This window comes from Lithobates pipiens, unplaced genomic scaffold (genome assembly GCF_037356315.1).
Source record: "Lithobates pipiens isolate NorthernLeopardFrog02 unplaced genomic scaffold, aLitPip1_a1.2 Scaffold_1, whole genome shotgun sequence".
Taxonomy (NCBI): Eukaryota; Metazoa; Chordata; class Amphibia; order Anura; family Ranidae; genus Lithobates; species Lithobates pipiens.
The window spans coordinates 212,108,306-212,222,759 of NW_027507685.1; the positions used below are offsets into that span (position 1 = coordinate 212,108,306).

At 44.6% G+C, this 114,454-nt stretch overlaps 1 protein-coding gene across 1 annotated transcript; it reads left to right on the forward strand.

Annotated features, from left to right (window-relative positions):
• Window positions 1-2,265: 2,265 nt before the first annotated feature.
• LOC143988854 (cytochrome P450 2B4-like) lies at window positions 2,266-70,954 on the forward strand. The gene is made up of 9 exons (XM_077488748.1): window positions 2,266-2,455; window positions 27,196-27,358; window positions 36,477-36,629; window positions 40,349-40,509; window positions 47,137-47,313; window positions 51,590-51,731; window positions 52,005-52,192; window positions 53,494-53,635; window positions 70,741-70,954. Exons 1-9 carry the CDS (start codon window positions 2,276-2,278, stop codon window positions 70,920-70,922), a joined length of 1,488 nt encoding a protein of 495 aa, XP_077344874.1. The 5' UTR covers window positions 2,266-2,275; the 3' UTR covers window positions 70,923-70,954.
• The last annotated feature ends 43,500 nt before the right edge of the window (window positions 70,955-114,454 follow it).

Consider the following 114,454-nt stretch of genomic DNA (forward strand, 5'->3'; position numbering starts at 1 on the left):
AATTGGTGGCTACATTTTTGCCCCACTGTTATATATATATATATATATATATATATATATATATATATATATATATATATATATATATATATATATATATATAGCTATAGATATATATATATATAAATAGATATATATATATAGGTTAGATGATAGATAGATCACGCACACAAACATATATATACACACATATATACACATACATACATGCACAGAAACAAATGATTACGTCTACAATTAGTATATTTTTAAAGCTATTACCTTTTGCAGCAGGTTTCTTTATTTCTTGAATAATATTGCTTGCTGTACATGCAGTATATTTCCTGCTCAATCTGCTATCCAATCCAAGTTGTCTCGTATTATGTAAACCGGAGCTCAATGTTTTAAACTTTTGTATTGTGTAACCCATGTCCAAAGTTTTTTGTCAATAAAATCTATTTTTATGAAAAATCTCTCTTTTTGACTTACTTTTGCTGCTGGGAAATGAATGGCTTCACAATATGTAACAAATGGTAATAGTAGTATCCTGTACCATCATCCATAATTATATAGAATAAAGACTTGGGGGTCTAGTCCCCAACCAAATTTATTACTTTTGTTGCTAAAAAAAACTCCATGGGGAAACCTCAATGTGTTTTTTGCTAAACTAACAAAACAGACCTTAGTTTACAGACTAACTTTACTAAAATACATCAAGCTTGTGTATTATAAGGGTATTTTTATTTAAAAAGTATAAATTCGCCCGGAACACCGCTTTAACCTTCCTGGCGGTATGATTAGTTCCGATTTTAGGTGCTGAAAGCGGTACAATTATTTTGCATGGAAATTTGGCGTTTTATATTGTAGTCCTGTAATTCTTAGGAATAACTCTCTTAAATCTGTTCAAACCAGAGTCTAGCAGACATCCCGGGTATGATAAAGTTTATAATATAATAAATAATAATAAAAATTATTCAATAATGTAATCAAATCCAAAAACACTGAAATTGCTCATTTGCAGAATTGTCGCTGTCATTAAATTTAGTGTTTGATGACGAATTTCCCCACAAATTGCTATCGCTCGATTCTGGAAGTGATTATAATTTAGTATCGCTGTTTTCTAGTTGGTCTAAAACTACTTTTGACATAAAGGGACACTTTTTGGTTGCTATGGACAATCTCCAAATTCCAGGCAGAAAAAACAGTATTTATAATATAAAAGTGCATGCAGGGCACTGGACAGACCACTAGGGACAAAGGGGGTGTGTAATTTTTTTATACAGTACTGTAATCTGTAAGATTACAGTACTGTGTGTGTATTGTGTGTTTTTACTTTTTTGAATTTGGCGCCGATCTCCGCTCCCGTGTGCCGTAACGTCGCAGGGAATGGAGCTCGGCGGCATTCGGGCACTGTGTGAATCGAGTGGAGGACGGCTCAATCACACAACGCGGAGGACATCGCTGGATCCAGGGGGCAAGGTAAGTAACTTCTCCCTGTTTCCTCCCTGTATCCAGCGATGCGATCCCGAGTCTGGCTCGGGGTTACCGCTCGTGGTACTGAAATCCCAGCCTCAGCTAGACTCAGGATCACCGCCAGGGAGGTTAAGCACTTTGGGGTTGATTTTCTAAAAATGGAGAGTGCGAAATTTGGAGCACCTGTGCATGGTAACAATCAGCTTCTAACTCCAGTTTGTTTAATTAAGTGGAAGCTGAATGGTTTCTATACAGAACTGCATCAGATTTTGCACTCAGTAAATCAGGCCCAAAGTCATTTTATGGCAAATTACTGAAGATAACCAGCTAATACTTTCTCTTGCCACTGTATGTGTTGAAACAAAAGTGTGACGGAGGAAAACCCTACTTTTCCATCCGTCTGCGGATTGGATCGGATGAAAAAAGACTCTACAGTCCATCTTCATCCGATCCCCCATAGAGGAGAGCGGTGCTCTGACAGGTGCGTCCCTGCACAGTGTGCAGAGACAGACCTGTCATCTGCCTGCTCAGTGAGGATCGATGGAGAGATCCCCCGCTGAGCAGAGCGGGCTCTCTACAAGGACACGTCCGTGTGAAGGAGCCCTTATAGTGCGTAATTACTTTTTATATACTAAGTTTCTCTTTCATATAGTATAAGAATTAGTTCAATAGAGTCTTTTGTCATCTTGCATTCCAGCACTGTGGGAAGATGTCCAAAATGTTTGCTCCACCTATATTATGAAACCTTCTGCATAAACAGACAAAGCTTACCAAACATTTACAGTTTTTTGCACATATAATCAGACACGGATTCACAGTCGACATGGATTTACCAGCTGATATAACTCTGCTTTTGGCTTTCCTGCTCTCCATTCTCATCTTGCATTTAGGTGTGAGGACATTTTGGAGAGGTGGGCACCTTCCACCTGGACCAACACCTCTTCCATTACTGGGGAGTGTTTTAGAGCTCAGAGGAAGTGATATTGTGAACTCTCTGCTGAAAGTAAGTTTCTTCTAAACTCCTTTAACAATGGATACAATTCACCTGTACTAAGTAATGTTATTAATGGTATAGGGCATGACTGGTCCACTGTTCACTTTTCTTTAAGATTAATCTAAAATAATCACACGGACATTCTTGATATTTTTATTACTTAGGTATCGGCCATAGCTTGCCAACTGTAAATTAACCATCAAACCAGTCAACATATATAGCCAACACCAGATCCCTTTTGCAGTGCTGAGTGGCGAATCTCAACTTTCCTTACTTATTAGGAGTCAATTCAGCCCCCAGCCATCTAGGTTAGGTTCAAGGGGCTTACTAAGGACATCCTGCTCCCCATTCAACCGACTCCATCAGCCACTTGCCACCTCAGCCCGCAAAAGGGATAACCGCCAGCTGTGACAATAAAATTGGTTCGCAGCAAACAGAAATTCCGTAAACCAATAGTAAACATTGCAACCAGAATTTAACTAAATCAGTATAGAACATTAACACAACAGACACAACACATAGCCCAAGTCGATTTATTTATTTTTTAATTATTGATTTCATTTAGTTCCATTTTCCCCCTTTTTTTTATAAATAACAACAAAGTACAGCAAAAAAATGTAGGGAGAGTGGGGACTTGTTCCCTCATGAGAATTGAGGGATCATTAATTCACGTGATGCAGAAGTCTCCTCCTTTTTACTTTTTCCCACCAATAACCTGCCACCAAATTGACACCACCTCACCAACCACCCCTTAGCCATTGCTTAACCCTTTTTACGCCAATGTGCTGCTCCAAAGGAACTGTCTCTAGTCATGATGCCTACTGTGTTTATAACACAGGGTATTGCTGGAGTTTCCAAACTTTCTAAACAAAGGGCCAGTTTACTTTTATTCAGAATTTTTTTTTGGGGTGGGGGGGAACTGTGGCCATCGGGAGAAGAAATTGCCCTGGCACCAGCAGGAGTAAGCAGTGCATTATGGAATTAGGGCAGGAATAGTCCCATCGTTGATGTTAGTAACAGGAATTATGCTCCATTGTTAGTGTCTTGAATCAGTGGGAGGAAAACTGCCCCAAGAGCCAGGTAAGGGCAAGCAATGGGTCGCAGTTTGGAGAATACAGATATAGGGCCTTAGTTATTACAGTGTCTGTAAGTGGATCTGTCTGTGTTGCCCCTCAGCAACCAGATTCAAGTAAGCAATTGTATAGTATGAAGTGTTGTTTGTACCTAAAGTCTCTAGAATCAATGCCAAGCAAGATAAGGAGGGAATGAGAATTCCACACCTACATTTTTGTTTTTAGATGCGGTTATCCTTTGAAAGGAAACATTTGCTTAAGACCCCATACACACTATACAACTTTTGTTGTCACATTACCTTCAGGTTTACCAAAACCATGTAGTACAAGGGCCTGCCTGATTGCATACACATTGAAACTCTTATGCCGCGTACACACGAGCGGACTTTTCAACATCCAAAGTCCGAAGGACCGAGTCCGTCAGACTATCCAATCGTGTGTGGGCTGCAACGGACTTTTGATTCACCAAAGTCTGACGGACTTTAGAATATGGAACATGCTTCAAATTTTCCCGAAGGAACTCCGCCGGACCCGGTCCCCTTCGAAAACTCCGCTCGTGTGTATGCTACTCCGACGGACTAAAACCGACGCTAGGGCAGCTATTGGCTACTGGCTATGAACTTCCTTATTCGAGTCGGGTCGTACGTCATCACGTTCGAATCCGTCGGAGTTTAGTGTGATTGTGTGTGGCCAAGTCCGTTCGGCCGAAAAGTCTGTCAGAACTCCGTCGGAATTCCAGCAGAACTCCGACGGAACTCCTTTGGAAGTCTGTCGGACTTAAGTCCGCTCGTGTGTACGGGGCATTAGGCTGCATTCACACCTGAAGGTAGCGTTTTCGGTCAGAAAATCTCGCCAATTTACAGCGATTTTGCTTAATTTTTTACCGTGATTTGTGGTATTTTTTACCGCACTTTGCTGCGATTTTGTGAAGGACAAAAGGTTAAAGCAATTGTAAGGGTAATTAAAAAAACTAAAATAACAAACATATCATACTTACCTCCGCTGTGCAGCTCGTTTTGCACAGACTGGGCCTGAGCCTCGTCTTCTGGGGTCCCCCGGTGGTTCTCGCGGCTCCTCCCCACATCAAATAACCCCCTAGGAGAAACGCTCTCCTGGGGGACTACCTTGCGGGCACACTCACAAGTCCATAGAGGCAGAATGCAGGACTCGGCCCCGCCCCCCAGCGCCCACGTCATTGGAATTGATTGACAGCAGCGGGAGCCAATGGCTGCGCTGCTATCAATCTAGCCAATCAAGAGCTGGGAGCCTGTGGAGAGAGGGACAGCACGCTGCGCCAACTGAATGAAGGGGTTCAGGTAAGTAAAATGGGGGGCTAGGGGGCTGGTGACTACCTGGTGTTTTTTCACCTTAATTCATCCTATGAACCTTTAAAAACCCTTTAAGTAACAGAAGACCCAAAGCCAGACACCAAAACACATTAAAGGGGTTGCAAACCTTTGTGTTGTTTCACCTGAAAGCGGAGTTCCACCCATATTTTAGTTTATTAAACGTCAGCAGCTACAAAAAGTTTAGCTACTGACTTTTAATAAACCGACACTTACCTATTCCACGGTCCAGCGAAGCGGCCTGCCCGGAGGCTTGCTACTCTCCCCCTCCTCTCCTCGGCACCTCCATTGATACTGTGGGCACCCGGCCATGACAACTTATGGCTTTGCGTCAGGCGCACGCACTGCCCATGCACGAGTCATGCTGCACTCTGCTATTGGTAAGCCGATCTTCTGGGACCCAAAAAATGACATGCCAAATGTGGCATGTCGGGGGGGGGGGGAGTGCTTAACGCGGAAGGTCCACTTTTGGGTGGAACTCTGCTTTAATTCATCATATGCATTATGGTGAAAAAACACAAAGTTTATGTAGCACTAACCCCCGAAGGAGCTGCTGGTTATTTTTGGGCTTACCATTACCTACTGTTCTCCTTGTGGCACATCTAGGGGATGTCCCGTGGTAAATAGCCCAGTAACTTGAGACTGACAATAGATCCACTTGAATGAATTTTATTTGAAAAACTCAGTCAGAGCTTTCACACTGGAGACACAGCAGCGGCTCTTTCAGGGTGCTTTGAAGGCGCTATTTTTAGCGCTGTAGCGCCTGCAAAGCACCCCACAGGGACGCACTGTCTCTCTGCCTGGGGTTCTTGGCTCTTGATTGGATAGATTGATAGCAGCGCAGCCATTGGCTCTCAAATCCAATGACGCGAGCACTGGGGCGGGGCCAAGTCATACATTCGGCGGCTATGGACGTCAAATGCTGGACTCGGGAGCGTGCCCACAAGATAACCCCCTCAGGAGAGCGCTTCTCCTAGGGGGTTATTTGATGTGGGGAGGAGCCACAAGAGCTGCCGGGGGACCCCAAAAGATGAGGAATGGGGCCACTCTGTGCAAAACGAGCTGCACAGTGGAGGTAAGTATGATATGTTTGTTATTTTTTAAAAAAATTAACCCTTACAATCACTTTAAATATACTATATCAGTGGCAGCTGGTGCTCAATATTTTGGGGGGGAGTAAACAAACTCCCCCCCACTGGCACCGCCACTGCCAGCGACCCCCTCCTCACTCGCGCCGCTGCCACCACCCGCCGCCACCACCCCGGCAACCCCCCCCGCAGGTGACAGACGGGAAGGTGGCAGGCTTATCTTACGAGAGGACGAGGGGTAGGGCTGCTGCTTCTTGCTTCAGCCGAGGGAAGAGCCAAGGCTTCTCCTCCCAGCTGAACAGAAAGTGGGTCCTAAGACTCATGGAGCTCCTCAACAGGCACTTTCATTGGCTGGGTCGATATGATGTCACTTCCACACATGCGTGGAAGAGCTGTCAGATTTGGTATGTCTAATTTCTACAGTGGGCTGTTATCCTGCATATTAAAATAATTTGTTATTTAAAGCTTATCTAAACCTAAAAACAAATTATTAACATATTGCAGCTTACCATTTCTTAAAGTGTTAACCTCAGACGTGAAATATGAACAAAGCATATACATCTATAGTGTGTAATTGTCTCAATCCAGAGCACTAAGTGTCATTTCTGTCTGCTGCATTCTTCCTCTGCATGAGTCACTTTTGACAAGTTTTTCTGACACCAAGAGAAAAAAAAGGTGACAGAGGAGGGAGCTCCAGCACACAGGCTATGATTGACAGTCTCAGCTCTGTTCCGGGGTGTGTTGTGTGAAGGGGGGTGTATCCCTTCCCTCCAATCAGATCCCACTAAGCTCTGCACAGTGTAGCTTCAACTCTCTGCCCCCTGCCTCTCAGAGTTGAGAGATTCTGTGTAAATTCTGCACTTTGAACAAATGAAGAGGAGAGATGGGTGCAGATAACTAGGTATAATTTATGTAGGAGTATTTGTTTCATCTTTGTTTATCATCTAAGGATAGTCACTTCATTGGGTATATGTAAAGATTTACAACCACTTCAAACACTTACAGACGACACACCACGTATATACGTTGCTACTTTGACGTTAAATACTGTTGTTATGGCAACAGATAGTCCCATATTCTGTAGTTCCTAGCTTTCACTTATACGTCATAGTAAACCTCAGATTACATGTGTTAATGATCATAGCTTTAATGCATTGATTGAGTAGCGTGGTCGATTCATTCCAGACGATCAAAATGTCATCTATATAGTGATAACATGTAAAAGTTTTGTCTGTGAATTGTGTAAGACTATCATCCAACAAGAAAGACTGCACCCACTCCCCCAGATACAAGTTGGCATAAGATGGGGCGCAGCTTGTCCCCATTGCCACACCTTTTACCTGGAGGAAGTGAGAGCCATCAAATGAAAACACATTATGAGTAAGTATATATTCTGGGGAAAGGGGTACAAACTCATTGAAAGCCTGATTGTGATTGGGATATGGCATGTCCCATAGCCAAGATGCCCAACTGGTGGGGGATGAAGTTATAAAGAGCTTCAACATCTGCAGCCACCAGTAGGGCATCTGGCGGCACCACCAATTCCTCAAGGTTTTGAAGAAGGTGCATAGTGTCTCTAATATACAAAGGTAAATTAGTAACATATTATCTAATTTGTTCGTCAATGAATTTGCTTAGATTTTCTGTTATCCCACCTCGGTCTTCCTGGGGGATTTGTTTTCAATCCTATGAATTTTGGGTAAACTGTAAAAAGTGGGTATCTTGGGATGAGTGGTTCATATGAAATCTCAGATTTGTTTGTTGATTATATTGTTCAAATATGCATTATCAGCCAAGAGGTACAATTCTTTATTGTATCTCTCAATTGATGATATAGTGATAGGTCTGCACTACTCTTTATTGTTAAGGATTTTTAGACACATAGCTTTATATTGAAAGTTGGACAGTTTAACCCTATTCCCTGCCTTGCCTACTGACTTCATCATTAGCTGATGTTTATTGCTCAGAGTTTGTATAGCCAATCCGTATTGGGCAGACATATTGTCTACATCTGAGGTATTAGTATTAAGTTTCATAATTTATTTTGTTGTTGTTAAGTATCAGATAAGACCAGAACTGTGTGGACTGCAACAGAGGAAACCCAAACGTGTATAAGTGAAATATGATTTATTAAAGAAAGTGAATAATATAAATACAACCACACAGTGCAATAAACCAACCAACAAAGACCCCCAAACAACAACAGACAGATATGTACAATTAATGGGAAATGCAAGGACCATAAACGATAGGCAGGCCAGGGTCATACACAGGGAGATCAGCAGATAAACAAGGGCAGTCCAGAATCAGAGTCACAAGCCAGGCCAAGGTCATACACAGGGAGATCAGCAAATGGGGTAAGGAACACAGGACAGGGAGAGGATGGACGGATCAGACTGCAGGACAGGGATAATGGTAACAGGTGGGACAGGGTAGGGACCAGGACAGGGAAACAGGATAAGAACCACGGGTCACAGGTTCAGGGCAAAGGAATAGGTACAGAATCAGGATCGCAAGCAGCAGGTCAGGGCACAAGGAACAATACCAAGGCGAGGTGTGTGTGCCCCTGCCGGGTATTTATAATGGCTGCTGTCAGTCATGTGACGCCTGACTGCAGAAGGCAATACCTGCTCCATACTGCCAGGATCCCTCCGCTGGTGGACACCAGTACTGCGGACCAAAGCTGACATAATTCCAGCAGGAGACACCTGCTGGTGGATCGCAGTACTGCATGCCAAATGATTGATATTACCAGCGGAGGGAACCTTTCCTGACAGTACCCCCCCTCAAAGGAGCGACCTCCGGACGCTCCAACTAGCAGTTGCTGGGGAAAGTCCATTGCGTCAAGCTGGGCTATGAGCAAAGTCACATCAGGTTGGGTAACGGGCACTTCAAGCAGGGCAGCAGACAGAAGCACATCGGACCGGGAAGCTGGCACATCGGGCTGGAAGGCAGGCAACGACACGTCAGGCTGGAAGGCGGGCAGCGGCACGTCAGGCTGGAAGGCGGGCAGCGGCACGTCAGGCTGGAAGGCGGGCAGCGGCACGTCAGGCTGGAAGGCGGGCAGCGGCACGTCAGGCTGGAAGGCGGGCAGCGGCACGTCAGGCTGGAAGGCGGGCAGCGAGACGTCAGGCTGGAAGGCGGGCAGCGAGACGTCAGGCTGGAAGGCGGGCACTGGGACGTCAGGCTGGAAGGCGGGCACTGGGACGTCAGGCTGGAAGGCGGGCACTGGGACATCAGGCTGGAAGGCGGGCACTGGGACGTCAGGCTGGAAGGTGGGCACTGGGACGTCAGGCTGGAAGGCGGGCACTGGGACGTCAGGCTGGAAGGCAGGCACTGGGATGTCAGGCACATCAGACTGGAAGGCATCGGACTGCAAGGCCGGGACATCAGACTGGAAGGCGTCGGACTGCAAGGCCGGGACATCAGACTGGAAGGCTTCGGACTGCAAGGCCGGGACATCAGACTGGAAGGAATCGGACTGCAAGGCCGGGACATCAGACTGGAAGGAATCGGACTGCAAGGCCGGGACATCAGACTGGAAGGAATCGGACTGCAAGGCCGGGACATCAGACTGCGAGGCCGGGACATCAGACTGCGAGGCCGGGACATCAGACTGCGAGGCCGGGACATCAGACTGCGAGGCCGGGACATCAGACTGCAAGGCATCAGACTGCAAGGCCGGGACATCAGACTGGAAGGCCGGGACATCAGACTGGAAGGCATCAGACTGGAAGGCCGGGACATCAGACTGGAAGGCATCAGACTGGAAGGCCGGGACATCAGACTGGAAGGCATCAGACTGGAAGGCCGGGACATCAGACTGGAAGGCATCAGACTGGAAGGCCGGGACATCAGACTGGAAGGCATCAGACTGGAAGGCTGGGACATCAGACTGGAAGGCATCAGACTGGAAGGCCGGGGCATCAGACTGGAAGGCATCAGACTGGAAGGCCGGGGCATCAGACTGGAAGGCATCAGACTGGAAGGCCGGGGCATCAGACTGGAAGGCATCAGACTGGAAGGCCGGGGCATCAGACTGAAAGGCCGGGACATCAGACTGCAAGACATCAGACTGGAAGGCCGGGACATCAGACTGCAAGACATCAGACTGGAAGGCCGGGACATCAGACTGCAAGACATCAGACTGGAAGGCCAGGACATCAGACTGCAAGACATCAGACTGGAAGGCCGGGACATCAGACTGCAAGACATCAGACTGGAAGGCCGGGACATCAGACTGCAAGACATCAGACTGGAAGGCCGGGACATCAGACTGCAAGACATCAGACTGGAAGGCCGGGACATCAGACTGCAAGACATCAGACTGGAAGGCCGGGACATCAGACTGCAAGGCATCAGACTGGAAGGCCGGGACATCAGACTGCAAGGCATCAGACTGGAAGGCCGGGACATCAGACTGCAAGACATCAGACTGGAAGGCCGGGACATCAGACTGCAAGACATCAGACTGGAAGGCCGGGACATCAGACTGCAAGACATCAGACTGGAAGGCCGGGACATCAGACTGCAAGACATCAGACTGGAAGGCCGGGACATCAGACTGCAAGACATCAGACTGGAAGGCCGGGACATCAGACTGCAAGACATCAGACTGGAAGGCCGGGACATCAGACTGCAAGGCGTCTGGCTGGAAGGCCGGGACATCAGGCTGCAAGGCGTCTGGCTGGAAGGCCGGGACATCAGGCTGCAAGGCGTCTGGCTGGAAGGCCGGGACATCAGGCTGCAAGGCGTCTGGCTGGAAGGCCGGGACATCAGGCTGCAAGGCGTCTGGCTGGAAGGCCGGGACATCAGGCTGCAAGGCGTCTGGCTGGAAGGCCGGGACATCAGGCTGCAAGGCGTCTGGCTGGAAGGCCGGGGCATCAGGCTGCAAGGCGTCTGGCTGGAAGGCCGGGGCATCAGGCTGCAAGGCGTCTGGCTGGAAGGCCGGGGCATCAGGCTGCAAGGCGTCTGGCTGGAAGGCCGGGACATCAGGCTGCAAGGCGTCTGGCTGGAAGGCCGGGACATCAGGCTGCAAGGCGTCTGGCTGGAAGGCCGGGACATCAGGCTGCAAGGCGTCTGGCTGGAAGGCCGGGACATCAGGCTGCAAGGCGTCTGGCTGGAAGGCCGGGACATCAGGCTGCAAGGCGTCTGGCTGGAAGGCCGGGACATCAGGCTGCAAGGCGTCTGGCTGGAAGGCCGGGACATCAGGCTGCAAGGCGTCAGGCTGGAGCAGGTTGATTGATGTGGAGGCAGGTTGCGTTACTGGCAGGATCAAATGGGTAGGAAAGAACTTCCGTTTTTTTTTTAGATTTAACTACTGAAGGCCTGTAGGTAGCTGCAGATCTATAGGTAGGGGATGAAGCAAACTGGAGAGAAGGGTTGGAATATGGCAGGGAAGAGGTAACAGTGGCTGGGGGAAGTTCTTGAGGGATAGTGGGCCATGGGAAAGAGGCAGTTGGATTAAAGGCAGGATATGTGCAGCAGGAAGAAACAGGGTATTGATATTTGGTGGGGAGTAGAGTATATTGGGCTGAAACTGAGGTTGCCATAGGTGATGGAGGAAGAGACTCTTGGGCAGGCAGGTGTTTGGTAGCAGAGATGGTTTGTTGTGGGCTGGCTGTGGCTGATTGCAAAATACCAGACCATGCTAAAAGTAGTGGTTGCACAAACTGCGGGTTACATACTGCCTGTCTGACAAGGGATTGTACGGAATCAACACATTCTATTATCATCTGTTGGGAACAGGCTGTGTAATGCTCAAAAAAGTAAGGGGAATCATCTTCCAGAAGCCATACCAGTGATGTGACTTGATTAATACTGAAAGGGGGGAGAAAAATCATCCTGGCCCCCTGGGATGCAGGGCAGGGCCAGCTCTGTGCAGATTTGAATTAACGGCTGAACATCCCCAAACAACATACAGCCCTGATCAACCCAGGAGTGAGCTAAACGAATGGTTTCCATCAGCTGATCACTGGTCCACCCTTTCAGTGTCTGGCGGAGATAGTCACCACTCTCAGACGCCAACAAAGCATAATAACGAATCACTTCTAAATTCATTTCTGTAAGCAACCTGAACCAAGATGGTTCCTCAGTGTAGCCACTTCTGGTCAGGGATGGCCTTGGTATTCTGTTAAGTATCAGATAAGACCAGAACTGTGTGGACTGCAACAGAGGAAACCCAAACGTGTATAAGTGAAATATGATTTATTAAAGAAAGTGAATAATATAAATACAACCACACAGTGCAATAAACCAACCAACAAAGACCCCCAAACAACAACAGACAGATATGTACAATAAATGGGAAATGCAAGGACCGTAAACGATAGGCAGGCCAGGGTCATACACAGGGAGATCAGCAGATAAACAAGGGCAGTCCAGAATCAGAGTCACAAGCCAGGCCAAGGTCATACACAGGGAGATCACCAAATGGGTTAAGGAACACAGGACAGGGAGAGGATGGACGGATCAGACTGCAGGACAGGGATAATGGTAACAGGTGGGACAGGGTAGGGACCAGGACAGGGAAACAGGATAAGAACCACGGGTCACAGGTTCAGGGCAAAGGAATAGGTACAGAATCAGGATCGCAAGCAGCAGGTCAGGGCACAAGGAACAATACCAAGGCGAGGTGTGTGTGCACCTGCCGGGTATTTATAATGGCTGCTGTCAGTCATGTGATGCCTGACTGCAGAAGGCAATACCTGCTCCATACTGCCAGGATCCCTCCGCTGGTGGACACCAGTACTGCGGACCAAAGATGACATAATTCCAGCAGGAGACACCTGCTGGTGGATCGCAGTACTGCATGCCAAATGATTGATATTACCAGCGGAGGGAACCTTTCCTGACAGTTGTCATGACCAAAAATGCCCCTAGATTGATATTTGAATTTGAAGAGGTAAACTTGTCTGATTTCTTTTTCAATTTAGAATTGGTACCTTGACTTTCAGTGTGAGTGGTGATATGTGTATTGAGGAGCCAATCAATATCTACTCAATCAGTCAGGTCAGTGTCACCCTGTTTGTTGAGTAGAGTGATTAGATCGTCCAAGGCTTTATCGTTTTTAGAGTCTTTGTTTCTTTGGATGTCATATCTTTGCTATACATGCTTTTAAGCATGAGTTTTCTAGAAAATAGTTTTTGCGATGTTCAAGCGTTCTGGTGTGAACCCAACGGGGGTAATCCAGGCCAACTTTACCCAGAAGGAGGAAGTGGGATAATGGTTTAACCTCCTTGGCGGTATGATTATTTCAGATTTTTGGTGCTGAAAGCTTTACCATTATTTTTCATGGAAATTTGGCGTTTTATATTGTAGGCCTGTAATTCTTAGCCCTTGTACACACGGTCGGAGATTCCGAAAACCAAATCCGTCGGAGTAACTCCGACTGATTAATTCTGGAAGATGTCCGGCAGTGATGTTGCATAAACACGGTCAGACTAAGTTGTCGGAAAATCTGATTATACATAACGTGATGACGTTATTTCGTTACGACGGGACTACGTTCAGGCTAGTAGCCAATAGCTTTGGTCTAGGAATTTGATCTGAGCATGCGTGGCACTTTGTCCGTCAGAGTAGGCTACACATGATCGGAGTATGTTCCGATCGGAGCATTTGGTCGAAAAATTTTACCGGCAAGTTGGAAAAATTGGTCCGTCGGATATTGTGGCGGAAACAGTCCGATGCAGACCACACACAGTCGGAAATATCCGACAAAACGGTCCGATAGGAAACATTCCGAGGGAATCTCCGACCGTGTGTACAAGGGCTTAAGCCCCATACACACTATCAGTATTTCTGCTGAGTTTTTCCTTCAGATTTACCAAAACCATATAATATGAGGTCAAACTTTAGAAGTTTCAATGTGTATGCAATCAGGCAGGCCCTTCTACTACATGGTTTTGGTAAATCTGAAGGAAAAACTCAGCAGACAAACTAATAGTGTGTATGGGGCTTTAGGAATAACTCACTTAAATCTGTTCAAACCAGAGTCTAGTAGACATCCCAGGTATGATAAAGTTTGAAGAACAAAATTATAAATTATAATATAATAAGTAACTATAAATAATTATACCAAATAATAGTATAATAATAATAAAAAAAATGTAATAATGTAATCAAATCAAAAACACACAGATCTCCCCACAAATCACTATCGCTCAATTCTGTGAGTGATTCTAATTTATTAATCGCTGTTTTCTAGCTGGTCTAAAACCTCTTTTGATGTAAAGGGACGGTTTTGGTTGCTATGGACAATCTCCAGTTTCCAGGCAGAAAGAACAGTTTTTATAATATAAAACTGCATGGACACTGGACAGAACACTAGGGAAAAAAGGGATGTGAAATTATTTCATTACTGTATGTATAGTGTTGTGTAGGGATGAGCTTCGTGTTCGAGTCGAACGTACGTTCGACTCGAACATTGGCTGTTCGGCCGTTCGGCGAATTCCGAACGTTTGGGCCGTTCGCGTCAAAATTCGAGTGGCGCGCGCGGACCACAATGCACTGCGGTGGCGCAGTGCATTGCTGGCTCATGATTGGCCAAGCATGCACTGTGACCCCGGATGCTTGGCCAATCGCAGCGCCGGCAGCGAGGAGAGCCATGATTGGCCACAGGCATCCTGCCTGTGGCCAATCATAGCTCAGGCTGTGTAGTGCACGCCCCACACTATATAAGGCCGCCTTTGAGACGGCCTCGTGTAGTGTGTTAGCATCTGAAGCAGTGGGTGTTCTGTGTACCTTCAACACAGTACACACCGATCGTTTTTGGCTGATTTCCTATCTTGCTGCTGTGTAGTGGTTGTTGTCTGTGCCCTGACCGCAGTATACACCACTATATTCACCTCACCTATATAGCTAGTGATCTAGCTTTAACCACTTAACAACTGCCCATTGCCGATTAACGGCTTCAGGGCGGTTGTTTAACTCTGAGAGGCTGTTAATTAACGGCCTCCCAGAATTCTGCTCTCGCGCGCCCCCTGGGGCGCGCACTCGAGAGCATCCGTGACCGCCAGGTCCACAGGACCCGGCGCATCACGGATCACGGTAAACGGCCGCTCGTCGCGGCCGTTTACCACGTGATCGCTCCGTCAAATGACAGAGTGATCACTTGTAAACAAACCGGCGTCATGTTATGACGCCGATTCCTCCCTCCCCTCTCTGTACCGATCGGTACAGCGGAGGGGAAAGAGATCGGTGTCAGCAGCGATGTGGGCTGCATCTGCAGTGCCCACATCGCTGCTCACCGAATTTAACCCCTCAATTCCCTGCCAATACTCTGCAATACCAGTGCATACTCTGCAGTACCCTGCCATTACTCTGCAGTACCCCGCCATTACTCTGCAGTACCCCGCCATTACTCTGCAGTGCAGTACCCTGCCATTACTCTGCAGTACCCCCCATTACTCTGCAGTACCCCCCATTACTCTGCAGTACCCCCCAATACTCTGCAGTACCCCCCAATACTCTGCAGTACCCGCCATTACTCTGCAGTACCCCGCCATTACTCTGCAGTGCAGTACCCTGCCATTACTCTGCAGTACCCCCCATTACTCTGCAGTACCCCCCAATACTCTGCAGTACCCCCCAATACTCTGCAGTACCCGCAATTACTCTGCAGTGCAGTACCCTGCCATTACTCTGCAGTACCCTGCCATTACTCTGCAGTAACCCCCATTACTCTGCAGTAACCCCCATTACTCTGCAGTACCCTGCCATTACTCTGTAGTACCCCGCCATTACTCTGCAGTGCAGTACCCTGCCATTACTCTGCAGTACCCTGCCATTACTCTGCAGTACCCCCATTACTCTGCAGTACCCCCCATTACTCTGCAGTACCCTCCAATACTCTGCAGTACCCCCCAATACTCTGCAGTACCCGCCATTACTCTGCAGTACCCCGCCATTACTCTGCAGTGCAGTACCCTGCCATTACTCTGCAGTACCCCCCATTACTCTGCAGTACCCCCCAATACTCTGCAGTACCCCCCAATACTCTGCAGTACCCGCCATTACTCTGCAGTACCCCGCCATTACTCTGCAGTGCAGTACCCTGCCATTACTCTGCAGTACCCCCCATTACTCTGCAGTACCCCCCATTACTCTGAAGTACCCCCCAATACTCTGCAGTACCCCCCAATACTCTGCAGTACCCGCCATTACTCTGCAGTACCCCGCTATTACTCTGCAGTGCAGTACCCTGCCATTACTCTGCAGTACCCTGCCATTACTCTGCAGTACCCCCCATTACTCTGCAGTACCCCCCAATACTCTGCAGTACCCGCAATTACTCTGCAGTGCAGTACCCTGCCATTTCTCTGCAGTACCCTGCCATTACTCTACAGTACTCCCCATTACTCTGCAGTAACCCCCATTACTCTGCAGTACCCTGCCATTACTCTGCAGTACCCCGCCATTACTCTGCAGTGCAGTACCCTGCCATTACTCTGCAGTACCCTGCCATTACTCTGCAGTACCCCCATTACTCTGCAGTACCCCCCATTACTCTGCAGTACCCTCCAATACTCTGCAGTACCCCCCAATACTCTGCAGTACCCTCCAATACTCTGCAGTACCCCCCAATACTCTGCAGTACCCGCCATTACTCTGCAGTACCCCGCCATTACTCTGCAGTGCAGTACCCCGCCATTACTCTGCAGTACCCCCCATTACTCTGCAGTACCCCCCAATACTCTGCAGTACCCCCCAATACTCTGCAGTACCCGCCATTACTCTGCAGTACCCCGCCATTACTCTGCAGTGCAGTACCCTGCCATTACTCTGCAGTACCCCCCATTACTCTGCAGTACCCCCCATTACTCTGAAGTACCCCCCAATACTCTGCAGTACCCCCCAATACTCTGCAGTACCCGCCATTACTCTGCAGTACCCCGCCATTACTCTGCAGTGCAGTACCCTGCCATTACTCTGCAGTACCCTGCCATTACTCTGCAGTACCCCCCATTACTCTGCAGTACCCCCCAATACTCTGCAGTACCCCCCAATACTCTGCAGTACCCGCAATTACTCTGCAGTGCAGTACCCTGCCATTACTCTGCAGTACCCTGCCATTACTCTGCAGTACCCCCCATTACTCTGCAGTAACCCCCATTACTCTGCAGTACCCTACCATTACTCTGCAGTACCCCGCCATTACTCTGCAGTGCAGTACCCTGCCATTACTCTGCAGTACCCTGCCATTACTCTGCAGTACCCCCCATTACTCTGCAGTACCCCCCATTACTCTGCAGTACCCTCCAATACTCTGCAGTAACCCCCAATACTCTGCAGTACCCGCCATTACTCTGCAGTACCCCCCATTACTCTGCAGTACCCCCCAATACTCTGCAGTACCCCCCAATACTCTGCAGTACCCCCCCAATACTCTGCAGTACCCGCCATTACTCTGCAGTGCAGTACCCTGCCATTACTCTGCAGTACCCTGCCATTACTCTGCAGTACCCCCCATTACTCTGCAGTAACCCCCATTACTCTGCAGTACCCTGCCATTACTCTGCAGTACCCCGCCATTACTCTGCAGTGCAGTACCCTGCCATTACTCTGCAGTACCCTGCCATTACTCTGCAGTACCCCCATTACTCTGCAGTACCCCCCATTACTCTGCAGTACCCTCCAATACTCTGCAGTACCCCCCAATACTCTGCAGTACCCGCCATTACTCTGCAGTACCCCGCCATTACTCTGCAGTGCAGTACCCTGCCATTACTCTGCAGTACCCCCCATTACTCTGCAGTACCCCCCATTACTCTGAAGTACCCCCCAATACTCTGCAGTACCCCCCAATACTCTGCAGTACCCGCCATTACTCTGCAGTACCCCGCCATTACTCTGCAGTGCAGTACCCTGCCATTACTCTGCAGTACCCTGCCATTACTCTGCAGTACCCCCCATTACTCTGCAGTACCCCCCAATACTCTGCAGTACCCCCCAATACTCTGCAGTACCCGCAATTACTCTGCAGTGCAGTACCCTGCCATTACTCTGCAGTACCCTGCCATTACTCTGCAGTACCCCCCATTACTCTGCAATAACCCCCATTACTCTGCAGTACCCTGCCATTACTCTGCAGTACCCCGCCATTACTCTGCAGTGCAGTACCCTGCCATTACTCTGCAGTACCCTGCCATTACTCTGCAGTACCCCCATTACTCTGCAGTACCCCCCATTACTCCGCAGTACCCTCCAATACTCTGCAGTACCCCCCAATACTCTGCAGTACCCTCCAATACTCTGCAGTACCCCCCAATACTCTGCAGTACCCGCCATTACTCTGCAGTACCCCGCCATTACTCTGCAGTGCAGTACCCTGCCATTACTCTGCAGTACCCCCCAATACTCTGCAGTACCCCCCAATACTCTGCAGTACCCGCCATTACTCTGCAGTACCCCGCCATTACTCTGCAGTGCAGTACCCTGCCATTACTCTGCAGTACCCCCCATTACTCTGCAGTACCCCCCATTACTCTGAAGTACCCCCCAATACTCTGCAGTACCCCCCAATACTCTGCAGTACCCGCCATTACTCTGCAGTACCCCGCCATTACTCTGCAGTGCAGTACCCTGCCATTACTCTGCAGTACCCTGCCATTACTCTGCAGTACCCCCCATTACTCTGCAGTACCCCCCAATACTCTGCAGTACCCCCCAATACTCTGCAGTACCCGCAATTACTCTGCAGTGCAGTACCCTGCCATTACTCTGCAGTACCCTGCCATTACTCTGCAGTAACCCCCATTACTCTGCAGTAACCCCCATTACTCTGCAGTACCCTGCCATTACTCTGTAGTACCCCGCCATTACTCTGCAGTGCAGTACCCTGCCATTACTCTGCAGTACCCTGCCATTACTCTGCAGTACCCCCATTACTCTGCAGTACCCCCCATTACTCTGCAGTACCCTCCAATACTCTGCAGTACCCCCCAATACTCTGCAGTACCCGCCATTACTCTGCAGTACCCCGCCATTACTCTGCAGTGCAGTACCCTGCCATTACTCTGCAGTACCCCCCATTACTCTGCAGTACCCCCCAATACTCTGCAGTACCCCCCAATACTCTGCAGTACCCGCCATTACTCTGCAGTACCCCGCCATTACTCTGCAGTGCAGTACCCTGCCATTACTCTGCAGTACCCCCCATTACTCTGCAGTACCCCCCATTACTCTGCAGTACCCCCCAATACTCTGCAGTACCCCCCAATACTCTGCAGTACCCGCCATTACTCTGCAGTACCCCGCCATTACTCTGCAGTGCAGTACCCTGCCATTACTCTGCAGTACCCTGCCATTACTCTGCAGTACCCCCAATACTCTGCAGTACCCCCCAATACTCTGCAGTACCCGCAATTACTCTGCAGTGCAGTACCCTGCCATTACTCTGCAGTACCCTGCCATTACTCTGCAGTACCCCCATTACTCTGCAGTAACCCCCATTACTCTGCAGTACCCTGCCATTACTCTGCAGTACCCCGCCATTACTCTGCAGTGCAGTACCCTGCCATTACTCTGCAGTACCCTGCCATTACTCTGCAGTACCCCCATTACTCTGCAGTACCCCCCATTACTCTGCAGTACCCTCCAATACTCTGCAGTACCCCCAATACTCTGCAGTACCCGCCATTACTCTGCAGTACCCCGCCATTACTCTGCAGTGCAGTACCCTGCCATTACTCTGCAGTACCCTGCCATTACTCTGCAGTACCCCCCATTACTCTGCAGTACCCCCAATACTCTGCAGTACCCGCCATTACTCTGCAGTACCCCGCCATTACTCTGCAGTGCAGTACCCTGCCATTACTCTGCAGTACCCCCCATTACTCTGCAGTAACCCCCATTACTCTGCAGTACCCTGCCATTACTCTGGAGTACCCCCCAATACTGTGCAGTACCCTGCTATTACTCTGTAGTACCCCCGCCAATACCCCGCCAATACTCTGCAATACCCTGCCATAAATTGCCATACCCAGCCATACTCGGAGATACCCAGCCATACTCGGTGATACCCTGAAATACCCAGCCATAGACGCCCCCCACCCCTCACCGCCCTCCGGTGCTTCTACCAACTCGCCAGTACGATCAAAGCCAGAATCTTTTTTTTATTTTTTATTTCAGGCTTCCCAGCCTAGAGGTGAGATGTGGGGTCATATTGACTTCCAGATTTCACTGTAAAGAGGACCTGTGACCCCATATTCCTATTACAAGGGATGTTTACATTCCTTGTAATAGGAATAAAAGTGATCAAAAATATATTTTTGGGGAAAAAAATGTCAAACTAAAATAAATAAAGTAAAATGAACAATAAAAAATAAAATAAAAAAATTAAAGCGCCCATGTCCCCATGTGCTCGCATGCAGAAGCAAACGCATGCGTAAGCCCCGCCCACATATGAAAACGGTGTTCAAACCACACATGTGAGGTATCGCCGAGAACGTTAGAGCGAGAGCAATAATTCTAGTCCTAGACCTCCTCTGCAACTCAAAACATGTAACCAGTAAAAAAAAATTTTAAGCGTCGCCTATGGGGATTTTTTAAGTAGCGACGTTTGGCGCCATTCCACGGGCATGTGCAATTTTGAAGAGTGACATGTTTGATATCTATTTACTCAGCCAGATATAACATTAAAACCGCAAGCAGTTTTAAATGGTGTTATTTCCGTTTAATGTCATTTTGTGCAGGGACTGTTCTAAACACGGGAAACATGTGGCACTTCACAGGCATACTACAGACACCCCCCAGGCACCATATTTAAAGGAATATTTCACCTTTTTTTTTTCACTTTAATCGTCATTAAAATCAGTGCTCCCGCCAAAACGGCAGTTTTTAAAACTTTTTTTTGCAGTGACCCATGTCCCTTGAGGCAGGAGGCAGGTCCCCAAACCCTTTTTAGGACACTATCTTGCATATTAGCCGTTAAAATTAGCACTTTCCATTTCGAACGTTCGAGTCCCATAGACTTCAATGGGGTTCTAACGTTCGTAACGAACGCGGGGGTCGTTCGCAAGTTCTGGTGCGAACCGAACCGGGGGGTGTTCGGCTCATCCCTAGTGTTGTGATATGGCTGAACCGGGGTGACTCCATCTTTATAAGTTCATATAACATTAACTTGGGTTAACCTGTTAGTTAGTTCAAACTCTGTATTTACAGACTGTAGCGGTTTTCCTGTAAAGCATACATATAATAAAATATAGCTTGCATAAGCAGTTTTATTCTGCACTGTCTAAATAAAGAAATTGTGTCTCAATATGTCTGGGCCACCCCAGACATGGCATGGGGAAGCAGGACTCATGACTGTGACTCATGAAAGCAGATGACATAATCAATGATATGTAATGATATATAATGTACATCTCTGTATTAACCACACCCATGTTCTATGCATTGATTGGCTAATAATAGCACATATAAATTGTAGGCCCGCCCAGAATTAAACCAGACAACCTCTGAACACCAACTTTGACTCATCTCTTCTTGTGTTCAGAAAAATGCTGTCTCCTTAGTACTGCAGTGCTAAGCAGGTTTCGTAAAGTGTGGTAATTGCCGTAATTACACCTAGCTGTGTGTTTCACTTTTTGAATTTGCTGCCGTTCTCCGTCCCCATGCGTCGCAGCGCTCACAGGGAACGGAGCCCGGCTCCATGATGAATTGAGTGGAGGACAAGCCGCTCACACAGGGGGGAGCCATCGCAGGATCCAGGTGACAAGGTAAGTAAGCTCTTCCTGGATCCTAGGATGCGATCCCGAGTCTGGCTTTGGGTTATCGCTTTTGGTTCCAAAATTCCACCCTGAGCCAGACTCGGGAATACAGCCAGGGGGGTTAATGGAAAGCGTACTCAAGATACAGGTTTTGATACTTTAATGTATTTGTTGTGGTACGTTTTAGTTAACACTATTTGTGTCACATTCTGTTCTTTTATTAACCACTTTAACCACTTTATTTACCTCCTTTATGACCAGGCCATTTTTTGCTATTCAGCACTGCACTACTTTAACTGGCAATTACTTTGTCATGCAGCACTACCCAAATAAAATTTATATAATTTTTTCACACAAATGGAGCTTTCTTTTGGTCATATTCGATCACCACTGGGTTTGCTATGACACTATACTGGTAATGGTGGGGGTCAGCGATGTATGGTGGAACTGTGATAGTGTAGCAGGCAATCTGGCACTAGCTGACGCTGGCTGGGAGGTACACTAACTGACACAGACATTAAAAGTGACACTAATAATGTGATCACTGATAATATTATACACTGTCACTGTACTAATGACACTGACTAAAAAGGGGTTAACATCTAGGGGCAATCAAAGGGTTAACTGTGTGCATAACAATGTGCAATGTGTTCTGCATTTATTTAAAGGGGTTGTAAACCTTGTGTTTTTTCACCTTAATGTATCCTATGCATTAAGGTGAAAAATACGTGGCAGTGACTGGCCCCCCAGCCCCCCCGTTTTACTTACCTGAGCCCTGGAACTTGACCCACGGGGGCGCCCTGTCACGCTGCCCGGGGTTCTTGGCTCTTGAGTGGATAGATTGATAGCAGTGCAGTCATTGGCTCCGCTGCTGTCATTCAAATCCAATGACGTGGGCACCGGGGGGCGGGGCCGAGTCATACATTCGGTGGCTATGGACGCCGTATGCTGGACTCGGGAGCACGTCTGTAAGGTAACGACCTCGGGAGAGCGCTTCTCCTAGGAGGTTATCTGATGTGGGGAGGAGCCGTGAGAGCCACCGGGGGACCCCAGAAGACGAGGTTCGGGGCCACTCTGTGAAAAACAAGCTCCACAGTGGAGGTAAGCACAGGCATACCGCACTTTTAAGTACACAATGGGGTTTATTTACTAAAGCTGAAAAGTGCAAAATCAGGCTCACTACTGCATAAAAACCAATGAGCTTCCAGGTTTTATTACAAACGCTTAATTGAACAAGCTGGGGTAAGAAGCTCATTGGAATCTATGCAGAAGTGAGCCTGAGTTTGCACTTTTCATCTTTAGTAAATAAACCTCATTGTGTACTTAAAAGTGGGGTATGCCTGTATGACATGTTTGTTATTTAAAAATTAAAAAATGAACCCTTACAATCACTTTAACTGTCTGTTTTTACTTCCTAGAACAGGGGTGCCCAACCAGTGGCCCGGGGGCCACATGTGGCCCACGGAGCCCTCTGATGTGGCCCGCGACCTCCTTTTGTGGAATTGGCAAGCCCAGATCATGGGTTGCCGACCCGCCATCCCAGAGCATCTGTGTTGTTAATGAAGCCGGCAAAGCAAACAGCTGTGGAGCAGAGCTGTATTAGCTGATGCTTCCTGTATAGCGCCGTCTCTTGGGCATATCTGTTCAGTGGTTACTGGGCTGCTTTCAAGGAACAGCATTTTATTTTGCAGGTACTATGAACAAACAAGAAAAAAAAAATCAATCCTGATTGTACACATATATGGGGTTAGGATTAAAAGCGTATACATAACATGTGCATACATACATGTAAACACACATGTATGCACACACACATACATACATACATATATATAAACACACACTTATACTGTATATATACACAAACATACACATATATAAATACACAAACACACACACACACACACACACACACACACACACACACACACACACACACACATATATATATATATATATATATATATATATATATGTGTAAAAATACACACACACACACACAAACACAGTCTCTTAGGGAACAGAGGGCACGGGTGAAGAACTCAGGCACCTTGAACTGCAGGTTTAACAAAGTCTCTATTTCCGCCCAGAGAGTAGCCACTCACAGCTGGGTACTTCAAGGTTGAACAGATCTCTAGTCAGAGATCATGACATTCAGCACGTTGACTCAAAACTTGAACAATTAACTAAGGGTGAACAGGAACCTTTTTTCCTCAGTACCTGGAACGTTTTTCGCTTCCTCAATGATACTGGAAAAGTGTGAATTTGTCAATGTCCTTCCCAACTCAGTAACCAGGCACTTCTCAGGATGCCACTGGCCGGCCCTCCTCCAAAGAGTCCTCCCCCGGTCACTTCCACGAGCTGTGGTGTCCCTCTAAGCCGAGAGCACACCCAGACACTTTGAATCCTCCCTCAGTTACTGTGCCTCGGACCAGCCGGTTCCGAGACTCGGGAACAGATGGATCCCTACCCCAGACCAGACAGGTCTACCAGGGGCCACTGACAGAAACATGTTGCGGGGTGTCGAACACCTCGAGACCGGGACCCCTCGCGGGGCTACCCCGGTCTTGAAACCAGAACAGACCACACGGGTCTCTTGAACAACTCCAGAACCCCGAAGACGTGACCCACACCTGCTTAAGTACCCCCTCTCAGAATCCTCAGCGAGCCCTGGCACTCCCGCTGATTGGCTCCAAGAGGGCCGATACCCAAACATCCAACTAGACTTGGTTCTGGCCTGTCATGTGCACCTCCCCGTTTACATGACCAGGTAGACCATTCAAACATAGCCTGGCCAGACTGGTGTTAAGGCCTACCTACAATAATTAACCCTCAGAACCTTTACTGTCCTGAGACCAAAAACTAAATTTACAATGCGTGTGACATTTGATCCCAAATGTCATCTGCTACACATCCCCCCCAGCCATTTAGACGATGTCCCCATCGTCTGGGTAATAACCGGGGTAAAAATCCTACACAATAACAAAAATAAAGAGCGCCTGAGTTCTTGTTTTTGGTGTTGGGGAAGGGAAAGAAACATTTAACACTTATCAGAATGTCACATCAATGCTGTATGCACACCACCCAACTAACTATCTAAGCCCATCCGGACTCCTCCGATGACCTTGATAGCTGATCTCGATGCATCCTGAAAAAATAAAAAAATAATGCAAAAAGGCAATACTGTACACTATACATCCTAGAGTTTTGAAGGGCAAAATTCCGACGTTTACACAATGGAATTTCCTCCTTCATTAGCAGATGAAATGTCTTCTCTAACACATTCTAGTCATTAGTGAAAAGAAAGAAGTCTCTACACACTATCACTATTTTCTTACCGACTCACGCCACCTAGTGGTCAGGGCCACTGTAACGCAAGTCCTTTAACAACTGAACATGTTGGGCCCAAAGCCTGAAGAACTTGACATGCATTCTGCTGTAGAACCACCTGTCTAACTACCTCAGAGTCTTTGTGAATTGCAGAAACACTGAAAAAATTTAAGATACAAGGAAACTCTTCTCCTTTTCTTTCTGCAAACTTCTAAAAACTTGACTCCAGAAACAGCTCACCAATAGAACCTTGGGTCAGGTAGAGTCAGATCTTTACCTTGAGCATCCACTGTAGTGATGAAGTAAATGGCGCTTTCTTTATCCGGTTGGCAAATTATAATTTTGTCACTGTAGATCTGCTGACCGTAGCTCCAGTGTAACAAACACCCTTGAAATCTGTCATAAAGCTCCACTGAAAAGGCCTTTTTCCAAAGCGGCTTTGGCACCTTGAGGTAGTTCCAGATATCATCTTCGTACCAAGCCTCATGATTTTCCTCAGTCACAGTCATAACATCCCTGGGGATATAGGGAAACTCCAACCCAAACTCAGCAGCCACTCTTTTGTGTAACAGTCTCTAAGACCTTGCAAGTTTTGGCAGCCCACAAGCATTTCCCTCTCCAGGCGGTATACAGGAGTTTGGGGACCGCTGCACCAGCACGGCAGAGCCCCTTTTCAGTGTGGACAGTTTCACAGGCTTTGGGAGAGTCACACTCACCATGACCGGACCCGCCACGTTCAACACTCCATTCCCGGAAGTCAACTCCAACCAGTCCGTAACATTTGCACAAGTGGCGGCCACATCATCTCCCCCTGCCCACAACAACTCCTTTAGACAGTACCCCAAGAATGTCCCCATCCTCTACATCCGACAGTGCCTCTAGCTCTGAATCTCTATTTTCCTCTGCCGGCAAATAATTAGACACAGATGTACTCACGGTCAGACTCTTATCTGCAACAATCTCCTTCCGCTGATCGGATCCAACTTTGCGCAGCTTCCTTGAAGACTTTGTGCGCTTCACTCTTTCCAGTGGAGGCATGGTGACTTCCGATAGAATAGTAGAAGTAGTGTCCATCTGTTCCAGAGTGGTCTCCTCCACAGTCCCACTGGCCGGCCCTCCTACGAAGAGTCTTCCCCCGGTCACTTCCACGAGCTGTGGTGTCCCTCCAAGCCGAGAGCACACCCAGACACTTTGAATCCTCCCTCAGTTATTGTTCCTTTGACCAGCCGGTTCTGAGATTCGGGTAAAGACGGATCCCTACCCCAGACCAGACAGGTCTACCAGGCGCCACTGACAGAAACATGTTGCGGGGCATCGAACACCCCGTGACTGGGACCCCCCGCGGGGCTACCCCGGTCTTCGAACCAGAACAGACCACACGGGTCTCTCGAACAACTCCGGAAACCCCGAACACGTGACCCACACCTGCTTAAGTATCCCCTCCCAGAATCCTCAGCGGGCCTCGGAACTCCAGCTGATTGGCTCAGAGAGAGCCCATACCCAAACATCCAACCAGACTTGGTTCTGGCCTGTCATGTGCACCTCACCGTTCACATGACCAGGCAGAACTTTCAAACATAGCCTGGCCAGACTGATGTTAAGGCCTACCTACAATAATTAACCCTCAGAACCTTTACTGTCCTTGATCCCAAATGTCATCGGCTACAGAAACAATGAAAGTACTAAAGGACCCAGATGATCGTGTCATATAGCAATACAATTGTGTTTTCTGTGATTGGTAATAGCAATCATATGGTACAGAGCCAATTAGGAGGAGAAAACAAGTGTCAGGAGCGGGAGGACGTAAGGGTATGTCCTTCTGAATCCAGGAAACCACCAACCAGGCCATTTATATACAGTGGTAGGACTAAATCCATTCATCTATAACAGGGATTTCCAAACTTTCTAAACAAAGGGCCAGTTTACTGTCCTTCAGAGTTTTGGGTGGTAGACTCTGGCCAGTGGGGGTAGAGATTGTCATGGTGCATGAGGGAGTAAATCGTGCCCCATCTTTGATACTAGGAGGAAGAATAATGCCCCATTTTTGGTGTCAGTGGGAGAAATTATGCCCCATTGTTGGTGTCAATGGGAGAAATAGTGCCCCAAGGGCCAGATAAAGGCAAGCAAAGGGTAGCAGTTTGAAGACCACTAATCTATAACATTATTATTATTGTATCTTTAATGTATTCTATTTCCACATAGATGAGGGAGAAATACGGGGACGTGTTTACCATCTATCTGGGGTCTCGTCCAGTCGTGGTGGTTAATGGATATGATGCGGTCAAAGAAGTCTATGTGGACAGAGCTGATGATTTCTTAGCCAGAGGAGATATAGCAGTATGTGACACTTCATACCATAACTATGGTAAGCAAACTGTATATAAAATAGCAAAAAAAGAATGCTCTGTTCTTGCTTTCTGTGTCCCAGCTGGGGAGATTCATCCTCATATTTGTCCCGGGGACCATGGTACAGGAGGAGAGGGGAAATTATCTTGCTGTTGGTCTATTTTTTAAGTGAGTAGCCTCTTTTTTTTAATTCTTGTATTAAAATCCCTACCTGTGCTTGTGTATGCTGTGGTCTCTTCATTTATTGCATTAAAGAGGAAGTAAACCCTGATGGGTTTTACTTCCTCTTTGTTTCCCTGAAAAGGTAAAGCATAATGGGCTACTATGCATCGCATAGTAGCCCATTATGTGTCACTTACCTGACACAGGATCCAGCGATGTCACCGCTGTCCCCTCTTCCACGGAGTGTCCATCTTCTTTCCAGGTATCATGGCTCTAGCGCTGTGATTGGCCGGAGCTGCGATGACGTCATGCGCACGGGAGCCACCACTAACAGCATATCGCCGTTAGCAGCGGCATGCTCAGTGCGCCTGCGTGCCCCTGTCTACGGCGCATGCGCCGTAGACAGCGGTGCCTGTCTTTTTGCAAATATCTCCTAAACCGTGTAGGTTTAGGAGATATTTCTTGGACCTACAGGTAAGCCTTAATATAGGCTTACCTGTAGTTCAAAGTGGTCTGTAAGGGTTTCACACCTTCCCATATGATCTAGAAGGAAGTTCCTATCCTTTTTCTGCTTTCTTCTCATCATAAAACATTACATTGCACAGAAGACCATCCCTGTCATTTACCAGCATGCGGAACGCTCTGGGGCAGAGGAGAAATGCAAGTGGGGAGAAGAATGGAGTTCTGGCTGTGAGAAGGGTTGGGGTGCAGGCATGGAGGAGGAGGGTTAAAGTGCTCTTGGTGAGGAAATGCAGGAGGCCTGGGTGCTGGCAGTGATGAGGAGTGTTGGGGAACTGGCCGTTAAGAGTATGGAATTTGTTGCAGCTTTAAAGGGTGCATCTCACCCTATCTGATACAGGCAAAAAAATCAGGGAATCTATTGCTAACTTTCCAGTGGAAACCCAAAATATGACACCTCTTTTCAGCATTTCCTGTTGGTAACAGGATGCCTCGCACTGAAAGCATTGCTGCAGGGGGAAAACCTACAGCTATAGGGTGCTTACACTTCCACAACACATGGGGAAAGGTGGGCAACATTCAGACACAGAGCCCGTTCTCTTCTCATTGGCTCATTGGCTGTGGTGACAGCAGAGGGAGCCAATGGCTCCCACTGCTGTCTCAGCCAATGGCTCCCACTGCTGTCTCAGCCAATGAGGAGGGAGAGTCCCCAGAGAGCTTGTGCTGCACACAGAAGTTTTTTTTTTACCTTCATCCATAGAATGCATGAAGGTAATGAACCTTGAGCCTTTAGAACCACTTTAAATTGCGGTTTTCCCAGAATTCTACCGCCCTATCTCATTACTTCAATTGGACATTAAAATTCTAGCCAAAATTCTTTTGATCTGCTTAAGCAAAGTTATCCTTACTTTAATTCACTCAGACCAAATAGGATTTATGCCCAACAAGAATACAGCCTTTAACCTAAGACACCTGTTTTTGAACATACGGGCAGCGCACGACTCGGTGGGATCTCGTGCAGTCATTAGCCTTGATGCCGCTAAGGCATTTGACTCCGTTGAGTGCGAGTATTTGTGGGAATGCCTGCGCGGATACGGTTTTGGGCCCAAATTCATAACGTGGTTTAAACTACTCTCAGTGCCCCGTAGCTAAAGTTTTGGTAAATGGCAGCACATCAGACACATTCCCACTGTCCAGGGGTACACGACAGAGATGCCTGCTCTCCCCACTACTGTATGCCCTGGCAGTGGAGCCCCTAGCAATATCGATTAGGCAATACCCAGACATAAGAGGTCTTAGTATAGGTCCCATAGTCGAAAAATTTGCCTTTACGCTGATGATATGTTACTATATCTGTAGGGCGCGGGCCACTCATTATCAGCAGTGTTGGGACTTATTGAATGCTTTGGCAGGTTTTCCGGTCTCTGGATAAACTGGGACAAATCACAGATCCTTCCCCTTGACATGGGGCCCACGGGTTTAGATCAAGCACACCTACCGCTATTGAGGATTAGCCAAATTAAATACCTGGGGATTCACTCGAACACCAGAAGAATATGCCAAATTAAATATAGAACCCTTACACGCATTAATAAAAAATAAAACACAAAATTGGGCTTGCCTCCCTCTTGGAGTGATGGGCCGCATACATTTACTGAAAATGATCTTGCTACCGAAACTTCTGTATGTTTTTTGGCATTCTCCAATCTACTTGCCCCTCTGAATATTTAAAACCATGGACTCCACCCTTAACTTGTTCGTTTGGGGATCATCCAGACATAAAGTATCCTGGAAAGTCCTAAAAAAAACTGTAGAGATGGGAGGCGCTGCGTTACCTGATTTGCACGTGTATTATCATGCATTGCAGCTTTCTCACTTATTCTACATAGACAAGAAGGAAAAAAATAGATACCTGGCTCTGGCATGCTCGAGGGTACCCACTCAGGTTGTGCACCCCTTCCAGCTCATTTTTGGGAATCCACGCAGTATGCACGGATTGGGGGGAAGACAGGGACAAGTATATCATCAGTGTAGGATATGGGCGATGGCGCTACGCAGATTGAGAAGCCCCTCCATACATACCCACATGCCACTATGGAACAACTACAATCTCCCCAAGCTACTTACTATCCCAGATGCAGACCCCTGGATTACGCAGGGGGTACTATATCTCCACCAGGTAATAGATGACCTGGGAGTCAAATCGTTTCAGGCCCTCAAACTGGCCTTTGATCTGCCCAATACGATGTTCTTTCGTTTCCTCCAGCTCCGCCATGCCCTGCAGACCCAATTTGGAAACACCATACCTGATATACCATCAGTGCACTTGGTAGACGTACTGACTGGGAAAGACCCCAAAAAACTTACATCAGCCTGCTATTGGTCCCTAACTCTGCCCGCGGCTGAGTTAGGGAAGGGCTGAGGGGGAAATGGGAGGCGGAGGTGGGCGGGATGGAGGAGGACGAATGGAGGGATGCTTTGGCTGCCGGTGGGCTCGTTTCTCCCAGGTTGTCCGATAGACTCACTATACTGTATATTCTCCATCGAGCATACTTGACCCCAGCCCAAATAGCAAAGTATTAACAGCAGGGGATACTCAGATGCCCCAGATGTGGAGACCGAAATAGCTCTTTCTTCCACTTGATCTGGACCTGCCCACCTGTCCGCTCATATTGGGAACAGCTGGTCAAGTTCTTACATGACAAGATGGGCTCTCCGTTAACCCTATGCCCAAAGCAGTGCTTGCTGGGGATCCTCCCAGACAGCAAGCAAAATAGACCTCTCCACATCTTTATGCAAGAGACACTGTTTGTGGCCAGACTACTAATAGCCAGAAAGTGGATGAGGGTTAACACACCGACATTCAGCGAGTGGGTGGCTGCAGTCATCCAGTCCCTACCCTACAAATAAAAACACAGGGGATACCCAATAAAGTACCATAACATATGGGACCGATGGCTGGAATCACCAGCAACAACGACAAACTCTTGTGATGACTAAAGGTGAACTTGAGCATTGAGGGAGGAACCCCCAAGATAACATATACCCCTATTATAGTAGCAATGGCTATACAGCCTAGTGGAGCGCGCCCGCTATAGCCAAAGTTAATAGCCCGAGTGGAATGTTAAAGACTCTATGAGCTGAATTGTGTTATGTATAATATGCACTTGCATGTTTCTTGATGTAACTGATGCAACCGCTGATTGTGCTTAGACATATACCACATTCCGGACTCTGTAAGATGTGTATATACATTGCTCTATTCTTTCTCTGTACAAATGTACCTTTAACCTGATGTACCAGAAATAAAAGTTTCTTTGTTTAAAAAAAAAAAAAAAGGTTGTGGTTTTAATACAGGCTTAACACCATTGGGCTGCTTCCTTCTCTTTATAAATTGCCATCCGGATGAGTATAAATACAGTGGTTTGATGGGATAATGAGCACCGTTTCACAGAAAGTATATAAGAGAAGGGCTACCAAACTGATAAGGAGGAGCTCAGCTAAGAGGAAAGATTAGCTGAGCTGAATATATTCTCTTCAGACAAGAGGGGATCAGTGTTGCCAACCTCCGGCAGCATTTTTTACTGACAAAACATGGAACATTTACTGACTGAGCAAATTTTTTACTGAAAAAATGACAGAACTCCTATTAAAAACGAAGACAACCGATATTCAAACAGTATAAGCAGAATATGGAAACACTGACTGTATCAACAAGTAATTTGCTTGGTTTACACTTAATAAGTTAGTCAACACAGAATGACAAATTGTTGGCCCCGATATTCACAGACAGTTGTAGAAATCTGATTTTTACAAACTGTCTTTAAATTTACTGACGGTTGGCAACCCTGGAGGGCATATGATCATCATATATGTAGCGGTACCCCAGTAGGAGCTGCTCGAATACTCTTTTTCTTGCTGTACTTTATCAGGCAGGCACGCAATATTTTCCACAGCCAGGCACAGACTTAGGCCCATTTCTTGAATAATCAGTCTAGGGGTTTTGGATGTTTTGATGTTTTATTTGAGAACTTGTATAGGGAAGGGTAGATAGTGGGATACTCCAGATTCAACTAATTACAAGGAGGACAACTGCTTCAACTTGACTGTGGAATTCCTATTTGCAGCAACATGCACTCTTGAACAATTCCTCTATGAAACAGGCAGACTATAGCTCTTCAGGGCACTAGCCAGTATCCCCTTTCCACTGTACCCAGTAGCTGACTTTTCTAGCACAGAGGGGTAGCCCACAAAAGAACAGGCCCCTAGATCTTTGCATTCGGTATTCACAAGGCCTCTGGACCGAATGGTAGCCTCCTTTCAGTCTTCCAGCAGCACCCTCCATTGATTCCAGACAGATCTTCACAGGGAGCTCTTCAGAACACATGGGTCAGCTCTCCAGCCTTCAACCTGAGGCTGCATGGCAGCAGGCACTGAGGAAGGCAAGACACCCCCTCCTCACTGGATTCTCCTCTCCAGACAAAGACCACATCCTGTGTCTCCTCACTGAATATAAATACCCCTTCCAATACCAAGCTGCCTGGATACAGATTCACTGCAAGATCCAATAACACTTGTCGAACACACTGGACTCCTTGGCTACACCAATTAAACTTCCCCGTTAAAGCAGAGTTCCACCCAAAATTTCAACTTTTGCTTCATGCACTCCTCGTCCCCTTACATGCCACATTTGCCATGTAATCTTTTTTTTTTTTTGGGGGGGGGGGGGGGGGGTGGGTGGGTATCTTCTTTTTAGTGGGACTTCCTGTTCCACTTCCTCCTTCTTCTTCTTGGCTGCCAAGGTGACTCGTCTTATCGTCCTAGGCAGCCCCTCCCTGCCAGCAATCTTCTGAAACACGTCACAGTGTGCAGTGCGCGCTGTGAAGCCATAAGCTGTCACGGCCGGGGCCCCCACATTTGCTATGACAGCTCCACGGAGAGAAGGGGGAGAGGAGTGAGGCTTCGAGCTGCCGCATTGCTGGACCCTGGTAAATGTCTGTTTATTAAAAGTCAGCAGCTACATTTTTTGTAGCTGCTGACTTTTAATAAACTAAAAAACGCGTACCTTATTTTCCTGTTAAGCAGGAGACTACAGTATGCTAACTATATACATTCTAGCAACCTACCTAGGAGTATGTTACACACATAATATATATATACAGTATATATATATATATATATATATATATATATATATATATATATATATATATATATACCGTATTTATTGGCGTATGACATGCACCGGCGTATAACCTGCACCCCAAGTTTAGGAGGGTAGTATAAGGAAAAAACTTACATTTAATTGCCCATCAATGCAGCCTTATCAGTGTCCATCTGCAGCCTTCTCCATCATTGCAGTCTTGCCCACTGTCCATCTGCAGCCTTGCCCAGTGCCTTTGCAACCTTGCCCAGTGCCTTTGCAGCATTGCTCAGTGCCTTTGCAGCCTTGCCAGTCTCTTTGCAGCCGCTGATTATTTAAAATTGGCGCTGATCTCCGCTGACTGTGAGCGAGCGCCGGCGACATACAGAAAGCCGAGTGTACTCGGCTAGACTGGCCTCTGCTCACAGTCAGGGGTGGGACTGCGAGAGAAGCCGAGTCTAGCCGAGTCTAGCCGAATACACTCGGCTTTCTGTATGCTGGTGGCACTCGCTCATCTCCGCTCACAGTCAGCGGAGATCGGCGGGGGTCGGCATATAACACGCACCCACGATTTCCCCCTGATTTTAAGTGGAAAAAAGTGTGTTATATGCCGATAAATACGAATATATATATATATATATATATATATATATATATATATATATATATATATACACATATAAGTGGTCCATATAATGAACTTGGTGTAGAGTTATCCACTTTCAGGTCATTACAGAAGACAAGGAGGCACTCTTTAAGTCTGGAGTAAAAGAGATTTAACCTTACAGCGGAGTTCCAAGTGTTTAAATTTTATTTATTTTTTTGCATAAATATCGTTTGTTTAATACTCCTATTTATAGCACTTCCTCACAGTAAGAGCTGTGAAAATGTGGAATGGACCCCCTTAAGAACTATTTCTCGCCAGCTCCGTATAGAAAACAGAGGGTCTCTTGTTTGGCACAAACCCATTTACAGAATGTCCCTCAATGGTGGTTTTCCTGTCCTTCACATACTGTCTCAGAGACACAACAGAAAGTGAAAGGGACATTTCCACAAAATTAGGTGATGCTGTTAGATCGGGTGTCCCTATTGCTCTAGCCTCCTCCTGTGACCATGACCACTAAAATTTTGAATATTCTATCTTTTCTGTTTCACTGGTAATGATGACTAATGGCGCTTACACACGATCAAACAATCGGGTGGAAAAGTCCAGCAAACTCAAGTCCGCCGGACAATCCCCCCGTGTGTAGCCTCCGGCATACTTTTTTTACCCGAAAGTACAGCGGACTTAGAAAGTAGTTTTGCACTCCAATCTTCCCGCCGGACTTGCATTTCGGCGGACAATCCAGCCGTGCGTATGCCAGTCCGCCGTACTTTTGAAATGAACGGACTTTTCCCGCCCGGAGAAAAGTCCGCTCATTTTGAGCATGTCTCCAGGTAGGCGGGGCCCGCGAAGCATGCGTCGCTGGCCCCGCCACCTGGTATGGACTTAAAGGGGAACCCCAACCCCCAGGTCCACGTCAGACCCTTGTCCGAGCACGCTACCCGGCCGGCCAGGAAAGGGGGGGACGAGCGAGCGCCCCCCTCCTGAGCCGTACCAGGCCGCGTGCCCTCAACATGGGGGGTGCCGCGCGGCCCCCCCCACCCCAAAGCACCTTGTCCCCATGTTGATGAGGACAAGTGCCTCTTCCCGACAACCCTGGCCGTTGGTTGTCGGGGTCTGCGGGCGGGGGGCTTATCAGAATCCGGTAGCCCCCTTTAATAAGGGGGCCCTCGGATACCGCCCCCCCACCCTATGTGAAAAAGTATGGGGTACAATGTACCCCTACCCATTCACCTGTAAAATAAAGTAAAAAAAAACACAACACACAAGATAAAATAGTTTATTGCACAGCTCCGGGGGTCTTCCGTCTTCGGGGGTCTTCTCACCGGACTCCTCCGCTATCTTCTGCTAGCTCTTTTACTAGCGGAGGAGCCCGGCTTTCTTCCTCGCCGCCGCCCTCTTCTTTCGACTTCGGGGGTCTTGTCCCCCTCTTCGGTTCTTCTGCCGGGCCACCGCGCCTTCTTCTAGCTCTTTTACAGGCGGTGGCCCGGTCTTCTGTCACCGCTGTCGTCGCCACCTTCTGTTCTTCTGTTCTTCAGGGATCTGCAATTAATGGACCTCCAGCTGTTGCAAAACTACAAGTACCATCATTCCTCTGCCTCTGGGTGTCATGCTTGTGGCTGTCACAGTCTTGCTATGCCTCATGGGATTTGTAGTTCTGCAACAGCTGGAGGTCTCCCAAAGGCTCCCTTCACCAAGGTGCAAATAGATGAGCATCTGTCTATTAGTGCAATTAATTTCTTTCTGAATTGTTTTTTAGACGAAATTCGACAAATTTGTTCAAAAACCCGTTTAACACATTTTTCTGAAAACTAAAATTCTAAAGAATAAAAATCCTAAAATTCGTAAATTTGAAAATTCAAAGATTCCGAATATGAGAGCGAAAATCCAAAAATTCAAAAGAACGAAAATCCGAAAATAAGAATGAAAAACCCAAAACCCGAAAATCTGACATAACTAAAAATAACTCTTAATAACTATTAAATTGTAGGAATTAGAATTTCCTTTTAAATGTGGCTGTTAGTGAACGTAACGAATACAAAGTTATCCGAAGTTACGAATTACCAGAAATAATGAATGCCACATCTCAAAAAAATGGAAAGTAACGCATTAATAATAATAAATAATAGTAATAATAAAACCTTTTAATTATTACTATTTATTATTATTAATTTGTTACATTCTATTCATTTAGATGCGGTATTCTTTATTTTGGTTAATTCCTAATTTTGGATAAAATTTGTATTTGTTATATTCACTTACAGCCAAATTTGAAAGGAAATTCGAATACCTATCATTTAATAGTTAGTTATTATTAGTTAGTTATTTTGGATTTTTGAATTTTCAAATTTTTGGATTTTCGTTCTTATTTCTGGATTCTCAGATTTTTGAATTTCCAAATTTCTGAATTTTTAGATTTGAAATTCAAATTTTCTGAAGTTACAAATTTATTCGAAATAGCGAATTTTGATCATAACGAGTGACCCGAAAAAAAAAAAAAAAACAGAAAACAAATTAAACTAAAACAAACACATTTTTCGCCAGTGCACATGTCTACCATCCATCATATTTGCAGGTTGATAAAGGGCACCTTTTTGTGTACTCAAAATGTTGGTTCTGCTTATTTTTGTCTTTCGCTTGCCAGGAAGCCCTGCATTAAATTCCTGTTGGAGAACTGGCTTTTAATTACAAGCTGATTTTATAGATCAGGGCAGCAGATTGCCTTACTTTGCTGTGTTGTAAATGTGTTGTGTTTATTTCCTGGATTAGGAGTTGCCTTTACTAGTGACTTGAACAGGTGGAAAGAGCTTCGTCGATTTTCTCTGTCAACAATGCGAACTTTTGGCATGGGAAAGAAGAACATAGAGGACTATATTGTTGAGGAAGCTCACTGCCTGGTGACTGAATTAAAAAAGACCAAAGGTAAGTGGGGAAAAAACTAAAGTATATTTTAAAAGTGGTAGTAAACTAATTTTTGTTATTTTTACCTACAGGTAAGCTTATAATAAAGCTTCCCTCTAAGTAAAATGAATATCTCTTAAATGTGAACCGTTTAGGAGATATTCTAGCGAGCAGCAGCTAGTGACGTCATCAGCGCATGTGCTTTGAAGGAACGGCATACATGTGCCCTTCATTAGAGCTCACGCACGCATGGGAGTGACGTCATCGCAGCACGGTCAATCAGACGGCTGGAGTCCCCGAACATGGAAGGAAGACCGGGTAAAGATGGAAGCCTCTACAGCAGTGACAGTGCATCTCTGAAGTGCTTCATTTTATGGTAAGGATTTCATAGTGCGTTAGTATGAGATGCATTCTAGCACATTATGATATTGCCTTGCAGGTGGAACATTTTTTTTTCTTACAGACATTACTACCACTTTTAGTCAAAGTTTTGAATAAAGTGGTGAGGGTTTGTAACCTCAGCCATAGATGCTTGTCATAGCTGTCCCCACTGGGGAAAGACTCCTTCTCCATTGCCATTGACAACCAATATTTTGTCACCAAAACAGGACAAGAAGGGAAATCCTTTAGTAGGGACACCTGTTCTAGTGACAGCATATATCCTTTAACCTTTTCTTTATTTCCTGTTGTATTCATGGGAGAGAAAGTGAAAAACGATCTTCCCTGTGGGAGACAGAAGGCACAAGAAATCCTGATAGGGTTTTAAACATTCCAAAACCTGTATAAAATGATATATATTTTGAAGATGTGCCAATTTTTAGGAAATGCTCCAAAAAGTTGTTGAATGTACTTCTTAGGGACCAGAAAAATCTTACTCCTGAAAGGACAAAAATTTAATTTTGGGAGAACCCGTTCCAATATGGTAGATCCCTGTTTTGTGATATTGATCCTCTTAATATTTCTGACCAACCATTAGGTGTTGGAGAGTGTGGGTCAGAACATCAGTAGTACAATTTGCATATCTATGCATCAGGGTTCTGAGGAAACAGGTTTTTAATTCACATATTTTTGTCTTCTTGGTTAAACTAATAGACCTATTGTATGGCACTATACGAAAAATCGTTCAAACCCATTTTTGAAAATCAAATGAGAGCAAAAGATTGTGCCATCATGTAATGACCGATAAATCGTTCAATGGACATAAAAAAAATCATTTTTTTGTTTGTTTTTTCACATTTTTCATATATTTAGTGCAAACAGTTTGGACGGGAAGCACAGTAACCTTTCAAATTATCATTCGTTGGGCAGAAAGTCCTTTGTTTTTTCGGCTCGTAAACGTCCCAAGCGGTTACTTATTATTTGTGCCCATTAACTGTCTGAAAAACAAACAAGCTGTCTAAATGGCAAAATTTTGGCTGATATTTCATATAGTGTATGGCCAACATAAGTGTGAGTAGACATTTGCACCTCCTGACATTAGTTTTAGCTTCTGAGATACTGTATTCACAATTAAATCACAGGTGCAGCCTCTTTTTGACCTGCATTTGACCTGTTTTCACTCAGGTTTTGCTGTTTAAGGCCAGGTTCACACTGGTACAACAAATGCTTCATCATGGGGTGCTAATGTCGAATGTTTCCCTATGAGAGCTGTTTTAACTGGTCCAACACAAGTCGGTCCAACTTTGAAAATGGTCCCTGTACTACTTTGGTTCGACTTTGATCCTACTTCTGCCCATTGAAGTAGGATCAAAGTCGTATTGCCGGCTTAACTGATCCTACTTCGACATTTGGCATGGAGTTCTTGAAGGGGGCATGATTCCAGCCCCCACCCTTATGTGAATGAGTATGGGGTACATTGTACCCCTACCCATTTACCTAAATAAAATGCAGTACACAGGCTTTTAAAGTAATTTATTAAGACAGCTCCAACGTCTCTTCTGATTTCTTCTCCCCTCTCTGGCTCTTCTCCCTCCTCCGCTGATGTCTTCTGCCTCTGCCGTTTCTTCTCTGCTCTCCGCTGATGTCTTCTAGCCCACTCCCATTCTTCTGCCTCTGCCCACTGTCTTTTCGCTCTTTATCTGGTTCTTGTCCGCTGTCTTCTCCCTCTGTTCTTTTTCTGATGTTGACTCAACGCTCTCCCCTGCTCTAATGCTGGGTGCGCAGTGTGCTACTACTTATATTGGCATGGGGCAGGGTCAGAGGGTTATATCACCCCGAGACCTCGCCCCTTATGATGTCACCGCCTGGGGCATGATGGGGCGGTGCCATCCTAAGGGGTGGGGCCATCAGATGACTTCACCCCGGTGACCCCACTCCATGCCAATATAAGTGGTAGCACACTGTGTACCCAGCATTAGAGCGGAAAAGAGCGTCACTTCAACATCGGAAGAAGAACAGAGAGAGAAGACAGTGGACAAGACCTGGCAAAAGAGCGAGAAGACAGCAGACAAAACAGAACAAAATATTACAGCGCACACATGCAAAAAAGACATTTACCTCCAGCAAGACTGGGAGATCCTGCTTCTCTGAACCATGGGAGCCATACACTCCTCTATATGGAGTTCTCCCATATAGATGAATGTATGGCTCCCATGGTTCAGAGAAGCAGCATCTCCCAGTCTATGGATAGTGTAGGACCCACTAATCATGGGGCACTTTGTCACAGTAAGTGGGCTTAAGCACCATATAGCAATCCCCATATTTTTTGATAATGTATTTTGAAAATGTCTAGGTGTTTTAAATAAGCCTTGCTGGAGATAAATGTCGTTTTTTTGCATGTGTGCACTGTAATATTTTATTCTGTTGTATGGTCTTATGGCTGCACCATCTTTAATGCATTTTTTAGGGTGTGCCCCCCAAATATTTAACTTTTTTAAGACAGTGGACAAGACGCGGCAGAGGCAGAAGAACCCGGAGAAGGCTAGAAGACATTAGCGTTGAGCGGAGAAGAACCGGAGAGGGGAGAAGAAATCAGAAGTGATGCCGAAGCTGCCTTAATAAATTATTTAAAGACTGTATTTTATTTTTGACACTCATTCACATAAGGTGGGGGGCCAGAATCTGGGAGCCCATTTGTTAAATGGGGTTTTCAGATTCTGATAAGCCCCTGCTCGCAGAGACCCCGACAACCAACAGCTAGAAGAGGCCCTTGTCCCACACTCCATGTTGAGGGAATGCGGTCTGGTACGGTTCAGGAGGGGAGGCATTTGCTCATCCCCACCCTCGTTTCCTGACCTGCCAGACTGCCTGCTCGGATAAGGGTTTGGTATGGATTTTGTGGGGGACTCTATGCCGTTTTTTCGACGTGGGGGTTCCCTTTAAAATCCATACCAGGCCGAAGAGCCTGCTATGCTCTTGGAGGGGGAACCCATGCCATTTTTAATTTGGCATGGAGTCCCCCCTAAAGATTCATACCAGACACAAAGTGCCTGCATTGTCAGGATAAAAGTCGGATCCCTGTTCATTGAAGTCGGACTTCAAGTCGCAAGGCAAAGTCGGATCCACAGTTGTACAACTGTCAGGTCATACCAGTGTGAACCTGGCCTAATAGACTTATATTGAAATGCAAAACCTGCTTAAAGCTAACAAAAGCCCATTGACACAGGCCCTTAAAGTGACAATGGGTTTACTTTAAGTTCTACATTTTTCCCTTTAAATCCTTTCCAACACAATATGATGTGTAAGGAGTTATGTTGTAGTTTGCTTACTTGAGTCATGTTTCTTTATCTCCCATATTCTAGAAACATTTATTGATCCAAAACTGTTCTTCTATAAAGTTTCTGGCAATATAATCTTTTCGATCATGTTTGGGCATCGCCATCATTATGAGGATACTGAGTTTCTTGATGTTATAAACACTATGGCTGAAACCTTCCATATCATAAGTTCACGCTGGGGGCAGGTAAGAGTCATGACAAGCATATTAGGATTCTGCTCATAAACCGTGATAACCTTTTTTTCACATGCAGTGTGTATAATTTGATTGAAATACCCCTCTGCAGACACCTAACTGGTACCAGGAAGTCATGCTTCCCCACAAACGCTCCTGGGCAAAGAACCAGAGGCTGTTTTTGTAGTAGGGAAGACTTACAACCTCTCCCTAATGCCCCGTACACACGACCAGACTTTTCAACATCAAAAGTCTGACGGAATGATTCCGGCAGACTATTCGAACGTGTGTGGGCTGCAGCGGACTTTTGATTTGCAAAAGTCTGACAGACTTTAGAAATGGAACATGTTTCAAATTTTTCCGACAGAACTCTGCCAGACCCAGTTCCTACTGAGAAATCCGCTCGTGTGTGTGCTAGTCTGACGGACTAAAACCGACGCAAGGGCAGCTATTGGCTACTGGCTATGAACTTCCTTATTCTAGTCCAGTCATACGTCATCACGTTCGAATCCGTCGGGCTTTGTTGTGATTGTGTGTGGCCAAGTCCGTTCATTCGGAAAGTCCATCAGAACTCTGTCAGAACTCCGTCAGAACTCCGTCGAAAGTCTGTCAGACTTAGTCCCTCAAAGTCTGGTCGTGTGTACGCGGCATTAGTCTCCCTCTCTCTCTTAATCTCTAAGCCCTTGTACACATGGTCGGACATTCCGACGGAAAATGTCCGATCAGACCATGTTGTCGGATAATATGACTGTGTGTGGGCTCCATTGGACTGTTTCCGTTGGAATATCCGACGGACAAAGTTTTAGAGCTGGGCTATAACACTTTCCGACAACATGATCCGATCGGACAAAGTGCCACGCATGCTCAGATCAAATTCCTAGACCAAAGCTATTGGCTACTAGCCTGAATGTAGTCCCGTCGTAACGAAATAACGTCATCATGTTACGTACGATCAGATTTTCCAACAACTTTGTCCGACCGTGTGTATGCAACACAAGTTTCGGACAAAATCCGCCAGACAAAATTCGACGGATTTTGTTGTCGGAATGTCCGACCGTATGTACAAGGGCTTAGAGATTATTATTATTACTGTCAGGGTCCTCTTTGGGAGGATTCCTCTTCTTTGCTTATCTTGCTGACCATTGTCAGAAAGCTATGGGTAAATCAAATAAAAGGTGAGGGGAAATCTGCTTTATGACAACTACATGGGGATTTACAGTAAATCAGTAAGTCACGTGACCAGTGACGCAACGCATTGAGTGGAGCCTGTCTACAGAGTATGGAAGAGCAATGAGAAGGCGATTGTTTTTTCTTCATATACTGTGTGTACAGTAGTTCTTACAGAATTTTAAATGTAAGCAGCTGCTTAAAGTGCTTGTTAACCCCCCCCCCCCCCCAAAAAAAATGCTGCTCCTTTCGCTTTAATGTGTAATTAGCAGCATGGTGCTTTTGCTTTTTAGATTATCCCTCTGTATCTCCTACAATAGCTGTTTGATAATGCCATGTTCTGACCTCCCCCCCCCTGAGTTATGACCACGATTAAAATGTCTGCTAAGCGATCGTAGTCTGTGCGAGTCTGAATCACATGCAGCTCTCCTATTCTCCTCTGTGCCTGTCTTCAACTTCTCCTTCCTCCCCCTCCCTCTTCCTGTCAACACGTAGCGTCTCTCCTCTCTGATTGACTGCCCGACTCTCATACTTAACCTAAAAAGCTCCTATCCCCTCTGTATTAGCACACAAAGTTCCCCTGTGTCTGTGTTTTACCATCAATATATGCTTATCTGTACAGATAATAACACATTGGCTCTCTGCGATCACATGACTCCTCGGCTCTGTCTCTCCTCTCTCCTCTCCTCCCCAGCTGACGTCAGTGGCAGTGCTCGCACCCCCACCCCCCTTGGAACTCTCAGCTGGCAGAGGAGAGGAGAGAAAAGGCAACTGATTGTAAGAAGAAAGTGTGTTATCAGTACAGATAAGCATATTTATGATACAACACAGGCACATCAGGGGAACTTATTGATCTAATACAAAGGGGATGGGAACATTTAATACAAGTGGCTTAACAACCACTTTAATAAATTTGCTGCATTTTACTGGCAATATTGCACTTTGGTATTTTTGCTCTCGCTGAGTGATTTTGGATCGAGAAACTAGGAACCAAAGTGTTAAAGCAGGCATTTAGAGTTATGCAGCGTGGATCCCAGCAGTTATTCCTCGAGATATAAAGCTTGGTTTGACCTCGTGGGCATTCTCTGAGGTGAGAGGCCATTTCATCTATAAGGGGCGGAGGTTGCTGTCTGTCACTCCTTTTTTTACTGAATGTGTTTTCAACTATAATCACGATATAGATTGAGCAATTTATTATAGATTATCTTTTACACTTGGACTATACAGTTTTTTCTCCTATTTGGATGTTTATGCTTTGCTATCAGCTCTTTACTACTGTCTGTTGCCTGGAGCTCGACGGGAGTGGACGCTGACTAACAGAGCATTGCATACCGGCTGAAAACAACCCCTTCCAGCCTCTCAGCATCGGTAATGGGCAAGCAGGAAAGGCACACACACGGCCGATCACTCTCCACTCCAGGCTCCCGCAGAATAACCAAGCTGGTGCTCCTGCAGCACGAGGCTGAACACAGTGAAGAGTCCCTATTGGCTTCTGAGGACATGGTAAGGGAGCCTGTATACACAGACCAGCCTCTCCAACTGTCAGAAATTACACAGATAGTGGCAGATATGAAAAATACCTTCTCCTCTGCTATCACTAACTTAAAAGCTGATCTTGTAGACCTGTCTGACCATATATGCCAAAGGGGATAGAGCAGTGGACCGTTTAGAGACGGCGGTCTCATCCCATGCCACTCATTCAATTCTCATTAACAGGCATTCGGAGGACCTTGATAACAGAAGAAGGAGACAGAACATCAGGGTTAGGGGGATCCCTGAAACAGTGGAGCCATCCCAGACTAAGCAAGCTCTCCAGGCTGTTTTTAAAGGAATGTCTTTAGAGCAGGGGTCTCAAACTGGTGGCCCTCCAGCTGTTGCAAAACTACAAATCCCATTATGTCCCTGCCTGAGGGAATTATGCTTGTAACTGTCAGCCTTGCAATAAATACCTCATGGAACTTGCAGTTTCGCAACAGCTGGAGGGCCATCAGTTTGAGACCCCTGCTCTAAAGACTTTGAGATAGAGTTTGTGCGGGCACATAGGGCCCTGAATACCTGTCCCTTTGATACAGCCCCTCCAAGAGACATTGTGTACTGTCTGCACAGCTTACCAATTAAGGAGAAAATACTTAACAAGGCCAGGCGGAATGACCAAATCCTCTTCAATGAACACAATATCTCCCTATTTCAAGATCTTTCACACATCACACTCCAGAACAGGCGAGCTTCGCCATTCAAAAAGAAAAAGAGATACCCTACTGCTGGCGCTTTCCATTTGCCCTCAATGCCACATATCAAGGAAAACAATACTATCTGCAGATGCCTGAGGACATCCCAGTCTTATGTGATCAGCTAAATCTGCCACTGATTGAATTACCAGAGTGGTACAAAGAATTCCACCTTCCAATTCAGTGAACCTATACCCCCCCCCCCCATACTCCACAGGCATCCCCCTCGAAACCGCCTTCCACTAAAAAAATAGAAGTTCAACAAATGTATGGGCCTCAACTATCCCCTTACTCAGCCAAGGGACCCAGATCTAAAGACAACACCTGAACTGTGGTACCCATCTAACTCTGTTCACATTCTACTTAAGAGCTGAAGATGCAAGTTACAAATGATGACACGTTTGACTGAATTTACTATTGTCTGTCAACCTCTTAGGGACCACAGTCATATAAAATTAAGAGTTGTCACCAAGAAAGGCATAAAGGGAAAATCTTCCAGTGAGGACTGGTGGCAACTGTGTTATACAGGGTGTTTTTTATTTATTTTTTAACTTCAGAGAGGTTTCTTCTCAACTACCACTTGTGGTATAAAGGAAGTGAAGGATAATGTCCCCAATGATAGCGAAAATAAACTTCAAGAGTTTTAATCATTCCTCTAACCAAAAGTAAAACTTTTGGATTCAACTATACTTTACCAGAAGATCAAATTAGACTTTTGTCACATACTGGCTGCAGGGACCTCTTCTGCCCACATTCACCCTGTTATTTGTTATTGCTATATTTTTCTATTGTTACATTTTTGAGGGACTATTTTCTTGTATTTACCCTGAAGACAATTCTTGGTTTGTTTGATTCAGAACTATACATGTTCATTGAAAGAGCTGGTCACATTAGCCTCTGTTCCATTTACTCCATAGGAGCTGGATGGTCTGGGATCCCTGATCCCTAGACAAAGCATTGTCTAGATGTGAATTCCCAATTTTAATTGAGTCACCTATTGTTTCTGTCTGTCGGGTTATCCTCCTGGAGGGTCCTACATAATGGGATTAGACTTTTGTTAACTTTACCTCATTACCTAATCAGTGTGGGTTGTTTATCCCAATGTGTAATATTTGATTTATAGTTCACGTGGGGACTGCCCCTATATCTGAAGTGTATAAAAATCTGTATTTCTGTTCAATAAAGAGTTCCAGCTCCAGAGCACCTAAGCTAGTGTTGGCTGGATTGTTGTGTGCTATGCAATATTCTGCTATATTACCTGGTTTCTGGGGCCCAGAATGGAGGAAGCTATATCTTAAAGGAAGCTGAACAGTTCTGTCACAACTTTATTTATAGAAAAAAGCGCCCTAGACAGTCAGTCAGAAGACTCTAGCTCTTTCCTGCTGGGAAAACACAGAAAAGCGAGATCGGCATATATAATATTTTATATTTACATGGTTAAAAAATAAATTAAAAATCTCCAGCTATGAATTTACTTAAAAAGGTATGTTCAAAAACACTGTATATGCCTTTTTTTAAAACGGTAGTAAACCGCTGCAAATAAAAATAAAAACCTTTTGCCTGCAAAATAATAGCATAATGTTCCACTGATGAAGTCCATGCCCAGGATGACACTTGTCTGGAATCAGGAGTCAGACCCTTGGTTATCATCCCCCATTCACCAGTGGTGAAACAGATTTGCAGGGGTGTCAGTGATCTAAGGTGTGAAGTTGCAGAAATTGGGGCTCTTCTGAGGAGTGAGAGTGCAGGATGTTAATTTCTCACTACAAGTAATTTACAGCATTTAGTTTATAAAAAATCCTTTTCGTGATTAAGAGTGTGAAGTTGACATTTTTTTGTTATAAAATCTGCACTCTCAATTTCTTTGAAAACATTTTTTGGCACGCTGTGCTCAAAAGGTTGCCTACTCCTGGTTTATAGTAATCATTGTTTTGGATGACTGTTATTTATACACATTCACTAAGAATGTTGCTAGTTGTGCTGCACTATACATATGATTTATAATAGCATTATGTGCTAGTATGCATCACCCCGGTATGCCAGACCTTCAGAGCGCATGCACTGGTGAAGTCATCGGCAGCATCCAAGGTGAATTTCTCTTAACCACTTACAGACCGGACCATTTTGCTGGTCAAAGACCAGACCACTTTTTGTGATTCGGCACTGCGTCGCTTTAACTGACAATTGCGCGGTCGTGCGACATGGCTCCCAAACAAAATTGACGTCCTTTTTTCCCACAAATAGAGCTTTCTTTTGGTGGTATTTGATCACCCCTGCGATTTTTATTTTTTGTGCTATAAACAAAAATAGAGCGACAATTTTGAAAAAAACGCATTATTTTTTACTTTTTGTTGTAATAAATATCCCCCAAAAATATATAAAAAAACATTTTTTTCTCTCAGTTTAGGCCGATACGTATTCTTCTACATATTTTTGGTAAAAAAATCACAATAAGCGATTATTGATTGGTTTGCGCAAAAGTTACGGCGTTTACAAAATAGGGATAGTTTTATGGCATTTTTATTAATAATTTTTTAATATTATTTTTTTTACTAGTAATGGTGGGGATCAGCGATTTTTATTGTGACTGCAACATTATGGCGGACACATCGGACATTTTTGACACATTTTTGGGACCATTGTCATTTATACAGCAATCACTGCTATATAAATGCAGTGATTCCTGTGTAAATGACACTGGCAGTGAAGGGGTTAACCAGTGGGTGGCAGTGTAGGGGTTAAGTGTTCCTGGGGGTGTGTTACTAACTGTTGGGGGGTTGGGCTTTCATTTAGTGAACACTGATCTCTGCTCCAATCACATGGAGCAGAGATCAGCATTACTAGTTGCTAGGCAGAATGGAGAAATGCTGTTTACAACGGCATTTCTCCATTCAGCCGTCCCGTGAGACAATTGCGGGTATTCCCACGGCGATCGAGTCCGCGGGACCCGTGACCGGACTCACGGGGGTCCCGACCGGCACTTGGCAGGGCGGCATTGAAGATTGGACATACCTGTACGCCAATATGCCTGCCCGTGCCATTCTGCCAACGTACATCGGCGTGCGCTGATCGGGAACTGGTTAAACGGTGCAGGTTTAGAAGATATTAATTTTACCTACAGGTAATCCTTATTATAGGCTTACCTGTAGGTAAAAATCACAAAGCGGGCTTTACTACCACTTTAAGCATGCATGTTACTCATTATTTGGGACTTACCATGGGATATCCAACGTACTTTCTTCAGGTGTTTGAAATGTTCCCCAGAATCATGACGTTCATCCCAGGGAAGCACCAAACTATTTTATCCAACATGCAGAAGCTCCTGCAGTATGTGAAGAAGAAAGTGGAGAAGAACAAGGAGACACTGGATCCATTGCACCCCAGAGATTATGTGGATGCTTTCCTCATTAAAATGGAGAAGGTGAATTAAGAATTCTAAAATCAGCGTAAAAATATCAATAAAATGATAGTCACACAAGTCTTGACATGTTTGGCATCTATTTACACCAGTGGTTCTCAACCCCGTCCTTAAGTACCCCCAACAGGTTTTGTGAATTTCTCTTAGATAAAACAGCTGTCCAAAATACCAAGCCATTGACTCTGATTTAAAATACCTGTGCGAGATAAAGAAAAGCTGCAAACATGGCCTTTTGCGGGTACTGGACAGGACAGGGTTGAGAACCACTGATTTATACAATGCAGTCTCATCTTTTTATGTTTCCAAAAAAATCTAGGCAACCTTGCCTTTGTGTGAACTAAAATGAAGATTTGTGTGTTAACTGAACATTTGTATTTGATAAATGTTTACCATTTTGTTTTCCAGGGTCCCTGTTTATAGAAAAGTATATAATGCTTAGGGGTTTAAACTAAACCTCAGGCCTAAATTGCGCATATTAATCCAAATACAGAAGGTAGCTCTGACAGTGAAAGGGCTAATGTGCACCTGTAGTCATTGTCTTTATGAGTGCCTCCACAACCACCGGCCACGGTTGTGGGGATGAGGCCCTTGTCCTCATCAACATGGGGACAAGGTGCTTTGAGGGGTCATAGACCCTCAAAGCATCCTCCCAATGTTGAGGGCATGTGGCCTGGTACGGTTCAGGAGGGAGGGGGGGCCGCTCTTTCGTCCCCCCCTCTTTTCCTGCGGCCTGCCAGGTTGTGTGCTCGGATAAAGGGTCTGGTATGGATTTTTAAGGGGACCCCCACGTCAATTTTTGAATCAGAAAGATTTCAGAATCTTTTCTCTCTGTCAAATCTTTTTTCTCTGTCGAATATTTTCTCTATATAATCTTGGACTAATAGAGGTAAGGTTAGGCACATTCGACCACAGGTTCTATAGACAGATTGTTATTGTCAGAGTCATGTCGAATCTCCTATTTTATATCGAACTGTTGTAACAATGAAAACGAAAATAAAGCATTTATTTATGTCGGATCTTTCGTTTTTCGGATTTTGTGCTTTCGTTATCGTTTGTCAAAATGAAAACGAAAATAGCTGAAATTCGGACGAAAATGCATTCGGACGAAAACGAATGCACATGTCTAGTAAAATCCTCTAAAAAGAAACAGCATGGGATCCCCCCCAAAATCCATATCATGGTATGGATTTTGTGGTTAAACCCCCCATGATGTGGGGTTCCCCCCAAAATATCAGACCCTTATCTGAGCCTTCAGGTCGAGAAAGGGGGCACACACTCTCAATATTAGGGGCTCTGCCCCACCACCCCAAAGCATCTTTTTTCCATATTGATGGGGACAAGGGACTCTTCCTGCCAACCCTGCCCAGTGGGTTTTTGGGGTCTGTGGGCAGGGGGCTTATCGGAATCTGGAAGCCACCTTTAAAAAAGGGGGCACCCGGATCCTGGCTTTCCACTATGTGAATGAGTATGGGGTACATTTTACCCTGACCCATGCCCCCCCCCCAAAAAAAGTGTAGTGTTACAAAAAACAAGAGATGGTTTTTGACAAGTCCTTTATTAAAAATGAAGAATGTCCCCCGTTGTAGCTTCAACATCAACTTCACTGCTTCCTCCACTGATGTTTTCTTCCGCCGCCGCCACCCTGCTGAAAATAAAATTTGATGTGCGGTTTCATCCATACCAGAGCCAAAGGTTTTGTTTTGATTGGTCAAATTACAAGTCACAATCATCTCAAAATCGGATCCCATTCTTTGAAGCCGCATGAAAGTCAGACCTGAAGTCGCAGGGTGAAGTCGGATCGGTAGTCGCGCGACTTTCATATCGGTTAATTGTGAATATTGCCTCTTTGCAGAGACACTCATCAAATTTCTCATTAGTTCATCCACACCTGATATTTTAGTTTCTAGTAGATGCTATTGAGCCTATTATATCTGATCAAACAGATCTCCAAAGCTGCTAAAGGGGTTTGTTTAGGACTTTGCCAATCGGCTCCTATACATATACATTGGTACTTTGAAAATGGATATCTCGGTAACGGCAGCAGCTGCTGCCACAACCGAGATATCCATCTTTTCAGGAGCTGGTTGTATTTACGATAATGATGGTCTCTGTGGTGGATTCGCCACGAGATCTCTGTTATTCGTGGCGGGAGAGGGCCCCCCCTCCCGCAACTCTCCTGCGCCCTCTGCCGCTTACCGGAGCTGTCGGCAGAGGCTGAGACGATCGGATCCTGTCTGTGCCTGGGTATGGAGACGAGTGATGCTAAGATTGCCCCCACCCATCTCCATACCATAGCAGGGAGGAAGCGACGTCAAAACGTCACTTCCGCCCATAGTAATTTTTTCAAATGTCAACTTTTTTTTTTTATTATTGCATTTTAGTCCAAATATGAGATCTGAGGACTTTTTGACCCCAGATCTCAAATTTAAGAGGACCTGCCATGCTTTTTTCTGTTTTAAAAAAAAAAATATATAGTGAAATAATTAATAAAATTGAGTAAAATAAATAAATAAAAATTTTTTTTTTAAAGCAATCCGCTCACGCACAGAAGCGAACACATACGTGAGTAGCGCCCGCATATGAAAACGGCGGTCGAACCACACTTGTGAGGTATCGTCGCGATCGTTAGAGCGAGAGCAATCATTTTAGCCCTAGACCTCCTCTGTAACTCAAAACATGCAACCTGTAGAATTTTTTAAACGTCGCCTATGGAGATTTTTAAGGGTAAAAGTTTGACGCCATTCCAAAAGCGGGCGCAATTTTTAAGCGTAACATGTTGGCTATCAATTTACTGGGCGTAACATTATCTTTCACAATATAAAAAAAATTGGGCTAACTTTACTGTTGTCTTATTTTTTTATTCAAAATTATTTTTTTTCCAAAAAAAGTGCGCTTGTAAGGCCACTGCGCAAATACGATGTGAAAAAAAAGTATCGCCATTTTATTCTCTAGGGTCTTAGAACCCCCAAACATTATATATTGTTTTTTTTTCTAAGTAATTTTATAGCAAAAAAAAAAAACTGTTTTAAACACATAAACACCAAAATCTCAAAACGAGGCTAGTCCTTAAGTGGTTAAATGAGGCACCTGGGAGCAGTTACCTCCATTCCTGATATCTATAAATACAAAGGAGAGTTTGGGACTTTAGATGAGGCACATGAAAGCGACTACAAAAATGGTAAACATCATGACGTATTTATTCAGCATGTACACGTCTCCTGGTATAACATATTGTACATACAAAACGTAAAAGACTATTTTGTTTCATACACATACCAATGATGCAATATAATTCATCTATATACAGGGATAATTTCTATATAAAATATTGAGAGCCAATACTGCTTCATACCATGAGATGATCACAAAGGATAAAGATTGCATGGTAAGATCTAGAGGAGAATATAAAAAAAATATATACACCGTGTTTTGAAAACAAGTATGCATCTAGAATTGCTCAACGTGTTTTGTGGATTTATTCCACTTCCACAGGAGCAAATACGTAAAATTTGTCTGCAAAAGATATATAGAGAGACCAGTATAGACCATTATTGGGTCCTATTAAAAAGGAACAACACAGGCAGATAAGATTGAGATAAGATTCCCATCCCTCTGGGACTACACTGTGTGTGCCCGGTTCTCCCATGGTTCCTCACCACCACAGCTCCTGGGACAGACACCCTTGATTGGCCCTCAGCCTCCAGTACCGTATGATTGGACCTTAGCCAATATATATGTCATTATCATAGGGATGGATTTTTTTCCATTCTTATTCACCTGTGCTGTTCCTTTTTTAATAGGACCCAATAATTGACTATACTGGTCTCTCTATATATCTTTTTCAGACACATTTTATGCATTTGCTCCTGAGGAAGGGAAATAAATCCACGAAACGCATCAAGCAATTCCATGCATACATGTTCACAGTGTATACATTTTTTTAACATTCTATTCTATATCTTACCATGCAATGTTTGTCCTTTATGGTCATCTCATAGTATGAAGCAATATGGGCACTCAATATATTATATTGCAAATATCCCTTTATATAGATGAATTATAATGCATCACTGATATGTATATTTATAACAGTTTTTTACGTTTGTATGTACAATGTGTTATACCGCAAGGAATGTGTACATACTGAATAAATATGTCATGATGTTTACCATTTTTGTAGTCGCTTTCATCTAAAGTCCCAAACCCTCCTCCGTATTTATGGATCTCCAAAGCTATAAATACAAACTATCAATTGATACTTTTTTTGGATTCTCTCTAGGAGAAGAATGACCCGAAAACGGAATATAACTTCAAAAACCTGGTGAACAGCACTCTGCAGATCTTCTTTGCTGGCGTGGAGACCACAGGTTTAACACTGACCTACACTCTCCTTATTTTTATGAAAAACCCAGATGTCCTCGGTGCGTATTGAAACCAATCTCCTCTTCACACTTTAGTAACCATATTAGGTCGATGTCAAACACCTGATCTGGCCATGTGGGCATATTAATCAAATTAATGATTTCACAAGCATCACTGCCACATCCTCTCTCACCTGATAATAGTATTTTTCGCAAATGATCAAGGATGGAGACACAAGTGCACACATTACACAAAAAAAAAATTATACTAGGGACAGTGTGTGCGTGTACTTCTGAAAATTAAGCATGTGCATTTTCAAATCTCCTCATTAGGCAAGGTCTGTGAGGAAATTGATTGCATCATTGGCCGAGACCGAAGCCCCAAAATGCAAGACAGGAATCAGATGCCATTCACAGATGCTGTGATCCACGAAATGCAGCGATTCATGGACATAGTTCCAATGGCTTTGCCTCGGAAAACTACAGGGGATATTGAGTTTAGGGGTTACTATATACCCAAGGTAAATGTGCTTTAATAAAATAGTAATTTCCTTATGTTCTTTTCAACAAGAAATTGTTCTCTATTGATGCTTGGTGCTCTAGATTCTCTAGATGTGGTATCTTGAATGTAACTTTTCTAGAAGCTAACTTTAAAGTTCTATCAAGATTTTATCTGTTGCCCGTTAGACCTGCTAAAATGTATCCAGGGTCCTCCCCACTGTGATTTAGGGGCTGTGAACTTCCGGGGTCTATGATCCACATCTGGTGGGAGTCTCCCGGAATTAGACATTTTTGGAATAAAGTTATCTTTAAAGTCACTGTTTTTTTTATTTTATAGTGCAGAAATTAAAAAAACGGAGAGATGATCAAATACCACCATACCACCAAAAGAAAGCTCTATTGCTGGGGGGAAAAATCATTTTATTTGGGTACAGTGTCACACATCCGCACAATTGTCGGTTAAAGGAACACAGTGCCGTATCGCAAAAAATGACCTGTTCATGAAGGGGGGTAAATCTTCTGGAGGTCAAGTGGTTAAAGGCATTATAACGATGCACAGTAAATGACCCACTAACTGGCACTCACTATAGCAAAGTTGAATTGAACTATGACAGGTGCGACTTGAGTCTCTGGAACAGCATCAGCTAATTTAGAAGAATAATCAGGTCCATATGGGCACCCTATGCATATAATCCCATCAGCGGGTGAGAGTATGCATTACTAATGTATGATCTACCCCTTTCGAGATGGCAGAAATTACTTAGCACCCAATGGTTAACTGTGGCTGGCCTCATGTTCCTCCAGCGTTGGGTTCTGGTGCAGCCAAATAACTCTCAGTGACTCGGTCTTATGGTCCTGGGTATGGCACAGACTCTTAGAATTGGGGCCACACTGCACCAGGTCTCCCTACACATAAAAAAGGTCCATAGCACTCCAGCCTCTCAATCTTCTGGCATGTATCGATGCAGAAAAATCGCCTGATAGCAGGTACTCACTCCCTGGCTCAAACCTTAGACTGCCCCCAGTATCTTGTGGAATGCCCGCAAAAAATTCTGTCTCCCCACCTGCGCCCGCTACATAGTTATACAGCTAATGGAAAATACAGTTACTCTTTAGACTGCTGTCATTATGGGAGCATGATCATCTCTAACTGTAATTTTTTGTAGCACTCAAAAATATTGAAAGAAAAGTGACAATGCGATCTGGGGTCAAAACAAAATGTTGTGGAATGATTGGGGCTCCCTCAGCTACATAAAATACAAAAACTTTAATATATATCTCTGTTATACAGTAGTTAAGTTATATTTCTTTACTTTTGTAGCACACAAACATTTTTCCGATGATTACCACTGTGTTAAAAGACCCCGCCTGTTTTCCGTACCCTAATGAATTCAACCCCAAGAATTTTCTTGATGACCATGGGAATTTCAAAAAGAATGATGGCTTTATGCCTCTTGCTGCAGGTAAGTAAATATGTATCACTGGCTTACATTTGAATATATTTTTTGCAAGTGTTATTCCCAATAGTCTATTCTCTTGGTTTCACTGCTTCCAGTAGTGTACTTTATGATGGAACTTTTATCCAATCATATTTCAGCCATGATAGCCATCATGTGTTGCCAGGGTCAAATAAATTTGCCTTGAGGCCTTCAGAATCAACAGTGCAGGAGCCTGTAGCCTATAGTATATGGCACTGAAACTGTAGCTTTAACTAATCTGATTTTAAGTTGGCAACTCTGTGGCCATCTAGCAGGTGTTTAATGTTGAATTTTTAAGGTTACAGACAAAAATTGCTGGATTAATTCAGGTAGGAGATCACTGAAGGCCTAGATGTGAAATGCATGACCCGTCACATACAGTATCTCGCAAAAGTGAGTACACCCCTCACATTTTTGTAAATATTTTATTATATCTTTTCATGTGACAACACTGAAGAAATTACACCCTGCTACAATGTAAAATAATGAGTGTACAGCTTATATAACAGTATACATTTTCTGTCCCCTCAAAATAACTCAACACACAGCCATTAATGTCTAAACCACTGGCAACAAAAGTGTGCACCCCTAAGTAAAAATGTCCAAATTGGGAACAGTTAGCCATTTTCCCTCCCCTGTGTCATGTGACTCGTTAGTGTTACAAGGTCTAAGGTGTGAATGGGGAGCAGGTGTGTTAAATTTGGTGTTATCACTCTCATACTGGTCACTGGAAGTTCAACATGGCACCTCATGGCAAAGAACTCTCTGAGGATCTGAAAAAAAGAATTGTTGCTCTACATAAAGATGTCCTAGGCTATAAGAAGATTGCCAAGACCCCGAAAATGAGCTGCAGCATGATGGCCAAGACCATACATTGGTTTAACAGGACAGGTTCCACTCAGAACAGGCCTTGCCATGGTCGACCAAAGAAAAATTGGCAAAAAATTTGGAAGAACACATGAACACCGCTAAAGTCTATGGGACACGAACATTAAAAATCAAAAGTGCTAATTTTAAAGGCTTATATGCAAGTTATTGTCATAAAAAGTGTTTGGGACCCATTTATCAATGCAAATTTTTTTTTTTAAATGCCATTTTTTCTGGAGGAGTGAATTTTTTAATGCTTAAAGTGAAACAATAAAAATGAAATATTCCTTTAAATATCATGCCTGGTGGGGGGGTGTCTGTAGTATGCCTGTAAAGTGGCACATTTTGCTGAGTCTCGGCAATATAGATAAAACTCATTGAAAAAAAGGGAATGCCCCCCCCCCCTCAGTCTATTACCAGGCCCTTTGGGTCTAGTATGAATATTAAGGGGAACCCCAAACCCAAAAAAATAGAGTGGGGATCCCCCTAAAATCCATACCTGGCCCTTCAGGTCTGATATGGAAATTAAGGGGAACCCTGCGCCAAATTTTTAAAAAAAGGTGTAGGGGTCTGGTATGGATTTTAGGGGGAATCCTGTGCCAAAATTTGAAAAAAAAAATGGCGTAGGGGTCCCCCTAAAATCCATACCAGACCCTTATCCGAGCATGCAACCTGGCAGGCTGAAGGAAAAGAGGGGAAGAAGAGAGAGTGCCCCCCCCAAACAGCACCAGACCACATGCCCTCAACTTGGGGAGGGTGCTTTGGGGTCTGACTCCAAAGCATCTTGTCCTCATGTTGATGGAGACAAGGGCCTCATCCCAACACAACCCTTGCCCAGTGGTTGTGAGGGTTGCGGAACCACAACCATCCCATAGGATGATGCTTCTTCTGGGTGACAGTTCTTATATACCCTGTTTCCCCTAAAATAAGACCTAGTGTGATTGTCGGTGATAGCTGCAATAAAAGCCCTACCCCCCAAAAAAGCCCTAGTTAAAGTCCTTGTAGGTCTTCATTTCAGGGTAGGGCTTATTTTTGAGGAAACAGAGTAGGGCTTATTTGGGTGGTAGGGCTTATATTGCAGCCAACACCGACAATCACGCTAGGTCTTATTTTAGGGAAAACAGGGTAGCTGAGGGTGTGGCCCCCCGGCATGTAAACAGGTCACTCCGCCCCCTCTGACACCACAAGGAAGCCACGGGGAAGCCCTGTGCCGTCAGATGGAGCGGGATCACCCATTTACGTCACGGGGTGAAGAAGCATCAGTCGGCGGGGGCCTCCCATGGAGGCGGAATGGTTGCGACTTTTTTTTTTGGTCCGTTGGCGGCGTGAATTTATTTTGCGGGACATTTTTATTTTTTATTTTTTAATAAAGGACTTGTCCCAAGGTGTCTCTTGTCTTTTTTTACAATTGTTGACACTATTTTTGTAAAATGGTAGAGGTACAGTGTGATAAGCCCCCTGCCAGCATACCCCCACAAACACCAGGCAAGGGTTGTGGGGATAGGGTCCTTGTCCCCATCAACATGTCCCCATCAACATGGGGACAAGGTGCTTTGGGGTCAGACTCCAAAGCACCCTCCCCATGCTGAGGGCATGTGGCTTGGTACGGTTCAGGAGGGGTGGCACGTGTTTTTTTATTTTTTTTATTTATTTTAGTTAAGGGTTCCCCTTGATATTCATACCATACCAAAGGGTCTGGTAATGGACTGGGGGTTGGGGGGGGGGAACCCATGCTCATTTTTTTAATGAGTTTTATCTATATTACCGAAACCCAATAATTCATTACAGCCATTATCAGTTTTAAATGACAATTTTTCCTTTAGAAATGACATTTTGCTGTGGTACTGTTCTAAACATGGGAAAAATGTGTCACTTTACAGGTGTACTATAGACACCCCCACAGGCACTATATTTAAAGGAATATTTCATTTTTATTGTTTCACTTTAAATATAAAAAAAAAAAAATCACTGCACCTGTAAAAACAGCAGTTTAAAAAAAAAAAATTTGCATTGATACATGTCCCCTGGGGCAGGACCTGGGTCCCCAAACACTTTTTATGACAATAACTTACATATAAGCCTTTAAAATTAGCACCTTTGATTTTTCATGTTAGTGTCCCATAAACTTTAACGGTGTTCCGATGGCTTTTCGAATTTGCCGCAAACACTGCATATTGTTCACTGTTCAGCAAACATCGGGCTCATCTCTATTTGGGAAAGAAACGTAATAGTGCTGGCAGCATTGCTACGGAGGTTGAAAGGGTGGGGGGTCAGCCTGTCAATCAAATTGGTCTGCATGGTTGTCATCCCAGAAGTAAGCCTCTTCTAAAGATGTTGCACAAGAAAGCCACAAACAGTTTGCTGAAGACAAGCAGACTAAGGACATGGATTACTGGAACCCTGTCCTGTGGTCTGATGAGACCAAGATAAACTTATTTGGTTCAGATGGTGACAAGCGTGTGTGGAGGCAACCAGGTGAGGAGTACAAAGACAAGTGTGTCTTGCCTACAGTTAAGCATGTTGGTGGGAGTTTCATGATCTGGGGCTGCATGAGTGCTACCAGCAGTGGGGAGCTACAGTTCAGGGAACCATGAATGCCAGCATGCAGGGCAGCCATCAGAAATCATGGGGCCCCTTAGACAGTTTGAGGCCTGGGCACCCCAGGCCTGACCACCAACATTTTCAGGACCCACCCACTGGCCATCCCACTGAATCCGCCCACTAGCTATCCCAACAAGTTATTCAGTGCACACACTTTTATTTTAACACTCATACAATGTCATATATGAAAATGCACAATGTATTATAAGTCTTTAGTCCTTTAAGGTTTAACAGTAGGAAATGATATCTGCCAAAAAGATACATCCAGATCCAGCAGCTAAATGCTCTCAGCCCCCCTCAAACTTGTACGCTCTCAGCACCCCTCACATGTGTATATATGAGACACAGACATGTACACACACACATACACATGTACACAGAGACATACACATGCATATACACAAACACATACAGAGACATGTACACACACATGTACACAGACACATACACACACATACACATGTACACAGACACATACACAGACACATAAACACATGCACACAGACACATACACACACACACATACACATGTACAGAGACACATACACAGACACATACACTCATGTACACAGACACATACACACACACACAGACACATACACACACATATGTACACAGACACATACACACACATGTACACAGAGACGTGTACACATACACATACACATACACACATGTGCACATACACATACACAGACACATATACAGAGACATGTACACATCCACACATATGTATACAGCGACATGTACACAGACACATACACGCACAGGTACACAGACACATGTACACAGAGACATACACACACATGTACACAGACACATACACAAACACACATGTACACAGACACACACACATATATATGTACACAGACACATACACACACATATGTACACAGACACATAAACACACATGTACACAGTGTAATGTTCGGGGGACCAGGTAGATCGCAGGACACAGGCTTTGCACACAACAAAGGGTTTATTAAACTTAAATCGCTTTACAGCAGCCAAAAACAAAAGGAAAAAGGTTTGCAGTCTCACCGACTTGCAAAGTCCAGAACAGCAGTCTTTATCAGAAACAGAGCTTGATCTTGATGGCAGGTAGCTTCCCCTGCCAGGAGCCTTCCAAACAGGACACTGCTGTCCACTTCAGCTGCTGCAACCCAAACAAACACCATCCACCATGTGTTCTCCACTCCTCCACACCCACCTACCACTTCCTGTCTTGTTTTTTTAAAGGCACTCCCTTAACAGGTGGGTTAATCAATTTTATTCATTTAAAAAGACCACAACCCAAACAGAGGGGAAATATAGCGTCCTTCCAGGACCCAGCCACGGCGTCCTGTACAACAGGCACATGCACACATGTACACAGGGACATGTACACAGAGACATACACACATGTACGCAGACACATACACACAAATGTACACATAGACATGTACACAGAGACATACACACAGACACATGTACACAGAGACATGTACCTATTGAACACAGACACACACACACATGTACCCATTGATCACACACACATATGTACACAGACACTTGTATCCATTGAACACACACATGTACACCCTCCCCCTTCACTTGTAGAAGAGCCCTTACTTGTAAGGTGGTGTTCCTGGTCCCATAAAGCATAAAGCATATCAGTGGCCACCAGTGCAGCCTCATTAGTGGCCATCAGTGCAGCCTCATCAATGGCCATCACTACAGCCTCATCAGTGGCCATTAATGCAGCCTATCGATGCTGCCTTATCAGTGTAACCCCATCAGTGCCGCCTCATCAGTTACCATCAATGCAGCAGGGATGATAGGGAGGAATCGGGAAGATTTCTGGCCAGATCACACAGAGAGGGGTTCTCCCGCTGTGACACAGCTTGTATATGAAACGCCGGCCGCTGTCAAAGTCCTGCCTCCTGGAAAGGCATTGGACCAGTGTGCTGTCTATCATAGAAGCTGGTTCAGGAGGTGGGACTTTGACAACGGCCGGCGTTTCATATACAAGCTGTGTCACAGCGTGAGATCCCATCTCTGTGTGACCCATCCGGCTCTCCTCCTGACAGTTTCCTGGCTGAACGCTTTTGGCAGAAGCAGTGAGGCCTCTCTAATACCCTGTAAAAAGCCACACCACTTCTGCCAGAAACGATCAGCCTAGTCCGCCCTTGTTCTACACTCGCCCTTAACTAATTTCCACTAGCCAAATGCGAGCAGGCGAGTGGAAATTTTGAGATTAGGTATGAAATATCAATCTAAACTTGCTCACCTGACAGGTAAACTCTTGCTTTGTGTCTAAGTATTGAGGTTTCTTGCTTCTCTGTACTGCAAGAACTGTTTATTGGGTGGCAGCTACAATGGATAAAACAACATTGGGGGGATTGCTAAAAAAGGTGTGTTTTTGTGTTGGGGGGGGGGGGGGGGGTGGGGTGACTACATTTGGACACCTTGGGGGAGATTTACTAAACCTGTATCTTTAAAGTGGAACTTAAGGCTGCATGCAACAAACTGCTGGCAAGTTTGCTTTTATGTCAGAGGAGAGTCTATATGCCGATTTTGCAATATTTTTGTTCTCTGAATGCTCCATTTACTAGATGTTTGCAAAACTCTTGAAGACATGGGAAAATCCCCCCCAAAAAACTGCCTGGATTTTTTATTTTTTCTGGCCCTTTCTGAGACCATTTGCAAACGTTTGGCAAAAGGCATGGATACCTGAGCACTGCCATAGGGGACATGTAGCAATGCAAAAAAAAAAAAATACTATTAAGTGGTGAGCACTTTTTTTTAAAATAAAGGCTTAAGGGGCAACATTAACCACTTCCGCCCCGAAAGGATTTGCCCCCTTCCTGACCAGGCCATTTTTACGATACTGCGTCTCTTTAACTAACAATTGTGCATTTAATCGCCTCTGCAGTTTTTATTTTTATGCGATACAAACAAAAAAAACGTCAATTTTGAAAAAAACACAATATTTTTTACTTTTTGCTATAATAAATATCCCAATTTAAAAAAAAAACGAATTTCTTCCTCAGTTTAGGCTGATATGTATCCTTCTTCTACATATTTTTGGTAAAAAAAACAAATCACAATAAGCGTATATTGATTGGTTTGCACAAAAGATATAGCGTCTAGAAAATAGGGGATAGATTTATGGCATTTTTACATATTATTATTTTTTTTAATAGTAATGACGGCAATCTGCGATTTTTATCAGGACTGCGTCATTGCGGCAGACAGATCGAACACTTTTGACACTATTTTGGGACCATTGACATTTATATAGCGATTAGTGCTTTAAATAGCCATTGATTACTGTATAAATGTCATTGGCAGGGAAGGAGTTAACACTAGGGGGCGATCAAGGGGTTAACCGTGTTCGCTGTGTGTGTTCTAACTGTAGGGGGTGGTACTAACTAGGGAAGGAGACTGATTGGTGTACCTTTATACTAAGAACACATGATCTCTCTCCCTCCCTGTCAGGAGTGATAGTGAGTGCACCAGGCTCCCCCTAATCCCCTTAAAGCGGCCGCCGTACAGCTTTCCGGCGATTCACACATGGGGAGCTATTCTGGCACCGTCAACCGTCGGCGGGTGGTCTGGAAGCGGTTAAACGTGCACAATTCATACCACTTCCTCAAGCTCAATCTCTATTAGCCCTTGTACACACGGTCGGACATTTCAACAACCAAATCCGTCGGATTTTGTCTGACGGATTGTGTCCGAAATTGTTGCATACACATGGTCGGACAAAGTTGTTGGAAAATCCGATCTTTCAGAACGTGATGACGTAATTTCGTTACGATGGGACTACGTTCAGGCTAGTAGCCAATAGCTTTGATGTAGGAATCTGATCTGAGCATGCGTGGCACTTTGTCCGATCGGAATTCTCTACACATGATCGGAGTATGTCCGATCGGACCAGTTTGTCGGAAAATATTTCCAGCAAGTTGGAAAATTTGGTCCAACGGATATTCCGACGGAAACAGTCCGATGCATACCACACACAGTCGGATTATCCGACAAAACGGTCCGATAGGACACATTCTGACAGGTTCTCCGACGGTGTGTACAAGGGCTAAAACTGAGCTCATAATATTCTCTCCTGCCCATTCACCCTCCTCTGACTTCTCCATCAAGAACATTAATACAACCATCAGTCCCTCCCCTCATGCCAGGGTTCTAGGTGTAATCCTGGACCTGACCTTTCAGCCCCTAATCCAATTACTACCAAAATCTTGTAGACTTCACCTCCATAACATTTCCAATGCATGCTCCTTTTTTACCATTGAAACATCTGAACCACTGAACCATTGAAACCACTCACTTGTTATCTCTCCCTTTGACTATTATAATTCCCTCTTCATTGACCTCTTCACAGGCTATCCCCTCTTCAGTCTATTATGAATTCTGTTCTATTGTTCTACACTGACATTTGCAGATCCTACTTGCCTGGGGGCTTCACACAGTCAATCTTAGTAGCGCTTAATAAATGGCTATTTTTTAATGGGCCAAGGTAATTTGCATAGCAAATTGTGCACTCTAAAGCCTAAGTTAAAGAGGGATTCCATCTACAAGAAAAAATATTAAAAGCCAGCAGCTATAAATACTACAACTGCTGACTTTTAATAAATGGACACTCACCTGTCCCAGGGTCCAGCGATGTCGGCAGCCGAGACCGATCGATCGCTCGGCTCTCGGCTGTTGCCGCCGCCATTGTCGGTGAGGGAATCAGGAAGTGAAGCATTACGTCTTCACTTTCTGGTTCCCTACTGCGCATACGTGATTCGCGCAGTGCAATGGGAATGGTCCGTGCTTTCTCTGGGACCCGTGTGTGTTCCAGCAGACAGCGTGCAGAGACAGGAAACAGCATAGACTCCCGTGAGAGTCTATGCCCGGAAGTGGGTGCAAATACCTGTCTTAGACAGGTATATGCACACCCCTCCCCCCTGAAAGGTGCCAACGGTGACACCGGAGGGGGGGGAGGGTTCTGATGAGTGGAAGTTCCACTTTAGGGTGGAACCCCGCTTTAAGCAAATATCATATGTAGGCAAACAAGAAAAAAAAAGATAGTGTGGTCCCAAATGCAGGTGGTGATCATCCAGATGGAGGTTGAAATCCAAGCTGTGGGGAAAGCAATATGCCATGCATCAGTCCACACCCGCAGGTTAATATATGCATGAAATGGGGTAAATTATCCACAGGCGGCACAGAGTAGCATGTAATGTGGAAAATAAGCAGTCTAACCTCACTGTGTGAGTCTGCCAATGCAACATAAAGCAGTCACTTTGCCATCACAATGTGAGGTAGATGAAGGAACGATCTGTAGCAGCTGCGGCTTCTGGTGTTTCCTCTTGGGTTGCCAGTAGGGTTCCGTATGGTAGCAGTTGTTGGCCAGCGTCAATGTATTGACTGGGGGGTCTCGGAGGCTACAGCCTTGTGTCAAACTAGGTAACACCATGCTGGATACAGCATATGTGGCTGCTGTGCCCTCTGGTGCCAATTGTATGGAATTTCAGATCCCTTGTGTAGATCGGCTTGGTGCATATCAAAGCGGGACATCTCATCCCACTGATCTGTGACATCAACACCTTTCATTACATCCACATGTAGCTTCATCAGGATAGCATGCCCTCCCTCCTCCTGTCCTTAAATAGGGAGCTGTCTCATAAAGGGGGTCACCTTCTTATTTTCATTAAAGTGATACTATATTAAAGCAACATAATAGCATACATCCCTTAAAAGTAAGTTAGCTATCAATTTCATAATACAACAATACAAGTCAACTAAAGCTAAAGGTACAGTCATGGGTGAAATTTTTCCAGAAAATCAAGTATTTCCCACAGAAAAGTATTGCAGTAACACATATTTTGCTATACACATGTTTATTCCCTTTGTGTGTATTGGAACAAAACAAAAAAAGGGAGGAAAAAAAGCAAATTGAACATAATGCCACACAAAATTACAAAAATGGAGTGGTCAAAATTCTTGGCACCCTTTCAAAATTGTGAATAAATAAGAGTGTTTCAAGCCTATGATGCTCCTTTAACTAGATGCTGACCGCCAGCCGTCAAATGACGGCCAGGCGGCGCACCTATTGTGGCGGGAGGCCGTCATATGACGGCCTCCCGTTTAACAGGGAATGCGCGGGATCGAGTGCGCGCATCCCTGTTTCTTCGGTGGCGGCGTGACACGGAGACACCGCTCGCCACCGAAGGGGGTGAACAGCCATTGGTTATGGCTGTTTACCACGTGATTGGCCGTGATGAAGTCACGGCCGATCACAGATGGTCACACCCCGACTGTGCACGGTGCATGCGCGCGATCGTGAGCGCGCTGCGCGTGCACGTCGGTGGCGGCGTGTTCCCCGGGAACACTGCTCATCACCGACGCTGGTAAACAGCCATTGGCCGGCTGTTTACCCACGTGATCGGCTGTGATCCTTTCACAGCCGATCACTAAAATGTAAACAAACCGCGGTAACGAGATGTTACCGGGTTGTTCTCCTCCTCACACACCGATCGTGTGTGAGGAGGAGATTGCGGTAACATCTCGTTACCGCCTAGTATACACCAATCACACTGATTGCCTGCCTGCCACCCCCCCCAATAAAGAGGACCTGTCACCACCCCTCATAGTATCTGTCAATCACAGTCCATCAGAGTACCTGTCACAGTCCATCAGAGTATTTGAGTACCTGTCACAGTCCATCAGAGTATTTGAGTACCTGTCACAGCCCATCAGAGTACCCGAGTACCTGTCCCAGCCCATCAGAGTACCCGAGTACCTGTCACAGCCCATCAGAGTACCCGAGTACCTGTCCCAGCCCATCAGAGTACCCGAGTACCTGTCACAGCCCATCAGAGTACCCGAGTACCTGTCACAGCCCATCAGAGTACCCGAGTACGTGTCCCAGCCCATCTGAGTACCCGAGTACCTGTCACAGCCCATCAGAGTACCCGAGAACCTGTCCCAGCCCATCAGAGTACCCGAGTACCTGTCACGGCACATCAGAGTACCCGAGTACCTGTCACGGGACATCAGAGTACCCGAGTACCTGTTACGGCACATCAGAGTACCCGAGTACCTGTCACGGCCCATCAGAGTACCCGAGTACCTGTCACGGCCCATCAGGGTACCCGAGTACCTGTCACGGCCCATCAGGGTACCCGAGTACCTGTCACGGCACATCAGAGTACCCGAGTACCTGTCACGGCACATCAGAGTACCCGAGTACCTGTCACGGCCCATCAGAGTACCCGAGTACCTGTCACAGTCCATCAGGGTACCCGAGTACCTGTCACAGCCCATCTGAGTACCAGAGTACCTGTCACAGTCCATCAGGGTACCCGAGTACCTGTCACAGTCCATTAGAGTACCGAGTACCTGTCACAGTCCATTATAGCACCGAGTACCTGTTACAGCCCATCTGGGTACCCGAGTACCTGTCATAGACCATCTGAGTACCCGAGTACCTGTTCCAGTCCATCTGAGTACCCGAGTACCTGTCACAGTCCATCTGTGTACCAGAGTACCTGTCACAGTCCATCTGAGTACCCGAGTACCTGTCACAGTTCATCTGAGTACCCGAGTACCTGTCACAGTTCATCTGAGTACCCGAGTACCTGTCACAGTCCATATGAGTACCTGTCACCGCCCTTCAGAGTACCCAAATACCAGTCACCAAACCATCAGAGTACCTGTCACCAGGCCATCAGAGTACTTGAGTACTTGTCACCAGGCCATCAGAGTACCCGAGTACCTGTCACCAGGCCATCAGAGTACCCAAGTACCTGTTACCAGGCCATCAGAGTACCCGAATACCTGTCACCAGGCCATCAGAGTACCCGAGTACCTGTCAACAGGCCATCAGAGTACCCGAGTACATGTCACCAGGCCATCAGAGTACCAGAGTACCTATCTCCAGCCCATCAGAGTACCCGAGTACCTATTTGCAGCCCATGTCTCATAGAATATACGTTGGGGTGTTTGCTTTCCAAAATGGGGTCATTTTGTGGGTAATTTCACTGTCCTGGTGGTCCAGGACCTTCAAAAGTGTGATGGGTAGGAATGAAATGAGATGTGTCATTTATGCTCTTAGAACGCCTGAACGTACTACTTCAATGTTCCGCCTCTCTATGTGGCCAGGCTGTGTAAAAGTCCTACACATGTAGTATCGCCATACTCGGGAGGAGTAGCAGAATGTATTTTGGGGTGTAATTTTTGCTATATACATGCTATGTGTTAGAAATATCTTATAAATTGACAATTTTGTGTAAAAAAAATGGGTTTTAATTTTTTTCCACATATTCCAAAAACTTCTGGAAAAAAATTACCATTCAAAAGACTCATTATGCCTCACAGATTATACATTGGGGTGTTTGCTTTCCAAAATGGGGTCATTTTATGGGAAATTCCATTGTCCTGGTACTCCAGGGCCTTCAAAAGTGTAATAGGTGGTTGAGAAATGAGATGCGTCATTTTTGCTCGTAGAACGTCTGAAGGTACTACATCAATGTTAGTGCTCTGTATGTGGCCAGGCTGTGTAAAAGTCTCACACATGTGGTATCGCCGTACTCGGAAAGAGTAGTAGAATGTATTTTGGGGTGTAATTTGTTGTATGCATATGCTGCGTGTGAGAAATAACCTGATAATATGACAATTTAGTAAAAAAAATCAAAAAAAAATCTTAATTTTGCAAAGAATTGTGGGAAAAAATTACAACTTAGAAAAACTCACCATGCTACTTACTTAATACCTTGGAATGTCTACTTTGTAAAAAGGGGTAATTTGGGGGGTATTTGTACTTTCCTGACTTGTTAGTGTCTCAAGAAATGAGGTACACCTGATGTACTGAAGGCCTGATCAGAAGTGATCAATTTTCAGTGATTGGCACCATAGTTTGTAGACTCTATAACTTTCACAAAGATCAAATAATATATACTAATGTGAGTTATTTTTACCAAAGATATGTAGCAGTATAAATTTTGGCCAAAATTTATGAAGAAAAATTACTAATTAGCAAAAATTTATGACAGAAACAAAGAAAAAGGCATTTTTTCACAAAATTTACGTTTTATTTTATTTATAGCACAAAAAATAAAAAACCCACTAGTGATTAAATACCACTAAAAGAAAGCTCTATTTGTGTGGAAAAAAGGACATAAATTTTGTTTCATATGGATACAGTGTTGGATGACTGAGTAATTGTCATTCAAACTGTGAGAGCGCTGAAAGCTGAAAATTGGTCTGGTCAGGAAGGGGGTGTAACTGCACTGTATTGAGGTGGTTAAACTCACTTGGGGCAAGTAACAGGTGTGGGCAATATAAAAATCACACCTGAAAGCAGATAAAAAGGAGAGAAGTTCACTTAGTCTTTGCATTGTGTGTCTGTGTGTGCCACACTAAGCATGGACAACAGAAAGAGAAGAGAACTGTCTGAGGACTTGAGAACCAAAATTTTGGAAAAATATCAACAATCTCAAGGTTACAATTCCATCTCCAGAGATCCAGATTTGCCTTTGTCCACAGTGTGCAACTTTATGAAGTTTGCAACCCATGGCACTGTAGCTAAACTCTCTGGGTGTGGACAGAAGAGAAAAGTTGATGAAAGGTTGCAATGCAGGATAGTCCAGATGGTGGATAAGCAGCCCCAAACAAGTTCCTAAGAAATTCAAGCTGTCCTCCAGGGAGCATCAGTGTCAGCGCAAACTATCCATCGACATTTAAATTAAATGAAAAGCTATGGCAGGAGACCCAGCAGGACCCCACTGTTGACACAGAGACATAAAAAAGCAAGACTACAGTTTGCCAAAATGTACTTGAGTAAGCCAAAATCCTTCTGGGAAAACATCTTGTGGACAGATGAGACCAAGATAGAGCTTTTTGGTAAAGCACATCATTCTACTGTTTACTGAAAATGGAATGAGCCCTACAAACAAAACACAGTACCTACAGTGAAATTTGGTGGAGGTTCAATGATGTTTTGGGGTTGTTTTGCTTTGGCACTGGGTGCCTTGAATGTGTACAAGACATCATGAAATCTGAGGATTACCAAAGGATTTTGGGTCGCACTGTAGAGCCCCGTGTCAGAAAGCTGGGTTTGTGTCTGAGATCTTGGGTCTTCCAGCAGGACAATGACCCCAAACATACATCAAAAAAGCATGCAGAAATGGATGACAACAAAGCGCTGGGGAGTTCTAAAGTGGCCACCAATGAGTCCAAATCTAAATCCCATTGAACACCTGTGAAGAGATCTTAAAATTGTTGTTGGGAGAAGGCACCCTTCCAATAAGAGAGACCTGGAGCAGTTTGCAAAGGAAGAGTGGTCCAAAATTCCGGGTGAGAGGTGTAAGAAGCTTATTGATGGTTATAGGAAGCGACTGATTTCAGTTATTTTTTCCAAAGGGTGCACAACCAAATATTAAGTTAAGGGTGCCAAGAATTTTGACCAGCCAATTTTTTGAGTTTTTTGTGACTTTATGTCCAATTTGCTTTTTTTCCTCCCTTTTGTTTCAATACACACAAAGGGAATATACATATGTATAGCAAAACATGTGTTACTACTATACTTTTCTGTGAGAAATATCAATATTTAGTTTCTTTTGATATGTAGAAACTGTCCTATTGGAATGCCATTTTTAGGTAGGGTGATGGCTATCTGCTTAGAGGAGAGTATTGGCTGCAGTCGCTTTACGGAAGGTGCAAATGGTAAGAATATGATTTTCTATAGAGAGTCCAAAAAAGGAATTTGCACTTGGTCAAACGTATAGGTCAGCCATATATTGCGACTGTTTTCATTCAGACCTTCGATGAACAAATGTAATGTGCCAGTATCCTCTCCGCAGAAGCAGGACATCATCAATATGACACTGTTTTTAACCGCTTGCCAACCAGCCGCCATCGTTATACAGCTGGCTCCCCTGCGCAAATCATTGTAGCTGTATGGCGGTCACTTTAACGTAGGAGCTGATAAGCGTGCCCAAGGACCATGCTGACAGAGCCAGAATGGGGATCTGCCAATGTAAACGGACAAATCTCTGTTCTGTCAGGGGAGGAGAGACAGATCTGCTTTTCCTAGTAATTAGAAACAGCAATCTGTCTCCTCCTCCAGTCAGTCCCACCCACCCATAGTTAGAAACACTCATGAGGGAACACATTTAAACCCTTGATCGCCCCCTAGTGTTAACCCCTTCCCTGCCAGTGACATTTATACAGTAATTAGTGCATTTTTATAGCACTGATCACTGTATAAATGTTAATGGTCCAAAAAAAGTGTCAAAAGTGTCCGATCTGTCTGCCACAATGTCGCAGTCCTGCTAAAAATCACAGATCGCTGCCATTACTAGTAAAAAAAATAATAATAAAAATGCCATCAATCTATCCTATATTTAGTAGATGCTATAACTTTTGCGCAAACCATTCAATATATGCTTATTGCATTTTTTTTTTACCAAAAGTATGTAGAAGAATACATATTGACCTAAGCTGATTAAGACATTTTTTTTAAATATTTATTATAGCAAAAAGTAAAAAAATATTGTGTTTTTTTTTTAAATAGTCCTGTTTTTTTGTTTATCAAATACCACCAAAAGAAAGCTCTATTTGTGGGAAAAAAAGGACATACATTTTATTTGGCTACAGCAAATTGTCAGTAAGGCTGGATTCACACCTATGCATTTTTACTGCTTTTTGCATTTTGCAGATTTGCACTACAGAACATATTCCATAGAAAACCATGGTAAATGGACTGTAGTACAAATCTGAAAAATGCAAAAAGCACTAAAAATGCATAGGTGTGAATCTAGCCTTAAAGAGACGCAGTGCCATTTTGGCCTGGTCAGGAAGGGGCCAAATCCTCTTGGGGGTGAAGTGGTTAATTCATGGTAAAGGGGATTTCTTTGTATTTCTTTGATACATTGTGCGCTACGAATAGTTCTTTCATCTCTTTTTGATTGTTATATTTAATTGTTATATTTTCCTAATAAACACAAGTTCATTACTATCCAACATGTCGGCCTAAATAACCGCTTGGCTTCCTATTTTGGGAGTTTCCCTCCTGGTGCAGCTCCTTTATTCTCTACAGTTTCTCATCCCCCTTACCAACTGTTCAGTGTCTACCACTTCTCTTTGCCAATCCCTCCACTGGCTTTCCATTGCCCAATTAATTTTAATTAAAAACATTCACAAGAAACAAAGCCATTTAAAATTCTGCTCTAAGCTACTTCACCAATTTTGTTTCTAAATATCACCCAAACCATCCTCTCTGCTCTTCCCAAGTTTTCCTGCACTTTGCTCCCTTGTTTCCGCCTCCCATGCTCATCTCCTGGACTTCTCTATCTCCAAAGCCTATCCAATACTCTGGGACTCCCTACCCCAATCTGTCTCCTACTCTACTTCAGCTAAAAACCAAATCTTCTATTTCTCCCATCAGTTTATCCCTCACAGTTATTACCTTTTTGTTCCACCAGCCCCTCCCTATTAGATTGTAAGCTCCCAAAAGGGGGGCTCCTCCTAACTCTCTTGTATTGAATTGTATTGTTGCTGTATTGTCTCCCTTGAAATGTTGTACCTGTAGACTGTACTTCAGCAAAAGTGATATTTAAAAGAAAAACTTTTGTCACTAATTGACAGTTTCAATCCCAGGCCTGTTTCAGTTAGTAAACAAAGTGGCCAGAGATCATGGGTGACATAACTGGCCAAATATGGTCAGGGCCATTTGTGGTCAATGACGTCCACCAGCATCGCTGGCCAGTTAGTTAGTTTTCTGCTGCTGGTCAGGGAGCTGTCATTTATGCCGTGAAACTCTATTATGCCTTTTTCCTTGGATGCATGGCTGACCTGCGCTGTGTGTGTGTTTTATGGACACACACAGCCTGGCACAAGACCGTGGCCACACAGGAGAAAGAAGGAGCAGATATTGCTGGGGGGGGGGGGGCTCCAGAACAGGAGGTAATGGGACTCTCAGTGTAATATTATTGCACAGAGCAGATAAGTATAACCTTTCCCCTTTTTTTTCAGCAAAAAAAAGCCTTTTAACTGCTTAACCACTTAAGGGCCGAGCCTCTTTTTGATATTTGTTGTTTACAAGTTAAAAACATTTTTTTTACTAAGAAATTACTTAGAACCCCAAACATTATACATTTTTTTCTAACACCCTAGAGAATAAAATGGCGGTTGTTGCAATACTTTCTGTCACACCTTATTTGTGCAGCGGTCAATACCTCATATGTGTGGTTTGAACACCATTTTCATATGCCGGCGCTACTCACGTATGTGTTCGCTTCTGCACGTGAGCTCAGCAGGACGGGGTGCGTTTACATTTTTTTTCTTATTTATTTTACCTTTTATTTTTTATTTTTACACTGTTTAAAAAAAAAAAAAAAAAATGTGTCACTTGTATTTCTATTACAAAGAATGTAAACACCCCTTGTGTAGTGCACTACCCCCTTGGGAGCTGCTGAATTGTTCATTTTCCCACTGGTTATCCCGGACATTCAGGGCTACCCTTCAAACAGAAGCACTGAGCAGACAGGCTGATATCATCATATGCATTGCCAGATTAAATTTTTACCTTTGACTGGGGTATCACTTAAATAACATCAATTGTCTTTACTCTGCCACAGGAAAGAGGAACTGTATGGGAGAAGCTCTGGCCCGAATGGAGATTTTCCTTCTAGTAGTTACAATCTTACAGAATTTCATATTGAAGCCTGAACTTCCCAGAGAGGATCTGGATCTCAGTCCTGATGTATCTGGACTTGGAAATCTACCAAAGCCATACAAGATGGCCTTCATTCCTCGCTAGTGATTATTACTTTTATATACCATGAACTGAACATGAAGTCCTGATGTAGCGCTGTGTATGTAGCGATGCTGCCAGACATCTCTACGTCACACTTGTAGACAATAAAAAGTATTTTGCTTTGTTTTGTTGTTTTATTTGGGGGATTGAACTTGCTTGGGGGAAGGGATATGGGATGCCCATAGAACAAATTGGTATTTGCAATGTTATAGCGGTTATGCTTTACATTTCCTTGAATAGAACAAAAAATGGTGGACTCTAATCTTGACAGCTCTCCCTGCACTCTCCCTGCAGACTTCTACCTCCAGGACACTTTTCCTCCTGCACAACACTTTCCTGTCACAGCATTGGGCATCCTGTCCAACCATCTTGAGCTGTCTAGGCCTCACTCTGAATAAGTCCTAGAAGCAGTTTCACTTAATGATTCTTAATGGACCAGGGGCCTGCAGTACCCCTTCTTGGCGACCCTGAACATTTAGTTGGAAAAGATATTTGAAGATAGATACTGATCTCAGTAAGCCTGACTTGCAAATCCTGTGCTCTTAGGCTGCAACGATTTATATAATTGGATAACACCTCACATTTATTGGGATATTTAAGGCAATATAGAAAAAAATACTAAAATATATATGAAAAAATATATAAATTTTTATTACAACTATCAAAAGATATTACAAAACCACAATGATCCGTAAAATAACAGTGTTGTGCTAACATATGTGTATGGCATAGAATGTTACTACATGCGTAGACTCTAAATCCCAATAAATTTGAGGTGTTATCCAATTATATGTATCATTTCCGGGATGATGGCAATAACATGCCATAGCTCATGAGTCAAATCATTTTTACTAGGCTGCAACGATTTGGCACAAAACCCCACAGTCTCTCCTCTGGCTCTGCACCCAGCTCCCCTGGCATGCCTCTTCCAGATCTCCACTGTGCTTCACTAACTAACTCCTCTCCTGAGTCCTACCTGAAGGATTTACCTGGACCGTGTGGACCAACTGCTTCTCCAGCTCTTGTTCCAAGACACCTCTCCATGACCATGTAGCAAGAGGCTTCCTCTCAGCCCCCGAGCTCCTCCGTCTGAGTCACCCCCCCCCCCTCAGATGGGGGTGTTCCTCCTGCACGCAGTCTAGCACTCCATCCTTCAGTTCACCCAGCCGACAACTCCCCCCCAGCAGGCTGACCGAGAGTATATGTAGGAGGCCTGCCCCCTGCCAATCCTAGTTGGGGATTGGTCAGGGCTTCCACATGTACTCCATTCCACTCCAACTCTCAGCCCTGCTCCTCTTCCAGAACATTCTCACTGAAAGCAGGGGAGGCGCCCAAAAGCTGAAGTACATGTCAGTCACACCCAGTGCTATACTAACCACTCCCTGCCCCCAGATCAAAAAAAAAACAGGCCTAGCTTGCAGCATAAGCCTGCTTAAATTTACCTGCACTGACAGAACCTACAACACTACACCTCTAGCACCTACCTATGGTAGAGGGTGCTAACTTACATCTGATGTGTAAATCTCTAAAGCAGATAAAATGACAGAATTTGACTTTACTGTGTCTGGACTGATCATAGGGGGATTCTGAAAATGAACATGTGTGGGTTGTATTTTGGTACACATAACAGTGGGGCTTAGGATAATAGTAAACGGTCTTCATCCTAGTAAGAGCCCATTCACACAGGGGCAACACGACTTGTAGGCGACTTGAGTCAGGCAACTTGGACACGACTTGAGTTAAGATCACAGCGCGACTTGGGACGACTTCAAAACGACTTGTGATGACTTCAAGCCCGACTTGGGACGACTTACAAGTCGCCCCAGGCCAGGCGACTTTTGCCGAGGCCAAGCAGAGAATGAGCTCATGGGGGAACTCCACGGCAAATTTCTGAAAAAAATTTGGCGTGGGTTCCCCCTCCGAGAGCATACCAGGCCCTTAGGTCTGGTATGGATTCCAAGGGGAACCCCCTACGCCGAAAAAACGGCGTGGGGGTCCCCCCCAGGATCCACACCAGACCCTTATCCGAGCACGCTACCCGGCCGGCCAGGAAAGGGGGTGGGGACGAGCGGGCGGCCCCCCCCCTCCTGAGCCGTACCAGGCCGCGTGCCCTCAACATGGGGGGGTGCCTTGGGGGAGGGGGGGGCGTGCGGCCCCCCCACCCCAAAGCACCTTGTCCCCATGTCGATGAGGACAAGGGCCTCTTCCCGACAACCCTGGCCGTTGGTTGTCGGGGTCTGCGGGCGGGGGGCTTATCGGAATCCGGGAGCCCCCTTTAATAAGGGGGCTCCTGGATACCGGCCCCCCACCCTATGTGAATGAGTATGGGGTACAATGTACCCCTACCCATTCACCTGTAAAAAAAAAGTAAAAAAAAACACATCACACAAGGGTTAAAATAGTTTATTGCACAGCTCCGGGGGTCTTCCGTCTTCGGGGTCTTCTCGCCGGACTCCTCCGCTATCTTCTGCTAGCTCTTTTACTAGCGGAGGAGTCCGGCTTTCTTCCTCCCCGCCGCCGGCCTCTTCTCCCGACTTCGGGGGTCTTGTCCCCCTCTTCGGTTCTTCTGCCGGGCCACCGCGCCTTCTTATAGCTCTTTTGCAGGCGGTGGCCCGGTCTTCTGTCGCCGCCGCCGCCGCCTTCCGTTCTTCTTCTTCTTCTTCTTCTTCTCCAGGAGATGTTGACACGACGCTCTCTCCGGCCACAATGCCAGGGACGCGCTCCGCTGCCACTTATATAGGGACAATGGGGCGGTGTCACATGGGTTGATGTCACATGGGTTGGTCACATGGGTTGATGTCACATGGTAAGGGGGCGGGGTCACCATGTGACATCAACCCATGTGACCAACCCATGTCACATCAACCCATGTGACACCGCCCCATTGTCCCTATATAAGTGGCAGCGGAGCGCGTCCCTGGCATTGTGGCCGGAGAGAGCGTCGTGTCAACATCTCCTGGAGGAGAAGAAGAAGAAGAAGAAGAAGAAGAAGAAGAAGAAGAAGAAGAAGAACGGAAGGCGGCGGCGGCGGCGGCGACAGAAGACCGGGCCACCGCCTGCAAAAGAGCTATAAGAAGGCGCGGTGGCCCGGCAGAAGAACCGAAGAGGGGGACAAGACCCCCGAAGTCGGGAGAAGAGGCCGGCGGCGGGGAGGAAGAAAGCCGGACTCCTCCGCTAGTAAAAGAGCTAGCAGAAGATAGCGGAGGAGTCCAGCGAGAAGACCCCGAAGACGGAAGACCCCCGGAGCTGTGCAATAAACTATTTTAACCCTTGTGTGTTGTGTTTTTTTTTACTTTTTTTTTTACAGGTGAATGGGTAGGGGTACATTGTACCCCATACTCATTCACATAGGGTGGGGGGCCGGTATCCAGGAGCCCCCTTATTAAAGGGGGCTCCCGGATTCCGATAAGCCCCCCGCCCGCAGACCCCGACAACCAACGGCCAGGGTTGTCGGGAAGAGGCCCTTGTCCTCATCGACATGGGGACAAGGTGCTTTGGGGTGGGGGGGCCGCACGCCCCCCTCCCCCAAGGCACCCCCCCCATGTTGAGGGCACGCGGCCTGGTACGGCTCAGGAGGGGGGGGCCGTCCGCTCGTCCCCACCCCCTTTCCTGGCCGGCCGGGTAGCGTGCTCGGATAAGGGTCTGGTGTGGCTCTGGGGGGGACCCCCACGCCGTTTTTTCGGCGTAGGGGGTTCCCCTTGGAATCCATACCAGACCTAAGGGCCTGGTATGCTCTCGGAGGGGGAACCCACGCCAAATTTTTTTCAGAAATTTGCCGTGGAGTTCCCCCTTCAGAGCTAATAATTCTGTCAAAGTCGCCTCCGTATAGACGGAGATCCGACTTGGAGGCGATCTCCATTGAAATCAATGGGTACCGGTCGCCTACAAGTCGGATAGAAGTAGTACAGGAACCTTTTCTGAAGTCGGAGCGACTTCAGTAGTGTGCATTAAGACGGCTCTCATTCACTTACATTGCTTTTTAAATGTTGTCCGACCTGAGGCGACCTGAGGCGACTAGGGGCGACCTGAAGTCGGATCAGGAGTTGCCCCTGTGTGAATGGGCTCTAAGTATCAAAAATAAAGTTATTATTATTATTTACAAATACAACATACATTTTTCCAGCTCACTCTAATGTTATCACTAGTGCAAAGTTTTTTGTAGCTACAAACAATTAAAAAAATATATATATATATATATATTACTCAACTCATATAAAAATCAAAATTTCTGTATTAAACCTTTCATATTATTATTTTTTTAATACATTTTCTGTATGGCCTATGCTGTGTTAGAAAGCATTGGCAGTCTTCCTGCAGAGAGCACTGGAGCATTCTTACCACTATTTTATTTATTTGCTTTTCCATACAGTGAAAAAAGCAAAAAAAAGGATGATAAAGAGCTTAAATTTGCCTTCTACATTGATTCTAATGAAATTAGCAAAAAATAAATAAAAAATATTGCACTCACAGCACTATTCAATTAACCACTTCAGCTCCAGAAGATTTAACCCCCCCCCCCCTTTCTGACAAGGCCATTTATTTATTTTTTGCAATATCACACTGCGTTACTTTAACTGACAATTGCGCGGTCTTGCGACACTGTACCCAAATAACATTATGTCCCTTTTCCCCACAAATAGTGCTTTATTTTGGTGGTATTTGATCACCTCTGCTTTTTTATTTTTGCCCTATAAACAAAAAAAAGGACTGACAATTTTGAATAATAAACAATATTTTTTACTTTCTTCTATAAAACATATGCAATAAAAAACATTAAAAAAGCGAATGTCTTCATCAGTTTAGGCCAATATGTATTCTGCTACATATTTTTGGTAGAAAATCCCAATAAGTGTGTATTAATGGGTTTGCACAAAAGTTACAGTGTCTACAAACTATGTGATATATTTATGGAATTTTTATTTATTTTTTACTAGTAATGGCGCGACCAGCGACTTATCGCAGGACTGCGATAAGGCGGTGGACCAATTGTACTAATGACACTGGCTGGAAAGGGGTTAACATCAGGGGCGATCAAAGGGTTAACTGTATGTCTAGTCTGTGTTTTAGTACAGTGTGGAAGGTACTTTCACTAGGGGAAGACATGGATCCTTGTCCCTGTTTTGCAGGAACACAGGATCCATGCCTTCCCTACTGACAGAACGGCAATCTGCCATGTTTACATATGCAGACTGCCATTCTGCCTCTGTACCAAATGATCGACGGGTGCCAGCAGACAGAGTGCCTACCCGCTGATAGTCTCCCTCTGTAAAAAATCACAGTGGAAGTGACCCACCAGTGGCGCACATCAATGCCCGCTACCCAGAAAAGTCGAATCACATGTATGTATACGTGATCCAGTGCACAAGTGCCACTCTGTAGCAGTAAAACTGCTATGAGGTGGACAGCAAGTGGGTAAATGTGTACCCCCTTACTACAGATACATAAAATACATTTTTAATCAATAAAAATACATACTGTATATCATAGTGATAAAACCCCAAACTAATATACAGTGGTGTGAAAAAGTGTTTCCTCATTTCCTGTTCCTTTGCATGTTTGTCACACTTAAGTGTTTCGGAACATCAAACCAATTTAAACAATAGTCAAGGACAACACAAGTAAACACAAAATGCAATTTGTAAATGAAGGTGTTTATTATTAAAGGTGAAAAAAAATCCAAACCATCATGGCCCTGTGTGAAAAAGTGATTGCCCCCTAAACCTAATAACTGGTTGGGCCACCCTTAGCAGCAACAACTGCAACCAAGCGTTTGCGATAACGTGCAATGAGGCTTTTACAGCGTCCTGGAGGAATTTTGGCCCACTCATCTTTGCAGAATTGTCCTAATTCAGTTACATTAGAGGGTTTTCGAGCATGAACGGCCTTTTTAAGGTCATACCACAACATCTCAATAGGATTCAGGTCAGGACTTTGGCTAGGCCACTCCAAAGTCTTCATTTTGTTTTTCTTCAGCCATTCGGTGGTGGACTTGCTGGTGTGTTTAGGATCATTGTCCTGCTGCAGAACCCAAGTTCGTTTCAGCTTGAGTACACGAACAGATGGTCGGACATTCTCCTTCAGGATCTCTTGGTAGACAGCAGAATTCATAGTTCCTTTTATCACGGCAAGTCTTCCAGGTCCTGAAGCAGCAAAACAGCCCCAGACCATCACACTACCACCACCATATTTTACTGTTGGCATAATGTTCTTTTTATGAAATGCAGTGTTCCTTCTACGCCAGATATACTTGGACACACACCTTCCAAAGAGTTCCACTTTTGTCTCATCGGTCCACAGAATGTTGTCCCAAAAGTCTTGGGGATCATCAAGATGTGTTGTGGAGAAATTGAGACGAGCTTTGATGTTCTTTTTGCTCAGCAGTGGTTTTCTCCTTGGAACTCTGCCATGCAGGCCATTTTTGCCCAGTCTTTTCCTGATGGTGGAGGCATGAACGCTGACCTTAACTGAGGCAAGTGAGGCCTGCAGTTCCTTGGACGTTGTTGTGGGGTCTTTTGTGACCTCTTGGATGAGTCGTCGCTGCGCTCTTGGGGTAATTTTGGGCGGCCGGCCACTCCTGGGAAGGTTCACCACTGTTCCATGTCTTCGCCATTTGTGGATAATGGCTCTCACTGTGGTTCGCTGGATTCCCAAAGCTTTGGAAATGGCTTTATAACCCTTTCCAGACTGATAGATCTCAATTACTTTCTTTCTCAATTGTTCCTGAATTTCTTTGGGTCTCGGCATGATGTGTAGCTTTTAAGGATCTTCTGGTGGACCTTACTGTGTCAAGCAGCTCCTATTTAAGTGATGCCTTGATTGTGAACAGGTGTGGCAATAATCAGGCCTGGGTGTGGCTAGAGAAATTGAACTCAGGTGTGGACAACCACAGTTATAGTATGTTTTAACAAGGGGGGCAATCACTTTTTCACACAGGGCCATGATGGTTTGAATTTTTTTTCACCTTTAATAATAAACACCTTCATTTACAAATTGCATTTTATGTTTACTTGTGTTGTCCTTGACTATTGTTTAAATTGGTTTGATGTTCCGAAACACTTAAGTGTGACAAACATGCAAAGGAACAGGAAATGAGGAAGGGGGCAAACACTTTTTCACACCACTGTAGTGGCCATTAAAACAAATAGTGAAAAATCATACACATGAATAACCTCTCTCAGTGGAAGCGGTTTAAAAATTGAGCTTATGTACAGAAAGGGTCGGGTTTATGTAATGTACTCCACGGCACTTCAAGTGATCAAAGTTTCTTTCAAGACATTATAATAGTTAGAGGTCATCTACACTAAACCCTTTTAGATTGTAAGCTCTAACGAGCAAGGCCCTCTGATTCCCCCTGTATTGAATTGTATTGTAACTTTACTGTTTGCCCTAACGTTGTAAAGGGCTGCACAAACTGTTGGCACTGTATAAATCCTGTATAATAATAATAAACAAGTCATATGATTGGAATAGAAGAGCTGCAAAATACCTCCAACATTTTAATAATGTTAACAGTAATACATTGTCACATAAATTGTAATTTCACTCACAGCAAAATGCTGTGTCCATCAATCTACATCCCTCACGTCACCAAGCTCTGCCCCTGCATGTTTTGTCTGAACTGAACTGTGCCAAGGGTGCAAGCAGGGAGGGTGCTGGGAGCTTGATGGTGTTAGTAATGTTGATTTATGGGTGAAGCTTCTGCTATCTCAAGCAGCATCAAAACTGCAATTGGCAGCTGGGATTTATGTCCAGACTATCCACGGAAAGCAAAAAGCAAGGATTGACCCACCGGCCCTGTGCCTACACAAACGGTGTATATAGTGGTGGCTGGCACTTGTGTTATGTGAATGCGAAAATTAGAAACCCAAAACTTTGGAATTTGGAAATTTGGAAATCTGAATAATCCTATTTTCAAATTTCTGAATTTTCGAATTTCCGAGTTTCAATTTTCCAAATTTTTGAATTTCCGAATTTCCACATTTCCGAATTTCCAAATTTTCACATTTCTTAATTTCAAATTTCCGAATTTCAGAAATTTCACATTTTCGAATTTCCAGATTTTGAATCTCCGAATTTTTTAATTTTGAATTTTCAGAATTAGAAAATTCGGAAATTAGAAAATTCAGAAATTTGGAATTTCGAAAATACGAAAATTCAGAGATCTGAAAAAAAGAAAGAAAATCAGTAAAGGTCGAAATAATAACTAACTAATAATAACTATTAAATTATAGGTATTGGAATTTCCTTTCAAATTTGGCTGTTTGTGAACGTAACAAATACAAATTTATCTGAAGTTACGAATTATCCAAAATAATGAATGCCACATCTAAACAAATGGAATGGAACAAATTAATAATAAATAATAATAATATAAATGTTTTATTATTATTAGATTGTTACGTTCCATTTGTTTAGACACGTTCCGTCTCTAAACGAATAACTTTGTAACTTCAGATAAATTCGTACTTGTTATGTTCATTAACAGCCAAATTTGAAAGGAAATTCCAATACCTATAATTTAATATTTATTATATATTTATTCTGAAATTTTGAATTTCCGAATTTCGAAAATTCAGAAATTTGAAAATTCGCAAATTCGAAATTTTGGAAATGGAAAAATTCAGAAATTTTTAAATATCGAAATGAATGTATTTGTCAAAAGTTGTTAAAAAATGAATTCGGAAATAAACAAATTGCAACATGTCTAGTGCTTTCATCATATTCCTCCAATCTGGACCTTCAGATATCAGATTTTACAGCCAAATATTGTTGCCAAGAACCAGACGAGACTAGCTCATTTAGGAAGCTTGAACATGAACTGTTTATTTGAACACAGGTACATAGAGATACACTCAGGGGTCAAGCCCCCCTCCTTTGCATAATGAACCACCCCCCCACAGCTATTCCACAGAGACAAATACATCCCATAATATGGTTCTCAATTATATATATGCATAAACACACACACACACACACACACTGTCACGATCTGGAGTCAGGCTCAGAGACCAATAGCTATAGCAGCAGAGCAGATATTCACACAGGTCACCCTGGCTGATGGCACGGGTTCACCTGAGGTGCGGGGTCTAAGCACTAACCGGTATTCACCAGAGCTCCCAAAGGTGGAGATGGGCTTGGCTGCGTGTTAGTGCCAGGTCGCGGTCCTCAGGATAGCCCCACCAGGAGGTGAGCAAGCCAGGGGTCTGGTAGCAGATATAGCAGGTAGAGATCAAGCAGAAGCGTAGTTGAGAAACAAGCCAAAAGTCGGTAACCAATAGTTGCAGGTTGGGATTCAGCAGAAGCGTAGTCCAGGAGCAAGCCAAATGTCGGTAACGAAAGGTAGCGAGGATACGGTCGGCAGCAGGAGAGATATAAGCAAGATATTGGCTGGTAAAGGCACAATATTCTGGCAAGGAGGAAGTGCAGAGACATGGCTTATATCAGGAAGTTCATGGGAGGAGCAAAGGGTTCAAGGTTCAAGGCAAACAAGATTCAAGACAAGATCACTAAAGGAATTGTCCAAGGAGCTGTCCAAGGAGCTGTCCAAGGAGCTGTCCAGCATTCCAGGTGGCTCAGCAAGCAGAGCCACTGCCAGACACACCAGAGGTCCCAGGTTCAAGCCCAGGTCCTAACACACACAACATACCAGTGTGGTTGTACAGTGAGTACAATTAGTACAGATCAGACTGGGGTTCTCGGTCACCCTCTGCCTCTAATAGACACAGGTAAATTTAGACATAGAATGTGCATGGGGAGCTGAAACAAGGGTTTCCCAAACTCCCCATGGGATTCTGTGTTTCAAGAGCCCCCCCACTCAAAGTGACTGCCGTCACATCCCTCCCCTTTCTGCAAAAGACTAACACAGGAGGGCAGACAGGTTGACTCCAAAGTTAGTCAGTAGTTCCAGTCCCCCAATGCCTGTATCCAAACAGTACCCCAAATAAATTGTCCCAAACAGAGCATTACTCACCCAGCCAACCTCTGCCTCTTCTCAGAGAACATACCTGCCACTGGGGAGAAGTGTGGACTGGCCCTTCTCCCTGGAGTCCTTTCAGCAGCTGGAAAGAAGACAGGGTGACTAGGCTCACTTCATCATGCTGTTGGGGATCTAGGCCAGTGATGGCGAACCTTGGCACTCCAGGTGTTTTGGAACTACATTTCCCATGATGCTCAACCACACTGAAGAGTGCAGGAGCATCATGGGAAATGTAGTTCCAAAACATCTGGGGTGCCAAGGTTCGCCACCACTGATCTAGGCCGACTGCCCAGCATCCCTGGAGTATACAGGTGGATACCACATCTTTTGTTAGTTGAGGACAGAGGCTAGTAGCATTCTGCTCTGTTGCCAGCTCTTTTGCTGGGTTGGTGGCATCATTCTAGGGTACCGTCTGCTGCTGGGAAGGGGAGCCAGCTGCTCCATCCCCCTTATCCTCATCTGGCTGCTGGGACGACTGTCTTCCAGGAGCACTGATCATTACGGGGGGGGGGGGGGGGGGCTGAAGGATTGCTTCCTCCACCCTGGCCATCTGTTAGGAAGGGAGGATGAACACCCCCTCTCCCTTCTCCCCCTGGATCTTAAATAGGGATGAGCCGAAACACCCCCTGGTTCGGTTCACACCAGACCATACCGAACAGGCAAAAAATTTGGAAGAAAACACAAACACCGCTAAAGTCTATGGGATACAAACATGAAAAATCAAAAGTGATAATTTTAAAGGCTTACATGCAAGTGTTTGGGGACTCAGGTCCTGCCACAGGGGACATGTATCAATGCAAAATGTTTTTTTAAAAACTGACGTTTTATTCCTTTATATATCGTGCCTGGGGGGTGTCTATAGTATGCCTGTAAAGTGGCACATTTTTCCCGTATTTAGAACAGTACCACAGCAAAATTACATTTCTAAAGGAAAAATTGTCATTTAAAACTTATAACGACTGTAATGCCTGTAATGAATTGTCAGGTCTCAGCAATATAGATAAAACTCATAAAAAAAAGGGCATGGCCCCCCCCCAAGTCCATTACGAGGCCCTTTGGGTCTGGTATGAATATTAAGGGAAACCCCAAAATAAAATAAAAAAAAATGGCATAAGGGCTCCCCTAAAATCCATACCAGACCCTTATCTGAGCACACAACCTGGCAGGCCACAGGAAAAGAGGGGGGTGAGAGAGTGCCCCTCCTGAACCGTACCAGGGCACATGCCCTCAACATGGGGAGGGTGCTTTGGAGTAGCCACACAAAGCACCTTGTCCCCATGTTGATGGAGACAAAGGCCTCATCCCCACAACCCTTGCTCAGTGGTTGTGTGGGTATGCAAGCAGGGGGGCATATCAGAATCTGGAAGCCCCCTTTAACAAGGGGACCCCCAGATCCCGGCCCCCATCTGAATTGGTAATGGGGTACATTGTACCCCTACCATTTCACAAAAAAGTGTCAAAAATTGTAAAAAAGACAAGAGAGAGCTTGGGACAAGTCCTTCATTAAAAAAATAAAAATATCATGTAATGTAAATCCACACTGCCCAACGGACCGAAAAAAAAAGCTGCGACCATTCTGCCTCGATGGGAGGCTCACGCCGACTGATGCTTCTTCTGGGTGACATTTCTTATATAGCTGAGGGCGGGGCCACCCGGTGACGCAAAAAGGTGACCCCCTCTGATGTCACAAGCCCCCTCTCTGTGGCATCAGAGGGGGGTGAGGTCACCTGTTTACGTCACTTTACAGGCATACTATAGACACCCCCCAGGCACGATATTTAAAGGAATATTTAATTTGTATTGATTCACTTTAAGCATTAAAAAAGTCACTGCTCCCAAAAAAAATTGTCCGCTTTAAAAAAAATGTTTTAACTGATATATGTCCCCTGGGGCACGACCCGGGTCCTCAAACACTTTTTATGACAATAACTTGCATATAAGCTTTCAAATGATTTGCCCCCCAAACACCGCATATTGCTCGGTTTTCGCAGAACATCCAAACAACCAAAGGTTGGCTCGAAGCCTCGAACTTATGCTCGGGCTGAACTGTTTGCCCATCCCTACTGACTGTACATAATGAGTTGCAGGAAAGAAAATCGGTCAGTGTTGATGGAGGGAACTCTCCCATGGAGCTATTGTGTTCTCCCAATTGGAGAACACACAGGGGTTGCTTTACTAAAACTGGAGAGTGCAAAATCTGGTGCAGCTCTGCATAGAAACCAATCAGCTTCCAAGATTTTTTTTGTCATGCGGCAGTAGCATAAACGGCCACATGCATAAACGTTGGTAGCATAAACGGCCACGCGCACGCCCCCCGCCCGCTCCCCCAGCCAATGCGAGTGCCCGCCGGTCTCGATTGCTGCCAGGCTCCCACGATCGCTCAGGGCACACGTAGAGAACCAGCAGCTGTGTGTGTAAACACACAGTTTCCGGTTCTCTGAGCAGGGAATTGACAGATCGTCTGTCCATACAGAGTATGGACCGCAATTTGTTAGTCTCCCTGCACAGTTCCATCCCCCCTTCAGTTAGAACACAAAATAGGATACATATTAACCCCTCCCCTGCCCCCTAGTGTTAACCCCTTCACTGCCAGTGACATTTTTACAGTAATGAATGTAATCGCACTGATTGCTGTATTAACCACTTTCAGACCGGACCAATTTGCTGGTCAAAGACCAGACCACTTTTTGCGATTCGGCACTGCGTCGCTTTAACTGACAATTGCGCGGTCGTGCGACGTGGCTCCCAAACAAAATTGACGTCCTTTTTTCCCACAAATAGAGCTTTCTTTTGGTGGTATTTGATCACCCCTGCGGTTTTTATTTTTTGCGCTATAAACAAAAAATAGAGCGACAATTTTGAAAAAAACGCATTATTTTTTACTTTTTGTTATAATAAATATCCCCCAAAAATATATAAAAAAACATTTTTTCCCTCAGTTTAGGCCGATACGTATTCTTCTACATATTTTTGGTAAAAAAAATCGCAATAAGTGATTATTGATTGGTTTGCGCAAAAGTTATAGCGTTTACAAAATAGGGATAGTTTTATAGCATTTTTATTAATAATTTTTTATTATTTTTTTTTTACTAGTAATGGCGGCGATCAGCGATTTTTATTGTGACTGCGACATTGTGGGGGACCCATCGGACATTTTTGACACATTTTTGGGACCATTGTCATTTATACAGTAATCACTGCTATACAAATGCAGTGATTCCTGTGTAAATGACACTGGCAGTGAAGGGGTTAACCAGTGGGTGGCAGTGTAGGGGTTAAGTGTTCCTAGGGGTGTGTTACTAACTGTGGGGGGGTTGGGCTTTCATTTAGTGAACACTGATCTCTGCTCCAATCACATGGCAGGCGGCGCGCTCCCGATGGCAGGGCGGCAAATTTAAAGGGACGTACATGTACGCCCATTTGCCTGCCCGTGCCATTCTGTCGACGTACATCGTCGTGCGCTGGTCGGCAAGTGGTTAAAGTGGTTGTAAACCCTTACAAGCCACTTTGACCTGCAGGTAAGCCTGTAGGTTAAAGTGGTTTGTAAGGGTTTACAACAACTTTAACCACTTGCCAACCAGTGCACGACGATGTACGTCGACAGAATGGCACGGGTCCAAGACCCTAAGTACCTGTAGGTCCAAGAAATATCTCCTAAACCTATATGGTTTAGGAAATATTTACCTGAAGACAGCCACCGCTGTCTATGGCGCATGCGCCATAGACAGCAGCGCGCAGGCGCACTGGGTAAGCCGCAGATCGTGGCGATATGCCGCGAGTGTCAGCTCCCATGCGCATGCACGGGAGTGACGTCATCGCTGCTCCGGCGAATCACAGCGCCGGAGCAGCGAGACCCACCAAGAAGATGGACGCTCGGAACTACAGGGGACAGCGGTGACTTCGCTGGCTCCTGTGTCAGGTAAGTGACACATAATGGACTACTATGTGATGCATAGTAGTCAATTATGCTTTACCTTTGCAGGGAATGAAAGAGGAAGTAAACTCATCAGGGTTTACTTCCTCTTTAATGCCAATGGTCCCAAAAATGTGTCAAAATTGGCTGACGTGTGTGCCATAATGTCACAGTCACGATAAAAATCGCTGATCGCCGCCATTACCAGTAAAAAGAAAATATTGATAAAAATGCCATAAATCTATCCCCTATTTTGTAGACGCTATAACTTTTGCGCAAACCAATCAATATACGCTTATTGCGTTTTTTATTTTACCAAACATATGTAGAAGAATAATAAATCTGACAGGCTGGTTGTACCCAAGTTGATCTGCCCATACATGGTTCCAATCTTGGCCGGCCCCATCTGAACCAGCTGAGATTCGAACTGTCTATGGCTGGTTTTAGAGTGCACTTGTCATGTGACAAAATATGACAATTACTTCATTAAAACAAACATGCAGCAAATAAAAGTTAGAGAAAATTCTGAATTTTGTATCTCAACACCTAAATCTGATCTGACCCAGTACTGAGGCCAAAAAGTCAGCATGGTAGCCAGGTAACACGCTTTCTCAGAAGAAGAGGTCAGCAATCACCTCTTTTTTCTTATAACAGGTTTCCTTAAAAGTGACTCTGGCTATATCATTGTTTGCTTCTCTGTTCACATTGACTGCCAATGACTGTGCAGTTTCATATCAGATTGTTCCTGTGAAGTAACTCAAAACTTGAAAACACTTGTTCAACCTTCTAAGGCTTTTTTTCTATTTTTATAAGCGCTGTGGAATTATATGCTCCAATAAATTCTGATAATACCCTATATCTAATAAATTGTCTGTCTGTCATCAGTTCTTTAGGCAAAGGATGATTTTTATATTACATACATGATTATCATAATGAGTTTGAAAGTGGATCTAAAAAAAATGACAGTATAAATTAAAGATGAGTCAAACCGTCTGGCCCATATTACAAGAAAATGGCTCCCAGCCACACACAGGATCAACAAATTATAATGCTAAAGTAGTGAAAAATTATGAGAATTGGCTTCAACACTGTTCCCCACCCATAGAGAACCCCCCAATGCCTTTCGAACATGTGATTCAGATCTGAAGATTTATACCAGCAGATGATTACATATATTTCATCCAACCTACTGGCCAAACTGTGCCACTTGCCTGAACTTTGATCTTAGATACTTCACCAGGCAGAAAGATTTGTATCTCCATGGTAGGGGAAATTGAGTGTGTAGAACATGTGACAGAGCTACTGTCAGTCATTGTAATGTAACTAATGTAGTATGTAACATGTAGAAAAGCGGTAGATTGAAAGAGTGCCTGAGCGTTTAGAACAAGTGGCTCAAGAGTGGATTCTAAATTTAACAGGTCGAATCGGTTTACAAAGGAGAGTAATCCACTCTTGGTCAGAGCTCCTCTGGAGAAAGTTGCTGCTGAGGCAGCATGTGCGATATTGGGAAAATTGGCTAAGCTTGTCTGACCCTACAGACAGGCACCCTAACCAGACCGAATTTTGAAGTAAACAATGGTGAAAGAGATGGTACATAAACAGGTGTAGAGTAGAGCCTGCATGGCCAAAACTGGGTCATCAAAAAGCCTGGAGACTGGATGTTATTTTGTGGCTGTAACAAGTTGGAAACAACCCCTGTGGGGTAAGCCTTTGTTATATGAGTATATGTCTTGTTATGTTAAGCCTTATGTCTTGTTATGTTATGTCTTGTTATGTTAAGCCTTTATTATACGAGCATATGTTCCTTATATTTATTGGATAATTAAAGGCCCTACATTTTACTCTGCGGAATGAACTGAGTCCTTGAAAAGCTCATGATGCAGCAAGCTTATGGGCCCCCAACCTTTAACATAGATGCTCTGCAGAAGAAGAAAAAAAAGAAAAAAAAATGCCATAAAGACCTACCCCAAATCCATACCATACGCCTGCACCCCCAACCCTCCACACACACACGCACTCTCCATTAGTGATGGACGAACTTCCGACGGGACGTTTCGCGAACGCGAAATGCGAACGGACCCAAACGTTCGCGAAACCGACCGTTCGCCGCGGGCCCCATTGACTTCAATGGGAGGCGAACTTTGCAAACCTTCATGTCGAATTTGCGGCCACGTGGTAATTATTAGGGGGTAAAACGTAGTCCCACCATCTGGACAATGACATAATACATGTATGAGGTGAATTTGGGATCGATAACTACAAGCATTTTTATTTTATTTGGGAAATTGTTCTAACAATTCAGGACTATGGAGCTAATGAAGGCAATGGAGGAGAGGGAAGGTCAGGGACCAGGGTAGGCAAAGAAGAGGGTGCAGGAGATGATCACCAGCAGCGTGACATACCGGAATGACACATGCACCGTGATAGAGGCATCTGACAGCAGCACCGTAATACAGAGCACTGACAGCAGCACCGTGACATACAGCGCTGACAGCAGCACCGTGACATACAGCGCTGACAGCAGCACCGTGACATACAGCGCTGACAGCAGCACCGTGACATACAGCGCTGACAGCAGCACCGTGACATACAGCGCTGACAGCAGCACCGTGACATACAGCGCTGACAGCAGCACCGTGACATACAGCGCTGACAGCAGCACCGTGACATACAGCGCTGACAGCAGCACCGTGACATACAGCGCTGACAGCAGCACCGTGACATACAGCGCTGACAGCAGCACCGTGACATACAGCGCTGACAGCAGCACCGTGACATACAGCACTGACAGCAGCACCGTAAGCAGCCCCAGGAGGAAGTCAGCACAGCACAGGGATGGTGTGATCCCCTCATAATAAGAACCCCCAGGAGGAAGTCAGCACAGCACAGGGATAGTGTGATCCCTTCATAATAAGAACCCCCAGGAGGAAGTCAGCACAGCACAGGGATATCATAAGCAGCCCCAGTAGAAATATGACACCGCTCAACCTCTTCAAAGAGGAGGGTAGGGGCATATAGTACGGTGTGCTTTTTTGGGTCAAGGAAGTGAGCCAAATGAATTAAGAAGGTCTGTGTGCTTGATTAAAAAAATAGTTTATAGACATATACATGGTCTACTGGTCACATGTGTTGAATTCCTCCGAGATCCATGCCTCATTCATTTTTAGAAATGTGAGGTAGTTAACACTGTGGTGAGCTAGGCGAGTACGCTTATCGGTCACAATCCCCCCTGCTGCGCTGAACGTCCTTTCGGACAGGACACTGGATGAGGGGCAAGCCAACAGTTCGATTGCAAATTGGGCAAGCTCTGGCCAGAGGTCAAGCCTGCCCACCCAGTAGTCTAGGGGTTCATCACTCCTCAGAGCGTCCACATCGGCCGTTAACCCAATGTAGTCGGACACCTGACGGTCTAGGCGTTCCCTGATGCTGGATCCGGATGACACCTGTCGATGGGTCGGCTGAAAGAATGACCTCATATCCGAAGTCACCAACACATCTTCAAACCGGCCTCTTCTTGCAGGCGCTGTTGGATTGGTACCCGCAAATCCTTCTCTGGGAGTGGGAATTGCTCCTCTGCCAGCGCACGCAAAAGCAGAATGCAGCATTTCTCGAAGCAAGGCCTGGAAGTGCTGCATTCTGACAGCCCTCTGCGACGGCGGTAACATTTCCGCCATTTTGTGTTTGTACCGGGGGTCTAAGTACGTTGCCACCCAGTACTGGTCCTTGACCCTCATGCTTTTTATACGGGGGTCCCTATTAAAACACTGGAGCATGAAGGCCCCCATTTGCACTAAAGTGGAAGCGGTGTGGTGGCCTGGCTCCTGCTCATCATCCAGGATAATGTCGTCCTCTTCATTCTCCTCTCCCCATCCTCGCACAACAGGGATCCCAGAAAGGTTTAAAGCATGCTCTTCTTGCTCCTGCTCATCCGCCCCGGCACCATCCTCCTCTGACTCCTCATCAGACTCCTGTTGTTGACTTGTCTCAGATAGAGTAGCCCCCCCTGGGAATTCATCCAGCATTGCGACTTCCTCATCTTCCCGCTCCTGCTCCTCCACAGCCTGATCAATGACACGACGCAATGCACGCTCCAGAAAGAAGGCATAAGGTACCATGTCACTGATGGCGCCATGGCTGCGACTGACCAGTTTGGTGATCTCCTCAAATGGCCGCAGAAGTCTGCATGTGTCGCGCATGAGCAGCCACTGGCGCGGTGAAAAAAAACCCAGCTCCCCAGAACCGTTTCTTTCGCAGAGTTCATACAGGTAGACGTTAACTGCACGTTTCTGCTGGAGCAGCCTATCAAGCATATAGAAGGTTGAGTTCCATCGCGTCGGGCAATCGCAAATAAGACGTCTGACCGGCAGATGGTGTCGCCGCTGAATGTCAGCAAGGCGAGCCATGGCCGTGTAAGATCTTCTGAAATGGGCCGAGATTTTCCTTGCCTGCCGCAAGATGTCCTGGACCCCAGGGTATTTGACAAGGAATCGCTGCACGACCAAGTTTAAGACGTGTGCCATGCACGGCACGTGCGTGATTTTGCCCTGTTTCAATGCGCTAAGCAGATTGGCACCGTTGTCACACACCACTTTACCAACTGTCAAATTGAGCGGTGTTAGCCACTCATCTGCCTGTGAACGCAAAGCTGAAAGGAGTGCCGGGCCAGTGTGGCTCTTTGCTTCCAGGCACAACAGACGCAGCACGGCATGGCAACGTCTCACCTGGCATGTGGAATAGGTTCTGGGGAGCTTGGGCGGTGCAGTGGAAGAGACGCTAGCAGCGGAAAAGGAGGAGGCAGCTGAGGAGGAGAGGGAGGAGGATGGAGTAGGAGGAGGAGAAGAAGAGTCAGGCCTGCATGCAATCCGTGGCGGTAAAACCAAATCTACACGGGTGCCACGGGTTACATGCTTGACGGCCGTCAGAAGGTTCACCCAGTGGGCAGTAAAACTGATATACCTTCCCTGCCCGTGTTTGCTAGACCACGTGTCTGTGGTCAGATGTATCTTGGCACCGACACTGTGTGCCAGAGATACATTCACTTGCCGCTGAACATGGCCATATAGCTCTGGGATGCCCTTCTCTGAGAAATACTTCCTTCCTGGGACCTTCCATTGTGGTGTTCCAATGGCCACAAATTTGCGAAAGGCCTCCGAGTCCACCAGTTTATATGGCAGTAGTTGGCGGGCTATGAGTTCTGACAAGCCAGCCGCCAACCGTTGGGCAAGAGGGTTATCCGGCATCATCATTTTTTTACGCTCAAACATTAGGCCCACGGAAGCCTGCCTTTTTGCAGAAAAATGTGAGCTTGGCGTGATGGAAGGTGGAGTGGAGGACAATTGTGAGGAGAGAGGAGAAGGAGAAGTAGAAGACGAGGCTGGACGGTGAGAGCCTGCAGTGTGGCTTTGTGTGTTCCGTTGCTCCCACTGGGCTCGGTGATGGCTGCTCATGTGCCTTCTTAAGGCGGTCGTCCCTAGGTGAGTATTGGGCTTACCGCGACTAACGCGTTGACTGCAAAGATTGCAGATGGCAACGCTATTGTCAGCAGCGGACACGTTAAAAAAAGCCCACACTGCGGAGCCATGTGCCGGTGTCCTGGGAGCGCCAGATGTGACCGTACATGGTCGATGACTCGCTCCTGATACATTTGCAGTCTGCTTTGTCCCTGCTGTGCAATGTAAGTCATTGCTGCTTCTCCTCCCTATCTGCTGGTCCATATCTCCCTCTGAACTCCCCTCCTCTTCCTCTCTTGTGGGCACCCACGTGACATCACTAGACACGTCATCATCAACGTCACCTTCCCCACCGCTATAAGTAGAGATCTCGGAGTAGGCAGCAACACCGGGGACCAACCTCCTCCTTGGGCTGATCTGGGTACTGGCGTCAGACTGCTGAGTAGCGCTTGTTGCTACCTCCTCTTCCTGATCCAATACCAAGAGTGGCTGCGCATCAGAAATGTCCTCTTGATATGGATCGGAAAATAATTCCAGTGACTCAAGCGGAAGGTATGTGGTGGTGGTGGTGGTGGTCGTGTTGTTGGTGGTAGTGTCTTTGGGGGTGCACATAGCAGAGAGTGAAGAAGAGGGTGCAGATCGAGAGGATGAGGAGGGTGCAGAAGAGTAAGGCTGAGCGAGCCACTCAACCAAGTCTGGTGCATCCTTTAAAGTAATTGAACGCACCTTCTGCAACTTCCCACTTTGGCTCAAGCCTGTTGCTCCTGCCCTACCCCTACCACCCCTGCGGAAGGGCCTGCCTCTTCCTCTGCATGTCATTTTTTAAATGACCCTGTGACAAAACTCTTAGTCCCTATACCGCTGAAGGACTGCTGCAGTATAGGTGAGCGGTCAGCAGTGGTGCACGTCAACCCTATCTATTGTGGACCTATAGCGGTCCTTACAGAACAGCAGACTGTACCGCACTCAAGCCTATGTACCGTAGCACCCTATACCAAGTTACCAGTCCTTATAAGAACTTTTGTGGACCAAGCAGGTTGTGTATTAGTGTTTAGCAGACTGTACGTCAGTCCCTATACCGCTGAAGGACTGCTGCAGTATAGGGCAGCGGTCAGCAGTGGTGCACGTCAACCCTATCTATTGTGGACCGATAGCGGTCCTTACAGAACAGCAGACTGTACCGCACTCAAGCCTATGTACCGTAGCACCCTATACCAAGTTACCAGTCCTTATAAGAACTTTTGTGGACCAAGCAGGTTGTGTATTAGTGTTTAGCAGACTGTACGTCAGTCCCTATACCGCTGAAGGACTGCTGCAGTATAGGGCAGCGGTCAGCAGTGGTGCACGTCAACCCTATCTATTGTGGACCGATAGCGGTCCTTACAGAACAGCAGACTGTACCGCACTCAAGCCTATGTACCGTAGCACCCTATACCAAGTTACCAGTCCTTATAAGAACTTTTGTGGACCAAGCAGGTTGTGTATTAGTGTTTAGCAGACTGTACGTCAGTCCCTATACCGCTGAAGGACTGCTGCAGTATAGGGCAGCGGTCAGCAGTGGTGCACGTCAACCCTATCTATTGTGGACCGATAGCGGTCCTTACAGAACAGCAGACTGTACCGCACTCAAGCCTATGTACCGTAGCACCCTATACCAAGTTACCAGTCCTTATAAGAACTTTTGTGGAACAAGCAGGTTGTGTGTTAGTGATTAGCAGACTGTACGTCAGTCCCTATACCGCTGAAGGACTGCTGCAGTATAGGTGAGCGGTCAGCAGTGGTGCACGTCAACCCTATCTATTGTGGACCGATAGCGGTCCTTACAGAACAGCAGACTGTACCGCACTCAAGCCTATGTACCGTAGCACCCTATACCAAGTTACCAGTCCTTATAAGAACTTTTGTGGACCAAGCAGGTTGTGTATTAGTGTTTAGCAGACTGTACGTCAGTCCCTATACCGCTGAAGGACTGCTGCAGTATAGGGCAGCGGTCAGCAGTGGTGCACGTCAACCCTATCTATTGTGGACCGATAGCGGTCCTTACAGAACAGCAGACTGTACCGCACTCAAGCCTATGTACCGTAGCACCCTATACCAAGTTACCAGTCCTTATAAGAACTTTTGTGGAACAAGCAGGTTGTGTATTAGTGTTTAGCAGACTGTACGTCAGTCCCTATACCGCTGAAGGACTGCTGCAGTATAGGTGAGCGGTCAGCAGTGGTGCACGTCAACCCTATCTATTGTGGACCGATAGCGGTCCTTACAGAACAGCAGACTGTACCGCACTCAAGCCTATGTACCGTAGCACCCTATACCAAGTTACCAGTCCTTATAAGAACTTTTGTGGAACAAGCAGGTTGTGTGTTAGTGATTAGCAGACTGTACGTCAGTCCCTATACCGCTGAAGGACTGCTGCAGTATAGGTGAGCGGTCAGCAGTGGTGCACGTCAACCCTATCTATTGTGGACCGATAGCGGTCCTTACAGAACAGCAGACTGTACCGCACTCAAGCCTATGTACCGTAGCACCCTATACCAAGTTACCAGTCCTTATAAGAACTTTTGTGGAACAAGCAGGTTGTGTATTAGTGTTTAGCAGACTGTACGTCAGTCCCTATACCGCTGAAGGACTGCTGCAGTATAGGTGAGCGGTCAGCAGTGGTGCACGTCAACCCTATCTATTGTGGACCGATAGCGGTCCTTACAGAACAGCAGACTGTACCGCACTCAAGCCTATGTACCGTAGCACCCTATACCAAGTTACCAGTCCTTATAAGAACTTTTGTGGACCAAGCAGGTTGTGTATTAGTTTTTAGCAGACTGTACGTCAGTCCCTATACCGCTGAAGGACTGCTGCAGTATAGGGCAGCGGTCAGCAGTGGTGCACGTCAACCCTATCTATTGTGGACCGATAGCGGTCCTTACAGAACAGCAGACTGTACCGCACTCAAGCCTATGTACCGTAGCACCCTATACCAAGTTACCAGTCCTTATAAGAACTTTTGTGGAACAAGCAGGTTGTGTGTTAGTGATTAGCAGACTGTACGTCAGTCCCTATACCGCTGAAGGACTGCTGCAGTATAGGGCAGCGGTCAGCAGTGGTGCACGTCAACCCTATCTATTGTGGACCGATAGCGGTCCTTACAGAACAGCAGACTGTACCGCACTCAAGCCTATGTACCGTAGCACCCTATACCAAGTTACCAGTCCTTATAAGAACTTTTGTGGAACAAGTGAGTTGTGAATGTTTAGCAGACTGCAGCAGAAGGGCAGCAGTCAAGTATAATATCCTTTCTATATTTGGAAGAAAGAATATTATACATGTACAAGCCTATTACTGTACCACTGATACCAGTCCTGAAAAGAACCTTTGTGGAACTAATAATAACAGCAAGTCTTTAAAATTACCCTCACTGCCTGACAACACTGCTTCCTTCCTGTCCCTATACAAATTGGCAAAAAAAGAGAACGATTAGTGGTTACTGGAACAGCTCTTTTGTGGACCTTGATAGTAACAGCTAATGATGATGATGATGATGATGATGATGAAAGACTAATCTGGCTGTCCCTGTAGCATACACCGTCCTTTCCCTTTCTCTAAACTAACAAAAGACACTCAGGCTGCTGCAAGAATCAGCAGCACAGCAAACCTATCAACACCTAACACCTATACCAGTCCTGAAAAGAACTTTTGTGTACCAAATAGCTAGTGGTTTATCTCTCCCTACTCCACACAGGAACCTGTCCCTATCTTAACAGAAGAAAGAATGTAAAATGGCCACCGGATCGGGTGTATTTATAGGTTAGGGGGAATGTACAAGTGTCCATGTGCTGTCATGTCTCAATTGGCTGTCCTGTATCACATGATAAACGTGTCACCAAAGGTTAAAGTTCTTGTATACATTAAACACGTAAGTCCGCCGCGGCGAACGACGGAAAAAGGCGTTCGAACGTGCGGACCGCGAATGTCGGAAATTCGCCGCGAAACGACCGCCGGGCGAACCGTTCGGCCATCACTACTCTCCATTCTCCAAGCCATACCATATACCCTTAACGTTGGAAGGGTACCTTTGAAAGGGCAGACACAATGAAAGGGACAAAGGCCTTATTTCAACACTCCTGGCCCAGTGAGTGTTGGGGATCTGCGGACAAGGAACTTTTTGAAATCTTGAAGCCCCCCTTAGAATAAAGGGCCCCCCAGATAACCACCCCCTTCCCATATGAATAAATATATAGGACAAAAAATACCTCTAACACTTACTCATTCACAAAAAAATGACACACACACACAGTGACAAAGTGATTTACTAAAAAATAATTACAGTAAATAAATATTGCTCCCCATTGAAAATCCAACATCAATCATGTTGTCCAGCCATGTAGTTCCATTGTCAATCACAATGAACGATGCCCCAAAGGGATGACAGCTCACACCATAAGGATCCTCTCCCAATGCACTCCCTTCACAGTTTGATACAAACCCGCAAACAGGTGGGTAGAAGCTTTAATTCACTATTACTACCGCCACTAAATGGATGACATCCTACTGCAGCAACCAGTAGTTCAGGCAGGAAGCTTAGTTTTGGGTTGAATACATGGCCGAATCAAAGTTAACCTTAAAGTCTAGACAAGCTGTAGTCCCAATCTACCATGGTTGGGAAGCATTAATATTTCTTATCATAAAAATGTATGACCTTTCAAGTTAACTATTATTATTTTGCTCCACCTTTCCCCATTTGGTACCATGATACATGGGAACCATACTAAAAAACATGGATATAATACATTTGGGGAATGACTATTAAACTACTGAAATAATCTCTAATTTCTATGTCATGGCTTATTTTTAGGACATGAGTTCATGTCACCAATGCTCCTTTTTTGAGGACAACTATAGAGATGATCACTTTAGTTATCCTCAAAGAAGGAGGCTCAATGGCCATTTTGTAGTAACCCATGTCCTTGAAAAAAAAGTTAGGAAGTAGGAATGCAAAATTTGGGAGTATTCCGGCCAGGCTTCATGGGTGACATGTAAATAGTTAGTTGAGCACCTTTTAGAGAGACCACTCCCCTGGTGATGTTAGTAGGAGGAGTAATGTGCCCTTTATATTTTGGTGTGTGTGGGACCATGTGCAGAAGGTTAAAGTGGTTGTAAACCCTTACAAACCACTTTGATCTACAGGTAAGCCTAGATTAAGGCTTACCTGTAGGTCCAAAAAATATCTCCTAAACCTATACGGTTTAGGAGATATTTGCCCGAAGACAGGCACCGCTGTCTACGGTGCATGCGCCGTAGACAGCGGTGCGCAGGCGCACTGAGCGCGGCATTTCCAATAATGGAGTTGCCGCGCGTGTCGGCTCCCGTGCGCATGCGCGGGAGTGACGTCATCGCGGCTCCGCCGAATGACAGCGGCGGAGCTGCGAGACCCCACCGAAAAGATGGATGCGCCGGACTACAGGGGACAGCGGTGACATCGCTGGCTCCTGTGTCAGGTAAGTGACACATAATGGGCTACTATGCGATGCATAGTAGTCCATTATGCTTTGCCTTTGCAGGGAATGAAAGAGGAAGTAAACCCATCAGGGTTTACTTCCTCTTTAATGGGACTTTGCTACCTCAGATTAATAGCATTTAGGTTTGTAGCCAGGAAGAGTGATACGCCTACTGGACCTAAGCCAGGGAAAAACTTAATGTGACAACCCACTGCTGGGGAACTCATGAAAGAGCATTTGGGAAGATGGTAGGACTTTAAGAGTTCAGCTTGGTGGCTCTTAAGTGTTCTACCCTGTAATTGTGAATATGTGAAGCTGAGAAGCTGTGTTCCAAGTTATTATCTTTGAAGTTCTTCAGTAAATCGTTTCTAACAGCATTCTGTGTGGGCATTCTTTATTCAAGAAGGTGGACCTTGTGCCAGGAACCTTGAGTACTGTGATGGTTTGTAGACCTGAAGTAAATGAGACACAAAACAGTGGAGCAACCTCTTAACCACTTCAATACTTCAGCACTTTCATTGCCTACCTGCCCAGGCCAATTTTCAGATTTTAGCACTGTCGCACTTTAAATGACAATTGAGCAGTCATGCAACACTCATATAAAATTGTTATAATTTTTTGAGACAGATAGAGCTTTCTATTGGTGGTATTTAATTGCCACTGGTTTTAATTTTTTGCGAAACAAACGAAAAAAGATAAAACATTTTGAAAGAAAAAAACAAAAACTTTTTTCTTTAATTTGGTTATACAATTTAGCAAATAAGTAATTTTTCTTTTTCACCAATGTGCACTGAGAAGGCTGCACTGATGGGCACTGATAGGCTGCACTTGTTGGCACTGATGAGGCTTCACTGATGTGGCTGCATTGATGCGCACTGGTGAGGCTGCATTGATGGGCACTGATGAAGCTGCACTGATGGACACAGATGAGGCTGCACTGATGGGCACTGATGAGGCTGCACTGATGGGCACTGATGAGGCTGACCTGATCGACACTGATGAGGCTGACCTGATGAGCACTGATGAGGTTTCACTGAGGGGCATTGGTGAGGCGGCACTGATAGGTGACACTGATATGCTGCACTAATGGACACTGATGTGCTGCACTGATTGGATTGCACTGATAATCAGGGCACTGATAATCAGTGTAAATGTCCCCTGTAACTGGAAAGCCTGTAATCGGCTTTCCTTTTCTCAGACACTGACACAGACACTGTGAATAGCTGTGATTTGACTCACATAGTAAAGAGCCTACATCATTGGCTCTTCACCCTGATCAGTGATGTTCTCTTTACCCTGATTGGTGATGCCTTGTTTACTCGCCACCTGTCGACTTGCTGTATGCCCCCGGGGGCGCGCACGAGTGGCGCACGTGAAGGACATCATTAAACGTCCTTTCAGGATCATAAAGTCACCTATTACAGCTACATACCTGTTCTTAACACCTTCCTGCCTGACCTATAGCAGAATTAAGGCCGGGTGGTATGGTGAGCAGATATGTAGAAGGCAGCGGCGGCCCATCTATAGGAACATCTCAAACCAATGCATCCGGCCCCCTGATCTACATGCAGGGCACCGGACGCATGTATTACAATAGGGCTTTATAAAAGGCTTCAAAAAATGGTGAGCTTGGGGCACAGATCACTGCACCCGAAGCCCACCCAGTTGTGTGAAAATAGCAAATTAATATTTACTATTATTACACTGATTCTGCCTCCCAGCCAATCGGGGAGCAGGTCCTGAGACTCGTTTCCTGATTGGCCAAAAGGAAAAGCTACCCTATTGGCTGAGGGAGAAGGAGGGAGGGGACGCATGGCAAGGACACCGGCGTGATGCCAAGGAGGAGACGCACGGCGGGGTGGGTGGCTGTGCACTGCTTACTGCCCCCCCCATGAAAATATACCATCGGCCGCCACTGGTAGAAGGCTAGAAGCTGCTGGGTGAAGCCCATGGCCTCTCGCTTAGAGGCGATTCAGTTCACATTGTGCGCTATACAAGTATTTCATTCATTCATTCATTCAGCTTGGCAGAAACCAGCAGCTAAGCACCCAACAAACAGGAAGGCCTGGCATTTGCCAAGTATGACATTGGCACTAAACAACATTTTGACAGACAGCACAGTGTATTTTAAATTACTGGGGCCTCTTGTCTGCATAAGTTCATGTAAACTTTCTGCTAATCCCACTACACTAATGCCACGTACACCCGATCTGAATTTTGGTCCGAAAAAGCTCTGATGGTTTTCCAGACAGAATTCCGACCGTCAAGAAAGCAGTGACGTACAAAACATACAACGGGACTAGAAAAAGGAAGTTCAATAGCCAGTAGCCAATAGCTTCCATCTCGTAGTTGAATCTGAGCATGCGTGAGTTTTTGTGTGTCAGAATTGCATACACACTATTGGAATTTCCGATAGAAACTTTTTTCCATCAAAAAAATTGAGAACCTGCTCTCAATCTTTTGCTGGCCGAAATTCGGCCAGCAAAATTCAGATTGAGCATACACACGATCGCATTTTCTGACTAAAAAGCTCTCATCGGTCTTTTGTTGGCCGAAATTCCGACCGTGTGTACGTGGCATAACAGGATAGCACAGTACACGGGTTTGTGCAACCCACTACAAATTCACCCCTCTCATGCCCTGTACACACGGTCGGACTTTCCGATGGAAAATGTGCGATCGGATATTGTTGTCAGAAAATCCGATCATGTGTGGGCTCCATCTGACTTTTTCTGTTGGAATTTCCGACACACAGTTCGAGAGCAGGATCTAAAATTTTCCCACAACAAAATCTGATCGTTTAAATTCCGATCGTGTGTGACAATTCCGACGGACAAAGTCCCACGCATGCTCAGAATAAATTAAGAGATGAAAGCTATTGGCTACTGCCCGCAAGGCTTCACTTCCTGATTTCCTTATTGAAGATGCCGATGCCGTCGCCTGCACCCGGGAGCCGCGGGACAGATCGGCTTTGGGTGAGGACATCGCGGGTGCCCTGGACAGGTAGGTAAGTGTCCTTATTTTAAATGTCAGCAGCTGCAGTATTTGTAGCTGCTGACTTTATTTTTATTTTTTATGTTTTGCCGGAACTCCACTTTAATAGGAATCATTTAAAAAATATAAACACATTTTTCAGAAAAATTTACCCACTTACCTTTTAATTAAGGCCTGAGGACAGAAACTATCTACTGCAGGACTCAAAATTTCAAGTCCCCTCGCTACTAGCCAGGCCTTAAGAACCACTTGCCACCAGTTGCCCCACCCAACCTCCCCCCTAGTTCCACCCTTAAACACGTCGTCCTTGTAAATGCTCTCAGGAATCAACACTGTTAAATGTTTTATGCAGTATTAAGTTGCAAAAATGAATACTAACATCAACAACTTTAACAAAATTAACATAAAACATACAGTATTTCATTGACCACTGACTGTGATTAATAAAATAAAGATGAAATATGATTGAATACTATAGGCACTGTACTAGAGCTGCACGATTCTGGCTAAAATAAGAATCACAATTTTTTTGCTTAGTATAAAGACCATAATTCTCTCACGATTCTCGTGGCGTAACATTATCTTTCACTTTATACAAAAAAAAAAACGCATTATTTTTTATCTTTTTGCTATAATAAATATCCCCAAAAGAATATATAAAAAAAAATTTTTTTTCCTCAGTTTAGTCCGATACGTATTCTTCAACATATTTTTGGTATAAAAAAAATCACAATAAGCGTTTATTGATTGGTTAGCGCAAAAGTTATAGCGTCCACAAAATAGGGGATAGATTTATGGCATTTTTATTAATATTTTTTTTTTACTAGTAATGGCGGCGATCAGTAATTTTTATCATGACTGTGACATTATGGCAGACACATCGGACAATTTTGACACATTTTTGGGACCATTGGCATTAATACAGCGATCATTGCTATACAATTGCATAGATTACTGTAAAAATGTCACTGGCAGTGAAGGGGTTAACCACTAGGGGGTGGGAAGGGAAAATACTGATTGTAATTTGTAAGCAACAAGTGTCAGAAAAAGGTTTAGTCTTTACGTGGTTAAACTGACCTCATTTACAAACAGAAGTTCATCCCTTTGATCTAAAACAGGGGTAGGCAACTCCCAGCATGGGTACCACAAGCGGCACGCTAAGTCTCTTTTGCCGGCACTCGACTCCCTCCCCATCAGCAGAGCAGTGTAAGGAAGTGTCAGTAAGACATTAAGGCATTCCTATTTCAGAATTCCGCACGCCGCACCTGCACTGAGGGGGAGGCACTGCACCCCCACACATTGTAAAAGATGTTAAACATTGTTTGGTTCTCTAACTTTGCTGTAGCTGCGACCGTCAGCTTTTGTGATAGGGAAGAGATTAGTTGCAGTTCTGGTAAGGGGGGCGGTCCTTGTTTCCAGTTGGAGGACTGTCTTTGCCACTGCTAAAGCCAAAGTCCTGCTGCCCTGCTGGCCCTGTCCACACTCTGGAGGAAGATGACTCGCTTGGTTGCCACTACCAATCTTAGAAAGAAGGGATTTCACTGTGATTGAGAAAACCAATCAGGTGACAGTTTGTGGATTTACTGTTGAGCTTCTGGGAACTTTGTTGAAACTATTCCTGAACCTTTGCGTCACTTACTACTGAACCCCGGCACTCTGTGTCCCTTTAAGCCACAGCCAGTATTCAATGCAATAAAAATCACACCCAACCACTTTTTCTGCGGGGGCCCAACTTATAATCCTGCACACAGTCCCACTGCTTTCAGAAAATGCCCCTGACCTGAGCTCATCATTGCGCATCCTTTCCATGTGCTTGTATGTGATATCACATACATCACACACATCATATACAAGCACATGGGCTGGATGAGTGTGCCAGGACAGGTAGAAGTGTCTCATCTCTGCTTCCTTTCACAAGTCTGCATATCACAGATGAGAAGAGGGTACATCAGTGGAGCAGATGAGTAGGAGGGTACAGCAGTGGGGAAAAATGAGCAGGAGGGGTTCAGAGGTGGTACAAAAGAGCAGAAGGGTACAGCGGTTGGCAGATGTGCAGGGAGGCACAGTTGTGGAAGAGATGAGAATGGGGTTCAGCAGTGGGACAGAAGAGCTGGGGGGGTACAGTGATGGGCCAGATGAGCGGGGGGTTCAGTGTTGGGCCAGATGATCAGGGAGATTCAGTGTTGGGGCAAAAAATCTGAGGGTAGAGCAGTGGGGCAGATGTAAAAGGAGGTGTATTGGTGGGACAAAAGAGCAGGGGGGTACAGTGATGCACCTGAAGAGCAGGGGGGTTAGGTGTTGGGCCAGATAAGTAGGGAGATTCAGTGTTGGGGCTGAAAAGCAGGGGGGTAGAGCAGTGGGGCAGATGTGAAAGGTGTATTGGTTGGGCAGTTGAGCAGGGGGTGACAGTGGTGGGGCAGGAGAGCAGGGTGAACAGAGGTGGGGCAGAAGAGCAGTATGGTACAGAGGTGAGAAAGATGTAAGGGAGTTACATTGGTGGGGCAGATGAGAAAACAGGTTACAGTGGTGCGTCAGATGAGCAGATGGGTTCAGTATTAGGACAGAGTGATTCAGTAGTAAAATAGAAGAGCATGGGAATACGGCAGTGGAACAGATGTGCAGGGAGGTAAAGTGGTGGGTCAGATGAGAAAAGGGGTACATTTATGGGGCAGATGAGCAGGGGGGTTACAGTGGTGGGACAGAAGAGCAAAGGTGTACAGTGGTGGGGCAGATGTGCAGGAGGTACAGTGGTGGGAGGGATGAGAAGGGGGTTCAGCAGTGGGACAGAAAAGCAGGGGGTAATAGTGATGGAGCAGATGAGCAGGGGGTTACAGTGGTGGGACAGATGAGCAGGGGGTTCAGTGTTGGGCCAGATGAGAAGGGGGTTACAGTGTTGGGAATGATGAGCAGGGTGGTTTCAGTGTTGTGGCAGAGGAGAAAGGAGGTACATTGGTGGGGCAGAGGAGCAGGGGGTACAGAGGTGTGGCAAATGTGCAGATGGGTGCAGAGGAGAAAGGAGGTACATCGGTGGAACCAGGGTCGTCTTTAATATTGATTGGACCCTTGGCAAAAAAATTATTGGCCCCCCCATGCAATTTCGCTCTCCATCTGCTCTGAGACATACAATTAATAGCAGCTAGACTCAAAATCAGCGTACTGTGTAAGATCAGGCAGCAATTGTGATTTGTGGTTGTCAGAGGTTACAGCATATCATTACCACTTACTGATTGGTTGCTATAGGCTACAGCACACATTATGGCTCACTGATTAGTTGCTAGAGGTTACAGCACATGATTTCTGCATTTTGGTTGATTGCTAGAGATTACTGTACAGTAGCTCACTTGTTGGTTGCTAGAGGTCACTACACATCATTAGTGCTCACTGATTGGTAGCTTGAGGTTATAGCACATCATCTCCTCACTGTCTGCACACCATGGACTGGGAAAGTGAGCGGACCCATCATTAGACCGAAACCTCCTAGGGATCCCAAAACTCCTGGGATCAGTGGCATTGCTGGGGGGAGGGAAGGGTGTGATCAATGGCATTCACAGTAACCACCAATGTAAGGAGGGATTTACACCGAGCACTAATGTAAGGGGCACATTCACACTGGCCACTAGTGTGAATGAAAGGATTCTACACCAAGAACAAATGTAATGAGAAAATTTACACAGACCAGCAATGTAACTGAGACATTTATCCTGCGTTAACATTTGTGTTTCGGGAACGCATGCAAAATTGCTTTCCTGACACCACAGAAACATGCTATTAATGACACCCTCACGCATCTGCTGACATGTGCTGTGGCACTGTGTGATTTTGAAAAAGGGTTTGGGACTTTCTTCCACATTTCTAGTGCATAGAGCAGCCCATGGAAATGAATGGGCTGCCCTACACACTACCTACATCTTCATCCACCCTGTTAGTATCCTAAATACCCTGCAAACCTCTGCACCTCAAACCTCCTCCATCCTCTCCACTCCAACCCTCCCCTCCTTAACTCTACCTGCCTCCTCTGTTCATCTTTGCACCCACTTTCCTTACCTCTATACATCCCCTCCTTGCTCACCTGTACACCCCAAACTGTAATTCATTCTCTGCCTACCTCTGCACACCCCACACTGCCCCCCTCCCACACCAATTTGCTTAACTTTGGGGAACAGGCGGATGTTAGGCTTATTGACATCAGTTGCAGACAGGACTTTCAAGCATGCCCCTTTACCTCCCCAATGGGCAGCATTCAGTATAGGTGATGGTGGATATGACCTCAGGGGGGCATGATATACATATGAATGCTGCCTATATTTACGTATTAATGCTGCCGGCCACCGCTATTTACATATGAATGCCGGTTATTTACATGCAAACTCAGGGTCTGCAAGTCAGTCATCCATACACAACAATAGAGCTGGGAAGAGCTGGGAAGCATTAGTTGCAGCATTTCACATTGAGATATTGAGACACAGCACAGGACTAAAACTTCAAGGGATAAGGGAATATAAACCAGGATAGTTAGCAAGTACAAAGCAACTGCTTTGGGCCTCACAACAATGACAGGGCCCAGGACAGTTGCCCCGTTTGCCCTGCCTTAAAGATTGCCCTGGGTGGAACACATGAGCAGGGGGTCACAATGGTGTGGCAGAAGAGCAGGGGGAACAGAGGTGGGACAGTTGTGCAGGTGGTACAGTCGTGGGGCAGATAAGAAAGGGGGAGTATAGTGGTGGGGCAGATGAGCTGATGGTTCAGGAGTGGAGCAGATGTGCATGGAGGTACAGTGATGGGGCAGATGAGAAAGGGGTGACATTGGTGGGGCAGATGAGCAGGGGGTTACAGTCATGGGACAGAACAGCAGGGTGGTACAGTGGTGGGGCAGATGAGCAGGAGGGTACAGAGGTGGGGCAGATGTGCAGGGTAGTACAGTGATGGGGCAGATGTGCAGGGGGTTACAGTGGTGGGGCAGATGAGAAAGGGGGTAAATTGGTGGGGCAGATGAGCAGCGTGGTACAGTGGTGGGGCAGATGTATAGGAGGTTACAGTGGTCCGGCTGATGGGTAGGGGGTTACAGTAGTGGAGCAGATGAGCAGGGGGTTCAGCGTTGGGACAGAAAAGCAGGGGGTAGAGCAGTGGGGCAGATGCGTATAGGTGGTGCAGATGAGCAGGGGGATACAGTGGTGGGGCAGATGTGCAGGGTAATACAGTGGTGGGGCAGATGTGCAGGGTAGTACAGTGGTGGGGCAGATGTTTTGTGGGTTACAGTGATGGGGCAGATGAGCGGGGGTACAGTGGTGAAACATATTTGCAAGGGCGGCAGTGATATGAGGCGTGAATGCATGAATTACAGCATCTCCTTTTCGTGATTGAGAGTGTGAAGTTGAATTTTTTTTGTTATAAAATCTGCACTCTTAATTTCATTGGAAATTTTTTTTGGCACACTGTGCTCAAATGGTTGCCTACCCCTAATCTAAAATAACTAAATGTTACAATGTTTTTCTACCTCTGCCTAAGCAATTTTGTGATAAACTTGGCCCGGCTACCTATTTTTTCTTTTTGTTTCTTTGCTGTGAGCATAGAACGGCTCTGCACTGAGTTGAGGAAATGCTGTTTTAAGATCGAGAGAGGGTCAAATTGCGATCTCGAATCTTTAATGATTAATCGTGCAGCTCTACACTGTACACATCATTACTGCCTTGTTAAGTAAATATGCGCTACATACAGAGTGAAGGGTGGAGAGGTGCGCTATGTACACAGGGCTGAGGGGTGTTCTACATACAGAGTGCAGGGGCTGAGGGGTGCGCTATGTACAGAGTGCATAGCTGAGGGGTGCGCTACGTACAGAGTGCAGGGCCGAGGGGTGCGCTACGTACAGAATGCATAGCCGAGGGGTGCGCTACGTACAGATTGAAGGGTGGAGAGGTGCACTACGTACAGAGTGCAGGGCTAAGGGGTGCACTACATTCAGAGTGCAAGGCTGAGAAGTGTGGTAAGTATAGAGTGCAGGGCTGATGGGTGCACTACGTATAGAGTGCATGTGCCTCCACTGTGGGGACACTTATAAGTTAGTGTTAGGTACCACAGATACTGGGGTGCCTTGACAAGGCTCTGTTGTTTACACATGCATTTGTAAATGTGTGCAGACTAAACCCCTGCTTTTAATGCATACTGTTAGACAGGTTATTTGGTTGTCTGCGGGCTGGTGGTAAGTTAAGCTTGCTTTTTTCCTCAGTTTATCCTTGGGTTTGTTTGTATACGTATAGAGTGCAGGACAGAGTGGTGCACTAGGTACAGATCGCTGTGCTGAGGGGTGCGCTATGTGCAGAGTGCAGTGCTGAGGCATGTGCAAAACTTCATCTTTCACATTATGCAAAAAATTCTTTTTAAGCACAAAACTGTTTTTTTTTTAAACGCGTTCGAAAAATTGCTGCGCAAATACCGTGCAAGATAAAAAGTTGCAACAACCACCATTGTATTCTCCAGGGTGTTTGCTAAAAAAACATATATAATGTTTTGGGGTTCTATGTAATTTTCTAGCAAATAAATTATGATTTTTACATGTAGGAGAGAAATGTCAGAATTGGCCTGGGTGCTCCAGAATGCCTGATGGTGCTCCCTGCATGTTGGGCCTCTGTATGTAGCCACGCTGTGTAAAAGTCTCACACATGTGGTATTGCCATACTCGGGAGTAATAGCAGAATGTGTTTTGGGGTGTAATTTGTGGTATGCATATGCTGTGTGTGAGAAATAAACTGATAATATGACAATTTTGTGGAAAAAAAAAAGTTAAAAAAATCTTGATTTTGCAAAGAATTGTGGGAAAAAATGACAACTTCAAAAAACTCAGCATGCCTCTTACTAAATACCTTGGAATGTCTTCTTTCCAAAAAGGGGCCATTTGGGGGCTATTTGTACTTTTATGGCATGTTAGGGTCTCAAGAAATGAGATAGGCCATCAGTCCTTCAGGTGTGATACATTTTCAGATATTGGCACCATAACTTTCACAAAGACCAAATAATATCCACCAATTTGTACTTATTTTTACCAAAGATATGTAGTGATATAAATTTTGGCCAAAATTTATGAAGAAAAATTACTAATCTGCTAAATTTTATAACAGAAACAAAGAAAAATTAAATACCACCAAAAGGAAGCTCTGTTTGTGAGAAAAAAAAGACAAAAAATTCATATGGGTACAGTGTTGCATGACTGAGTAATTGTCATTCAAAATGTGAGAGCACCGAAAGCTGAAAATTGGTCTGGTTATTAAGGGTGTTTAAGTGCCCAGTGGTCAAGTGGTTAATGTTGATAAATTTAAAGTTATACACTTGGGGGATAAGAATAGGCATGCATCATACATACTAGGGGGAGTACAACTGGAGGAATTAATGGTGGAGAAGGATCTGGGGGTTTTGCTAGATCGTAAGCTTAATAATAGCATGCAATGCCAAGCTGCGGTTTACAAAGGGAGTTCTTGTATTAAGAGAGGTATGGACTCCAGAGAGTGAGATATCATTTTGCCCCTGTACAAATCATTAGTAAGACCTCATCTGGAATATGCAGTTCAGTTTTGGGCACCAGTTCACAAAAAGATTATCGGGGAACTGGAGAAAGTGCAGAGAAGAGCAACCAAACTCATCAGAGGCATGGGGGAGCTCAGCTATGAGGAAAGATTAGAGGAACTGAATTTATTCTCTCTTGAGAAGAGGAGATTAAGAGGGATATGATCAATATGTAAAAAAAAGCATAAGTGGTCCATATAGTGAATTTGGTGTTGAGTTATTTACTGTAAGGTTATCACAGAAGACAAGGGGGCACTCTTTATGTCTGGAGGAAAATAGAATTAATCTCCAAATATGGAAAGGCTGCTTCTGGCCAGCTCAGTGGATTGCTTTAAAAAAGGCCTGGATTTTTTCCTGAATGTACATAATATAACTGGATACTAACATTTATAGGTAAAGTTGATCCAGGGAATATTCAACTGCCTCTCCAGGCATCAGGAAGGATTTTTTTACCCCAGCTGGAGCAAATTGATTTATGCTTTGCTGGGGTTTTTCACCTGACTAACGATGTAATTATATTCTCTAATGAGTAACGTGTCTAACTGCTCTGAAATCAATCCCCAAATTACATACTCCAATAAAAAATTTGTAGTACAGTTTGTGCGTGAATTAGAAGTTGGTGTGGTTACAGAATCATCTTATATTAGTTCAGACACATTCAACATTCACACACAATACATACTGTACATGCATTTGCCACTCTTCCATATAGGGCCAGATTTGTGGAGTCCATGACTAATAGTTGACCTGTGGACAGAATCTCCCACCTGAGCTGTGGATCTCTGCAGCTCCTCCAGAGTTACAATGGACCTCTTGGCTGCTTTTCTGATTAATACTCTCCTTGTCCAACCTGTCAGTTTAGGTGGACGGACATGTCTTGGTAGGTTTGCAGTTGTGCCATACTCTTTCCATTTTCGGATGATGGATTAGACAGTGCTCCGGGAGATGTTCAAAGCTTGGGATATATTTTTACAACCTAACCCTGCTTTAAACTTCTCCACAACTTTATCCCTGACGTGTCTGATGTGTTCCTTAGCTTGATGGCTTCATAATGATTGGCGTCCTGATGCTGTTTGTTCACTAAGGTTCTCTAACAAATCTGTGAGGGCTTTACAGAACAGCTGTATTTATACTGAGATTAAATTACACACAGATGGACCCTATTTACTAATTAGGTGACTTCTGCAGGCAATCGGTTTCATTCGATTTTAGTTAGGGGTATCAGAGTAAAGGAGGCTGAATACGAATGCACGCCACTCTTTTCAGATATTTATTTGAAAAACATTTACAATTTTCCTTCCACTTCACAATTATATGCTACTTTGTGTTGGTCCATCATATAAAATCCCAATAAAATATATTTACATTTTTGGTTGTAACATGACAACATTTGGAAAATTTCAAGAGGTATGAATACTTTTTCAAAGCACTATATATATATATATATATATATATATATATATATATATATATATATATTAGAATTGGATTCAGGAATGAAGAAAACAAGACTGAATCATGATGGAATCATTGATTCCAGTGGCTTCGGATGAAGTTGAGGAAACCCCCCCTGGATTTAAAGTGTAAGTAAACTCCCCTATTGTTTTCAGCCAAGGAAGCTGCCATCTTTGCCTCTGTTTAATCTTCAACTGCTATGGTGTTGCACATGTGATTCATTATGACACCAGCCATTGGATGGTTTGATAGTTTGGTTGAGAGCACAGCCAATGTGCAGTTAGCATTCCCGGCATGCCTTTTTTTTTAACTGTTTAAATCCATGGGTTTACTTCCACTTTAATATGTCGTATTTATAAATGTTTTTGTATACAAACTATTTTATTTGGTACAAAGGGTGGTACAAAAAAGCTTTGACATATGTAATAGAAAGGTATAATACAGTTATTTTAGACAAAAGATAAAACAAGAAAAACTTTTTGATATATGAGGAACATAGTTTGTTTTAGTATTTAGATTTTAGATTTTTGTATATTATGCATATTGTAAATATATAACTCCACTAATGCTTTTCTGGTGTATGTTCATAATATTGTTATTCAGCGTTGAAAAAGAGATTGTAAAAATTTAGCCATGGTTCCCATTTTTTGTTATAAAGATGATTAGTGTTCCGTAATGTGTAGAATATTTTTGTCCATAAGATTGATGTTATTAATTCTGTTTCTGCAGGTGTGTTAATGGAACTGATGGTGATTTCCAGTGATATGCTATTAACCAGTGTATTGCTACACATATTGTGTGGATTAATCTCATATTATGGGAAGTGAGTCCAGTGATTGGGGAAAATAATAAGCACTTGTGGAGCGTTAGGTTAATAGTATTATCTGAGATTTTGGAAGCAAATTTTTCTAATTGTTTCCATATATGTGTAGTTTTCTCACAATTCCAAAAAATATGTGAGAATGAACCCATAGAGTTGCAACCTCTGAAGCATGTCTGGGGAGTGGTGAATTTTAACTGGAGTATAATACCATCTTGTGAATAATTTGATTGCGGTCTCTTTTATTGTGATTGATCTGGTGACGTAGATTATTGATGCAACTGTCCCAGTTTTCCATTGTAAACGTGAATTTGCATTCTTGTTCCCATTTATGCATATATCCTTTCGAAGAATGATGGAGGTTGTGTGTTTGTTGTTTGAAAGTATGTGTTAAAGTGTCTAACTTGGAGAAATGTATTAAACGCAGCATTGGGCATCTGATGTTTAGATTTTAGTGAGAAGAATGAGGCAAAATAGTTGTTTCCTATGAAATTAGAGAGGGATGTTAGGTTACTTATCCACCATGAGAAGTCTCCAGTATTATGTGTATTAAGGGGGAATTTTGGATCTCCAACAAAAGATGCATGTGGAGGTGTGTTAGATATCAGTTTGTATTTTTTGATATGTAGATTCCATAATTGGTATGAATGTGCTACTAATTGGTTGAGAGTGTCCAAATTATAAATTGAAATCTTATTTCTCCATAATATACCTGAGATAGAGTATGGAAGGATTGCGTCTTTCTCAAATCTAACCCATGGCACCATGGGGTTAGGAATAAGCCATTGTGCTAATTGTGACCATCTGGCAGGTAAATAGTATGACCAGAAATATGGAAGGCCAAGTCCTCCATTCTTATGTGATTTATATAGGACTAACTTTTATAAGCGGGGAGGAGAATCTAACCATATAAACTTGTTAATCTCAGTTTGAAGTTTAGTGATGATTAACTTATTTAGTCTAATTGGGTGTGCCCTGAATAGATATAATAGCTTTGGTAGAATTGTCATTTTAATTGCTGTGATTCTGCCTAAAAATTATATTTTGAAAGATTTCCATGTTTTAAACATTGTTCTTAACTTTCGCATTATTGGTAAAATTAAATGAGGAATGTAAGGAGTCTAAATGAGATGGTAGGATGTTTATTGGCATACCAATTGATTTGGAGACATTCACTGTTAGGCCTGATAGTGATGCAAATGCTTTGAGAGTATGTAGTAGGTTTGGTAAGACTATATTAGGTTGTGTGAGGAACAAAATCATATTGTCTGCATATATGCTCAATTTACAGGTATTATTATTAGAATTATAACCTTTTATGTCTGGGTGTAATAATATTACCGTGGCTAAGGGTTCAATCACCAAAGCCAATAGTAAGGAAGATAGGAGACATCCCTGACGTGTATCCCTGGCCAATTTGAAAAAGTCTGAATTACAACCAGGTAGTCTTATCTTAGTAGATGGGTTATGATAAAGAGCTTTAAAGTCATGGAAAAATTTGCCTTTGAATCCATATCTTTTTAGTATTATATTGAGGAAATTCTAAGATACACTGTTGAGTGCCTTATTAATAGCGAGGCTAAGTAATAGGACTGATGTAGAGTTGGTATTTGCATCTTGAATTATGTTTGTTACTAGTCTAATATTATCTGTAATTTGTCTACCTGGTATGAAACCTGATTGATAAGGGGAAATCAGGGAGGGGATTATTGATGCTAATCTGTTGGCTAACAGTCTGCTAAATATTTTAAGGTCATTATTAATTACCGAGATTGGTCTGTAATTTTGGGGCAATATATGGTCTTTGTTAGGTTTTGGGATGAGTGACATATTTAACAAGTAACATTTCTTCTGGGAATTGATATCCTTTAAGAATATTATTGTATACGTTGGTTAAATTTGGTATTAGAAGATGGTGATATTGTTTATAGTAAAAAGAGGAAAACCCGTCTGGACCAGGAGATTCATTTTTGTTAAGGGATTAAACTATTAGGAGTAGTTTCTTCTGTGCATGGTGTATTTAATTTGTCTATTTGTGTTTGGGTTAGCTTCGGAATAGGAAGCTTATCCAACCAAGATAGTCCTGAAGAAGGAATGGATGAGGTAGATGCTGAGAGGAGATTTTAATCGTTTTTTTTGAATATAGACAGAATTTCTTGGGGATGAGTGATCAATTGATTCGTATTGTTTTGAGTTTATAAACATGGGTTTTATTGATTGATTTTGTTTGCCGGCAAACATTGTAGAATATGCATTGCTAGATAGGAAAAATTTTGCTTTTGACCAGCGGAGAGCCTTTTCTGCTTTAAATGTGAGTAATGAGTTTAATTAGATTCTTTTTTGAGAAATAATTTTGTAAGTGTTTGGGTCATGAATTTGTATGATCTTTATATAGGATATGTAGATATTTTGTGAGAGAGTAAATTTTTTCCCATTTTTTTTATTACATTGTGCTGCCCGTTTAATGAGGTGGCCTTTCATTACAGCTTTATGGGCATAGTGTAGTTTGGGAGATATCTGGAGTTGAATTTAGTGCAAAAAAGTATTTTATTTCTGATGCGATTTCATTTTGGTGTGTGGAGTTTGTTAATAATGATTAATTTAATCTCCATGAATATGGGGAGGGAGTGAGGCCTATAAACTGAGTGCTAAGAGTGATGATATGGTGGTGTTACCAGGAACACAGGTGTATTGTGGCATCGTAGGAGTTGGCTAGAATTATTGGATAGCAAAATATTTAATCTATACGTGAATATGAATCATGTGGGTGGGAATAAGGTATAATCTGGTGCACCTACATTTAATGCTCTCTAGGAGTCAATCAATTGTAGGTCATTCATGTGTGTAATAGTCGTTTTTAGAAAAGTATTTGAATTTTGGTTTTGTTTGCTACGATCAAGGTGAGTTTGATAAACCGAGTAAAAATCTCCACCCAAAATAATATGTGGTGAGTGGCATTGCTGGAGTGTATTAAAGAATTGCGTGAAGAAAGTGGTTTGTGCTTCATTTGGTGCAGACACATTTGCAATCGTTATTTCTCTACCTACTAGGGTACCTTTGATTATGATAAACCTACTATCTTCATCCTTGTAAACCTGTTGAACCTCTTGAAAGATTGCCACTCCTTTCGTTTTAGAGGAGGTTGAGGTATAAAATGACTGATTAAAAGCTTTGTGAAAAAATGTAGGGTGGCTTTATTTCATGAAGTGTGTTTTTTGTAGCATTAATATTTTGGGGTTTTAATTTTTTATATCGTAAAAAGGTTTCTTCCTTTTGTATGGGGAATTAAAACCTTGGACATTGTGTGACAATATAGTGATAGTCGTGGGGGTTTCTTTACGAAAGACAAATCTACTTTGCACTACAAGTGCAAACTACAAGTGCAAAGTGCACTTGAAATTGCACTGAAAGTGCACTTGGAAATGCAGTCACTGTAGATCTGAGGGGGACATGCAAGGAAAATAAAAAACAGCATTTTAGCTTGCACATGATTGGATGATAAAATCAGCAGCACTTCCCCTCATTTCAGATCTACCCCTCAGATTTACAGCGACTGCACTTTCAGTGCAATTTCAAGTGCACTTAGCACTTGTAGTTTGCACTTGTAGTGAAAAGTGTATTTGCCTTTCATAAATAACTCCCATAGTGTTAGTATAATTTTTTGGGATTCATCAGGAAGTGAAAATGAGTGATAAATTGTGTGGAGATAGGTGTGTAAATGTCGAATTATTCGAAGTATATAAGAGGTCAGTCAGGTGTACAAGGATATAATAAGACCAATATTCGTTAATATTCTGTACAACTTGTGACATAGCAAAAGGGTTGTATCAAAAAAAAAATTCTTATTTATAAAAACTGCAATTGGTTTAATTTTTAAGCATATCATATATCTGTGATAGAAAAACTGTATGGGGTTGGAAAAAATATTCCAACCAACAGTGAAAAAAAAATGAGACCTAATGGTCTGAAAATCAGTCTTAGAGAGCTAGGAACAGGGTTTATGAACAAAAAAAAGAACAAAAAAAGAATATGAACAGAATAAGTCTTTCTGGTGTGAGAGTATGTAACGACTGAGTGAGGGTAAATCATGTCAGCATAGGGCAGGTAGCCACAACTATTATCATTAGTATGAATATCTGTGCAACTTTTAAACAATACTTTAAAGAATCTGTAAATGATTCTGATCTTGTAACTTTTAAAAACTAGTAAAACCAGATGTGGGACCAGACATTTAGTGGTGCTAACGTCCTCTACCCATGCTGAAATCAGTTTTGATTGATTTAAGTATTTGCAATCTGACACAAATTGTATAACATATGTTGTTATCAAGAGCCAAGCAAATATAGAGAGTGAACGTGACAGGCCTCACCAAGGTCATATTCCTGTTAACATTCAGATTATATGAATGAAATAACCAAAAAACCCTGAATTTTTTTTTTTTTTTTTTTTAAACCCTGAATTTTTATATGCAATTGTCAAGTTTAGAGAATTAATAAAAAAAAAAGGGGGGGGGGGGGACAGGGATCATAAAGAAAAAAATGTAATATTTATAAATTTTTATCATCTGTAATACCTCTTTAAACCAAGCTAAGTAAATTTATTTTATTATTATACTCAAGCTGACTGAAATTATTGTACGGTATCCACATATCTGAGGTTATACATAGGAACTTTCAAGTATTAAAGTCTAACCCAGTGGTGGCCACTCCATTAGGGGAGCAGGGGCACATGATTAGAGCCTGAGGCTCTAATTGGCTTAAAAAAAAAAAGGGGGGGGGGCTTGGAATGCAGAGCACTACTCCATGAGCCCAACCAATTGTGTGACATTAGCGAATTAATATTAATGTCTTCCTGCTTCTCCTCCTGGGCCAATCAGGAAGCAGGTCCTGAGACCCGATTGGCCAGGGAGTCTTAGAACTCCCGGCCAGTCGGGTCTCAGGACCCACTTACTGTTCGGCCAGGAGGAGAAGCAACGCCTGTTCAGCTATGAGACTGGAGTGAGGAGCAGCCTCCTAAGGTAAGGCCAGACTGATTGCCACCTTCCTGTCCATCTCCCGTGGGGGAGGGGGGATTGCGGTTGTGTGAGTGAGGGGGGCAGGCTTGTTTGCTACCCCCCACCCCAAAATATTGAGCACCAGCCGCCACTGGTCTAACCCTGTTATTACAGTAGAATACAAATGTATTATTGCACAACACTATTGAGTCCCAAAAGACTCATTGGGAGTGGAAAGACTTAAAGTTTACCTATGTTGCCAGTATCCATCTTGCCCTCCAAAGCCCAGTCGTCTTGGTCCCTTAGATAAAGCGGTATAAAGGTGCCTGTCTGTTTTACACTGTCTGTTGTAGAATAATCCAGACCACTGTCTTGTGCGGTGAAAATATAATCCAGCTTTATTGAACATTTATTTGTGGCACTTTAACTGCAAAAAGGAATGTGCCAAATGGTTTACATTTCAGGATTAAGGATGAGCTTAGTGTTTGAGTTGAACTAACATTCAGACTAAAACTGAACACTGGAAGAGACTGGATAGGGGGTTGTCAGGTAGGCAAAACAAGGCCCCAATGTTTTCCAGTGGCAGCCCTGCTAACACGTCATCATGCATAGATATGACACATAAAAATATATGAAGATGTGTGAATCCTGCCTAAGGCAGATGTCTTATGTTTTTTCCAAGCAGAAAACATTTCACTCTTTAATTAATTTCAGATTATACTGAACATCTTCCTTCCTCCAACCTAAGCCTTTAGCTCGCATTGACAGGGCTTGGTTGTGAAATATGTCCAGATGATTATCTGTAGATTATATGGATTATTTTTCTGAATGCCATTAAAACATACACAATGTTGTCAAAATTATTGGCACCTGCCTTTACACGTACAT

What these genes read in the sequence shown, in the direction of transcription:
- LOC143988854 (XM_077488748.1), top strand. Translation starts at nt 2,276, where the DNA reads ATGGATTTACCAGCTGATATAACTCTGCTTTTGGCTTTCCTGCTCTCC. An exon ending in TAAGTTCACGCTGGGGGCAG is followed by an intron (nt 40,510 to 47,136) that starts GTAAGAGTCATG and finishes TACTTTCTTCAG; the next exon opens with GTGTTTGAAATGTTCCCCAG. An exon ending in GAAAAACCCAGATGTCCTCG is followed by an intron (nt 51,732 to 52,004) that starts GTGCGTATTGAA and finishes TCTCCTCATTAG; the next exon opens with GCAAGGTCTGTGAGGAAATT.